The 137500-nt window shown below is 42.3% G+C and overlaps 3 protein-coding genes across 6 annotated transcripts in view; all 3 read right to left on the reverse strand.

The window, feature by feature from the left end:
* Nucleotides 1-25133: 25133 nt before the first annotated feature.
* LOC143286067 (glutathione synthetase-like) lies at nucleotides 25134-43032 on the reverse strand. 2 transcript variants are annotated; one of them, XR_013055748.1, is made up of 14 exons: nucleotides 42783-43032; nucleotides 41507-41620; nucleotides 40536-40722; nucleotides 40021-40096; nucleotides 39228-39400; nucleotides 36723-36765; nucleotides 35264-35337; nucleotides 34020-34184; nucleotides 33578-33647; nucleotides 32498-32689; nucleotides 31761-31842; nucleotides 30502-30691; nucleotides 28087-28342; nucleotides 25134-28028 (listed from the first exon to the last, which is right to left on the reverse strand). XR_013055748.1 is itself a non-coding variant. In XM_076593629.1 (13 exons), exons 2-13 carry the CDS (start codon nucleotides 41592-41594, stop codon nucleotides 28213-28215), a joined length of 1470 nt encoding a protein of 489 aa, XP_076449744.1. In that variant the 5' UTR covers nucleotides 41595-41620; nucleotides 42783-43032; the 3' UTR covers nucleotides 25134-28212. The 2 variants fall into 2 exon arrangements, 1 of the variants encoding a protein (XP_076449744.1); XM_076593629.1 differs by having other exon boundaries at nucleotides 25134-28342.
* A 27182-nt stretch (nucleotides 43033-70214) lies between these two features.
* On the reverse strand, nucleotides 70215-102410 carry LOC143286068 (sodium-coupled monocarboxylate transporter 1-like). 3 transcript variants are annotated; one of them, XM_076593630.1, is made up of 15 exons: nucleotides 102296-102410; nucleotides 96116-96468; nucleotides 95406-95471; nucleotides 89317-89368; nucleotides 88154-88221; nucleotides 85682-85839; nucleotides 83962-84102; nucleotides 82344-82473; nucleotides 79699-79787; nucleotides 78614-78741; nucleotides 77552-77709; nucleotides 76685-76953; nucleotides 75119-75222; nucleotides 73714-73793; nucleotides 70215-72367 (listed from the first exon to the last, which is right to left on the reverse strand). In XM_076593630.1, the coding sequence occupies exons 2-15, from the start codon at nucleotides 96461-96463 to the stop codon at nucleotides 72302-72304; spliced, it is 1857 nt and encodes a 618-aa protein (XP_076449745.1). In that variant the 5' UTR covers nucleotides 96464-96468; nucleotides 102296-102410; the 3' UTR covers nucleotides 70215-72301. The 3 variants fall into 3 exon arrangements, with proteins under 3 accessions (XP_076449745.1, XP_076449747.1, XP_076449746.1); XM_076593632.1 differs by lacking the exon at nucleotides 102296-102410 and adding an exon at nucleotides 102061-102125; XM_076593631.1 differs by lacking the exon at nucleotides 102296-102410 and adding an exon at nucleotides 98994-99277.
* Nucleotides 102411-120130: 17720 nt separating this feature from the next.
* The window catches only part of LOC143285958 (sodium-coupled monocarboxylate transporter 1-like), a 17980-nt gene continuing 610 nt past the window's right edge, over nucleotides 120131-137500 (reverse strand). The window contains 14 exon segments of the mRNA XM_076593408.1: nucleotides 120131-120208; nucleotides 122767-122858; nucleotides 123926-124007; nucleotides 124010-124026; nucleotides 124563-124758; nucleotides 126683-126840; nucleotides 128555-128682; nucleotides 130031-130119; nucleotides 130984-131113; nucleotides 131993-132133; nucleotides 132612-132769; nucleotides 134162-134229; nucleotides 135215-135266; nucleotides 136109-136174. Coding sequence (XP_076449523.1) covers nucleotides 120131-120208; nucleotides 122767-122858; nucleotides 123926-124007; nucleotides 124010-124026; nucleotides 124563-124758; nucleotides 126683-126840; nucleotides 128555-128682; nucleotides 130031-130119; nucleotides 130984-131113; nucleotides 131993-132133; nucleotides 132612-132769; nucleotides 134162-134229; nucleotides 135215-135266; nucleotides 136109-136174 — 1455 coding nt within the window.

A 137500-nucleotide genomic window follows, 5' to 3' on the forward strand; every position in this document is an offset into this window, starting at 1 on the left:
TTCCCCCCAACCCCTTCTCTCTCTCCACCTCTCTCCTTCACCCCCCTCTCTCCTTCGTGCGTATGCACGTGCATATCTGGGGATATGTGTGGCATGTCCCTTCTCCTGAACATTTTTTTTTTTAACTCTGAGCCGAGTTCATAAAATTCATGTTGTTTGGGAAAAAGATTCCCCTTGGCTGTTGATGCCGAGCTTTGAGGAGAGACGGGTCGCCGTTCCAGCGTGTGTGTTGTTGGGTGCCGTCAGTGAAGTTGTGGGACGTTTTCCTTGTCACCCCCCCTTCTTCAGTGTTGGTCTGTGTGGGTCTGTGTTTCACCCTGGGCCAGTGGTATGCCTGTTTAACTGGTGACAGATTTTCCCGGGAGTTTCACCCCCTTCCGTACCACTACTTTCGACGGATCTCCAGGACAACTCTGGGACGGTCCTCGTTCCCTTTCTATCTAGTCCTTCCCAAAAATTCCTCACGCCCGCTCCCACTCCACACTTCCAACGTACCCCTTTCCACTTTCCCATTGTCTCTCTCGCCCCGACCTTCCCCAGCCATCGAATCTGCACCTGTCAGGAGTTCTAGGCCTCTGAACTCTGCCAGCATCGTTAAAGGGAACTGGTGCCGCAGTTTTCTGCGACTGAAGTACAATTGTGCGGTGGTTGGACTGGGGTGGGAGGGGTATTTATTGATTGCCTGTGCTTTGATTTGTCACGAATACTTGTTTTTCATGACCACAGTAAAACAACGAGCTGAACTCTTCTGTGTTTCTGTGTCTGTGTTGTCGGGACGTTAGTTAGTCAGGGAAGGGTTGGGGGGTACATGGGCAACCCCTTATGGGTTGTGACACAGACACACACGCGCGCGCGCGCTCGATCACGCGCGCGTATCATGTTTGCACAAAAGAAAACCGACGATTAACGACTAAAAAAAAAAAAGTGGATGATTTGCTGTTTCTTCATGAAGAAAGAAAATACACCTAGGAAAATGTCATGTGTCATGCCGGTCAAAAGTTCTTGGCCATGTTTTTTCGGCCTTTTCTTATTGTTCTTTTGTTAATAATGCACATAAACAAAGGGGCATAGCACAACCATTTTCTGATAAATCTACTGAAATCAGAGTTAAGCATAGCAATATGTTGTTCGATGTAAAATCGTGTTTTTACATGTTTTAAAAAAACATTAAAAAATGGATGCATATATTCATTTTACTTCAGTCAAAAAAAAGAAAAAAAGAAAAAAAAAAAGAAAAGAAAGTAGAACAATCAGGTCAAAAACATTATCTTTCTTGAATTTGTATGGATAATCAAATAGTACGATTATTTCATTGACTTTTAAATATGTAATGTGAAGACATTTCTTTTTCCAATTGTAGCCAGAAGGAGTGCACACATTCACAGTTCCAAAAAAGTATGTTGTATATTTTCGTTTTCTCGCTTAAAAAAGGTACAAGTATCATCAGTCTCTACACACATATTCCTTGAAATTATATTCATTGCCAGAGTCCGATACACTAATCTAACCTGAAACCACTGTAATTCAATTTAGTTTTCTGTAATTTCTTTAGAACTTCCAGCTGATATCTTCGTGGCATTTGTTGTTCCATACCTGACAAAATTTCGGAGGGTCACCAGCCGCCGTGGCGAAGTGGTTAGCGTCGCGGAGCGACGGCTGGGAGGACGCGGGTTCGAATCCCAGTGGAGGTGGATTTTTCGGCCCGTGGCCCGAGTTGAGTGTGCTGTGGGCTTAAATGGGGAGACTGGGACCACACAGTCGAGTGTCATCCACTTCAAGGATGCGTCTTTGGGTGTGTTGTTCTAATTACCTGACCAACACTGCAAATGTCTGTATCTCTCAGGCCTGGTTAACGCCGGGATATCATTATGACAGGAAGCGTAGAGTACAGCCTTGTCACGCAGTCCCAAACCAAATGGACCTCCATAGCAACATCGTCATCATCATCCTTAATCATCATCAATACAAACAAAGCAGTCTCAAAGTCTATGGCCTTTCATGCCCTATTCTCATGGTGACCTCAGTTTCGATACCCCTCCACTTCTGTGCTTGGGGTGAGTCCTGTCAATGCCTTCAGTGTCGGCAGATTCATGGGAGGCTGTTGTTTAAGGGACGTGGTAGCGGTCTCCACTCTGGGAGGGACGCTCACTCAGTTTTGTTCCGCGACTAAGCCATTATTGTCGTTAGTAGGGGGCTTAGTAGGTGGTCTCCTAAGTACGTTAAATCAGAACAGGCACCACTGAACACCACCGAAGTGACTCAGCAGCAGTGCATGGTCTCCTCTGGTGTGTGGCCTCCTGGCGACCTAACATCGATGGTTCCCTGTGGACTGCCGACGTTGGAACTGTGACGGACGAACCCGGGTGTGGGTGTGGGGGAATCTAAATAAGCGGCGTGGGAGTAATGCCACTGAAATGGTGCAGATGATGGGGCAACAACAACAACAATTTCGGAGGGTATTCTCCCTGAACCAACAGATTATAGTATTTGCGACTACCTTTTTCTACAGAATAGAGATTGGTCAAAAAGGCGGGAAAATGTGTTCTTATATTACTCACTATTTGTATGCTTAATTCTAACATGCCAGTTCTAATCACTTTCAATAAACTTGCACAGGAAAGGAAATGTGTAATGTTGTTTTACCTTTCTCTAAATTCATTCAAAGCTATTCATTTATTTTTGTATTGGTTACGAATCACGATATGTACGTAAATATATATATATATATATATATATGTGTGTGTGTGTGTGTGTGTGTGTGTGTGTGTGTGTGTGTGTGTGTGTGTGTATTGTAGGCGTGTACTGAACCGAGTGGTTCTAATAGGGTACGGTACAAAAGAACTAACTAAATGATGATTTACTGTATAAAAGGATAGATAAGAATTCCCGCGCACAGGCCAGGAACATATAGAGGCCAGTCACAAAAGGGTTTTCTACTGTTTTATTTACAATAGTTATAAGAACATAAGAAAAGAAGACATAAAGGATAAGACAATAAGAGAAGAAGACATAAACTAAAGTAGAAGAGATAAAAAGAAGAAGACAGTAACACATTTCCACAGCTTAATCATTTCAGAAAATATCTGAAACGTGTATATGAAACTGAAAAACATATTTCACTTGTGAATATGTCTTTTAATACATTCTCGATAAACTGGTTTCCATACAAGCATTTGATCAACGTTTAAAGATGATGTTAAAATCACTGCACTTTCTTCAATATATGCATTCTTTTCCTTTCTTTCATTTTTTTTCTTTCCAGTGAATATTAACAATATTGGCTGGGACGAGTGGGGACTGAGGAAAGGAGGAAAAAATCTGATTATATACACTTATCACTCGTTCAGTATATACATATCACTGCTTAGAATTTCTAGGGGCATGAGTGGAATACAGAGGATAACCAAAAAAACAAAAGGACAGCATTGATTATTTGAACATGCTATGAGGTATGGGTGCTTGGTTCTATGGCGTTTAATGTATACATTACATGCAGACATGGGTGGATGAAGGTGCGTGTGTATACAGGTGCCGATATGTTTGTGTGCATGTCTGTGGATTTGTGTGCTTGTGGCAGTGTGTGTATGTGTTTATATGTGTACGTATGTACGTATGTGTGCATGTGTGTGGGTTTGTATGTATTTGTATGGATGTTGAATGATATACTCAGTGTAAGGATATGATGATGTTTATCCTTTTTTCTTCTTTTTTTTTTTCTGGTCGTGTGTCAGTGTTTGTTTTCGATGTTTGAAATGAAATTAAAAAAGGTTCTTTAAAAAAAAAAAAAAAAAGAATAAGAAGACAGTGCCTGGAATGACACAAACAAATGTCATTAGCACAACATGTTGGCACAAGTGAATAGTAAAGCACATGTATACATATTACATGGAAAGACTATCACTCGGGTTTGGGATAAGCAACAACATAATGCATTTGTGTGAAGACCAAAAGCTGACATCAAATGACACTTCCAATACATTTAAATAGTGCAGTTAAAGTGATTGAAGCTATGCTGAATTAGTGAAAGTACACTGACAGTATAGATTAGGTAAAACTTATATTGTGTCAAAGTGACTCGAGTGAATCAGTTTATCATGTAGCACTATACTGGAGTAAGCCGTATAGGAGAGGGCATGATTTTAACAATTCAGTGGCGAAGGACTTACACAAGTTATCCATTGCATCAAAGCCAAATATCAACATTGCTAAGCTTGTGCTCAACCTTTAAATTTCTTCTGCTGGAGCAGGATAAGTAACCTAACCATCAGTTACAGCAGATGAGAAAGAATGCGTCATCCACTAGAACATTCTGGAACAAACTATCTGTGTCCTGAGACGTCATTGCCTGTGACGTTAAGAAGAATCCAATTGACTACATCTACGAGCATATGACGACATGACGATTTTCTATATCAATCATAGCCGTGCTGTGACTACATGTCAAAGCAATAACTGAACATACTCATATGAACACAAGTACTGTGTCGAACAATACAATTTACAAATTAACACATTCTACACACAAGTACTTACAGTGATATGTAGCGAGATGTCAGCCATTGTGGGAACACACATGACACACACACACACTGCTTGTGATGCAGCAAGAGAGAGAGAGAGAGCAGCTCTGGTCAGATGACTGACCAGGTTGAAAGAAAGTGACCACTGATCACCCACTCGTCTCTTTATGCAAGTTAAGCAGACCGCAAAGACAATCACGTGTGCTGCAAAGCAGATTGGCACATTTCAGGCCAAATCCGACAACAACTGTGTTTCTTACAAGGTGTTCAGTGATAGATTTCTAAATGATTCCTGAACCGATCTACGTCAGACAAGTCGCAAAAGGAAGAGCTCAACACCTACTTTCTAATGAGTATAAAATGAAGTGTTGATTATTTAAGATGAATTTATAATCTTAATTTAAGTCACCTGAACAGGGTCAGTTTTAACGAGCTCGTCGCTGAAAATTACAAATTGGGTTAAATCAGTTTAACATAGGCAAACATAAATGGAATAGATTTAAAGATGGAATTGCGATGATTCTGCCAGTATATACTACTTGCAGTTTACTGATCCGACCAAAGAGATATTAATTGGTTTAAACAGTATTTTATTTGGAACATGTCACAATGCAACACAGATATCGATGAACAGGACAACAAGAAAATCTTATATAAAGTCCTGTACTGACACATGTACATACTGAATATGTGATGGATGTCATCATAACTAGAAGACGTGAACATACATGAGTTTTGAACAAAACTAAGCTGAGATATAAATAAACTGAAGAAAATGAATAATAAACGAGTGTGGAGGAAGAAGTCAATAGAGAGAGAACGAGAAGCATCAACGCTGGGGCACAAGCACAGCAAGACTTAACTTGGCCGACAAACAAAGCAGCGAAGGCCAACCGTCCCGCGGAAAAAAAAGGAAAAAAAAGGCAAGCACGCCATCATGTATTCATATCATGAGCTGACAAATGAAAGGGCAGCACTCTTTCAGGCACATACACTTACATATGTGACCAAGCGCGTTATGCTTGCTCTAACACTGCTCACGCACAAGCTTCAGCAGCCGACGTTTTCCCTCCTAACCCGCGCACAGATTGTGTGACTCACTCCACTTACATCATTTTGTTCTCGCCAGACAGCCTACTCAAGGCTCGCCCAGTGTCGCATCGCGGTACGTCATTGGCTGAGCGGAAACTTGTGTTTCTGTTCTACCGTAATTAATTAATAACTCTTTTGTCAGACTACTAGTATTATATACTGGCAGAATCGTCGCAATTCCATCTTTAAGTCTATTCCATTTATGTTTGCCTACGTTAAAATGATTTAACGCAGTTTGTAATTTTCAGCGACAAGCTCGTTAAAACTGACCCTACTCAGGTGACTTAAATTAAGATTATAAATTCATCTTAAATAACCAACACTTCGTTTTATAGTCATTATAAAGTAGGTGTTGAGCTCTTTCTTTTGCTATTTGCAACTTATCCGACGTAAATCGGTTCAGGAATCATTTAGAAATCTGTCACTGAACACCTTGTAACAAATACAGTTTGTTGTCAGATTTGGCTGATTAGAGTCGATCTGCTCGCAGCACACGTGACGGCCTTTGCGGTCCGCTTAACTTGCATAAGTTGGCACAGTGAGTGATGAGTGTCGTTAAACTCCAATAGACGATGAGTGGTCATTTCATACCTGGTCAGTCATCTGACCAGAGCCTGCTCTCTCTCTCTCTTGCTGCGTCGCGGGTCAGTATGAGTGTGTGTCGTGTGTGTTCTCCCAACGGCTAACACCTCGCTATGTGTCACTGTAAGTACTATTGTGTAGAATGTGTTGATCTGTAAATTGTATTATTCGACACAGTATATGTGTTCATATGAGTATGTTCAGTTATTGCTTTGACATGTTAGTCACAGCTCGGCTATGATTGATCTAAATAATTGCCATGTCGTCATATGCTTGGAGCAGTAGCCCATTGGATTCTTCTTAACGTCACAGTCAATGACGTCTCTGGACACAGTTTGTTCCAGAATGTTCTAGTGAGTGCGTAAAGCTCATTCACCACTTAATGGTTAAGCCATGATTGTGCTTCACTTACTATCTGGTCTGTCAGTTTGCCAGTATTATATCTAAGCCACTGATTCTCCATCTTGTTTATTATTCAGGTATTATCTTACATGCTGATATCAGTTGTACTGCTACAGTGTGCTCAGTACTCTAAGATGTGTGTAGTATTATGTTGTGGTGATTACAAGATAGTGTTGGATTAATATCATTTATTGGTTAAAACCACCTGATATGTATCAGTCTGTTAATTGTAATTTAGTTATCATGCTCTCTCCTATACGGCTTACTCCAGTATAGTGCTACATGATAAACTGATTCATTTGAGTCACTTTGAGACAGTATAAGCTTTATCTGATCTGTACTGTCAGTGTACTTTCACCAAGTCAGCATCGCTTCAATCACTTTACCTGCACTATTTAAATGTATTAGAAATGTCATTTGATGTCAGTGTTTGGTCTTCACACATATGCAATACCAAGTGGTAATTTTTCCATGTAATATGTATACATGTGCTTTATTATTCACTTGTGCCGACATGTTGTGCCAATGACATTTATTTGTGTCATTCCAGGCACTGTCTTCTCTTAGTTCTTCTCTTTTTATCTTCTCCATTACTTCTCTCTATCTCTTTCTTATCTTCTTCTTCTTAGTTTTCTCTTTTTATGTTCTCATAACTATTGTAAATAAAACAATAGAAAAACCCATTTGTGACTGGCCTCTATATTTTCCTGGCCTGTGCGTGGGATCTTGTCTATCCTTTCAATTAATCATATTTAGTTAAGTCTTTTGTGCCGTACCCTTGAATAACCACTCGGTACACGGCTACACATATGCATATAGACAGGATATTACTCATCGTTATAAACCTTTTCTGCAGTCAACGGATCTGGCCCCTAGTATCTTTCTGAACTCATCCATATCTATACCCCGTCTCGCCAGCTCCGTTCTTCCTCTGATACTCGACTTCTCAGGATACCTCACGTCAGAAGTAAGACCTATGGACACAGGTCGTTTTCTTTTCAATCGCCAAAGACGTGGAACGAGCTCCCTGATAACCTCCGTCATTCTGATTCCCTCGCATCTTTTAAATCTCGTCTCAAAACTCACCTTTTCCCTCAGCAATAAGTTCAATTGTGGCAAGTCCACTTCCTTTTCGTTAGCTGTGCTTGACTATGTGTGTATAAATATGTATGTGTACATGACTACATGCATGTATATGAATGTGTATTGTGTGTGCGTGTGTTTATGTAAGTTTGTGCCTGCCTATGTGTGCGTATGTGTTAGGGTAGCTGTTAGATACACATGTATGTTAAAATGTATGTATGCAGTGTGTATGCGTGTGTGTGTGTGTGTGTGTGTGTGTGTGTGTGTGTGTGTGTGTGTGGTCACATTTTGGTGTGTGTATGTAACATAGATATAATGTTTTATGTTAACAAAAGCGTTTTTGTAAAGCACCTAGAGCAGATTTCTGGATAGTGTGCTATATAAGTATCCATTATTATTATCATTATAAACCTTTGAATTAGATGCATGCAAACATATATGGGTATAATTATGTATATGTACACACATGCCCATCCACACACACACACACATATCTATATATACATATGCATATGTATATAAATATATATATACATACACATACACACATGAACGCATATACATATACATAAAAAGAGGGAATTGTCTGAATTAGGGATCGAATCGTTCGCTTTGAGTAATAAACTTATGAACAGTTTCAAAGATGCTGACATTTATCTCAAGACTAAAGGAGGTTTTACCAAATAGTAAGTTATGTACAGTGATATGTTCTTGTGGGAGATTATGAATAGTGTTTGCTCTATGTATGTTGTGGTTCGGGCAGTGCAATAGAAAATGCTCAGCTGTCTCTTGTGGAAAACTGCAAGCACAGGATGGGTCATTCTTTATATGTCTGTTATACAGGTCAGAGTTTAATTCGCTCAGACCAAGTCTCAGACGACAGTGAATAATTTGTTCTTTCCTTTTGCCCAGATAATAATATGGTGGGACTGTAGTGTCTGTAGAGGAAAGGTAGCGTTTCAGTTGACTGAGAGACTGGGTCTGTTGAACAGAAAAGAGAAAGGGTGTTCCAAATAGCCGTGGCTGAAGGGAAAAAAGATCTGTTGTAAATGTTCAGTGTGGTGTGGAGGGACGATTCGTTCAAATGGTCTTCGCCTGTGGTATGGGTTTACTGTTGACACGAGAGGGGGCAATAAGTGGGTAAGGTACTGAGGACAAATATTGTTGATGATTTTAAAGTACATTATTATCTTATGTCTACGACGCCTTTCTTTTAATGAACAGAATCCTGATTCTGCAAGCAATATATCGTGGCTAGTACCATGTACGGTACCAGTGATAATACGCAGAGCGTCTAAGTGTAAGTCTTCCAACATTTTACATTGGTACTGTGCGCAGTTGTCCCAGATTATATCAGCATAGTCAAAGATTGGGACGATGAAGGATCTATACATCGTTTCCATAGCCCCCCTGGTCAGCTTGTACTTAAATGAACGAAGACAGTTGATCACTAACCCAGCCTTACTAACGATACTATCTATGTGGTCACCCTGCCTACAATTACTTTGCAGAATGACCCCTAGGTGCTTGTGTTGATTGTGTTGTGGTAAGTTGATACTTCCAAAAGTTAGGTCGTAGCATTCTACGTTTCCCCGGAATACATTTGGTAGTTCTGTTTTAGATTAATTAAATTTAACTTTCCATGTATTTGCCAAACGTCTATTCTATTTAAGTCAACTTGCAGGGTTTCTTTTCTCGTGACAGGGCTTCTCATTGCAAGAGACATGCTTGTGTCATCAGCAAATAATTTGATATCAGAACTAATACTACAGACTATGTCATTGATATAGACTAGAAATAACAGAGGACCAAGAACAGATCCTTGTGGTACACCCTGAGGAAGTTTTAACTTAACTGACTGTGCACCTTTGATTACAACTGACTGGTACCTGTCTGAGAGATAATCTCGAAACCAAACCAAGAGTTTGCCTCTGATACCAGCAGCTTCCAGCTTGAGTAAAAGGCCCTTGTGCCACACACGATCGAAAGCTTTAGATATATAAAAAAATATATATATTGACTGAACAGGAATATTTTTATCGTACTTATTTACTAAGTTGTTATAGATAATAAGAAGTTGATTGATTGTCGAGTGACCATGAATAAACCCTGACTGTGCTTCCGTAATCAGGTTGTTGGATGTAAGAAAGTTATAAACATATTTGTGCACACATCTTTCAAAAACTTTTCCTACACAACTTAAAAAGGAGATCGGCCGATAATTAGTGCATTAGTATTTGGTTCCTTTTTTATGAACTGGTGTAACATTTGCTGTTTTCCACAGCTGTGGAAATTTGCCTTCGTCCAAGCATCGGTTAATGAATGTGCTGAGTGGAGCAGATATGACATCAACTGAAGCGACTAATTTGTTATGAATTAGGTCAGGGCCAGACGTCTTTTTTGTATCAAGATTATCAATAATGGTTTTCACTTCAAGAGCTGTCAGTGTTATTTCTTCAATCCGTGTCGATTCGTTGAAAACTAAGTGTGGAAGAGCGTCGTCTGTATCTACTAATTTACACTGGTCTATAAAAAAAAAAATCATTAAATATGTTTGCTTTATCTAGACTGGAGTAATATGTTTTTCCGTCCACGGTAAGTGGAGGTATATTATCAGAATCTATACCTTTTTTGTTCATAAATTGCCTAACTATATTACAGGAGGACCTGTATTTTTCTGCAAAATAAAATCTGCTACACAACAGTACCCAGATGCACCCTTCCACTGGCTAAGAGGAGACAACCTGACAAAAATCCCCAATCTCACGACTTTCATACAGTACCAATGGGATGAATGGCTGTTGGGTTAAACAGTCACTAACTGTATGCAGTCTGGCCTTAGGGCGACACCAGGCTGACGGACTCCACACAGATGGACATCCACTGCCCTTCCCTGATAAGAGGCTCTGTCAGGGCGACCGAATTTTTTCCCTCACCACATTGAACACCCTTCTATGGATACTAACAAAACCCTGTCTCGCGTGCACCTCGGGGATCAGCTGCATAGCACGAGACATAAATTCAGATCCCCAAAACCCCAAAACAGGCGTGGCAAAAGAGGTGGGAAAAGATTGTGCTTAGGTAGCAGAATGACAAAAGCAGAGCGGCTGTCAAAGAAATTCTTTAGAATCGGCAGTTGGAATTGTTCCAGCGCGAGAATGAGAATCTCAACAATTGAGAAACTGGCATATGATTTGGACATTTTATGTCTCCAAGAGACCAGGACAAGTGCAGACAGACCAATACATTTTGAGAATTTCACAGTCTTTCAAAGGAATAAAGGAAGAGGAGTAGCAATCATACTGAACAAAAACCTAAAAAAACAAAGTTTCACCATAAATCTAGAGAAATGGTGTAGCAACTCATGTGAACTAGTGGGGGTGCGTCTCGAAAAACCTGACGGAATTCACAAAAGCATTGTGCTCATCAATGCCTATGTTTCACCCAGGAACCTGGACAACAAAAGAGGATTGGGCCTTTTTAGAGGAAATAGAGAACGAACTTGGAGACTCAGTCATTATCTGTGGAGACCTCAATGCAAGATCGAAGTTATGGAACCAGCGGAACACCAACCCACAAGGACTCGCACTTGAAGAAATGATAGGGGAAATTCTTCTTAGCCCATTAACAACCACATCCCCAACTCGCCTTGGAACAAGACAAGGGGGACAGTGACAGTGTGATCGACATCGCTCTAACATCTCCAAAATTCAGAGCAGAAATGAGTGCAGAGACGCTTCCACACCAAGGCAGTGACCACCTCCCGGTAGTTTTCAGTCTACAGAAACTGTCAGATAAACCCTGTATGAAACCGCGTGATCCATTTCAGTATGAAACCAAAGAGACAACCGTCATCGAAAAATTAAGAAGCAGAAGAAACAAAAGAACGGCACCGAACAGGATGCAAACTATTCAGCCCCCATGGTGGAACACCGACACACAGAGAGCCTTGATAGAAAAACATGCGGCTGTCAAACTTTGGCAAAAAGAAAGAACAAAACCATCTCCGGACAAAGATATTGAAACAAAAATGAAAGAAAAAACTAAACAGTTTGAAATCATTGCTCAAGAGGCCAAAAATGACAAGTGGAAACAGTTTTGCGAGGCACTCAGTTATGACTCAACATTGACAGAGTTCTGGCAATTTTATCGTCGCATGGAAGGGAAAACGTGCACAACAACAACCCCAGACATGGTAGACACTGACGGAACCAAGCTTAAGACAAACGAAGAAAAAGGATCCGCCCTGCTCAAATGTTTCATACAACAGAGCGATCAAAGAAACTAAGATGAGAAAAAGAAATATGTTGAGGAGTTAAACCAAACCCTTATGCAGACTGGACCTGATGATGACTTGACAATAGATGATCCAAACGAAGCAATAGCTAAATGCAAGAAAGAATCAGCTCCTGGCCCAGAGAAAGTTCGCTACTCGGACATCAAGGAACTATCGGAAGAAGACAGAAGCAAACTTTTCAATCTATATCAAAACAGTTTCCACAATGGACATGTGCCGGAGGACTGGACACACAGCTTTTTAAAGCCCATGCCAAAACCAGGAAAGGACCATCATCAGGTAAGCGGATACCGGATCCTAACCATGCAAAATATTGCTGGAAAGCTCATGGAACGCATGATAGCCAGGAAACTTGCAAGGGATCTTGAACACAGGCACATTCTCCCTTCAAATCAAGGTGGTTACAGAACAGGTAAGTCCACATGGGAAAATGCAGCTGCTTTTGCATATGAGGTGTATGAAGGATTTCAAAGAAAAGAAGAAACACTAGCAGTAGCAATCGACCTTGAAGATGCCAACAATAAAGTCCAGTTTGTGCACCTCATGGAGCTGCTACTAAGGTATGGAGTAAGTTTGACACTGACAAGATGGATAGCAGCAGCGCTTCAGGAAAGAACCGTCGTCCTACGCCTCGGAGATTGGATGTCTGCACCTTCTAAACTATCCATGGGACTGCCACAAGGGTCTCCGCTCGCTCCCGTGTCCTCTACAGTGTCTACACGAAGGGCCTTGCAGACTTAAACAACAATGGAATAGCTCGGGTGCTTACTCTTGCGGATGATGGCCTGGTCTTCAAAACTTCGAAAGATGCTCAGGAAAGAACTAAAGCCGTCCAGAAATAACTAAACAATATTGCTCAATGGTGCAAGGACACAGGATCTTCCATCAATCCAGCGAAAGCCCAAACGTTGCTGTGCACCCTGAACAACAGAACCGCGAGCAAATCACCACCTTCTGTGTCATTCGATGGGATTCAGATCGAGAAAACTGAATGCCTACGCTACCTAGGAATACACTTCGACAGGATGCTGACCTTCAGAAAACATACGGAAAATACTGTTCTCAAATGCAAAAAGGGCCTTTCAGTCTTAAAAGCAATGGCAACCAAAGGAATTGAACAATGCCACCTCTTCCTGCTATACCAATCACTCGTCCTCAGTGTGATCGACTACGGACTTGGGCTAACAACACCGTCTCAAAGCAACCTCCTAAAATTAGAAAGAGTCCAAAATGAAGCTATGAGGCTGATCCTTGGAACAACAAAAGACACGCCCACAGAAACCATGCGATACCTGCTTGACCTTCCTTCAGTGCAGGCCAGAAACAAGTTAGAACAGGTCAAGACCTACTTCAAAGCATTAGAAAACCCTCAAAACCCACTGCATGACGCAGTCAAAGAACCAAAAGGCAGCCGTCTAGGACGAGGAAGATCATGGATGGGGCAAGCAGAAGACACAATCCAGCTAGTTTGCCGACTACAAGACATGAAAGAAACAAAAGAATGGGAGAAAAACGCCGAAAACCTCAACCATCTATTCAACACAGCCATTTCACCCACTCTAGGAAGACATTGTCGGGAATGGCCAGAGGGCAAAACTGATGCGGAAGTGAAGCTACTCATAGAAGAAAACAGTAAAGAAGAGGACATCATCATATACACGGATGGCTCAGTCACCAAAGACCAAGCAGGTTGGGGATTCACTGCGAAACAAAATGGAAAAACAATCAGGGAAGAGAATGCTGCCTACAAAGTCACAACCTCCAGCCTAACGATGGAAGCTGAAGCTGTGACACATGCCCTCCAGTGGCTATCGTCCATCCATACGCCCGGAAACCAACATGCCATGATTCTAACCGACTCAATGAACCTCATACAGAAAATTGAAAACGGAATGGGAAGTCCAGAGTGGCATAAGGCAATGCGCAACTTTCAGATTAAAAAATTCACCTGGTCATACTGCCCGGGACATGCAGGTGTCAAGGGAAATGAGCGAGCTGACAGACTTGCTGGTAACGCAACACCAACGAGCGGCCTACATCTAGGAAAATCGGAAATCCTCAGAAAAATCAAAGAATATCAAAAAGAACAGGTACAAGGCCATCACACCATCGATCGCCTCAAAGAAATAAAAGCAGAGAGAGGGAGCGGCCGTAAGTCTAACATGAAAGGTAGAGCACGATGCTTTGCAAATCAAATATCGGCATCATTTCCAAACCAACATTGAGCAAATTTCTTCAAAACGGAACAGAGTCTCTGTGGGCTTTTCCAAATACAATAGACTGAGCAACACACTAGACGCCACGTTCTTGGCATCAGAGATCTTTTCCCATCCCTCTTGTGGCCAATCAGTGGCAGCCTCTGTGCGTGTGTGTATGTGTGTGTTTGTGTGCATGTGTGGGTCTGTGTTTTTGAGTGCGTTTGTGCATGCGCGAGAGTGTAAGTGTACACAAGTGTCAGGAGAGTTCTGTGCACGTGCGTGTGTGTGTGTGTGTGTGTGTGTGTGTGTGTGTGTGTGTGTGTGTGGTGTGTGTGTGAGGGGGAGGTGGGGGTGCGGGGTGGAGGAAGGGTAGAGGATGAGGTATGTGAGTGTATGCATGCCTACACTGTGGGAGCAACAGGATATTGGAACGTATATATATATATATATATATATATATATATATATATATATATATATATATATATATATATATCTTTGTATATATGTGTGTGGGGTTGGGGGTGGGAGATATGGGCGTATGTGTGTGTGCTTGTACAAGTAAGTGTTCATCTGTGTGTGTGTGTGTGTGTGTGTGTGTGTGTGTGTGTGTGTGTGTGTGTGTGTGTGTGTGTGTGTGTGTGTGTGTGTGTGTGTGTGTGTGTGTGTGTGTGTGTGTGTGTGTGTGTGCCGTGGAAGCTGCGATACGTAGACTAGAAATGAGTGTGTGGAGGAGGGGGGCAGAGGAGGGGCAGGGTAATGTGTGTGTGTGTGTGTGTGTGTGTTGGAGCTCATGTACTTTTATATGTATTTGACTGTGCTTTCATATCTGTGAAACTGCATGTTTGGTGCATATCTGTTATGCATGTGTGGGTGTATGTGTGAATGTGTGTCTTCATGTTTTACATTTATCTTATTTATCATCATTGTTGTCTTATTTATTTATTTATTATTTATTTATTTATTATTATTATTATTTTATTATTACTACTACTATCTTTTTTATATTATAATTATTATTTCTTTATTTATTTATTTATTTATGTAAGCTTATCTATTATTTATTCACCTTTCTTTTTTTCTTTTTTTTTCTTTTTTTTCTCAAGGCCTGACTAAGCGCGTTGGGTTACGCTGCTGGTCAGGCATCTGCTTGGCAGATGTGGTGTAGCGTATATGGATTTGTCCGCACGCAGTGACGCCTCCTTGAGCTACTGAAACTGAAACTGAAACTCACAGAATTTGTGTCGATCTAACTTATCATAACCAAATATTGTTCTCTGGAAAGTACTGTGCTTGTGTACAAGAGGTTTTAAAATAACACATGGAACACTATGGTCACTACAAAATGGAGGCAAGACTTCAGTGGATTTAATCATGTCTGGACTTTGAGTAATAATTAGATCTATGCATGTCCTAGAAGTGTCTGTGATTCTGGTAGGGGAATTTACTACTTGTTAAAGTTGACAGCGATTTAAGATATCTGTTAGATGCTTAGTTAGTTTGTACATCTACATTGAAGTCTCCTAGAATAATAAATTTTGTCATTTTTCTGTCAGCTTCCTAATACTATCATTTATCAAGTTCCAGTAATCAACATTTGCATTAGGGGGACGATAGAATGACCCAACAAGTAAGCTCTCTTGGTCAATCTTGGTTTCAATCCATGCTGCTTCAAGAGTATCAACATACAGGTCAGGACGAGGTTTAAGATACAAGTAATCTTTTACATATATGGCAACCCCACCAGTGGGTCATTGGGTCTGTCTAGACGGACAGGTGGGTGGAAGGTCTGTAAGTGTAGGGATTCATTGGTATCTATTGGTGATAACCATGTTTCGGAAACAGTTACAATATCAAACTGATGACACTCTGTTTCGAATAAATCTATCTTATTTCTTAAACTACGTGCATTCACATGTGTGACACAGAGTTCCCCACGCTTTTCAGGACCAGGGTTGCTTTCTATATCACCAGACATCATGAGTAAAGTTTTGTGAAAATCAGAATTTCTCTGGTTCTTGTTATCAAGCAGAGTAGATGGTTCGTAACATTTTTCTTGGTATGTATTTTGTAAAAACATGTCAACATTGAAATGCATGGCAATCAGTTCGTGGCACAATCAGTTCGTGGCACACTGCCCAGTGACGCCTGGGAAGAAAGACACGCATGCCGTCACGACACTGTCAGCCCGCTGCATGTAAAGTCAGCTCGGGCGGTGGGGGGAGAGGGGGGAGGGAGTTGAAATGGTGTCTGAGAGGCTAATTGTTCTGGCTATGTTTGACTGTGAGGGGAGGAGAGGGCTGGGAGAGAGGGAAGGTGGGGGTGGAAAAGGAAGGGACTTCCTGTGACCAAGTCTCATGTGGGGGAGGAGTGGAGATGGGGGGGGGGGAGAGAGAGTAGGGGAGAGGTGGTAAACAAGGGGCAGTGTATTGTGGCTTGGGGATGCCACAACCCAACCATAACCTGACACTATAACATAATTAACATTTTTTGCCCGTCTGCAGTAACAAAACATACAGGGAAAAAGTACCAAACCGGTAAAAATGTTAAGTAGATATATATAGAATTCTCTACTATTATAGAGGATCTAACATGAAACTTGACCCGATTAGAAAGGTGTCTAAAAAGGGATGATTTGGGGGACATTCCATGCACCTAGTAAGGGGCTTGGAAGAGAAGGGCGGACACGCAAAGTTAAAGAAAAAATTGGACCGACTGGTATTTTCGAATTTACCCGTCTGTGGTACAAAACGTACATGAGACGGGAGTGTGGATATACACACGTTTGAGTTTGTTTTAGTACTTGTAATGAAACTTTAGATTCCAAACGTTTCTAAAAAGGAATGTCTGTGGGACATTGCATGCATCAAGCAAAGGGTTTGAAACAGAAACGGAAATTCGCAAACTGAAAGAGAAATTCGTAAAGAATACGGGAACGTTGTAGGTGTCCGATCTGCAGGTGCGGACATGCGCGAACGTTCGGTAAGACAAGAGTTCACAAAAATATATTGGAATGAGTCCGTCCTAAATCGGAAAAAGCGGACTCCATTCTGGTTCAATGACCCTGTAGCAGAAACCGACAATTTGAGAACTGAGCCAAAGGTGTGGTGCTAAATCGAGAGATTGCCATGAAATGCCACTTCATCGAGTTCTGTGTAACACTGACAACTCCATTCCGTGAGTTTGTTTTTCATTATTTTCCCGCACTGTATGGGCGTTTTAAGGCTTGAAAAATGCGCACTATTATCCTTTACGATATACAGTATACCTCCATATTGTGGCAATCTTCGATTATCCTTTCCTTATTTGAGCCATTTATGTGTGCAAAACATGTGGATTCATGGATTGGTAAGGACAATGCAAACCCTTGTGTCGGCGTATATTTTCGTTTTCAGCCTCACTTGAAGCACACTACACTTTATTCCGTTCCCATTTGGGTATATTGTAATTCTGACTTCCACATAGAAAAATGGACGGACAAAATTGTTGATATTGCCCATACACACACATCCACGCGTGCTTGCAAAAGCACACATACACACACGCACGCACGTACGAAAGTTCTTACACATGCGTACCTTATAAAAGAGCATGCACACCCTTGTGCAAATACACTAATAAAGAAGTTGGTCATTCTTTGATTGATAGCGCTGAAGCTCGTCTAAGTGTAAAATAAACATGATGGGCAGCCAGTGAAAATGGTATCTTCAGTTGTTTTTTTCTTCTCCCTCAGTCTGGGAGCGAGAGGTGGAGTGGAAGGTGGGGCTTCAAAACAAGAAATGGCGTTTCATCAAAATTTCTTTTAAAGAAAAGGTTTAAAGAAACCGCTTGTGAATATTTCATACATCATATAACTAACACGAAATATGAATAAATCTGAACCAACATCGTTAGCCTGGCGGGATTCAGGTCTCATACTGTGATTTGCCATCCAGCGCCATTCAGTCAACACCCTCGATGTGGTTCAACGCATTCTCTTTCAGCGTATGGGCATCATTGTCAAACAGTTCACTGGAGACTTCTCAAACAAGGAATCTGACACAGTCCCGTGGAACTGAGCTGGGTGAAAGAAACGTCAATGAGAGGGGGTTAAAGATGGGGCCCAAAAATGTACAGAGGGAGAAGTTAAAAGGAGAGAAAGGAAGGTCGAAAAGCGGTGGGGATTGGAGTCCATGCATGGTAAAGTTATGTTTTCGAAAAGGAATGGATGAAACGGATTTTTTTTTTAAACATTACACCGACTGGGGTATGGGGTGGCTGGGAGTGGTGAGTGGTGGTTGGTGGGATTGGATTGGGTGTTCGGGTGAACGCGCATGTATGGAAAAAAAAACATGTGCGCATTCCTTATGTGGTGTTGCGTGTGCGACGTGAAATTTGCTGCCAGCCAGGAATCTTCATGTTGAGAGATGGCCTTGTGGTAATGCATATGACCAGGAAGCGAGTACGCACGAGTTCCATTCCCAAACGGACTGGGATTTTTACCCCTCCCACACAACACACTCCACCCCGAACCCCAGTGAACATTGAGTGGTGGTCAGGGTGATAGTCTTTCGTAAGAGAAGAGACGATAAATTTAGGTCCTGTGTGAAGTATGCTCTTAGCGCACATAAAAGAACTCACGGCAACAAATGCAGTTTCAGACAGAAGGAAAAAAAGATAAATGGGATGACGTTGCACTGTGAGGACGACACGCTCTCCTCGGGAAAGCAGCCAGAATTTCACACAAAGAAATCTGTTGTGACGTCTTTTAAAATTCAGTTTGACACTGTGCAATATAATTCACATATCTGAACTTTTCACCCCGGCAGAGCTGCTAATGAACGCAGCTGACGATTTCACCGCTTCCAAATTTCCTGTCGCTGCAATTCCTAAATAAGAAATTCTGGATTAAAAACTGAAACAAAAGTTGTTGGGTTTTTTTTTCTTAAAGTACAGTTGCCATTGCAACTGGTCGGTGAAAAATCTGGTTCGTCAAGTTGAAAATGTGGGCGTGTCTAGCGTTTGTGGGCAGACATCCAGCTCTCAGCTAGGCAGCCTGGAAGACAGTTACCAAACTAACCCAGCCCCACACACAGTACACTTGTATTGGTCAATACAGACAGGTTCGTGAAGGTTGGGTGTGGTAGTGACTCAGACTGTGGCTTGGCCTTCGGCAGACCGATTTGTAAAACATTTCTTTGTGAAACTGAGGTGACAGTCTCCCTCGCACCTCTCTCCCCCTCGCACCTCTCTCCCTACCTTTTCTCTGTCCGTCCGTCTGGCTGACAGTCTGCCTGTTTGTCTCTCTCTCTCTCTCATACCCTCCCTTCCCCAGGTCTTCACCAAAACCAGAAATGAGTTACCAAATCTGGCCCCACCAGAATAAGCACAATATTGGCATGAGCAAAATTTGATGATGACGATGACATGGGTCCTTATATAGTGCTGACAGACAGACAGACACACACACAGACACACACACACACACACACACACACACACACACACACACACACACACACACACAGAGTTACCTTCAATTTCGTTGCTACACTCAATGGGAAAAGTCGCCTACGTTTTAAAAACTGTCTTCGCTGGCTATTGCTGTACAACAAATGCCCGGTACTGCCAACGGCAATGATCCCCTGCTCTTTTTATATGTATCCTTTGGAGCGGCGGACTTCGTGCGCCCTTAAATTCATGTGACTCCACTGGAGCAAAACACCCTCACAGGCACTGAAAGTGCACCTATTTCAACATACCCAGCGTGTTCCAAGTGAACCGATGTAACAGCCTCAAACTACCAACACTCAGCTTATATCACAGATTGACATAAATTTACAGTATTTGTATTTGTATTTCTTTTTATCACAACAGATTTCTCTCTGTGAAATTCGGGCTGTTCTCCCCAGGGAGAGTGAGTCGCTACACTACAGCGCAATCCTTGTTTTTTTTCCTGTGTGCAGTTGGGCCAGCAGCAAAGTGAGAGCTGTATTATCAATGGTTTCTCTATTGCAATGGGAAATCATTTACGGCATAGTCTTATATGAAGGACTATGACTCAAACTTGGAGGCAAAATTGCACTGGCTCTTAGTGCTGCAGCCTTGGAGGCTAGTTGGCCTTTGGAACCATCCCAACGCCGACTGTCCTCAAACATGCTTAGCCGAGAGAGTGAGGATGTAACTTGTGCAGGACACTCTCCACTATAATCAAATTCTAGCCCAGATAGTCGGGACAGCAGTTGCCTCCTCTGCTGTTCTGATGGTCAAAGTTGAACACGACTGAATATCATACATCTATATCTACATCTACATACTCCCTGTTGGATTTTACCCTGGAGTGCTATCGGTTTCTTGATGACAGACTGAAGCACCGATCAAAACTATAGCGAGATCCACTGCGACTTTCCAGTCGGGTTGGTAGAGGGGGCGAGACCGGGATTTGAGCCCGGACCCTCAAAGACACTGTGCTGGCAGACATGCCTGAAGGAGGAAGGCGGCAGACTGGTCAAGACATTCATCTGCCAATACAGTGTCCGTGAATGGCCCCGTCCTCGCACTTTCACCCAAGTTTGACTGAAAATCAAACTGTGCGTCTTGTCATTCGGGTGAGACGATTGACTTGAGGTCCCGTGCAACACGCACTTGGCATACTGAAAAAGAACCCATGGCAACAAAAAATGTAGTCTTCAGTCCTCAAAATTCTGCGGAAGAAATTCACTCTGATAGGTACACTAATACATATACATATATATATATATATATATATATATATATATATATATATATATATATATATATGTATGTATATATATATTAGTAGGTATATTAGTGGGCAACTACATATATATATATATATACATGTGTGTGTGTGTGTGTGTGTGTGTGTGTGTGTGTGTGTGTGTGTGTGCATTCACTCAGGCCTGACTAGCGCGTTGGGTTATGCTGCTGGTAAGGCATCTGCCAAGCAGATGTGGATAGTATGTATGGAGTAGTATGAACACAGTGACGTCTCACTGAGAAATTGAAACTGAAACTTAATATATATGGCTTTGAAACCCAGACGACGCTCTTTTTTTAATTTATTTATTTGTTGTTGTTGTTCATTTTTTTTAAAGTTGTTATGGTTCTTGTAACTTTGATAATAGAATACAATAATATATACCATATACACAGGATTTATCTTATGTATCACCTTGATTTTCTGTACATGTATATTTAATGATATTCCAAGTGCAGAAAGCGTTTTGTTCAGCCTATCATCCAGCCTGCTCCTCGGGCTTGTTTCTCTATGGTTCCATGTTCTCTTCCATGTTGTCAGAAATAGGATCCTGACCTACGTCACCACTCGGCACCACTTTTCTATGGGAGCACTAAAACTGACAAGAGGGATTACAACGGTTCTTTTACAACGTAGAAGTTCATCTAAAGATGCAACGTGTGTAAGTGTGTCCTCACCAGTTGTCGCGAGATGGATTACATGTTGTTGTTTTTTTACCTTTTGATCCTTTTCCCATTTCGTGTGCCTGTGTGTGGATGGATTTGTATAATGTATAGACTTCGAACGCCTGTTGTTTTGTGCTTGAGTTTCATATAGTGTCATTTCTTGGGTTTTCACGTGCTGGGGTTTTTTTTTTCCATTAAGCTGTACTCAGGGCAGCATCAGCTGAAATTTTAAAACTGGTATTTGGAAGGCAGACGCGCGGTAGAGCTCTCAAAGGTAACATCCAAGTGGATGTTCTCTGTGTGGCAATATGTCTTGCCCAGTTCTGTATAACACCTGTGTGTGTTGAGGTCGGGTTTTCCTGACTAACCAAGTCCACCAGGGGAACAAGTTGTTCCATGTGAGTAGCCAGTATTTATGTTCAGTTAAACATTTAAATGTTCTCGTTTTTTGTGTGTGAATGCTACATTGGATAAATAGGAATGGGTCTCTTTCGAAATAATTCTGTAAAGTGTAAAAGCGGTTGCTAGCTTGTTTGGTGTTATACGTGGTTAATTGATTTTCTTGTTGCACTTTATTAAATCATTACTCATCCTAGTATTTTGGGGAATTTTGAGTAAAATTCATTGTTGTAATTTTTCCGTATATTAACAGGTCCCGGAAAATTCATTTGGAAACTAGAGACCGACGGCCTTCTGGTGAAAGAACAGTGCGGTTTCCGCAAGCATCGCTCTACCGTTGACCATCTGGTTCGTCTGGAAACCACTGTAAGAAATGCCTTTGTAAACAAACAGCATGTGGTGGCCATATTTTTTGACTTGGAGAAAGCTTACGATACCACCTGGAAATTTGGAATCCTCTCGGACCTGCACAAGCTCGGCTTCCGAGGACACCTGCCCCAGTTCATCCACAATTTTTTGCAAGACAGACAATTCCAGGTGAGGGTCGGCACCACCCTGTCCGACATTCACGAGCAGGAGCTGGGTGTTCCGCAAGGGAGCATTCTGTCGCCGGCTCTCTTCAGCATCAAAATTAATGACATCGTTCAGTCGGTTCAGAAGGGATCGGACAGCTCGCTGTTCGTGGACGATTTCGCCTTGTGTGCAACTGGCAGCACGTATGCCAGCATCCAGCGACGGCTTCAGCTCTGCGTCAACAAAATCCAGTGTTGGGCAGAGGAGAATGGCTTCACATTTTCGTCCTCCAAAACTGAATGTATTCATTTTCATAACTTTCGCCAGTTCTATCCGGACCCTGAAATCCGTCTGGGAAAATCCACCATCCCGGCGGTCAAGGAAGCCAAATTTTTAGGGGTCGTCTTTGATCAGAAGCTGAACTTCCTCAGCCATATTAAACAGCTGAAAATATCTTGCCAAAAAGCCCTGAACATCGAGTTGTGGCACACACGGACTGGGGTGCTGATAAGAGAACTCTCTTGCACCTCTACAGAGCCCTGGTCCGGTCCAGACTAGATTACGGAAGTGTAGTATACGGCTCGGCCAGACCATCTTACCTGAAACTGTTGGACCCTGTACACCACCAAGGGCTCCATCTCAGCTTAGGTGCTTTCCGCACCACCCCTGTGCACAGCTTGTACGCAGAGGCGGGGGAACCGCCTCTCTCCAACCGCAGACTGAAGCTGACCCTAAACTATTATTTGAAATTGTTTTCTGAACCTACAAACCCTGCTTACGACGCTGTATTCAACAACCCTTTTGATAAGAAATTTAAAGACAACCCAAACTGCATACCTCCTCTTGGACTCCGCGTTCAGCCGCACTTAGAAAATGCCGATCTGGATGTTGGTGGCATCTCAGATTTCTCTAAGTTCCCTGACAGCCCTCCATGGACCTTTAGAACACCTGAGGTCCGATTTGATCTGGCCTCGTACCGTAAAGACTCCACCAGTTCTCTGGCCTACAGAACTTACTTTTCGGAACTCTGTTACAAATTCCCCACTTTTCAAAGTATCTTCACTGACGGTTCCAAGTCGGAGGACGGAGTCGCTGCATCTGCGTTCTGTCCCGACTTCCCTGACCGGCCCTCAACGGAACACATCCTGTCTGACAGCTCGGTGTACACTGCGGAACTGACCGCACTGGTTCTGGCGGTAAAAATGGTTCTCTCTTCGAAACAAAAGAGATTCATTATATTTTCCGACTCCTTGTCAGCCCTGGAGGCGATCGCCTGCAGGAATATCACTCATCCCAAACTGCTGGAATTTTATGAAGCTTTTACTCTCGCAACGAAGAAAGGATACGAGGTTGTGTTGGCCTGGGTTCCCGGACATGTTGGCATCCGTGGTAACGAAAGGGCGGACCTGCTGGCCAGGAACGCTGTAAAGAAAGAATTATCCAGATCCTTTGTACCATACACAGACATGAAGAGGAAGGTGAACACTTACGTTAAGGATCTTTGGCAAGAGGAGTGGAACACCCAGACGGACAACAAGCTCTTCCAGATCCGTCCAGACCTAAAAGAGACCCTCCCTTCAGGGGTGAAGAACAGAAAGGAGTCTGTGCTGTGCAGACTGCATGCGGGGCACACTTTTTTTTTACTCATTCTTACTTGTTGAAGGGGGAAGAGGCCCCTCGATGTATTCCCTGTGATGAGCCTCTCACCGTGAAACACGTGCTCCTTGACTGTTGGGATCTGCATGACGTTAGACGCAGACATTACACGGCGGTTTCTTTGAAGACTTTGTTTCGTGATGTCCCTCCGTGGGCGCTGATGGACTTCTTAAAAGAAGTGAACATTTTTAACCAGATTTGAAGGTTTTAAACTATGGAAGTTGTTTTTTTTTAACTTTGGAGTGGAAACTTTGAAGTGGTGACTCGTTTTAATTGGTTGTTTTTTTTATCCTTGTAGTAGTTATTGACGCGGCGATAGCCTTGAGATGGCCTTAGTGGTCGCGAGGCTCAAGCACCATAATTTCATTTCATTTTGCTAATTTTTTCAGGAGGAAGGTGGCAGATTGGTTATGACGCTCATCTGCCATACAGAGGAAATATGAGGGTCTGGGTTCGAATCCCGGTCTCGCCCTTTTTCCCAAGTTTGACTGGGAAAATCAAACTGAGCGTCTAGTCATTCAGATGAGACGATAAACCTAGGTCCTGTGCACAGCACGCACTTAGCACACCGAAAAAGAACCCATGGCAACGAGAGTGTTGTTCTCTGGCAAAATTCTGTAGAAGAAATCCACTCTGACAGGTACACAATTACACATGCATGCACTCAAGGCCTGACTATGCGTGTTGGGTTATGCTGCTGGTCAGGCATCTGTCTAGCAGATAAGGTGCAGCATATATGGATTTGTCCAAACGCAGTGACGTCTCTTTGAAAAACTGAAACTGAATTGATTGATGTTCTGGTGGTTCAGCACGCGTGCCCAGGGAAGTCCGAGTGCTTGACCGGCCTTGCTGATTCTTGAGATCTCCTTATCCACGGAGCCATGAGAGGCGATGATAACTTTTGTAAATGACTGAGAACATGAGTGCACACACTTGCATACGCACATATACGCAAACACACGAATACACATGCATATCCTTTTACTTCCATATACAAATTTTCCTATGCATACACATATTCATATAATGTAAGAAATTGTATACATGTTGCACATTACTGTCTTATATAAATGGCAGAAAAATATCTTCCCCAAGTCCAAAAGCTCTGTTTTTAATGTAAAACCCCAGTGTACACATAAAGCTTTTCTTTTCAAAATCAAAGCATAAAAGTAACAAGTAAACCAGGGAGATTAACATAATTTAGATAATACAGTAAATCACTATCAATTTAATATTATCAACCATCATCAATGTCTGCTGCAAACTTCCTGATGTATTTTTTTTCCCATGGTGCTTTTTTCCTCGATTACAAACATGAAAATATTTCAGATGTAATTTGATCATGTGTAAAAAAATTGATATGGAAATTTTGAGTAAAAATTTTTCTAAATATCTGAAACATGATGAAACAATACCTAATATCAAAACCTTATTGAACCCCAAGGAAGGTTAAAAAAAATCCTAGATTTGTTAGAATATTTGAAACTAGTGAAAGGCATGTAATTGACATAGTAAGCGAAGCACTCATTGCACCGTGTGAAGGTATCTGTGATTCCCTGTCTTGGTTCCAGTACACAACCGTACAGATGCTCTTAAAGATAGTGAGAAATAGCAATATATGGTTATGTTAGGATTAACAATAGCATACTTTATGATAGATTATTCAAATTACAAATTTGTTAAACTTTAAAATAAAGTGAAAATAGGCAGTAAGCAACTTGAAAGCATAACACAGTTTGCATTTTCTTAAGTGTGGGAAAGGCACTGATCACAGTAAGAGAATGAAACAACAATTGCCACATATGACTATCATACAACTTACATACAACTTTCATCAAACATGGAAATAAAAGGAAATTTTCTTCCTAAAATTACGTTTATGTAACATACTTACCATGACACACTAGTGCAGACTCCGGCAGGGGTCTGATTCCTGTCCTGTGCAAACTACTACCCCACCTACTCAGAGAAAACGAAAGTAGCCACGCGATAACCTCCCGAAGTAGGTTAACTCCCCTTTGCATCCCTGACTAGCGCCCAAACACAAGGATAGGTACATATGACTACAATTCATCTTGCATACTGCTTTCATCAATCATGGAAATGAACACATGGATTGGTACATATGAGTATCATTCATCTTGCATACAGCTTTCATCAAACATGGAAATATCAGTAGGTGCAACTAAAATCAAGTCACAACAGAAAAAGGTTAAATCACGTATCAAAGCTCCCGTCTTGCATCCAGTGAAGTGTGCATGAACCATCCTGAAGTTCAAAAGAAGAGATTAAAGTTTGAGGACAGAACATTATACCAATCAAAATGTGTCCGACTGTGCTGTGCATTATTAATAATCTGATCCAAACGTTCATTCAAATCAACATTCCCTATACAGACATATCATAACAAAACTTATGCAACTACACACCCTAAATATCATGCCACTGAAGTTTGGTTTCAGTTTCGAGAGGCACCAAAGCATACAGACTGATTCATGCACACTTCACTTTGAAGCAGTACTCCCACAAAAAGCTGTTTTATCATTGCTGACATTAGTCAGCGGTCATTTACAAAAGGTATTAAGCCAGTGTTCAGCTTTTTCACAATGCCTGGATTGTTGCAGGCACAATGTCAAAGAGTAATTATTTGGCAGTGATGTATGTTGGTCCATGACTTTTTTGCACTGTATTGTAATGTATTGTATTGTATCATTTTGTCACAATATTTTTCTGTGTAAAACTTGGTCTGTTTTCCTAGCCAGAGCATATCATCACAGTGCAGTGCCACCCTTTTTTTCAGTTCTGCAAGTGTTTGTTTTTTGTTTAGTTTTTTCAAAGGAAAGTTCAAGTTTATCTTGACTGATTATCACATATTTTCTTCACATTACACAAATGAAAACGTCAACCATAATCATCCAAATACATGTCTTGCATTCAATCTTCTGACTTTATGATGAGTGTTCAAGGGACATTCACATTCACCCTTTCATTGTATGTTACTGATAAATTTAAACAACGATTCATTTGAAATTCCCACCAATTAATTGGTTTTTTATCAGAATATGTGATGCAGCACACGAAAACTTGGCTAAAGTCGTAGCCAGCTATTCTTAGCTATGCACAAAACACCTCATTAGGGTTAAAATAATAAGAATCAAGATTTTTACCAATTTCGCATCTTTGAAGTCTTATCTTTGCTGTCGGTAAGTATCTTAGCACAAAACTGCCTGAAACTGTAGTATTTTTAATGTTTTCAGGTGCATGTGCTGTTGGTATTGCTGCACACATTCATCACTTTAGTTGCAGTGTTCAAAGCATCTGACTTTAGGCTTTTCTGAAATTACATCAGCCGATGATGTGGCGATACACTCAATGACTACAGCTGGTTAACATCATTATGATTTCTGATCTAATACCTAAGTTCAAAATATCCATCAGCATTACAGGAAATATTTTTTGTTCAAACAAGAATGTGGTCTTTGTCTCTCATTTGAACATGCATTGTTGCTGTTGACTCTGCTCTCTGAGGTCATAGAACTGGCAAAACTGATGAAGGAACAGTGCACATGCAGACCACTTCAGCTTCATCATATGGCCACACATGCTGAAGACCATACCCAGCAGATTCAGGAGTGGGATCATCATGTGAGCTACCAGTGCTCTAAACTTTTTACCTCATAATTTTGCTTTGTCAAGAAACATCATTCCTGTTTCTGGCAGCAGCATTCATGGTTGCAGTCCTATTCTGTCGATAATGCAGCGGTTTATGTTATTCGTTCTTGAATTAAAGCAGCCAATCTGGAACCACCAAAATGATTTTAATGTGCTACAAGTGTATAAAATGACTGTTCTGCATGAAACCTGCCAGTGACTGATGTTCTGCATGAAACCTGCCAGTGACTGATGTTCTGCATGAAACCTGCCAGTGACTGATGTTCTGCATGAAACCTGCCAATGACTGATGTTCTGGATGAATCCGGACAATCTGTTATGTAGTCTGTGACAGGTCAAGCCATGGGCAGTCAGCGGAGAGGCTGTGCCATGTTCACACATCCACAACAAACGGCGTGTCAAGAACAGCAACGCCGACCACGATGCCCCCTTCATCCATTCCGTCTGTCTTCGTTCTCAGCATGTGGCCACACACAGTGTTGGCAATCTCCTTCTCCCCTTCACTGCAAATAATAATGATGATGATCATGATCATGATACTAAGATAATGATGATGATAAAAGTAATATAACCACTATGACAATGATAATAATAGCAACAATGATAATAATAAAGATGATAATGATGATAATTAACAAAAGAAAATAATAAGTATAATATTATGTCTACCAAACTTTCTTACCGTAACTGTCAAGATCATAAGCCACTGTGCCAAAACAAAACAAAAAACAATCCATCCATAAACTTCCTTCTTAAAGGGGACACGAAATAGTTTGGGTTTATGACTTGCATAAATACACTTTGGATAGTTATGGCCTGTCCAATATTTTTTAAGCAAATAAATGTGTATCTTGGTGTAAAAAAAACAACAAAAAAACCTTTATCAAAATGTGATGCTTTGAGTAGTCATTGAAAATACCATTTTGAAAAGTTTGTGACATCACATGACTTGCTTTTGCTTTTGACTGACTTTCTAATAAATAATAACAATCATCATTATGATAGAAATGATAATAATCCAAATAATAATAATTTATTTTCAGTCTAATATCATCTTAGATAAACAGACTATAAATAAATAAACAAAGAAAAGAATGACTTGTAAACGGATTGAAACAAATTTGTTAAAAAATATAATTGTGCAAGCACATCCCCCCCCCCACCCCCCCAAATTCTGTGTTGGAATGGATTCTGGTTTAGTTCCATATGATTCTGAACCTAAATTTACAGAAGAACATTTAAAACAAGCTGCTGAAATGTCAACAACACAGAAAGATCAAAACGGTGAGCTCTGATGTGAAAACTTCATGTTTGCCAACACTGTTGTGCGCTAAGAAAGCACATATTGCAGAGAAAAATGATTTCACTGTCACAGCTAGCTTTGAAAAAGAGTGAATGTGATGGGCCTGCAGTTTGCATCGGAGAACATCTGTTGTTTCCCATAGTTGTTCTTTGCCAAGCAATCCTGGAAGCTGACTGTGCACAGTTGATGTGACGTCACAATTTACCATTTTCTGCTTCCTTTCTAGAGAGCCAAACCCAATAGGCCGGCACGCTATGTTGCGCCAAGCTGATGTTTTATTTACCCATTTGCTAAGTTTTTAGAGTATGATGCTATTTCATTCGTGTCCCCTTTAATTCAATGCTGTAATAATTAAGTTCTATTCTAGAGCCACAAAAAGAGTAGCAACATATTGGGTTGCAAGCAACCAGCATGGTCAGATAAGTGAAAAGAAATAACAAGTGTTTCTGAAAACAATTGTGCAGCAGAGTAACGCTAACTTTGAATCAGGAAAGAACGAACGGGGGACACAGGAACATGGGATATGTTCATATAGCAATGCTAGTTTTAAAAAATTGGTCACCTTGTCTTCCAACGCATGAGTTTATGTATTTTACAGACTATGGTGTGACTTTTTTAAACTTAATTTTGAATGAAGCCCCTTTCAACAATTAATATTTTTTGTTCAAGTGCTGTTGTGAAACAGATTTCTTGAAAGCTTGTGCCTAAACCTGAAAGTATGAGAATGAAAACTTCTTATGAATCAGAACAAAAACAAAACACACATAAACAGATTCAAGAATGTGCAGATTGACAGAGCAGACATGTGAACATCAACACCTGATGTGAAGTGAGTTGTGATGATGACCTCAAGGCCTTGACAACAATAAATTAGTTTGTCAGTGATTTCTCTGACTCCTCCAAGAACCAAAGTTTTGATCTTATCTTTTTCACTTTTACTTATAATGTTGATATTGTTATATAACATGCTGTACCTTATGTACTTTAAATCACTCTTTTAATTGTAGGGTATGCTATAGTCTCCAAAGCTCTTTTAAGTCAGTAAAATACTTGTATATCAGAAAGCAATGAGGAGCTTGAAAGGCATGTCTTACATTCTACAAAGCATTACCAAGTATCAACATTACGACACATGCATCAACAGCACACTGACAAGGTGCCAGTGATGAGATTGAGATTTCCTGTTTCAGTCTGAAACCACTGCATTACCTTCACCATCAGGGAAAAAACAAAATCAAAATCTTCCTTCAGTCTGGTTTCAAACTATAGTATGAAGAATCTCATGCCTGAGTCAGAGCACAAAACAGTTGGCAGTTTGGGGTGGGTGGGTGGGTGAGATGAAAAGACTCTACATCTTACCCAATGTGGACACCATAAATCCCCATTTCACTGACAGTCTCTGCCAACATCGGTGGAATCCCTTCCTTGACCATGTAGTTTTTCTCCGGCAAAGGAAAAATTCTTTCCATCAGAATGTAGGCCTCTCGCTCCTGAGTGGTGCCAATTTTCTCCAGTGTGCTTTTCATCTCTTCCCCATACAGATTATGACCTGCAAGGACAGAAATCAAAACGAACTGTTCTGTTTGAATAGGATAAAAACACACATAAAAATCAATGTATTGCTACACACACACACACACACACACACACACACAGAGCCATACTCACACATATACACAAATATAAACACACACACTGTGTACATGAATAGTAAAAAAAAAATTTTTTTTTAAGTTATGTGTGTGTGTGTGTGTGTGTGTGAAATGGGGATTTATGGTGTCCACATTGGGTTAGATGTAGAGTCTGTTCACCCACCCACCCACCCCAAACTGTCTACTGTTTTATGTACTGACTAAGGCATGAGATTCTTCAAACCTCCATAACTTTGGAGGGCATATTTTGCTGGTGTGGTGAGCCTATAGTCTCCTCTGTAAACAAGTTGTTTTGCAGCATTTGATAGTCTTTTTGTCATTAAAGCAATACTTCTCTCATTGTTCTGGTCCAGGTTTTTTTGTTGAAGCCCTTCAGATTGGAAGATTAAATAATTATGTCTACTCTCTTACACTTAAACAATGTACTGCCTTATTCACAGCTTTTTGTCTGAAAGACAAACTTTTTTCTGCCATTAGAGAAAAATAATGCCCAGACATAAAAAGATTAGGCAGAACCACTAATCATATTCTGGAACAAAGGAAGTAAGGGCTTGAAAAGGTTCACTGGGTATAAGCATAGCATACTGATACTTGTTAGGCTTGTTTCACTTTGGACAAGGTCAGAACAATGTAAAGAAAGCAACTGTGGCTGTCAGAAGTGTTCCTGGACACAATATCCTCCCCTTCTTTCAAGAAAATGAATACATCATGCAATCAAAGGAAAGCAAAAGTGTAGTGACGCTGCATGTGGCATGGCATCACTGAGTTAACAGATGTGGTATGGCATAGATTTGCCAGCATGCAGCCATTCACCCCTGAGAAAACATCAATGTTGTATGAATATAGTAAAATGTGCAGAAGAGCTTATTTAACACAAGTTCGGTTCTTAACACCTGGTTCACGAAGGCAAGTTTCACATTTCCAATCAACACTCTCCTCCGAGCCTCTTGTGATTGATATACTCACCACCTCCTTCCCTCTGTGGCTTCAAGACAAACTTGTCAGGGGACTCAATGGCCATCTTCACTGCTTCATTGCCTTCAGAGCCCTGGACATAAACATGATATACACATTTTTATCTGAATGTAAGTACATGCAAGTATAAATCAGTGCTCAACATACCCCACCGGACTGATTACATGGGACAGCTGAACATGGGTAAGAAGTGGAAATGCTCTCTCCGCTTGTCTGTTGGGTTGCAAATTTGTTATTTTCAGTGAAAGGACAACTGGTGGGTTGGGGGTGGAGAATTTTCCTATCCTCCAGGTCAACAGATGTGCAGGCCTGCTGTTGCATGAATCTCTTACATGTGTATACACATGCAAAAGATAAAATGCTCATATCAAAGATCCTACAATCCAAATCGGTGTTCGCTGGGTTTAGGAAACAAGAACACATCCTTGCATACCCACCCCCAAAAATGGAGTATGTCTGCCTACATGGCAGGATAAAATACAGAAATAAGAACATACTCTGCATGCACATCTTCAAAAATTGAGTGTGGCAGCCAACACAGTAGGATAAAAATGGTTGTACACATAAAAACCCACTCCCAAATACAAGTGCTCATGGGAGTTGCAGCCCACCAATGCAGAAGAAGAAGAGCAACAGCAACAAAGCAAAACCAATGAGTATTTTGCAGATTTCTTTAGACATGTAATGTTTTGTCACACACACACACACACACACACACACATACACACCTTGTCCAGACTGTAGAGTCCAGCAAAGGTCTGCCGTATCCTGTGCACGGCCGCCGGGTCCTGAATGAAGCGCTCCACGGCTCCTGGCCGGGCCAGCTCCTGCTGCACTTTCTTGGAGCCGCTCAGCTGTGACCGGACTGTCGGACATTTGATGGACCTTGACCGCTCCATCAGAAGCCGGGCTGACCAGTCCTGGAGAGGAGGAGAAGCAGGACAGGTAAGGAAGGTGAGGAGAGAAAGTGAGAGAGGGGGGAAGAGAGTGATGTTTTTATGCTGTTGCTGACCACTCCTTAACTCACTCAGTACGGCCAGTCCTCTCTTCTCCTCTACACAGACCCCTCGGATGTCCAGTGGGTGTCTTCTGAATGACCCAACCTTTAGCTTCCGTCGTCAGAATTGTGGTATTCTTTGTCAACATTTACGTCTTCAGTATAAGAGCCTTCCGCTTGCAATATTTTGAGGATGGTAATTGGGGTGAAACACTGTTAACGTCGTCTCTTTCGCCGTTCGTATGGAAAGAGTTAAAAGGGAGAAAACTACAAAACAAAGTAAGGTACCTCAGACATGCAGACAGACTAACTGATAATGAAGGCTTGTATGACTTCAAACATATTCCTTTTTTTTCTGTCAATTTAGGTTCTAAACTGAATAGTCCTTATCTCCGGAACTGCAATGGACAAAAACCAGACAAGAGACATCAATAAAAACCAAGACATTCAACATTTGCAATTTATATAAATGGTTTTCCCTTTCTCTTCTTTTGCAAAAATTTATTTGCTTGTTTCCTTTCTCATTGTTGTTGTTTTGATCCTCTGGATACTTTAAGTTTCTGAGTGATACAATGGTTATAACAATAACATCATATTGATAAAAACAAAAATAATAACATAGTAATCATAATAACAATAACGATACCGATCCTAATAAGGTAACCATTACTACTGATGAAAACGTGAGGCAGAGAGAAAGAATTGTCAGGAGACATTTCCGATTGTCCACCTCCATTCATCAATCACATTCTTCCCTGTGTAATTATGTAGCTGGTCTTTGATATTGGAGGTACATAAAGGAACCGCTTGCCTTTTCAGATGTGTAGGAATTTTCACCGTAACCAGCCCTCAAGTACACCACAGCTACCTCGCTTTGGTCTCTGAAATTGAAAAATATATAGTTTGGTACCATTAGAAAGGTAGCCTATGTACGCAGTCCTTCAAGTTGTGACAACCACTCATAATCTGTCATGCTAGCAGTGTAGGCCTAACCAACAGGTTTTGAAATGATGTAACTACATGTACAAATAAAGACATACACACTCTGTAAACAAGTGTGTGCATGCATGTATTTACACACCCCTACACACTCACAATCACTTAAGTATGTGTGCATGCATTCACAACCCAGAACAAGAAGGGGAGTGTGGGGGTGGGGGGAAGTGACAAGACACCAAAAAGCCACAGCACAACAGGAAGAAAAACAGGAGACTGAGAAAATGAAAGGCAAAAGATTTCAAACTGAAACTCACAAGAAAAACTTCTTATCTTCTCCAAGGGAACCTTTCGTGTGGACATCATCCAAAGTGGCACGAACAATGTTTATCTTCCTGTTCAACTGGTGAGTTTTTAACTCCAGCCAGCGTTGATCAATGATGTTGGCCTCCGTTCCCGAAACCAAAAACAAAATGATGGCCCTGCAACACAGATCACAGCAACACTACATAGCCTTGGTCAACAAACTGTTTGACGAAGAAGACAGAAATGAAATAGCCCTCCCCCCCACTCGACCCCCCCTCCCCCCTACACACACTCACCTAACTACCTCTCTCCTCTGCCAACACAGTTTCTATCACTGATCAAACAAATTATGAGCAGTTGTCTGAGACAGTGGTCTTGGATTATTTTTCTTGCACGCCAGTTTTGGCTTTGTTCTCAGTTCCTGGGACTGTTCAGCTAAAATGAATTATAAAGAAAATCTTGACAGGAACAGGTAAGAAAAAGCACTGGACAAAGCAAAGCTTTGAACCTCTGGAAGTGAAACAAGTGCGTGCCTGCATGCATGTATGTGAGTATTATACTATTTCTTCTTCTTCTTCTGCGTTCACTCGTATGCACACGAGTGGGCTTTTACGTGTATGACCGTTTTTTACCCCGCCATGTAGGCAGCCATACTCCGTTTTCGGGGGTGTGCATGCTGGGTATGTTCTTGTTTCCATAACCCACCGAACGCTGACATGGATTACAGGATCTTTAACGTGCGTATTTGATCTTCTGCTTGCATATACACACGAAGGGGGTTCAGGCACTAGCAGGTCTGCACATATGTTGACCTGGGAGATCGTAAAAATCTCCACCCTTTACCCACCAGGCGCCGTCACCGTGATTCGAACCCGGGACCCTCAGATTGACAGTCCAACGCTTTAACCACTCGGCTATTGCGCCCGTACTATTTCAAAACATCATTTATAGTGAGTTTGCAGTTTTCATATTGTTCATACTCCTGCTACTGTGTGTGCAATGGTTTGGGTGCACTTTTGTGAGATGTGTATTTAAGCTGGGGTGTGCAAGGATGAGTTCATGAACAACACCGCAACAATTTCCTGTTTGTTAACACTGGCAAATGAAATCAATTTGCCTTTGTGTCTTGTTCCATCCACATGTATTGTTGAGTGCACTTACATGCTTTGAGCCGCTGAGTATGTGCTTAACAAACACACATTATTATAATCACCATCATTATCAAAATATCATTATCATTTTGATGTGAACTCACTCCGGGTTCCCGTACAGTTCCCAAGCTGTCACCAGACCTCTGGCCATCCCCAGTGCTGGTTCATTGTCAGGCATCTGCACAACATTCCCTCTGACATCTTGATCTTTTCGGGACATGTCTAGTCAGAATACATTAAACGGTAGACCTGTGATATCATGATCTTATCTGGACAAGTCTTGTCAGAATATATCAAACAATACATCAGAATACATAAAACAATACATCTGTGACATCTTGATCTTATCTGGACAAGTCTGGTCAGAAAATATCAAACAATACATGCGTGTCATTTTGATCTTATCTGGACATATTTGGTCAGAAATTATGAAATAATAGATGTGTGACATCTTGATCTTATTTGGACAAGTTTTTTTGTTTTGTTATGTTTTTGTTTTTTTGCTGCCCCATCACCTGCATCGTTTCAGTGGCATTACTCCCACGCTGCTCATTTAGATTCCCCCAACCATCGATGTCAGGTCACCAGGAGGCCACAAACCAAAGGAGACCCTGCACTGCTGCTGAGTCACTTCGGTGGTGTTCAGTGGTGCATGTTCTGATTTAACGTACTCGGGACACCACCTACTAAGCCCCCTACTAACGACAATAATGGCTTAGTCGTGGAGCCAGACTGTGTGAGCGTCCCTCCCAGAGTAGAGACCGCCACCACGTCCCTCAAACAACAGCCCCCCATGAATCTGCCGATACTGAAGACACTGACAGGACTCACCTCAAGCACAGAAGTGGAGGGGTATCGAAACTGAGGTCACCATGAGAGCAGGGCATGAAAGGCCACAGACTTCGAGACTGTTTTGTTTATATTGATGATGAGGGAGGATGAGGATGACGATGACGATGATGATGTTGCTATGGAGGTCCATTTTGGTTTGGGACTGTGTGACAAGGCTATACTCTACGCTTCCTGTCATAATAATATCCTGGCGTTAACCAGGCCCGAGAGATACAGACACTTGCAGTGTTGGTCAGGTAATTAGAGCAACACACCCAAAGACGCATCCTTGAAGTGGATGACACTCGACTGTGTGGTCCCAGTCTCCCCATTCAAGCCCACAGCACACTCAACTCTGGGTAGAAGCCGGCCACAGGACGAAAAACCCACCTCCGCTGGGATTTGAACCCGCGTCCTCCCAGCCGTCAGTCTGTGACGCTAACCACTTCACCACGGCGGCTGGTTATTATATAATTATATGTTATTTGGACAAGTTAGTCAGAATATATAAAACCTATACTTTGCAACTTTTTCTTCAAAAGTATGTCTACAACTGCAAAGTTTTTAAAACTTCACAACAATGGTTAGTATAGTAAGTTTGACAAACAGACAAACTCCCACACACAGAGGATTAAGTGTCATACAGGGAGGCAGGTAAACATTAAACAGGTAGAGCAGATTTGGAATAAATCAACAGGCAGGTAACTAGTTAGATGCAAATCTTCATTTCACCTCTTCTGCTGTATAATCCTTTCCAGCTAAGTCCAATGTGTACCTGTGTGAAAAAAAAAGAAACAAAAAAAAGAAAGCTGATTTTGCACATAACTTCACACTACAGTGACAGAGAGGCAAAGACTGAGAGACAGGAGTGAGTATGAGAGAAAGTGTGAGTGACAGAGAGAGAGAAAGCCACAGAAAGAAGTATATATGAACACACTCACATACAAACTTACATAATTACATATACACATACTGAAGGATTACCCCCCATAATAAGATAAGATAAGATAAGAATAACTTTATTATCTCCAACTGGAGAAATTTGGTCAGGTGCATTATCACAACATAGACAAGTAAACAACATGGGGACCATAACTGTAAAAGCCAACAACAGCCCCTACAAATATTACGAAGATACAAATGTAAAAAATATCACATACATCGTTTCATACATACATCCACACACTGCAGGTAATAACTAGTATTCTTAATGTAAAAACAGGAGAATTAAGAAACATTATTTGAATATAATTATAAACATAGCCTACTATACTGCACATTGATTATAACAGACAGATAAGATAAGAATAAAGATGAATTGCGGAAAACCACAACCAGATAATCAGCCCCCCCCCCCCCCCCCACCCCCACCCCTCACACGCGGATAACTTGATTAAACAGGAGTAATAAACACATGTTCTCAAATAAAAGCATTTCACATATTCACTTTTAAAAACATTGCAATTAACATACATACACATACTGAAGGATACCCCTCCTTCCCCCCCATTCCACTGGCCTTCTCTCCATTACCATTCTTTAACTGACAACACAGTGCTTTGGATTATTGGGTGCATCCTCCAAATCTTTAAGAAGTTCTGATTTTAACAATGCAGTGTAGTGTATTGTAATGCACGCTTCAAAATTATGAACAAAAAGTCAAGCATTGATAGATGGATCAGCGTTGCTACCACAGTCATATTTACATCTTTAACCTAAGTTGATGTTGAGGCCCTGATGCCATAATCACTGGAACTTTCTTTGCATGTTTTTTATCTGCTTGCTTATCCGCTCTGTTTTCTCTGATTTCCTGATCTCTCCTCTCCTTGTTCCCCTTGATAATTTGTTTGTGAGTTGTGTTTTTTATTCTGATTCATGGAAATGTTTCAATATTTCCATCACCATCAACATCACACTTCGCGGTTGAGAGGTCTATTTTAGAATGATTCTGATTCAAGACAGTGTTTTGACAGATTCCAACCATACATTGGGTACACTGTATCAACCCCTTAACTGCCATGGCCACGAAATCAATGGGCATAGTGACATCACTGATGACATCATCAAAAGAAGGGAAATCACTCTGGGGGGGGGTGGGGGAAATTCACACATTTGATCTGGCGTGGTACATGAACAAACCATTCACGCAGTTTGCTGGCCAATTGTTCTGGGTATTGATTAATGCCTTGCACACCACTTTCTGATTGTTCTGGGAATTAATGCCTTACACACCACTTTCTGATTGTTCTGGATATTGATTAATGCCTTACACACCACTTTCTGATTTTTCTGGGAATTGATTAATCACTGACACACCATTTTCTGATTGTTCTGGGTATTGATTAATGCCTTACACACCACTTTCTGATTGTTCTGGGAATTGATTGACTGACACACCACTTTCTGATTGTTCTGGGTATTGATTAATGACTTACACACCACTTTCTGATTGTTCTGGGAATTGATTAATGACTTACACACCACTTTCTGATTGTTCTGGGTATTGATTAATGCCTTACACACCACTTTCTGATTGTTCTGGGTATTGATTAATGCCTTACACACCACTTTCTGATTGTTCTGGGAACTGATTAATGACTGACACACCACTTTCTGATTGTTCTGGGTATTGATTAATGACTTACACACCACTTTCTGATTGTTATGGGAATTGATTAATGACTTACACACCACTTTCTTTCTGATTGTTCTGGGAATTGATTAATGACTTACACACCACTTTCTGATTGTTCTGGGTATTGATTAATGACTTACACACCACTTTCTGATTGTTCTGGGAATTGATTAATGACTTACACACCACTTTCTGATTGTTCTGGGTATTGATTAATGACTTACACACCACTTTCTGATTGTTCTGGGTATTGATTAATGCCTTACACACCACTTTCTGATTGTTCTGGGAATTGATTAATGCCTTACACACCACTTTCTGATTGTTCTGGGAATTGATTAATGACTTACACACCACTTTCTGATTGTTCTGGGAATTGATTAATGACTTACACACCACTTTCTGATTGTTCTGGGTATTGATTAATGACTTACACACCACTTTCTGATTGTTCTGGGTATTGATTAATGACTTACACACCACTTTGTTTTCTTTTTTCCTCGCAGTCAAGGGGTAAAGCACATAGGTCAAAGCTGAGGGAAAAAAGTATTGCCTTACAGTCCATAAAATACACTACTGTTCTTCTCCCATCTCAATCATACCTGTGCAAAAGGCCTGTGCGTCCAACTAAGCCAGCAAAACTGGCAGAGATGGTGTTGAACTCGATCTGTTTCAGCTGCAAGGCGGAGGAGGGAGGGATGCCAGCTGATGTCTTGGTGCCAGAGTCCGTCACGTTCATCATGAAGTCGTTACGAAACAGGTCCACACTGATGGTCTGAAGGTGGGGTGACATACAGTCATGAATATTCATCCTCCCAAAGAAAAATGGACAATTCTCAAAACAAAATACACACCATGTTTGCCATCACTGAAAAATTTATGAGCATGATATACAAATACAAACTTGATCTGAGACTTCTGAAACCAAACTCAGCTGACAATCCTATGTATGCTTTTGGTGACCTGATAATGTTCACCATTTATGGCTCTTTGTCATCTTTTACATAATTATATGACTTTCTAACACTGGATTTTCCTATCAGTCATTGAAAAATGTGCCAAAAATAATTTGATTTATGGCCCACATACTTGTCAGTTTGATATAATGTATCATGTGCAGGAACATGAAAATGTTTTCTGCTGATTTACAAAAAGTAATCATAATCTCTTTATGTCTTATATCACCATCGCAAATACATATCAAAATGAAAACACCCACTCCAACACATCCCCCCTAGCATACACACACATGTACACACACACACAAACATACACAAACCACACACACACGCACACACACACACACACACATCTCTACTTCTTCACCCTCCCCTCATTCTCCCCACAAACCCTCCAACACTTCACACAAGTGAGTAGTTGAAGTCTCCTCCCTACCTGAGCTGCCCCCTCTGTCCTCACTGTGGTGTAGATGTCCCACAGTCTCCGCACAAAGGGGTCCACTGGGATCACACTGTCACACCACACAGTCATTCACAAGGAGAACTATCTTGATGAGCATGATGGTTTATATGATGGTCTGATTTTCTTACTCTGGGTAATGTATAGTATGAATGAATAGCCAACCATAGGATGCCCATATAATTTATATTTGGATTAATAAAGATGCGCTGCATTGTAACATATACAGTACATGTACAAAATGATATAAGACTAGTTTATGTGTAAACAGCAATCAGTCTGACATAAAATGACAGCATATGCGACATGTTTAAACGAGGTCATTGTAAAATATGACTAAATTCAGGCAGAGACGTTTTGTTGTTATCCTGATGTAAAAAAAATAAATACATAAAAATTCTGATGATCTGGAAATTGCAGAAACTTAAAACTTTTTCCCCACACATGTTCTGATAAAAACGAAGACGCAGACTAGAACAGACATGACCGACCTTCTCAAAGACTGCTCCAAGAAGTGATGATCCTGTGCCACTCTGTACATCAGAGTGTTGAAGTCCTTCATGCAGTCCTTGGCTTGCTGCAACATGTGTCTGGGAACAACACTGGGGAACAGGGTGAACGGAGCACACACTGCCTGATTCACTGCCTCTGGACGCTGATCTGGCTTGAAAACCAACCCTGAGACAGTGAAAACTGGCAGTTAGCAGAGTGCAATATTTCCTTTCATTTTGTCTTTGCTGAAAACGTTTTGGATGAAGTTGTTTGTGTTTGTGTGTGTGTGTGCGTGTGTGTGTGAGTGAGTATATGTATGGCAGTGTATAGGTGTGGTGGTGGTAGTAGGAGAGGGGGTAAGAATCAGGGACTGCTTTTATAAATGTTTGCGAGTGTTTACTGATCCCAGCAAAATTTTAAAGACATCAGGGTGTTTTCCAATGAATCCACTGGGGACAAACTGCAGTCATGTCAGGAATACAAATGGCTCTCTCCCTCAGAGAAAATTCAAGTATCCCTTATTTACTGTTTTTGAAGGATGTAAATATTCCTCCAACTTCTCCCTCTTCTTCCCACCCCCCCCCCCCCCCCCCCCCCCCCACCCTCCTCCCCCCTCACACACACATATGTATCTGGGTTGGCTACAATCTTCAGGTAAATGTCAAGTGGTTTACCTCCCCTTAATCTTCAGGCAAATCGCACTAGTGATTTACTTCCCTTTACAGGGAGCATTATTTCTCATTAATATGTTAAAGTATGAACATTTTCTTATATATGGGATTACAGTTTTTATGTAATCAAAATTCACAAAGTTTATACTTTTTTTGGCTGTAACCATATTGTCAGGTCAGAAAGCCTATACATGTACTTCTTTACTGGAGGTGACCTTACTGACACATGATCTTACCACACCATCACATGACAAACAAACAAAATTCACACACACAGAAAAAGAAAATAAAAATATTACCATTGGTTAAGGCCCAGTCTGTGGCTTTGTTCAAAATTTTTTTCATCTGACCATCAGTAAACTGATGGTCGTTCAAGCAGGTTGCCATACTTGTGATGTGGAACACTTCAGGATCTAAACACACATACATACTGACATGGGCACAAATGATCAATTATCTATTTATTACAAAGTGTCATTGTTTTGCTTCGAAGAAAATACATCAGATGAAACATAACCTAAATTTCCTGGGGTGTGTCAGTTTGTCACTGTGTGTATATAAAACAACAACAAAACTATAAATATATGGGATACAGGTTGTAAGATTATGAACTATCATTAAATCCATAAAACCATGTAATGGTGCCAGTCACAAATCCTTCGAAGCAAGGTTTTTAGGGTGTTTAACTGGGCAAGCATTAATATGTATTCACTGTATGGAACAGGAACATGCAGTGAGCACAGAGATCAAGTTGTGCTTCTCAGTGTACCACAGAAAGTCTAGCAGTGTTGCCACTTACCACTTTTCAACATTAAAACTAAAGGTTGTCATGGGTACTGCAGAGGGGTTTTTCATCAAGTATGTTGTTTTTCATCATGCATGTCCCTCAATCTATTTCCCTTCTATACTTTTTCATATATATATATATGTATATATGTCCACAATATCAACTTCATCATGACTGTAACTAATAATGACACAAATTTATTACTTTATTAAAAAAAAAATGGAAATTATCATTTTTTTAAAACATCACTCTTTTCACAGCTATTCATCTGCTGAATATATATGAAATAGTAGCAATAAAATTAAGATAGCCAAATGGTGTCTGCGATACAGCAAATTGCACATATCTAACAGTCAGACTCTGCCACCTGTTCACATATATCAAATTCAAACACTGATGCTCATCATGCTATCAAGTTCAATCAATACTTTAGTTAATTAGGCCTGTCTGAATTTTACTTACTTACTTAATCAACTGCCATACATACATGATCAGCATTTCATTAATAAATCAATCATCAATTATAAAGTTCTCAGTGAAAACATTTGTAGCAACAGTTACACACACACACACACATACACACACACACACACACACACACACAAAGATTCACAGTCTTATAATAATCAGCATGTTGATTGAGGAGACTTTACGGAAGAAGAAGAAGAAGACGGCTGCTGTCACGTAAAAAAAGAAAAAGACAAAAAAAAGGCCACACTGGGGGCGAAACCAATCATGTTCATCAAGACGAATTGCATCGAACACCAATCAAAGCGGCCAGTACGTACGTGTGTGTGGCGTTGAGCAGCGTGTGTTTACAAGTGCAGCGCTCGCGAGCTCGTCGACCAAGTTAAATTTCAGACACTATACGTTGGACGATGGAATCACCTAGCTGCATACGTCTGTGGGTCAGGCCACGCCCATACATGAAATGTCTTCGATCAAAACTGGCACACAGGGTGTACCAAGTCAGTGCAATGACACGCGTGCAAAGTGTTTTGGTCCGAGTGACTGTAGTAAGGGAGGCAACCTCATCATGACGATGCACTTTTCGCGTCTGACTGCCAAGAGAGGTGTGCTGCCGGCGGCATATTATGTCGTCGCCCCTGCATATATTGTCGCCGCCAGCGACGATAATTATACATGCTGACCCTCACTGCATATTATTGTCGCCCCCTCAGTGCATGTTTGTGTCGCCTTGCACATAATTATTGTCGCCGTTGACGATATGTGCAGACCCTCAGTGCAACTGAGTATTGCAGTTGTTAGAATAAAAAAAAAAAAAAAAGTCAATGTAGTGTAGCCGTGCTCCGAGTGGTTCCTGATAGGGGACGGCACAAAAGACTTAACTAAATGATTGATTGAATGAAAGGATAGACAAGATCCCACGCACAGGCCAGGAACATATAGAGGCCAGTCACAAATGGGTTTTCTATTGTTTTATTTACATAAAAAGAGAAGACCTAAGAGAAGAAGACAAAAAGAGAAGAACTAAGAAGAAGAAGACAACTAGGAGAAAAGAAGAGAAGAGAAGATAAAAAGAGAAGACAGTGCAGCCATACGTAGCGAGATGTTGCTGTTGTGGGAACAACACTGACCACTACACGGCAAGAGACAAAGAGAGCAGGTGCTGGCCACGGCTGGCTCGGGTGTGGAAGTGACCACTCACCTACTATTGGAGTTTAACGACCTATTGGCGTCTACACCCTTAAGGTCAAGTTTGTTCGGTTGGAGTTGATTTAATGCAGGTATTTGTTTGTGTGGTTGGGGTTGTATGTATTTGGTGGTGAGGGGGTTGTATGTGTGTGTCACTGGGGTTGTATGTGTTTGATGGTGAGGGGGTTGTTTTTGTTTTGGCGGGTGGGGTTGTGTGCGTTTGGTGGTAGGAGTTGTTCGTTTGTGTGGTTGGGGTTGTGTGTGTTTGATGGTAGGGGGTTGTTAGTGTGGTTGGTGTGTATGGGGTTGTGTGTGTTGCTGTTGTAATGGGGTTGTATTGATATGAGTTTGAGGTTGTGTGTTTGTAATGTTGACTGCTTGTGTTGTCTGTGGTTGTGCTGTGGTGTATGGTTGGGTTTGGTTAGTTTGCCTTATGAGGATTGTTTGTGTAGTTTGTGGGTCTTGCGTTTCGTTGTTGCTAAGCGTTCTGCTTTTTTGTGTTGGTGGTGTTGTTACTGTTTGTGGTGGTGGTGTTGGTAATTTTTATGGTGTGGTCGACGGCGAAGGAGGAAGAGAGCCCGGCGAGAGGGGGAGCGCCCGGCCGCCCCCCAAAGAACCCCGCGGCGGCACCCGGTCACCACGCGCCCCCATCAGCCGCCCAACGCGCCGGGCATGTGGTCGACTCTTGTGTCACTTGTCACTTGTACATCATGTGTCTTTCTCAGTTGTGACATTTGTTTTCTTCATCGCACGCCTGGCACAGCCATGGATGGGCGTTGTCCATACCCTGCTGAGACTGTGCCAGAGTCCAGTTCGGGTCAGGCCCCCTTGCTGGATGATCCCCTCGCGAGAGCCAGAGGACAGGAGTGGGGTTATAGGATTTCCGATACTACCAGTTTAACCATCTGTGAGTGGTACAACGGAGTGAGCGGGGGGCGATCCAAATCCCTTTTGGCTGTGTGGGTCTCCTGATATCCCAAGATGGGGGTGGGTGGGGGGTGGGGAGTGGGTGTGTTAGTGTTGCGTTTGGGTGGGATTGGGGGTTTGGGGGGTACGGAGGAGGTCATGTGTGTTGTGTGTGGAGGGGGCAGGGGAGGGGTGGTGGTTGGGCCTTCAGAACCAGCTGCGGATCTCCTCAGAGGATAGGAAGGAGTCAGTGAGTATCCTCATGGGTTGGTTTCCTAAGGTGGAGTGGGGTTGAAGGAAGTCCTGGTTTGATAGTTTATGTTTTTGCTTGTAGTGCAGGAGTGGGGTCATATTGGCTGTTGTTACTGTGCATGATTGCATTGCGTGCTCGTAGGAAGCGTCTGCACCGCACTTGCACTTGAGTTTCTTGACCTTGCATGCGTGGGGGTGGGTCCTGATTCTTCTGAGGAGTTTGGAGTTGTTTCTAGGGAGTAGGAGGCGATGTTTTACTTTTTGGATGGGAATGTGAATCCAGCCATTCTCTGCGCATTTGTGTTCCATGTATTTATTGCGTAGGTCATGCATTGTTTGTCGTACCGTCTTTGTGAATTCTGTTATAGAGTACCCTACTTGTGTAGGGGAGCCGTTTTCTATGGCTTCTTTGGCTGCTTTGTCAGCCATGTCATTTCCTATTATCCCTGTGTGTGAAGGTAGCCACATGAGTGTGAGGTGGGTGCCCTGCTTGATGATTTGATGTGCTAGGAAGAGGATCTCCTGTTGTAGGCCTCTTCTATTATCTGTCCCCCCCGCGGGTCAAGGCCTGTAGTGACGACTTGGAGTCTGTCAGCAGTACCACTCCTGCTGGGACTGGGGGCATGTCATTTACGGCGGAGCATGCCATATAGATGGCATATAGTTCCGCCGTAAATATGCTAATTCCGGTGTTGAGTTTATATCTTTTGGTGATTTTTAAGTCTGGAATGACAAGTGCGCACCCTGCGTCTCCATTGTTGCATATGGAGCCGTCAGTGTACACCTTTAGGTGTAGCGGGAATTGTTCATGTATTTTTGTTTTGGCTAATGTAGCTATGGCTAGTGGGTTTCTTTTTTTTGGTTCAGGTCCATAGGTGTGGATGATGGTTGGCTTTTCCCATATCCATGGTGCAGGGCCGGCAGGTGGGGGTGGGGATACCTGGCTTGGAACGACTGGGTCGAGTTTGTTTTGATTCCTGTCCTCCCATATCTGTCGGGTGTAGTGTTGTAGTAGTGTGGTTTGCCTGTGCCTTTTTGGTTTCTTGGTGCAGTTGTTTTTTCTGTATGCTTTTTGGCCGCTTGAGATGTCCGTTCGTAGAGTGTCTCTGACGGTGGTAGGTACTGATGTACAGCGGACTTCGAAGTTAGCACAGCGTCGCCTACTTTCCTCTCTAAGGGGGAGCCAGCCTGCCTCCTGGTAGACCAGGTCTTTGGCGGTCCATTTTGGAAGCCCTAGTGCGTGTCTGATTGCTGATCTTTCTACCCGTTCAAGTTTTTCCCATTGGGTATCTGAGGCTGTGAAGAAGGCTTCATGGCCGTATAGGAGCTTGGAGCGGATCAGGGCTCCAGTGAGGTAGACCAATGTCTCTGGTGTGGCCCATGTTTCCCTGGTCAGCTGTTTGATTAGATTGATGGAGTGCATGGTTTTATTTATGGTTTTTGTAATGTGTGTATGCCATGTTAGGTTTTGGTCTATGGTCACTCCTAGGAACTTGGTTTCTTTGCTGGGTTGTATGATTGTGTTGTCTAGTCTGATACGATATTTGTCTCTGTCGGCTGGGTGGCGGGTGAAGACCATAAAGGTCGTCTTCTCTGCCGACAGCTGGAAGCCATTTCTTTTTAGATATTCTTGGATTTCGTTGATGCCTCTTTGATATAGGAGTTCATGCATAATGAAGTTGTGGGTTGGCTGTGTATGCCAGATGGCAAGGTCATCTGCGAACAGTGAGATAGTTATGGTGCGCCGATTCCCAGACACGATGGTCCGGGTCCTCCACAAATTCTTCCAAAAGTGCTGGAAATCTGGGAAAATCCCGACAGCATGGAAGAGAGCCACAGTGATAGGGATCCACAAGGAGGGAAAACCAGCACACCTCCCCACCAACTATAGGCCCATAGCTATAACTTCTCACCTGGGGAAAATCTATGAACGATTAGTCAAAACGAGATTAGAACACTACCTGGACCAAAAAAACATACTCCCTCAGTGCCAAGCAGGTTTCCGACGAGGCAGAAACTGCATGGAGCACGTAGTCCATTTAGTAGAAACAATCAAAAGAAGCTTCATTCTAGGCAAGGGGCAAAATAAGACCACCCTAGCCACGTTCTTTGACATCAAGAAAGCATTCGACACAGTCTGGCATGCCAAACTACTCGACAAGCTGCGACAAATAGGTATAACAGGAAGGCTCTACCACTTCATCCAAGATTTCCTAGACTCCAGGCAAATGACAGTGAAAGTAGGCTCGGCCATATCCGACACACACACACTAGACATGGGAGTCCCACAGGGTAGTGTTATAGCCCCTACACTTTTCAGCATCATGCTACATGACATCTCATCCGAATTTGGGAAAGAGGACCAAAAACTAAGACCACTCATCACCGCTCGGCCAATTTATACAAGTTAGGCGAACTACAAAGACAATCACGTGGGCTGCAAACCAGATCGTCACTAATCTGAAGAAATCTGATGAGAACTGTGCTTGTTACCAGGTGTTCAGTAACAGATTTCTAAATGATTCCTGAACCGATTTGCATCGGATAAGTTGCAAAAGAAAGAGCTCAACGCCTACTTTATAATGAGTGTAAAATGAAGTGTTGATTATTTAAGATGAATTTATAATCTTAATTTAAGTCACCTGAACAGGGTCAGTTTTAACGAGCTCGTCGCTGAAAATTACAAACTGCGTTAAATCAGTTTCACGTAGGCAAACATAAATGGAATAGATTTAAAGATGGAATTAAGACAATTCTGCCAGTATATAATACTAGTAGTTTACTGATCTGACAAAAGAGCTATTAATCAAATACTGTGGAACAGAAATACAAGTTTGCTCTCAGCCAATGACGTATCGCGACGCGACACTGGTGGAGCAGTCAGCAGGTGGTCTGGCCAGGACAAAATGATGTAAGCAGAGTGACGTCACATATTCTGTGCAAGGGTTAGGAGGGGAAAACGTCATCTGCTCTGGCTTGTGCGTGAATAGTGTTGGAGCAAGCATAGCGCGCTTGGTCACAGTAGAACTCGGTGAACGATGATAGTATTATGGTCACGTGGTGGTGCCAATGGTGGTGGTCACTGGGCAGTGGTGGTGGTGGTGGTCAGAGGTGGTGGTGGTGTGTATGTGTGTGTGTGAGAATGTCCAGGTTGCCGCGGGGACCGATGTATGAATTTGGTCAGTTTCAGTTTCAGTAGCTCAAGGAGGCGTCACTGCGTTCGGACAAATCCATATACGCTACACCACATCTGCCAAGCAGATGCCTGACCAGCAGCGTAACCCAACGCGCTTAGTCAGGCCTTGAGAAAAAAAAAAATATATATATATATATGTAAGCTTACATAAATAAATAAATAAATAATAATTATGATATTTAAAAAAAAAAGGTAGTAGTAATGAAAATAATGATAAAATAATAACAATAAAAAATAAATAATTAAATAAATAAGACAACAATGATGATAAATAAGCAAATAAATATAAAACATGAAGACACACATTCACACATACACCCACACATGCATAACAGATGTGCCCCAAAAACGCAGTTTCACAGATATGAAAGCACAGTCAAATACATATGAACGTACATGAGCTCCAACACACACACACACACACACACACACACACACACCACAAATTACCCTGCACCTCCTCTACCCCCTCCTCCACACACTCATTTCTATTCTATGTATCGCAGCTTCCACGGCACACACACACACACACACACACACACACACACACACACACACACACAAACACGCACACACACACAGATGAACGCTTACTTGTACAAGCACACACACACACGCCCATATCTCCCACCCCCAACCCCCCACACATATATACAAAGATATATATATAATATATACGTTCCAATATCCTGTTGCTCCCACAGTGTAGGCATGCATACACTCACATACCTCATCCTCTACCTCACCTCCCTGCACCCCCACCTCCCCCTCACACACACACACACACACACACACACAACACACACACACACACATGCACAGAACTCTCCTGACACTTGTGTACACTTACACTCTCACGCATGCCGCAAAAGGGATGGGAAAAGATCTCTGATGCCAAGAACGTGGCGTCTAGTGTGTTGCTCAGTCTATTGTATTTGGAAAAGCCCACAGAGACTCTCTTCCGTTTTGTAGAAATTTGCGCAATGTTGGTTTGGAAATGATGCCAATATTTGTTTCATTTGCAAAGCATCGTGCTCTACCTTTCATGTTAGACTTACGGCCGCTCCCTCTCTATGCTTTTATTTCTTTGAGGCGATCGATGGTGTGATGGCCTTGTACCTGTTCTTTTTGATATTCTTTGACTTTTCTGAGGATTTCCAATTTTCCTAGATGTAGGCCGCTCGTTGGTGTTGCGTTACCAGCAAGTCAGTCAGCTCGCTCATTTCCCTTAACTCCTGCATGTCCTGGGCAGTATAACCATGTGAGTTTTTTTATCTGAAAGTTGCGCATTGCCTTATGCCACTCTGGGCTTCCCATTCCGTTTTCAATTTTCTGTATGAGGTTCATTGAGTCGGTTAGAATCATGGCATGTTGGTTTCCGGGCGTATGGATGGACGACAGCCACTGGAGGGCATGTGTCACAGCTTCAACTTCCATCGTTAGGCTGGAGGTTGTGACTTTGTAGGCAGCATTCTCTTCCCTAACTGTTTTTCCATTTTGTTTCGCAGTGAATCCCCAGCCGGATTGGTCTTTGGTGACTGAGCCATCTGTGTATATGATGATGTCCTCTTCTTTATTGTTTTCTTCTATGAGTAGCTTCGCTTCCGCATCAGTTTTGCCCTCTGGCCATTCCTGACAATGTCTTCCTAGAGTGGGTGAAATGGCTGTGTTGAATAGATGGTTGAGGTTTTCGGGGTTTTTCTCCCATTCTTTTGTTTCTTTCAGGTCTTGTAGTCGGCATACTAGCTGGATTGTGTCTTCTGCTTGCCCCATCCATGATCTTCCTCGTCCTAGACGGCTGCCTTTTGGTTCTTTGACTGTGTCATGAAGTGGGTTTTGAGGGTTTTCTGATGCTTTGAAGTAGGTCTTGACCTGTTCTAACTTGTTTCTGGCCTGCACTGAAGGAAGGTCAAGCAGGTATCGCATGGTTTCTGTGGGCGTGTCTTTTGTTGTTCCAAGGATCAGCCTCATAGCTTCATTTTGAACTCTTTCTAATTTTAAGAGGTTGCTTTGAGACGGTGTTGTTAGCCCAAGTCCGTAGTCGATCACACTGAGGACGAGTGATTGGTATAGCAGGAAGAGGTGGCGTTGTTCAATACCTTTGGTTGCCATTGCCTTTAAGACTGAAAGGCCTTTTTTGCATTGGAGAACAGTATTTTCCGTGTGTTTTCTGAAGGTCAGCATCCTGTCGAAGTGTATTCCTAGGTAGCGTAGGCATTCAGTTTTCTCGATCTGAATCCGATCGAATGACACAGAAGGTGGTGATTTGCTCGCGGTTCTGTTGTTCAGGGTGCACAGCAAAGATCCTGTGTCTTTGCACCATTGAGCAATATTGTTTAGTTGTTTCTGGACGGCTTTGGTTCTTTCCTGAGCATCTTTCGAAGTTTTGAAGACCAGGCCATCATCCGCAAGAGTAAGCACCCGAGCTATTCCATTGTTGTTTAAGTCTGCAAGGCCCTTCGTGTAGACATTGTAGAGGATAGGAGAGAGCGGAGACCCTTGTGGCAGTCCCATGGATAGTTTAGAAGGTGCGGACATCCAATCTCCAAGGCGTAGGACGACGGTTCTTTCCTGAAGCGCTGCTGCTATCCATATTGTCAGTGTCAAACTTACTCCATACCTTAGTAGCAACTCCATGAGGTGTGCAAACTGGACTTTATTGTAGGCATCTTCAAGGTCGATTGCTACTGCTAGTGTTTCTTCTTTCCTTTGAAATCCTTCATACACCTCATATGCAAAAGCAGCTGCATTTTCCCATGTGGACTTGCCTGTTCTGTAACCACCTTGATTTGAAGGGAGAATATGCCTGTGTTCAAGATCCCTTGCAAGTTTCCTGGCTATCATGCGTTCCGTGAGCTTTCCAGCAATGTTTTGCATGGTTAGGATCCGGTAGCCGCTTACCTGATAATGGTCCTTTCCTGGTTTTGGTATGGGTTTTAAGAAGCTGTGTGTCCAGTCCTCCAGCACATGTCCATTGTGGAAACTGTTTTGATATAGATTGAAAAGTTTGCTTCTGTCTTCTTCCGATAGTTCCTTGATGTCCGTGTAGCGAACTTTGTCTGGGCCAGGGGCTGATTCTTTCTTGCATTTAGCTATTGCTTCATTTAGATCATCTATTGTCAAGTCATCATCAGGTCCAGTCTGCATAAGGGTTTGGTTTAACTCCTCAACATATTTCTTTTTCTCATCTAAGTTTCTTTGATCGCGCTGTTGTATGAAACGTTTGAGCAGGGCGGATCCTTTTTCTTCGTTTGTCTTAAGCTTGGTTCCGTCAGTGTCTACCATGTCTGGGGTTGTTGTTGTGCACGTTTTCCCTTCCATGCGACGATAAAATTGCCAGAACTCTGTCAATGTTGAGTCATAACTGGGTGCCTCGCAAAACTGTTTCCACTTGTCATTTTTTGCCTCTTGAGCAATGGTTTCAAACTGTTTAGTTTTTTCTTTCATTTTTGTTTCAATATCTTTGTCCGGAGATGGTTTTGTCCTTTCTTTTTGCCAAAGTTTGACAGCCGCATGTTTTTCTATCCAGGCTCTCTCTGTGTCGGTATTCCACCATGGGGGCTGAATAGTTTGCATCCTGTTCGGTGCCGTTCTTTTGTTTCTTCTGCGTCTTAATTTTTCGATGACGGTTGTCTCTTTGGTTTCATACTGAAATGGATCACGCGGTTTCATGCAGCGTTTATCTGACAGTTTCTGTAGACTGAAAACTACCGGGAGGTGGTCACTGCCTTGGTGTGGAAGCGTCTCTGCATTCATTTCTGCTCTGAATTTTGGAGATGTTAGAGCGATGTCAATCACACTGTCACTGTCCCCTTGTCTTGTTCCAAGGCGAGTTGGGGATGTGGTTGTTAATGGGCTAAGAAGAATTTCCCCTATCATTCCTTCAAGTGCGAGTCCTTGTGGGTTGGTGTTCCGCTGGTCCCATAGCTTCGATCTTGCATTGAGGTCTCCACAGATAATGACTGAGTCTCCAAGTTCGTTCTGTATTTCCTCTAAAAAGGCCCAATCCTCTTTTGTTGTGCAGGTTCCTGGGTGAACATAGGCATTGATGAGCACGATGCTTTTGTGAATTCCGTCAGGTTTTTCGAGACGCACCCCCACTAGTTCACATGAGTTGCTACACCATTTCTCTAGATTTATGGTGGAAACTTTGTTTTTTAGGTTTTTGTTCAGTATGATTGCTACTCCTCTTCCTTCATTCCTTTGAAAGACTGTGAAATTCTCAAAATGTATTGGTCTGTCTGCACTTGTCCTGGTCTCTTGGAGACATAAAATGTCAGTTTAGTTTAAGTTTGGTCAGTTTAGTTGAAGTGAATTCAGTTGTTGTCGCTGACAGTCGACGGTGGTAAGGTAACCTTCTGTTACAGTCTGTTCCTCCCTTTCGCGAATATGTCGTATTGTGAGCTCTGGCCAGGACCCGTCCAGCAGAATCTGTTCTTTAATAAGTGACAACTAACCCGGCATCGGTAATTTTGGCCCACTGGTGCAACTGAACTCCACATGCGGCCGGCTGCCTCGATAACTCAGAACTGGTGTCACTCTGACCATCGTCAAGTGAACTGTGACCTCTCAGCTTTAGCCCCTCGATCTCGACTTCAGTCTGCTTGGCTGTCACGTCAGCCTCAAGCCTTAGCCTTTCAGGATCAGCCTCCGCTTTTGATTTCAACTGTTCCCTTTCAACCCTCAGTGCCTACGTGTGCGTAAATCACCCGTTACACTGTTCTCTGACACAAAGGAGACTAAATTTTAGCTGAGTTCACAGCTTCTGTAATAATTAGGACTAGAACGAACCTCGTTCTTCGTTTATACCAACGAGATTTGGTTATTACAACAACCCTACACACAAATCAAAACTATACACTCAAAGAACTAAAGGAATAATCAGAAAGAGCTAATTGGATTTCCGTAAATGGACACTTTGCCACCGGCAGCACTACTTTAGCACTCTCTTTGATTTCCACCTGAAACTATTTTGGGCTTTGCAATCCTGGCAGACTCGCCACTTCGTCCAGGGTGGGGGAGGGGTGATGGGGGGGCGGGGGGGGGGGGTGTTTAAATGTATTTGGTTTTGTTTACGTGAATTTGTTGTTGTTGTCAGAGTTAGCTCAAGTTTGATTCGATTATCAATCAAGCACACATCTATGCACTCAACCAATCACTGTGCATTCATTCCTCCTTTACACAGCCGAGGACACAGTATACATTTATACACTTTCTATATACTAATTAGAAATAATTGATTCACACACGCCAAATCAAAGTCTTCATACAACATGAAAAATCAAAGGCATTATACATCCAAATCATAATCCTAATCCCGAGATATTCTACTCTCTTACCTGGCCAGTTCTGCCCCAACAGTCACTCTTTCCGACTGTAGTTGGCTCCAAGAATCCGGGTGTCTGGAATCATGATGTCCTTTTCGCACAGGTCTGTAGAGTCTCGCACCCGGTCTGTCTTCTGGATCTTCTGGTGCTGGCAGGCTGGAAAGTGTCTTTGTGGACGTTCTTCGGGGATCTGTCTCTGCTCCTCTGTCTTCTTTCCTTCTTCACATTTTCTTAATTAAGTCTCTAGTCCGTCACCGCGCGCCACGACTTATCTCTTTACCTTTCTTCTCCCAAGTCTCTTTCGTAAGCCTCTCGCTCGGTTGGTCTTAACCAGAAGTCCCTACACACAGCTGCTTGGCTACTTTTATCCTTCCGCGGTGTGTACGATTGTATATCACGTGACACAGCACTTCCAATGTTTTTCCAACATAAAAACGCACAAAACTCTTGCCTGTCAATTCACCATAAATTCTATATGCATTTGAATCTGCTTCCGCCTGACAAGAGCATCAAATGTTCATATTTAGATATGATGGGACAGTTTATCTCCAATTCTGTTGGCTGAAAAGGTATAAACTCTTTTCATTCCTGAGGTGGGAGGTCTGAAACATTCCACCTTTCGACATTCAGCTTCCTAGTAACTGTCCAACCGCCTTAACAAAAGCCATGGTGCCCGAAAGCGATTTCCTTTCCCACACTGCAGGGACCTCACTGCTGCCCGAGGCGTTACCTAGGAGTCGGGCCTCAGAGTCTCGCCTGCCTCCTCCCTCGCATGGCTGCTCAACTACCTCCACGACTTGGAGTACTCCTAAGTATCCTACCCTCTTATAGTTCGATTCCTCGGTAAAGTGTGGACACATTATTGGTAACTATTCAGCTTACTCTGGCCTGCTTCTCACAAAGTTCGAATCGAGCCCGCCAAAGGATGTTAATTAACAGTTCTCTGCTCCCTTCACACACACACACACACACACACACACACACACACAGAGGTGACTTATTTTCTAGGTTAGTATGTAATAAGTAAAAATTGCTTTTTGTCATTCAGCCCTCAAAAGGGTAAAAATTTACTAAAATGTGAAAAAGAAAAGATACGAAGAAAGACTGACCACAACGAATGAGTAAAATTTAATATTAACACTGACACAAAATCATAAAAAGGTGTGATGTGGTTATTTACTGTACAATCCACCCCCAATATTGCCTGTCGCTTTGTTTCTCTGTGTGTGTCTCTCTCTTGCGTTTCCTTGTCTTTTTCTTTCTTTCTTTCATATGAAGGTGAATTTTTTTTACATTTTCATCACTGTTTAACTTTTTCATTGAGTCTGTGTGTGTGTGTGCACGCGCGCGCGTGTGTGTTGTGCAAAAGTGCAGTGATTGAGCTGGATAGGAATGTGCTGTTCGTGTGCCCAGCTCGGTGTGAGTGACAAATACAAAGATTTTATTGCACTAAGGTACAACGACAGATGAACTTGTTCAATGTAAAACACCTGCAAGCAAGCAGTTGCGATGTCGTCAACGCTGCCACCTTCAAAGAAAACCATCTCTTGGACAGCTGGGTGTTGTCAGCCTCTGGAAGTCGCCTCTATATGTGCGGTTCACCCTTTCACTTGATTCTCGTGTCACCTCTCCACCTACCTCTTTAGAAGCAGATGCCGCCATGAGGTGCAGACTCTTCGATGCCGCTGTCTTCAAAGATAAACATATTAGGGTTATCAGCGAAAACTTTCTTCACATTCCGTCCATGGTCGCATAAAAGGATAAGGTGTAGACCTACAAGACTGGTGACACACGCTTGAATCATTAAAAAAAGAAAAAGAAAAGATAATGCTAAAGGCAATTATGTCAGAAAATTTCCCACTTTAGTTTTGCCACTCCTACAAACATGTTTGTTACTCTTGATCGTATAACACTTATTTTTCTGCTTGAGCATTGCTTTTTGTCTTTGTTGTTTACAAGAAGATCAGACACAATGCATCAACATCTTTCACTATATATGTGTAGATATAATGCTTAAGTTTGCTGTTATCCATTTGAAAAAAAAAGTGCTTGTGGATCGTAACCATGATGATGATGATGTTATGATTGTTATGATAATGATAATCGTCACCATTATTATCGACAAACACTTCACATGACTCTATTTACTTGGGTCAGGATAGGTTGTGTACTTGTTTGTACGGAAAATGACATCCGTCCCAAAACACAAACTTGTGCACCACGGTTAATGGGTAAATAAGTTAGAATCAGATCAGCTGGCTACATATAATGTCGCCGGTGCAGTTGGTTTTTGGTAATGACCCTCCTTGCATGTATTCTAGAAGGGCGGGAATATGCAGTGCAGTGAGGGTCTGCACATATAGTCTTCGGCTATAATATGTGCAGAAGGATGACAAAATATTAGCAGTGAGGCTCTGCACATATTATCGCCGGCGACAATATGTGCAGGGGCGACAATATATGTGACCTGTCTTCGCCAACGGGGTACACAGTCGCACATTCGAAATCGAGTGGCAGGGCTGAAAACAGGTTGAGGGTCAATGTGGGTGATTTTGAGATTTTTGTTTTTCGAGATTCTGTAACCCTTTATTTATCGTTCAGTGAAATATCAGAGCGAAATATGACCTAGAAATATGTCATAATGTGAATTTAAACAAGTACCCCATCGAAAGTATACTCAATCTGTCGACAAATACTGAGGTTTTCACGAAGCGTTCACAGTCGTCAAACCGGACAGGGCCCCAGCATGTTATTTTATTATGCCGCAACATGGTGCAGTGATGACGAATCACAAGGAGCAGCAGACGATGTGATCCGGAATCGATAGTATACATGCATGGACTTTGGGCATGCCTTCGCAACGGTTTTGTGCACTGCAAGCTCTTCCTGTCTGCAGAGAGAACAAGCAAGAAGTGAGAAGGACAATTAAGTTAGTATCCTATGCTGTAAAACCTTCACGAATGGGATAATATTCCATATCGGACGGACTTTCCATTCAAGAAGAGACTGTTCGCTCCACAGGGCCAGTTTGAGTCCCAGCAGATGGGGCGAGCTCACTGTCCCTGTGTGTGACCTGTGTACCAGCCGGACTGACACCCGCACCCACACGTCCACCAACAGCAGCAACATGCTGGACTGAAGAGCCCACAATTTAAGCAAACGTTTGACAGGATCCCCAGAAGAGCGGACATCAGACTGAACGCCTTCTTCCCATGGACAGTGCGTGACCAGAACATCAGTCCTGCCCCAGAGGGACTGTCGATGCCCTAACCCTTGATATGTTCGTTAAGAAGGTGCCCTGCCCCCTGACAAACCCACTTACCCCATGACCCCCACCCTTCTCTCTCTCTCTCTCTCTCTCTCTCTCTCTCTCTCTCTCTCTTCAGTCTCTTCTTCTTCCAATCCCCTGGCGGTGCAGATGGACCAGGACCAGGCAGAACACTTGATCCAACATTTCAAAGCTCCAGCCGAGCTCCCAGTCAAACCTGAAGTCTACAGAGCCAGGGCATTTGATGCCCACTTCCATCTGGATAGAGCTATTTGGAGAGCAAGGCTGCCTGTATGATCCGAGCTGAGGAATTTGCTACGGATTTTGAGGGGCTTGTAGAGGCAGGACGAGAGGTGGAGCTGATTGGTCGAGATACTATACGTCAGCTTAAGATGTTGCTGGAATCGCCCAGAGTGACGGTCTTCGGGGAGAAGAGTCTCAGTGGACCACTCTGTTCAAGATGGGGAGCAGAAGCTGGGAAAACGCCTGCTGCCACTGGTACGACCCCACCATGTTCTGGCTTTGCACTGCAGGGGAGAGTTGGGGAAATATGTTGCAACCACGTACCTGGGGTTGCTGCCCGGGTCCCTGCTGGAGCAAGGTGGACTTCCAAAAGAACAGAAGATCTATATTCACTGTTTTAGTGGGATTGAGTACATGCTTCAAAAGTGGATTCAAGCCTTCTCTAACACCTACTTCAGCTTTACCAACATGGCTGCCAACTTCAAGGAGCCTCAGATACAAGCTTTGAGGAAGATTGATCCCTCCTGGAGACTGACGCTTCCTACTTCACCATCGACAGAACGAAGTGGTCGGCCCCCTCCCAGCTGTATTATGTCTCAGAGAATGTTGCCGCGCATCGTGGAGTGTTAACAGAGGAAGTCCTGGATGGTCCTGCCACACATGCCCTTCATCTCTTCCACTGTCTGCGAGCCCTTGATAAGGGCTTGGGTAGAGCGCCCATGTTGAGCAGGATTGGGTGCAGATGTCTAGCTTGTTGTTTACATGTGAATGTCCCAGAGCCAGGCACCTTAGCGCGGGTAGAGCGCCCATGTTGAACAGGGTTGGGTACAGACTTTGTACATGCATGAAAAACAATGGTTTTATTTTCAGCAAGAATTTCCAGTCTGCAGAGAGAGCAAGCAAGACTGACCATACCATCTCCTTGGAAGAAGGACAGTTGAGTAAGTACACTACACTTGAAACTGACAGTCACCATCATCGAGCTTCGAGCTTCATGTCTCGATTAGGCTTCAGCCTTCCCTGAACAAGGCCTGGACGATGACCGCACCTACTCACTGAGGGCAGAGAAGACGACACTGACCAGTTTCAGCGTTCAGTGAATAGACACTCTGTGTACTGTGTGACTTGTGTCAGTACTAGGCATTTAACTTTTGGGAAATATCGACAAGCAGTGATAAGCACTTTTGATGGATCACGTAAAAACGTTCATTCAGAGGCACTGTGAAGGGAGGCAACCTGAAGATGATTGTGCACTTTTTCGCTTCTGAGATGCAATTCATCATCAGCAGTCAAGAACAGAGGATGAGCGCTACACCATCTCTGCCTGCGGTCTGGAAAGCTGAAAGCGTCCACAGGAAATGTTATTATTGGTGTGTGTGAAATCTGCTGTTCCGTTATCTGGGTGGCAAATTGATTTACTCTCTAGGCCCTGCCCCCACCCCCCACACCCCTCCCCCCGCCCCCAACCCCCGCCAACCCTATGGGCTCCCATCACCCCCAGCTATTTGATCAAATTCATGAAGTGCTTGTGTGGGGGCTATTAGTAAGCATGATTTGATTGATTATCCATTCTTTGGAATAAAGTACCTCATAAGCACTGCTCTTTGTTAAGAAAGTTATCTTTTACAAATTATACTGATAACAATTGGTGTTTTAATTAGGTAATGAAACTAGCTATCCATAGGCCTGAAACAATCGCTAAATTTCGACTCAGTCATTCCATAATGGTCCAGAGTGGACGAAGCTGGAACATGTGCCACAGACACTTAGATTGTGGCCATGGCCAGCTGCTGGAATGTGATGTTATCTTCACCAGCTTCACACAAGACAATGTCGGCAATATATCTAGAGACCCAGCCGTTCTTACCACTTCACCTTTAATCTTGGAGTATCATAAACTTCTCTTAATCCAAACCTCAGGACTAGTGTGCAACTTACCCAGCATATGCGCCTGTGCGGGTGTGTTTTAAACATAGGCCTTATGTATTTAAGATGTTTTATTATGTTAGGTTTGATTTGGTACATATTCATTTTGTGCAGCTTCTAAAATTTGATGTCTTTGAATATGTTTGTGTGCATGCATGTATGTATGTGTCTGTGTGGTGTGTGTATATGTGTGTTATTGATTGGGGTCAGATCCAGAAATAAATCATTTTCTTTGGCTACCTTTGTAAAACATGCTTAAAAACTGTTGAAGCATCATTGGTTGCAGTTGTTATTGAGCTTCTAATTAGCTTCAACATAAGATTTTGGCTGAGGTATAAAATGGCCCAGACCAAAACAACAAGGTATTAGACACCAAGGCTGCTTTGCCAAGAGGGTGTCAAACAGTCAAGTGGTCAAAGCGTTAGATTTTCTATCCGATAGTCTAGGGTTCGAATTCCAGTCATGACGCCTGGTGGTTTAAGGGTGGAGGTATTTCAATCTCCCAGGTCAATGGATATGCAAACCTGCTAGTGCCTCACCTCCTTTCATGTGTATACACATGCATTAATGTGCACATTAATGATCCTGTACTCAATGTCAGTGTCCAGTGGGTTTTGAAAACTATGACGGAGGGCCTTCTCTTCAAGCTGCTCCAGGAGAAAGTGTGTGGCAGGATGTTCTTCTGGATCCGAAGCTACCTGTTCAACCGGACAGCCCGGGTCAAGCCTAGAAGGCAAGACTAGTCATTCAGCGAAGATCGGGGAAGGGGTACCTCAGAGCGGAGTTATCTCGCCTACCCTGTTCACCATCTTTATTGAGGACATTGCTGACCAGCTGACCACCCACATCCCTCGGGCTCTGCACGCAGATGACCTTGCCATCTGGACCAGAGCGGAGCAAGTCACCACTGCCACCGTCAGGATGCAAGAGGCTCTGAACCACATCTCAGATTGGGCAAGAGAGTGGCTGGTCATCATCAGCAGGACCAAGACAGAAGCCACCTGCTTCTCCATCTCAACCAAGAGAGAAAAGTTCACCCTAGGCATCTCTGGTGGAGTCTCCCGTCGAACCGACTGATTAGTAGGCAGGCAGGCTTATCTGTCGGTGTGTGTCCTCATATGGGTGAAGAGACCGATTCCGGATGCGCAGCACTTCCCACAGGTGTTGCAAGGGAAAGCGTCTCCAGAAGTTGAGCCCTGCTTCCTTCGCTCACGCTTCTCCTTAATGGCCAGCGTTCTCTTGTTTTCAAACGTCTTTATGCCACTATAGCACAGCATCCTCTAGCGAAAGCAGTCAAACGCATCATTTTCCCAGGAAGCGATGTCTATGTCACAGGCTTTGAGGCTGTTTTTAAGGTGTTCTTGAAGCGCTTGCATGGTCTTCCAAGTTTGCGGTGGCCTTCCTTCAGCTGGCCATACAAAAGCATCTTCGGGATCCTGCTGTCTGTCATGCGGACAACGTGTCCTGTCCAGCGTAGCTGGCACTGGATCAGCAGGCTTTCGATGCTGGGCAGGCCGCTCCTCTCTAAGACATGGAGGTTGGAGACCCTGTCTTGCCACTTTATGCCGAGGATCTTTCGTAGGCATCTCTGGTGAAACTGCTCAAGTTATTGAATGTGACGGCGATACGTCGTCCATGTTTCACAGCAATACAACAAGGTGGTCAGCACAACAGCTCTGTAGGTTTTCATCTTGGTGCTGAGCCTGATGCCTTTGTTGCTCCACAGCCTGTTGTTGAGTCTGCCAAAGGCAGAGCTGGCCTTGGCGATGTGCAGCGTCACTTCTGCATCAAGGGCTCTGTTGCTGCATAGGGTGCTGCCCAGGTAGCAAAACTTGTCGACTGGCTTGATCTCTGTGTCATCCATCTTGATTGCAGGTGGGGGGGAGGCACTGGCGTTCTGTGAGCTAGCTGGTTGGTACATGGACTCAGTCTTACTGAGGCTGATGGTGAGTCCAAAGCGCCTGCAGGTTGAGAACCTGTCCATAATGAACTGCATGTCCTCATGGGTGTGTGCAGCAAGCGTGCAGTCATCAGCGAAGAGGAACTCTCTCAACAGTGCCTCAAACACATGGAGTCGCCGCAAGTTGAAAAGTTTGCCATCTGTGCAAAACTAAATGTAGATGCCCCGGTCACAGTCTTGGAAGGCGTCAATCAGCATGGCAGAGAAGAGAATGGAGAACAGTGTGGGTACTCTGGGCATCAACAGTCAAGAAAGGCCCCAGCAAGACACCCCAACCTACCTTGGACAGAAGCTGGACAGAAAGCTCACATGGACCCTTCAAATTAGCCCCATGCACAGCATAAGACTCGTGAAAATGGTGCTGATGAACAAGCTGGCAGGAACAAAATGGGGAGCGAACACAAAAATACTAAAAACAATGTATACTGCTACAGTCAGACCCCACATGGAATATGCCGCCGATGCCTGTTTAACTGCTGCTAAGACCAACCTTGACAGCCTGACCAAGACACAGAATGCTAGCCTCAGACTCATCACAAGCGGCATGAAAACCACTCCAGTCTCAGCAATGGAGAAAACAGCAGGCCTCATTTCACTAGAAAAAAGGAGACAATAAAAACTCCCGAGGCAAAATGAAAAACTGAAGAGACTCCCTTCACATCCCCTTCTACCCACACTGAAAGCCCCCACAAAGAACCGACTGAAGCGACAGAGCCCAAACCACCTCATCAAGGCTCTTGAGAGGAAACACCACCATCCTCTGTCGGCAACCAATCAGCCAACTATGAGGACTGGCAGGCAGGCACCTCAGCCACCATGCTCAACATCCCAGGTGTCAAGAGCAAGGAGTGCCACATAGCAGCTGTACTAAAGTCGCTGACTCTGGAAGCACTGAGCACCAAATACCCTTCTGATACCTGGGCAAGAGCATATGCAGATGGGTTTGCTGAAGAGGCAGTGAAGAACGGAGGAAGTGGGGTGTATATTAGATACCCTGACAGCAGAACAAACAGCAGTGGCTATAGGCACCCTGTCCATCAACTTCCGTGCTGAGGGCTCGCAGCCAAGACTTTCAGCCAGGAAGACACACTACCAACCAACACAGTGTTCCTGACGGACTGCAAGTCTAACCTGGAGAATCCCCAGGCACCAGGAGGAGAGCAGATCTTAAGAGACATCAGGCAAGAACTGAATCTCCTCAGAGAACTGCTGTGGTGCTGCAGTGGATCCCTTCCCACTGTGGCATAAAGGGCAATGAAGAGGCGGACCGCCTATCCAAGGAGGCAGCCAGCCCACCTAGTGTCCAACAGCGAGGCAAAGACGATACTGAGAGACAGCTTCAGGAAAGCATGGCGCCAACGTCTGGGCATCAGGCAGGAAGACAAAAAAGACGGCATCCATGAACTGGACAGAGCGGCACAGGTCACAATCTTCAGACTGTGAACGGGACACTGTCAGCTCTCCTCTCTACTATCTGAAGATATCCCATACTGACCAGTGCCCTTGTGGCACAGGCCCACAGACCCCCTCCCATATCCTGCAGTCCTGCCCTACCTTCGATTCTGACGCCAGGCATGGCCCAGCCCGGTGGAGCTCCAGGAGAAACTATGGGGACCGGCGGGGTCCCTGTGGCGGACCACAGACTTCACCGTCCTTACTGGATTGAAAGTCTAGCATGGCCAGGGAATGCCGAAGAAGAAGAAGAAAACAAACATACCCACCATGCATGGCTGCTTACATGGGAGGGTTAAATGGTCATGCATGAAAAAAGTTCGCTCAAACGTAAAAAAGAAAGTGTGAGTGCAGGCAATGAACACAGAAGAGAAGAATTACTGGTCTCTCGAGTCTAGTGCTGAAAGAGACAGGGAGGAAGAAAGAAAAAGACAGAGGAGAAAGAGAAACACTGAGCAGACAGAGAAAGAATGTGACTGACCGTTACAGTTTTAAAAGAACAGCTTTGGTCACTGTCTATTATCCCTGGGTATCTAGTTTGGGTGGAAAAATGTATCCTAGATATGGAGTCAGTCATGACATAGATAACTTTACATGTATCAAATTTACAGAGATAAAATAATCTGAGAGATGTATTGTAATGCATCGTATTACTTTTTTGTCACAACAGATTTTTCTGTGTGAAATTCAGGCTGCTCTCCCATGTCACTACAGTGAGAGTTTTCGTCTCATCTGAATTACTAGCATCCAGACCACCACTCAAGGTCTTGTGGAGGGGGCGGGGGAGGGGGAAGAAAATACTGGTGAGAGTGGAACCTGTGCACTCAGATTTTCTTGCTTCTGATTCAGGCACGTTACCTCTAGGCCAACACTCCACTGATGTGAATGTGAGGAAAGAGATGTACAAAAAAAACAATGACAAAAAACAAGGAAGCAGAGGGGGTTCACAATAATTAAAACACAGAGACAAATGCTTTCATAAAATGTATTTACTGGACCACCTTAATACCACACCAATTACTACCTGTAAATGATAAGCACAGGTTAAAATGCAGAACAGATCATTAAGAAATAAATGCAAAAATGATCACTGTGTAAATCAATTGAAATATCATCCTGCATCAATGACTCAACATTAGTTTTCACTGAAGTATAGGTGTTTCTGATTTAATTATTTTTGGTCAGTCATATTTACAAGATGATTCATGTGATCTTATTGGAAATAAAGACCATTGTGTCTTATTCAAACTCTGTGTGTGTGTGTGTGTGTGTGTGTGTGTGTGTGTGTGTGTGTGTGTGTGTGTGTGTGTTCAATTTAATGTCTACCCATTAAAAGTGATCTTATACTTTTATTGAACACAACAACAACAAAAAACAGTGCACATTATGACAGATAATTAACAACTGGGTTCATATTAATGGTGAACACAATTTGTACATTATTAATGTTTGCCAAAATATCATGCATGCATGGTATATTCAGGTTAAACAGGCAAAAGTGCTTTAAAGTGTCAGCAATCAAAAGAATATGAGTGTAAGTAATCTTATAACTACAAAAAATGTGTTTCTGTTCTTACATATGCAGTGTGTGTGTGTGTGTGTGTGTGTGTGTGTGTGTGTGTGTGTGTGTGTGTGTAAAGCAATTGGGGATAAAACATATCCATGATTTAAATTTGATTTATCAAAAAATTAGAGTCATACGCACCATAATTATACTCACACACATGTAACCCACACTAGTCAAACGAGTGGCAGTATTCACAGATTCAGAAAAACATAATATTAAAGAGCATGATAAACATGGAACAGTGTGTGTATTGAGTCAGTCTGTGTGTGTGTGCATGTGTGAGCTCATGTCTGTTGATATTTGTATGTAAAAGGGACAGAAAAATAAACATATAATCTATGACATTTACCTCAAGGTACATCACACCTTACATTGTTAATTGTTGCTTATAGTCCAGCCGACCGCACAGGGCCATATCAGGACTGTCAAACCATGCAAATGCTCAACTGCGTCAACACAAAACTCACATTTACAAAAAACAACAACAAACAAACAAATCACCAAGACAAATCCATAAAATACAGTTCATGACATATCATCTTTACCATTAAAATTTAGCTCCTTAGGGCAAATGGGACCAGGCCCTGCTGATGACATTAGCCCTTCTGCTTATTTCATCATTCCCAGATTACAAATTTTTTTTTAATAGAGAAAAAAAAGAATACTTAAAGCCAAACAAAAAATACATGTAAAAGCCCATAAATGCAAATACTGCAGAATGGACAGCTAGTGCCCATCCCTGTGTTTACAATTTCACTACCTAGTCGCCAGAGCAAAACGGCACAGATAGTGCATCATAGACTGCGGAAACAAGAAAAGTGTCAAGGCTTGCTCGAAGAAAGAAAAGGAAATGGACTGGGAAGGCAGAAAAATGAGACAGCAGTGAAGGAAGTAAAAAGGCAGAAACAAAGAGGGACAGAAAAGAGGAAATTTCTAGCACAGAATTTCCTGAAGGTGGGGGTGTTATTTACACTGAAAGACCCCCGGCATCCTCACAAGACACATCCTACATGCTTTGCAGACCCATTTTGCACAACAGCAATATGGCTGCATCCTCTAATGCTTCACAAGCCAAAGAGACCCATGCCATACTGTTCCAGAGGCAAGTTGCTTGTTGCAGTGTTTCACAGGTAAAAAAACAACAAACAAACAAAAATTAACTCATCTATACTGTGTACAAGGTGGGCCTTTTTCGACACATGAAGTCATGGGAAGAGATTCTTCTCCATTTGTGAGCTAACTCCCATGTTCATGTATACATGTACAAGGTGGGCTTTTACATGTATTACCATCTTCACCCTGCCATGCAAGCAACTATGGTGTGCATGCAGGGTATGCTGCTGCCACAACCCATGGAAAGATGACATGGATTACAGATCTGTCACATGGTTATTTGATTTGTATTTGTATTTCTTTTTTATCACAACAGATTTCTCTGTGTGAAATTCGGGCTGCTCTCCCCAGGGAGAGCGTGTCGCTACACTACAGCGCCACCCATTTTTTTTTGTATTTTTTCCTGCGTGCAGTTTTATATGTTTTTCCTATCGCAGTGGATTTTTCTATAGAATTTTGCCAGGGACAACCCTTTTGTTGCCGTGGATTCTTTTACGTGCGCTAAGTGCATGCTGCACACGGGACATCGGTTTATCGTCTCATCCGAATGACTAGTGTCCAGACCACCACTCAAGGTCTAGTGGAGGGGGAGAAAATATCAGCGGCTGAGCCGTGATTCAAACCAGCGCGCTCAGATTCTCTCGCTTCCTAGGCGGACGCGTTACCTATAGGCCATCACTCCACTCTGCATGTGTGTACACATGAAGGGGCCTCAGGCACTAGGTCTCACGCCTGGGAGATCAGGAAAATCCCAAACCTTAACTGCCCACGTGCCGACCAAGATTCAAACCACTCAGCTGGTGTGCCTATCAAGGGAAAGGGTAATTTTTAGCATACTCTGTTTACATGTTTTTGAAGGCTAACATTCCTAAACCATTTCAGATGATGCTGATAAAGACCCCAGGGATGACCTGAAGTTCAGAGGATGTCCCCAGGTATTTTACAACCAATGTTGCGTTCCTATGTTTCATCCAAAAATTGATCTGAAGAAAAATGGAGGAGAACTTGCACACAATAGACCCAAACATATTATAAATATGCACCAGTTGATACCTAAAAGAATCAGTTCAGCAGTACATACTTTCACATGAAGAAGTGTATTTTCTGTTGATAGTGTGTGTGTGTGTGTGTGTGTGTGTGTTTCACTTTGTGTACATGAATAAAAACAAATCAAACAGCATGATGGCAAGATTCATAATGCTTTGGAGACAGCTGTTCATTGAAATACTTTCTTGTACAGTTAAGGCATCATTTGATAAGTCAGATTTGCTTCCATTATTGATTCTTGAAAGTACATCAGAATGATGGCAACAGAAATTACTGTATGTCAGTGCACAGCAGAGTCACTATTGCAGTAAAAAACCAAAAAAACAACATAAGACACAAAACACAAGCCAGTTGTTTTCCAGGCATCAAAGAGCAAAAATGATGTAATAATGACTCCCTAAATCCATCAGAAATAGAAGCAAGAAAAGTTAACACTGAAAAAAGCAAACATAGTCAATCAGTGAAGTCTGTCAGGGAATGCTAATAAGAATATCAGAGATAAAAAAAAAAAAGATAACACAAACAGAAAGAATGACCACTTCCACTGTATTGTAAAACAAACATTACACAGGCAAATGAAACAAATATATATGCTTTCATATTATATATATATATATATATATATCAAATTACTGATAAGCTCACTTTAATGATCAAAACAAACAACTGAGAACAATAACAAAATGTTCACATCACACACACACACACAAACTTACAACCAGAGTGCACAAATCTACTCACACCTAACTCAGACAATGGGAAGTTCAGAGTTTGAATAATCACAATATCAAAACCATTCTCAGCACAAAATACCCACTAAAATTTTCATCAACATACCCAATGACTATTTATAAAATCACTAGATGGGAAAATACATTTAATCACTTGATGGATGAAGTAAATGTCTTCATTAAATAATATGACACACACATGCACACAAATTCCAGAATATTTTCTGGATATTTTAAAGCACATTTAAAAAATGTAATATATACATATAAATATACAGACATCTCTCTTTTAGAAATAATATAGTATTCTCGTATCTTGCACCCCCTATATACATGTATTTCCCGTGACACACACAGACACGCACATTTTTTTTTTCAATTCTTTTACTTTTTTTTTTTTTTTGTTTTTTTTGAAGGACGGACGGGGAGTGTGTAAGGGTTAAAAACACAACACAAAAGGGAGAGATTCTCTGCGATAGGCAAACTCACATTTCTGCAGTTCTTCTGCCTTTTTCTTTCTTTCTTTCTTTTTTTTTTTTTTTACATATAGGAAGGATGGGGAATGTGTAATAAATAAGCATTACGAAAGGGAGAGATTGTCCAAACTGATGGACTGCAAACAAAAGACCGATGCAATGGCAACTACTGCAGCGCCACTGTCTTTTCGACTTTGTAGTTTGCACCTCAAATCATCTTTGTGCAAATGAAAGTGTTCACAACTGTACATATATATAAATATATATCTATCTGGTATGCCTGAAGGTCAAAGACTGCTTATTGTTTGCTAATGCCTTTTCAGATCTCTAAATCAAATATAAAGACTCTTAACTGGTAATTACCTTGAAATATTTAACTTGATTCAAATGTATTCTTTGAGAAAGTTTCAAATCACATTTTGTATTGATGAAAAAAATACCACACTAACAGAAACATATAATAACAAGATAACACATATAACAACAAAAAGAGCACATGCACATGATCTAAACGGAATTTTCATTACCAATTTCCCCAGACTATTCTGGTTCATTACAATACATACAAAAATTTTACATGCTAAATTTGAAATGGATTTTCAATTCATATTTCACAAATTTCTTTTCAGATTCATTACATTATATACAAAATTTAGCATCAGACATTTTTGACTGGTTATAAGAGTCTCTCAGCAACAATATACAGCATATAGACTATCATGTGCTCCTTTGAGGGAGGATGGAGGGAGAGTGTGGGTGGGGGTTTAAAGAGAGAGAAAGACAGACAGACAGACAGAAAGAAAGAAGATGAAGAATAGCAAATTGCAGAGCGGAGATGGGTCACAGTTTTCCATTCACAGGAATGTAAATTTTTGGGGTACTGCACTATCAAACAAGGTGTTTTAAAAGAATGGTAGGGGGTAGGGGAAAAGAGATGTGTGGTATCTGTCTGAAAAATTCATACATAAGTGTTATTAACTCAAAAACATAATTACCAATCAAGGAAAGAACCATGGTGATGAACAAAAACATGATTACAAAATTAAAACAAAAATCACATTGAAACGTAAGGATGGTCACATTTAAAGTGGATAAATAATGATATTCCACACTGGAATAAATGGCTGTTGTGTGGGATCCACACCTAAAGCAGGGTGCTGAGAAGTTGTGGGGGTGAGATGCCCCAGCCAGCAAGGTCTATAACCATGGACTACACGGTGCAGCACCAGCCAGCAAGGTCTATAACCATGGACTACACGGTGCAGCACCAGCCAGCAAGGTCTATAACCATGGACTACACGGTACAGCACCAGCCAGCAAGGTCTATAACCATGGACTACACAGTGCAGCACCAGCCAGCAAGGTCTATAACCATGGACTACATGGTGCAGCACCAGCCAGCAAGGTCTATAACCATGGACTACACGGTGCAGCACCAGCCAGCAAGGTCTATAACCATGGACTACATGGTGCAGCACCAGCCAGCAAGGTTTATAACCATGGACTACACGGTGCAGCACCAGCCAGCAAGGTCTATAACCATGGACTACACGGTGCAGCACCAGCCAGCAAGGTCTATAACCATGGACTACACGGTGCAGCACCAGCCAGCAAGGTTTATAACCATGGACTACAAGTCCAGGGACCAGGGCAGTGTGACAGAGATGTTACAACAGCTGCAGCTACCGAATTTTCAAACCCGCAGATAACAGATGAGGCTGACAACCATGTGCATGGTGGTTGAGGGACAGCATACAGCACCCTGCCTCTTGACAATTTCCTGGGGAAAGCAAGACCCTGAAGGTGAAGAACAAAACAAAACCTTTCAGGATTGCGTTACAGACCTGATCAGTAAACAAACCTCAAACAACAGCAAAGGGCTTGCGATTCCCCAAGGAACAAAGACTGAAGAATACTGAAACTTTTTAAAAATTCTATTTCAACTGCACTGGAGAGGAAAATAAACCTCCACAAAATATTGTGACAGTCTCATCAGTTAATGCTGAGGGTCACAAAACACCTGCGGTTTAATTCCAACTGTGCAGCCCCAGTTTCCACTGCAACAAAAGGAAATTGTGGCTCCCGAGATTTACCAATTCTGACCCACAAAAAGGAGGTGCTTTTTATGGCCACTTCTAACCATGTTCATGCTGCAACTTGCTGATTAAAGACACCCTGTTTTCTTGAGACATTTCTAAAATAGGGAAAACATAAACTGCTGTACCAGTGTGTGTGTGTGTGTGTGTGTGTGTGTGTGTGTGTGTGTGTGTGTGTTCTTTAAATGACACATATTAATCATATTTACTTATTTTTGGACATCATGTGTTTATACAAACAGTATATCTGATCAGATTTTGTCTCCATTTTTTTCAAGTCCTGAATCAAACAAGCTGTACTGCCTGTGCATTTTCCAACCAATACCTTCAAATGTTTAAACAATAAGGACAGTGAACAGTAAGAAAAAATAAAAATTAAAAAAAGGAAAAAAGTGGGAATAGCTCAGGATCAGACAAGTAAAGATAATAGCTCAGAATGTGAAATACGTATCAAGTAGTTGCCCAATGTTTAGAACTGTAAAACTTGATCCTATGACATGATACGCAAACTGGAATGTTTAACAAACAACTTCACCTAGTAACGTAAAAGAAAATATCATGTCAGTTTCCCTCTTCAAAACTGTTAAAAGGTGATTTCTTCCTCCAAATGAAGACGGATTTTCATAGTTAGAATACTTCTGAATCACTTTTTCCCAGGTACAGTAATAAATTAGGCACAAATACATTGTTACAATACAGTCAACAAATTAAAATGTTCCATCAAACAAGAAAGAATCTTTGAATGGCCCATTCACTCCCTCACTTCCCCCCTCCCATCATGGTCTCTCAGTAACCAAACTAAACCATAATACAAGTAGTGGATTGTCAGTGTCGTTCATTCTCTAGGGCTTAACAATAAATACTAACTCAGCACATGTGCAGAAACCTGAAAAATAACTAATGTCCCTGAGGGTATGCATGATTTAAAAAAATCTCACATGGACAAAGTTAAATGTTTGTCATATGAATTCTGTGTGACACTGTCAAATCACCCTGAGCTGGAATTACTATTCCATCTGTTATCAGTTTTATTGGCAGCACTAAAGCCAAGGAAGATTTGGGTATAATCTCAGCGGAGACATTATTTTCCACCATAACAGCAAGAGAACTGATCACAATTACACCACTGACACTGCACATACTCTGATGAAGCGACTTTGAACAACAGAGATTGGCAACAATGTAACACAAACAGATTAAGTATTAATACAAGAAGCCAGTAAGATGTTCTATGTCACCACACTAATGCTTACACTACAAACTATGTTCACCATGCAAACAATCTGGAGCAACAGAACAAGAAACTCTCACAGACACACACACTAAAAAAATCTAAATAACTGTGACAGAACTGATGTCAAGAACAAAATAACTACCTAAATAATTATCAAGATGCAAAAATCTAGACTGGACACAAAGGATAAATAATACCAACATAACATAATCAATACTGTTTTCTTTACACAAAAACAAAACAAAACAAAACAAGCTGTTTTTTGCCTTATCATGAAAGTACATAACTCACCACCAAACATAAATGAAATGGAGATGATAATGACAGGCATTTGTATATCCAACAGAATAATGCTGGTCACAGGAATGACATGATGGCATATGTAGTGAATGGTATATCTCTGCATTTCACTGTTGTCTGAAGATGATCTTTATTTGTGAATTTTCGTTAACTGCAGTGCACATCATGATGATCATGATGACATGTAATCAAGCCACTTCTATGCAAATAATTACAATCAAACATAGAAAAAACACCTGTTAATCTCTGAAGACAGATCAATGTATAAGTGTGTTCACATCAAAAGTGAACTAAACTGGAATTGTGACTCTTGATATTCCAAGTGGTACTTGGATACCTGACAAATCTATGGACCAAACCACAGGTTAGAAAACAATAACAACAGTACAGTCTTATGATATTGAACATAAAATCACCCAGACTGATTGAATTCAACAATAAGTGTTCTTTATCAAGATTCAGAGCTTGTTCATCAAATTTTGCATGTGATTAAAATTACAAAACAAAACAAACAGCGGCCAAACAACAATAACAACAGACGCAGGAACTGAAATAACAAGAACATAGTAAAATATCCACATGTTCACACATGTACCAGTTTGCAAATAGTATGGCTTGAATACTATGGTACACAATAATGATGAGGGATCAATCGTTTCATTTACCTGCTTTGCATCCTGATTCACACACACACACAAATGCAAAGACGTAATAATCTCGTCCCTAATCTTACATTTTATAGCAGTCTGTACTTACTTTTTTGTCCTTGTCTTACAGAAAACAAGTTTCACCGGGAATAAGTGCTGGAAAAGGTAGTGTATCACAATGATGCAAAATATCATAATACGACTCTGATTAAAAGTCAATACACACTTACTTCCCTTTAAAGATTTACCCCAACACTTGAGAACAGATAGATATTACAATATGATATAAATATCTGGGTTTTTTTTCTTTTCTTTCATTCATTTGCTTAGGAGTAACAGAAAAATTCATACATACCTAAAAAAAAAATAATAAAAAAAAAAAAAAAATTGCCCCAATGCAATGTAATGCAAATCTGTTGTTCCCTTTTATTTCATTTGCTTAGGAGTAACAGAAAAATTCACATGTACCTTAAAAAAACATTTGCCAACACTTAAGAGGACACACAGATTTTAGGACCATTTTACAATGTGATGCAAATCTCAGTTAAACTCTCTTTGTTTTTTGATTCGATTACGAATACATACAAAAATTCACGCATCCCTCAAAAAACATTCAGCCCAACACTAGAGAAGAGGACATGCAGACATTGCAATGGGACACAACTCCTCAGCCATGCTCTCTTTTTTCACATGGCAGGATGCCAGAGGATGGATGGATGGCAGACTGATCAGGAACAAAGCATGACAAGAGATCTTCAACACTGATAAGAGAACAGACATGAAAGTGATCACATACACTACGGGATTTGATTGTCAGAAGACGCTGTGTCTCCATGATCTGATACGTTTCTAACTGCACATTTCTGCCAAAAGGATGAAGATCACTCTTTCCTGTACGGGCCTTCCTTCATCAAAGTCTGGTGGTGGTGTTCACATTTGTTGACAAGTCAATCTGTGCTATCAGGTCTGTCTGCTCCTGAAAACAAATGAACTTGTATTATGAAAACAGCAGTAAAGTCAATGAAGTATCATCACTATAATGATCACCATGGCTCCTGAAAAAATGAAAAGAATCAGTATATAAAAATCATCAGTAAAATCTAATGAAAAAACTGATTACAATGATCAACTGCTTGCATGGGCAATCTTTCTACTACTGATATAATTGTTACAATATTCATATATGCATCAATTGTTAGTAGCATGACAACCACATAAAATGGTTCCTTTTTACTCTTTGATTTGGGACAGTACTACATGTCACTGGTTTAAATATACTGGACAGATCTGAAGCAGGTTGGACGGAAAGGTGTTAACAAATTTTGTTTTTCTTTTCTTTTCCTTGCTGTTCCTTCTTCTGTTGAGAGTGAGACACCACCACACTGCTCATCCCAGATCCCTTAACTCATTCCATCCCACAGACACAGGCCTGCTACAACACCCCTGGACCAGCACTGCAAGAGGCCACGAAAACAGCAAAAATTGATGGAGAATTGTTGATTTAATCAGCCAAACAAAACTTTGTTTTTATGGTTCCGGAATCCCTGAACAGTTGGTTTAGAATGCCAACTGTAACAAGCAATAATGAACGAAATTAGAATAGTGTGTTGGTACCAGAATACTTGTACCTGGTCCACAGGGGAAGTAATCATGGTACGAGTTATCTCATACCTGGAGTAGAATGAGTTAAACAGCCACAGCAAGGCTTGTTCTGTTTCTGTTGAGGTACCCGCACATCACAGTTAAGAGAAGTTGTCACATCTTCTCAGTTATTTAGCTGTACACATTCTTGGAATTCACTCTCTTCTTCAGTCCGTCACAGTCACATCCTTCAAAACAAATCTATAAACATCCCTTTTCAAGCAGTCTCTATATAACTCCATCCCATAAGCTGTATTCTATTGATCATAACTATTTCTTTCATATTTATGTGCATTTGTAAGCGCATATGTGTGTGTTGTGGTTTCTGTTTGACTGATGTAGTATTGTAAAGAGCTTTTACAGTTTGAGACAATGAATAATTATACATGGAGCCATGCCGAGTGAGTACCCCTAATTGTGAGAATAAATCAAAGATAAATGATGATTAAAACAATGAATGAATTAACAGACTGGACTGGTGTTAAATAAAAGGACATCTATCACAAACTAAAATACAGGATAAAAAAAGAAACAAATAAACAGACATAAATTACAAACCACACAACTGCAATATCATGCAGAAAAACCAAAGTGTACACTGCCACTTGCTCTCCACTGCCATTGCCATACTCACACTTGCCAAAGCTGGCATCACACACAGTCACACATTTGTACTCGCACCTTTTGCGTATCTTTTTTTCTGCAGCAGCCCAGCACGTCATAGTAAGTTCGATGGTCCACTTCATTATTTTTGTTGAAACCTGGAGAGACAGAAGAAAAAAAACAAAACCGATTCACTGGGGATTCAGTTTCCTTGTTTTCTGAAAATATGCAATCAAAAACAACAAAACCAGATGCCATTGTCAAAGCAAAGACAGTTACCTCAAAATAATCTGTTCTGCTGAAGTAACAATTTTTTACTGAGCACATGAAGCACCATAAAGGAATCCTGCACAGACACATAACTCTCCATTCAGGTGACTGACTATTTTTGCTTTGAAGTTACATTTTCCCTGAACATAAGTAATAAAGAAGCTAACAACAGACAAAGAATTTCTCCATCCAGATTATTCATTTTCACTTTACTGCTGACAATTCACCATAATCAAAATTCTGAGAACCACCTTTTCAAGAGAAAACATCCCCCCCCCCAAAAAAAAAAAAAATAAAAAATAATAAAAAATAAAAATCCAACAACAAAAAGAGTTAACGTAAGAAATAAGATTGGTAAGTCTTTGGTCGATGTTCTTCAGGTCCCAAGAACACATTTTTGTTCCTGCAATTTACTGAAGGTGGCTCTACAACCACAGTCTGCTGTCGCAGTGTCTGGAGCAGTTGAGGGACTAGAAGTTGGTCACTGTGGTCACTACTGGTTTTGCACTATGGCGTTCTCTTGCAACAATGAGATGCTGGATCTCTTTAATAAACAAATTACAGACTTGGTGGACTGTGGCCAGCCAGTGTGATCGACCTCAAGCTCCTTTGATTACATCTTGCACCAGCGGAGGTTGGATCTGATGGAATCTTTATAATGATTCTTTGGTCACCGTTGGTGTTTTTTGTCACGTACACACTCTCCATGCATCAGGTGTTGTCATGTGGTGCTTCACCATGCAGATGACCTGCCCCAGTCACTGTGTTGGGCCTACACTACTGGTAACACTTCCATTAAATAACTACACACTTACGCAGTCTGTTTCAGTCATTCTCACCAATTGTCGATTCCATCTCAGTGAAAGTTAAAAAGGTATCATGAACTGGTTCCTTTAAGTACCAGTACATAACACATAACACAAGCTTTCATGGTCTTGCAATTTTTCCTCCAAAAACTACAGATGTCTGGTGACAAAATATCACAAAGATAAAAGCACAAAGACATATAATAATTATACAACTGCTACTCCTACTACTGCTACTAATGAAAAAATAAATGTATTGACATAGTATTGAATCTTGTGTGAAGACAAATCAAGGTACAGTAAAACCCAACTTCCATGTGCACACACACACACACACACACACATGCAATATGCACACACACACACACACACACACACACACACACACACACACAAGGAGGTAATACCTGTGACAGCAGACACGAGGATGCCAACAACAATGGAAATGATGATAGCAAGCGTTCCAAAATGTTGATATGACAGGCGGTACCACACATCCACCAATGGGTCACTGGAAAAAATACACACAGATCTCTTCATGACACGGAAGTAAACAGACGATAACAGAGCTTTTGCCACTTACATAGGTGGTATCTGTATGTTGAGTCCAAACTTGGGAGAGTTCTTCCAGTCAATCATCAGTATGAGACAGGGATGCCTTCTGTCATTGTGATACTCTTCAACCCCTTTTTCTTTCTTTTTATTTATTTATTTTATTTATTTATTTTTTTAGATAATTACAACACACAGTGTCCGTGGGAAAGGCACTTTACACCGATTTCTCAGGTCCAGCCAGGTGTGAACAGGTACCTGACAGGTTGGAGAAGGTTAAAACAGTGGAAGGAGAGGACTGGGCCCCAGCTTGCTGTGCCGTGCACTCGTCACAGTGGGCATTAATTCACTGCCCCAATAGCAGTCAAACGCTGTGGGACCTTTTAAAAATGTTTATACACCAGAAAACCCACATGACCACCATATTTACATCTCCATCGGTGGCAGGGATGCAAACTCTGTTTTGCGGACAATACTGACCCAATGGTCCCTTGTCAGGACAGAACGGACATGACCATGCCACACCTTCTGTCAGTGACCACCAATTGACCAGCTTGGAGGAGAATGTCAGCTTCTATCCCTCAGGTCCCCCTGACAATTACAGAAGTCATGGACTGATGATGATAATGATGGATGTTATCTGTATGTGGGGTAAAAAAATAATAGTGATAATAATTATTACATTCTCTGTAAATCTATCTATCCTTGGGTTTAAACTTTTTGCAATGACATAAAATCAACAGTGGTTACAAATAGACAAACGACTGTGGTTTTCAGTGAGAGATAATGTTTTCATGCCAATCAAATATACACTTACTCGTTTTTGCTTTGTATAAAGAAATTCTTGGGATAATGATAACAGAAAAAGACAACACTAAAAGGATTATTATCATTGACAGCAATGTTATATGAAATTTCAATATTTGCTGATGACACAGGTGACATCAGAAGCTGATGCAGTATCTTTCCAGAAAACAACAGACACAATAAACCCATCTGAAACAAAAAAGTGAACATATGAACAACAGAGAAGTGCAAGCCAGGCTAGAAAGTAAAAAAAATATATTTACCATCATGAGCAAAACCCTTACCTGTATTGTATGGTATTGTATTGCACTGTACTATATTGTACTGAACTGTACTGTATTGCATTACTCTTTTGTCAAAAGATTTCTCTCACCCTGCTCATCCTGGGGAGAGCATGTTGATTCAGAGCTGCACTACCCATTTTTTTTCTTTTTTTACTACTTGCAAGTGTTTTGCTAACAAAGTGGATTTTTCTACATAATTTTGCAACAGCAACCCAAACTTAAAAATGGAATGGAATCCACAAACATTCAAAATGCTTGGCGATAATACAAGCAAAAATAACCACAAAAAAGACAGTGAAAAGAACAAAGAAAATTCCCGCAATTTCTAACCTTTCAGCAGGCATGGACATGGTAGTACCAAGCGTATCGTTTGTTGTCAAACTGGCTGCTGTAGAAGACAATACTGTGTATGTTCCATTCATGACGATGTCTGCAGAAGTCAACACTGCTGGTGTTCCGTTGACCACAACGTCCGTCACATTGCACAACAGGGTATTCAGTGGTGGGAGTGCCGAGGGTGCAGATTTGGGGTTGAATATCGCTCCCAGACCCACCCACAGGGAGATCCCCAGGCTGCAGACCAGGCCAACACCGGCACCCTGGGTGTGAAAGGCAGACAGAGAAAAACGATCAATAAGAGAAAGGTAAAAACCATCACGCAATATGAGAATGTGTGTGTGACATCAAATGTGTAATGTGTACAATATTCCAGTGCCTCCCTCCATGCTGTTTGCTTTTACCCCAGGTATAACATAGGCTCTGAGTAAATATATCATGTTTATCACTGTTGTCCGTTTTCAAGAGAAGTATGCCCCCTCCCCATCAATCCACGCAAACACTCTTCCCTTCTCTCTCTCTCTCTCTCACACACGCCTTCCATTCATACACAAACACACAAACACACCAGTCCACAAACACACACATACACACACAGCTGTTCACACACACAAACACACACACCCATCTACACACACACACACACATACACCTTCCATTCCTATTTCACACACACACAGACACACACACACAAACTTTCCATTCACACACATGCACACATGTACACCCTTCCACACACAAAAACACACACACACCCTTCCACGCACACACAAACACACACCATTCCACACACACACACACACCTTCTCTTACACTCAACCCCTTCCCCTCGAACACCCCTTCCCCCACAGCCAGACTCACCCAGCAGTTGACGCAGGGAAAGAACATGCCGACCAGCAGCAGTCCCATCAGGGGCCCCCCCACCATGCCGAAGATGCTGAGGGCGATCTGAAGCACCGTCTTCCCCATCACGCCCGCCATGTACGCCAGACCGATCGTCACCAGCCCATAAAAGGTTGCTGCATAGTCAGACAGTGCCTGGAGTTAGTCACACTTCTTGAACACTTAAATCAGCTTGGCTGAGGATAACCATTTGTAGAACCTACATGCTCAGTGAAGGCCATTAATAATAATGATAGTAATGAAAAGTATTTACACAGTGTTGAATCTTGTAGAGACAATCGAAGCAGCCCAGTCATTTACACGCTTGCATAAATTTAAATCAGATATATATATATATATATATATATATATATATATATATATATATATATATATATATTGTGTGTGTGTGTGTGTGTGTGAGAGAGAGAGAGAGAGAGAGAGAGAGAGAGAGAGAGAGAGAGAGAGAGAGAGAGATCTGAATTTTGAAGTGAAATATGTTGTTTTGAAGAAATCTCAGATTCTTGTTAAAGCAAAGTGATAAGAATCTGTCTCACTTTGATCAAATCAACAGACGGGCGCAATAGCTGAATGGTTAAAGCACTGGACTTTCAATCTGAGGGTCCTGGGTTCGAATCTCGGAAACGGCACCTGGTGAGTAAAGGGTGGAGATTTTTCCGATCTCACAGGTCAACATATGTGCAGACCTGCTAGTGCCTGAACCCCCTTTGTGTGTATATGCAAGCAGAAGATCAAATACGCACGTTAAAGATCCTGTAATCCATGTCAGCGTTCGGTGGGTTATGGAAACAAGAACATACCCAGCATGCACACCCCTGAAAATGGAGTATGGCTGCCTACATGGCAGGATAAAACAATCATACACGTAAAAACCCACTCGTGCACATATGAGTGAACGTGGGAGTTGCAGCCCACAAACGCAGAAGAAGATCAAACCAACATATTTGTCTCCAAGGTCTGAACAATGTATATCATGTACACACAAGCATGCATGCAGAGCAGTGCTGCTAATCACTATACCTGATCCCACAGTGACAATAGAATAGAGACGACTGGAGGCGTGTCCTCCTGTTAGTTTCTTCAACGAAGTCTTGAAGAAATCCTCCAGGGTCACAGCGGCAAGGGAATTTACTCCCGATGACACCGTGCTGAAATATGGATCGACACAGTTAAGGAACAGCTGATATAAAGCTGAAAGGCTGTTCATGTTAAAACATGGCACATATACAAACATGGTGTGTGTGTGTGTGTGTGTGTGTGTGTGTGTGTGTGTGTGTGTGTGTGTTATGAGTACCTACAATGTCATGAAATAATAAGGATGGAAAACAAAGAACAGACAGACATGCATACAAAATGTCTTATCTTTCAATTCCAGGTGTGTTAAACGTTTTTAATTTTAATAATTTTCATCTATGATGGGTCCATTCTAGGTGCCTATAAGACACTACAATGAAAAGGGATGAAGTAAACAAACAAACAAACAAACTAAAAAATAGAACAAAAACTAATCAACACAAGTCTTAGCCTGCAACTGATTCTTAATGAACTGTTTATGGTATTGAACACAGAATGACTGATGACCAAGCGTGATGGAGTTCTTTTCTTCTTACCTAACCAAACCTCACCCTTACCTCATTGTGGAGAAATTCTGAGATAGTTAACTTGTAACAGCAGTGTCTAACTCAGTGCCGCCTTCCGAGCATACTGGAAACTGTAAATTTCCCTGAGTCCAAGTCATGTCTGTGTCCATGCTTTCTGATTCCGTGCTGTTTCATGAGTTACCTCCCTTCACCCGTTTTCCATCCTCCTTTTGAATTGGCATTTGTCAAGTTTTTTTGTGTGTGATTTTTTTGTGTGTGTTTTTTTTCCCTTCAAATATTAACACTGAAAATGCTGAAAAGAAACCACAAAAAAAAACTCCACCCCAAAATAGGCACAGAGGAGGTGGTTCTTCAGGAAGTTTTCATAAGCAGCGACAGAGTCAAGGAGCCAAATGATTCAGATTCCAGCCAAAGTGACGACGATCCCGATGCAAGGTGCAGGTAGGGAGGAGGGGTGGGTGCGGGTGCGGGGGTTGGGGGTGTGTGTGGGTGGTGTGGGTGTACCTGAGGGCAGCGCTGTACACACAGGCCACAAAGAGACCTGGCAGTCCTGGCATGTCTCCCAGAGTCTGCATCACAAACAGCGGGATCAGCTGAAACAGCAGAAATGAAAAGGGCCAGTCACTGTGTGTCACTTGTCATGTTTGGTATGCTTCATGGTGGTGTGTGTTGTGGTGTGGCGTGGTGTGTTGAGTTGTGGTGTGTTAGGGTGTGTGTGGCGTGGTGTGTTGTGGTGTGTTGTGGTGTGGCGTGGTGTGGTGTGGCGTGGTGTGTTGTGGTGTGTTGTGGTGTGGCGTGGTGTGTTGAGTTGTGGTGTGTTGTGGTGTGGCGTGGTGTGTTGAGTTGTGGTGTGTTGTGGTGTGTGTGGCGTGGTGTGTTGTGGTGTGTTGTGGTGTGGCGTGGTGTGTTGAGTTGTGGTGTGTTGTGGTGTGTGGCATGGTGTGTGTGGCGTGGTGAATGTGGTGTGGTGTGTTGCGTTCTGGTGTGTTGTGGGGTGATGTGTGTGGCATGGTGTGGTGTGTGTGGCGTGGTGTGTGTGGTGTGGCGTGGTGTGTTGTGGCGTGGTGTGGTGTGGTGTGGCGTGGTGTGGTGTGGCATGCATGTGGTGTGGTGTGTGTGGCGTTGTGTGGCATGGCATGGTGTGGCATGGCGTGGTGTGGTGTGGCATGCATGTGGTGTGGTGTGTGTGGCGTTGTGTGGCATGGCGTGGTGTGGCATGGTGTGGTGTGGTGTGGCGTGGTGTGTGTGGCATGGTATGTGGTTTATTGTGGTGTGGTACTGTACTGCAATATATTGTGTTGTATTGCACCGCAGTGTCTTGCTGGAATTCTACTACACCGACTTGCCAAAATGTGTGTGTGTGTGTGTGTGTGTGTGTGTGTGTGTGTGTGTGTGTGTGTGTGGTTCATGTGTGTGTGTGTGTGTATGTGCATGTGTGTGTGTGTGTGTGTGTGTGTGTGTGCATGAGCGTGTGTGAATGAGTGACAGAGACAGCAGATAAACATCAAAGCACGTATGGATGAATGAACCAATCAACACATGCAAATTATACACACCACCTTTATATTTATCAGTCCACACATTCAATCTAAACAGTAATGCAAGCCCCTGAGCTTTCCCCCACACCTGCCGACATCCTGTCACCACCTGGTCCTGACTGACATCCTGACTGACATCCAGCCCTGGAGAAACAGTGCTGCAGCCTTTGTTAGTGGCCAACTGACAAGGGCCATACTTTTCTCACCTGCTGGCAGCCGCTCACCTGGTGTCCCTTGGCAACCATGGCTGATTTAGTAGTGCTGCAGCCATTGTAAGTGGTCTGAGTACATGACTTATCTCAGACCTGCCTTCAGCCTCTCACCTGGTCTCCCTTGACAACCACCCCAGGGTTAATAGGGTAATTTATGTTAATGACAAGCCCCTTAATTTGCCTAACACCTGCCAACAGCCTCTCACCTGGTTTCCCTTGACAACCACCCCAGGGTTAATAGGGTAATGTATGTTAATGACAAGCCCCTTAATTTACCTGACACCTGCCAACAGCCTCTCACCTGGTCTCCCTTGACAACCACCCCAGGGTTAATAGGGTAATGTATGTTAATGACAAGCCCTTTAATTTACCTGACACCTGCCAACAGCCTCTCACCTGGTCTCCCTTGACAACCACCCCAAGGTTAATAGGGTAATGTATGTTAATGACAAGCCCCTTAATTTACCTAACACCTGCCAACAGCCTCTCACCTGGTCTCCCTTGACAACCACCCCAGGGTTAATAGGGTAATGTATGTTAATGACAAGCCCCTTAATTTACCTAACACCTCTCACCTGGTTTCCCTTGGCAACCAGCAATTATGTACAGCAAAGTCTTCTAATGGCATCAACTGATTTAGCACTGTACTTGTATAGTGTTTCTGTTGAGAGAGACGGCTGTACCTCGACCTGCATGTACTTTTGTTGTTCAAGTGATAATCCTTTGGCACTTAAACCTGTTATTTTATTTGTAATTTGCTGTTGTCACCCCAATCACACGGGGCTGTGGCCTTTAGTCAACAAACCATCAAGTCTCAGTCCCTCAGCAGCCACCCCTGATGTTACAGGGTCACAGCCATTGGTAAGTGGAGTATCATGACTTTTCTCACCCCTGCCCCCAGTCTCTCACCTGGTCTCCCTCGGCAACCACACCTGACGCAAATGGGATCACCGCCATGGTAAAGTGGAGTATCATGACTTTTCTCACACCTGCCTCCAGTCTATCACCTGGTCTCCCGCGGCAACCACACCTGATGTTACAGGGTGGCAGCCATGGTAAAGTGAAGTAGAAGACTTTTCTCACCCCTGCCCCTGGTCTCTCACCTGGTCTCCCTCGGCAACCACACCTTATGCAATGGGATCACAGCCATGGTAAAGTGGAGTATAATGACTTTTCTCACACACCCCTCCAGTCTCTCACCTGGCTCCCTCGGCAACCACACCTGACGTAAATGGGATCACCGCCATGGTAAAGTGGAGTATCATGACTTTTCTCACACCTGCCTCCAGTCTATGACCTGGTCTCCCTCGGCAACCACACCTAATGTTACAGGGTGGCAGCCATGGTAAAGTGGAGTATTATGACTTTTCTCACCCCCCACACCCCTCCAGTCTCTCACCTGGTCTCCCTTGGCAACCACACCTGAAGCGATGGGGTCACAGCCATAGTAAGTGGCGTACATGACAAGGCCGGACATCATGGCCAGTGCCAGGAACAGCTCGGAGATGGGCAGGTGAATCATGATGGCCCTGGACAGATCACACCCCTCCCGTGTCTTAACCCATTCAAGCCCGGGGAGTTTACAGCCTTGGCAGGATTCCCTGACATATTCATGTGGAAAACTGCAGAAAATATACTGAAACTGACCAGTTTTTCCTCTATACTGACACATCTGACACAGCCAGAAATACTGTAGGAGCTAGTTTCCATTGCTTGCAGTTTATGCATGTGCAGGAGAAACATGGAAACAGTTTTTATGAAACAAATTCAGTGTCCTAGCATTGCTCGGGTGCAGGGTTGAATGAGTTAATATCGCTGAAAGATGAACACACACACACATACACATGCATCACACAGTAACATACACCTCAAAACGTGCCCCTTAAAACACACACACCCTTCGATTCAAACACACACACCCTTTCCCTCACCAACACCCACATCATCCACACACCTTTACTCTCATCCTCATCTTCTAGCTCTTCCATTCCCATTCCCCCACCCCCACACTCTCTACCACACACCCCTGACCCTTCCAATCCACCCAACATGAAGCTCCCCATTGTTAAACTTCATTTCCAACAGAAATTCCACTTCAGTTTGGATTCTGATTACTTATTCATGCCAGACTACTGTACTGCCCCTTATGGTTAAGTCCAGTTACTGTAGGCAACAATTCATGCATAGCGTGCTTGTGAACATGAAAGAACATGTGAGAGACAGAAAGACAACGAGAATGAGACAGAGTTGAAGAGAAAAACTGAGTGTTGAAGCAAATGATCACAGAAGAAGAAGAATCAGCCTTCAAAGTTATGTCATATCAACCCCTTGCCCGACAGAGAGAGTTGGGTGTTGAAATGCATACACAAACACTCAGTCACATACACATCGAAAACATTAAAGCACATTTTCAACATACAAATATCAAAGAAAGTTGCAGCACACTTTCAACATAAAAACATTAAAAAGAAAGTTATAGCACACATTAACACATAAACATCACAGAATATTACAGCACTCTTCCAACAAACTGACATCAAAGAAAGACTTATTTACAGCACACTTTCAACACACAGACATCAAACTACTCTGTAGATCTGGATGCTATTTGTAGCACACTTTCAACACACAGACATCAAACTACTCTGTAGATCTGAATGCTATTTGTAGCACACTTTCAACACACAGACATCAAACTACTTTGTAGATCTGGATGCTATTTGTAGCACACTTTCAACACACAGACATCAATTCAACACACAGACATCAAACTACTCTGTAGATCTGGATGCTATTTGTAGCACACTTTCAACACACAGACATCAAACTACTTTGTAGATCTGGATGCTATTTGTAGCACACTTTCAACACACAGACATCAAACTACTCTGTAGCATTACACAACATGTGTCTCCTCCCCCACAGCCAGAGTATCAGCTGTCGTCATGTTATGACACACATATCGTCATGTTATGACACACATATCGTCATGTTATGATGTGCACTCTTCAGCTCACCATTTTGCTGTGCGTTCACTTCTCACACTGAGGTAGCGCTGTAGCATGGCCTGGTTGCTGCTGTACACAATGAGTGAGGTCATTGTGCCGCCAATGAACAGCGTCCAGAACGTGTGACGGATGAATGGGTTCGGGTCCATGCTAAAAAAGAAAACAAAAAAACATAAATTCATTGAAAGAAAAAAAAAGAACTGGACATGAACCATGCAAGCATAAGTGTTTGTGCGTGTGTCTGTGAAGGCATGTGTGCACGTGTGTCTGTGCGTGCATGTGTGTGTGTGTGTGTGTGTGATTGACTGAAGTCTTGACTATAAAGCATTCAAGGAATCATGTTAATTTTTCTGTGGTGATCAAACCACTTGTCACTTGCCATACTTTCTGTTCATTTGATTACTAAAACATTTCGTAAATAAAATACAAGAAACCAACAGTATATCAGTCTAAGAAAGAAAAGTAAACACAAAGCAAAAAATGCATGCTTTGTGTCACTGAGTAACTGGAAATTTGATGACAGCTTGTAGCCACAGCACATATCAAGTTCTCAGAGCAGTTGAATAATGGATGCCTTGAAAGGCTGCAGGGCCTATAAACCATGTCCTAAATTTCCACTACTACTGCCAGCACAAGTACAGTCATACCTATCCAGAAATGCAAATGGATTTAATTTTTTTTCTTCTTACAAAAGTCTTAAAACCCTGTAATAAATGTCCATGCATTCTGTGTGGTTTGTTAAAGATTAAAGAGGCTATGCCAGTCTTGAATAAAAGCTAATTTGTGTTTGCACATTTCTTCTGACATTGCTGCTGTGTGCACATGTCAAATGATCAGTTTAACGACAAGCTGAATCGGTAGCGTAAGCAGCATGACTACAAGTTGTGTACCTTGTGAATGGAGAAAGTTACCACTCTTTGCTATTTGTTAATCTTAAGACCCTGTTTGAACTCTGCGACCAATACAAAAACCAACAACCTCCACTGACTTCTGCCTCACTCAACCCACATAACATCACCTGTTCCCTGCCCATGTAACACCTGCCCTCCTGCCCTTATAATACCTGTTTATATGCCCATGTAACAGCACCTGTTCCACTGGCCATATAACAACACCTGTTCCCCTGGTCTTATCACACCTGTTCCCTACCCATATAATAACACCTGTTCCCTACCCATATAATACCTGTTCACCTGCCCATGTAACACCTGTTGCCCTGCCCATATAACAACGCCTGTTCCCCTACCCATGTAACACCTGTTCCCTGCCCATATAACAACACCTGTTCCCCTGTCCATATAATACCTGTTCCCCTGCCCTTATAAAACCTGTTACCCTGCCCATAAAACAACACCTGTTGCCCTGCCCATATAGCAACACCTGTTCCCTGCCCATATAGCAACACCTGTTCCCCTGCCCATAAAACAACACCTGTTCCCTGCCCATATAACACCTGTTCCCCTGCCCATATAGCAACACCTGTTCCCCTGCCCATATAACACCTGTTCCCCTGCCCATATAGCAACACCTGTTCCCCTGCCCATAAAACAACACCTGTTCCCTGCCCATATAACACCTGTTCCACTGCACATAATACAACACCTGTTCCCCTGCCCCTGCCCATAAAACAACACCTGTTGCCCTGCCTATAAAACAACACCTGTTCCCCTGCCCATATAACACCTGTCCCCCTTCCCACATCACACCATACCACCAGCATAACACTCACTCCAGGTCCCATGTGAACCTGCCGCCCTCAAAGGCTCTGTCCATCACCACCCCCCACCCCCCAACGTTGTGGGCACCCCGCAGGTTGAGGGCCAGGAAGCCGGCCAGTATGACCAGCATCTGGAAGGCGTCTGTCCACACCACCGCCTTGATCCCCCCCTGGGAACACGCAGCACACGGAAAATGTCCAGTCAAACCATGCTGCCTGTGGCCCTGCCGACTTCAGATCGAATCAAGTTGTTTATTGCTCAGACAACTTCACATCAAATCAAGTTGTTTATTGCTCAGACAACTTCAGATCAAATCAAGTTGTTTATTGCTCAGACAACTTCAAATCAAATCATGTTGCTAACTGTTCAGCCAACATCAAATTAAATCATGTTGCTAACTGTTCAGCCAACATCAAATTAAATCATGTTGCTAACTGTTCAACCAACTTCAAATCATGTTGCTTATTGTTCAGACAACATCAAATTAAATCATGTTGCTAACCGTTCAGCCAACATCAAATTAAATCATGTTGCTAATGGCCCAGCTGACTTCAAATCAAATCAAATCAAATCATGGTGCTCATGGCCCAGTTGACCACAGAGGGGCCACCTCAGGTCTGAATACTGTCAGTTCTCCAAACTGGTTAAAGAGAAACAAAAATAATGTTAAAATGCCAATCAAAATAATGTTTAAAAGACCTGCTACTTTATTCATGTCTTGTTCAGTCTGTACAAAATTTTAATCAATTTAAGAACAAATATTTCCTTCATAAATTGAAAAACTTTGAAACGCACACACACACACACACACACACACACACATACATGCGTGCACGCACGCACACACACTTATAAACACACAGACACAGACTCCAGAAGAACAGAAAGAAAATGGACAAAAAGCCCACCACAGAACCATGATGCCAACAATCAAGCATCTGGAAAGAAACATTTTTTCTGCATTCATAAATCAGTCCAATATTGTAACAATGCTGTACTGCACTGTGTATATTTAAAAAAAAAAAAAAGAGTTAACTACATTGTATTGTATTTCATTTGCAAGTCTTTTGCTTCTGTTAGGACGTAGCACAAACTGAGGCTGTTCTCAAAATAGGAAGTGTGGAGTATCTTGACAAAACACTGGCCAAGACAGCTGCAGCTTGCAGCACTGCCAGAACGTGACACCCCAAAATGCATAACAGGTAATGAAAACAATTTTATCTATTTTCCAGTGTTGGTTATCTGATGCAGGCAATAAATCAGAGCTGCTTCTCCTGCCTGTGCTTGACCTGAATTCCTTTGTGGCCTCAGGTGGATGTATAAAATGCCACTTACATTTTGTGTGTGTGTGTGTGTGCTGGGGGTGGGGGTGGGGTGGGGTGGGGGATTGTAACCTAATCATAGATAAGGCACACAAGCATCTACTGGCCAAAGCACAACAACAAGGTCCTGTTTCAAACCAGTGGAAAGTATTTGGACAGGAAATGAGTGGCAAGAGACTATACATACATTGTGCGCTGGTGGACAGATCAATGTATTCTAAAGCGAAATGTCTGAAATATTTTATTATTTCACACTTTTGCTGACAAAAAAAACAAAAAAAACAAAACAAACACAAACATGTTGCTGGGGAAACCTTGAACACACCTTCTTCCAGTAAACTAAGTGAATGGTTGTACTGTAACATGAAAGAGATGTCTGCCTAACTTCATGTGTTTCCTGAACTTCTCAGTCCATCATCTTTAAACAGAATTTTACTGAAGTATACTATTTACCCAGTTTATGCTGAATTTTACTGAAGGAAAAGTATACTATTTACCCAGTTTATGCTGAATTTTACTGAAGAAAAGTATACTATTTACCCAGTTTATGCTGAATTTTACTGAAGAAAAGTATACTATTTACCCAGTTTATGCTGAATTTTACTGAAGAAAAGTATACTATTTACCCAGTTTATGCTGAATTTTACTGAAGAAAAGTACATCATTCACTTAATTCAAGCAGAATATCTTTTACTAAGAAAAGTATGAGATTTATTTAGTTTAAACAAAATTTTACATCACATTTACTTATGTCATCCCCCAACCCCACCACCTTCCGGGCAAACAGTCTTTACATTTCAGTTGTTCATAATTGACATACTAAATTCTTTTTCTTTGTTTCCAGGAAATATGATTTCTAATACTTGCCCAGAGCAAACAAAAAATATGCAAAAGCTTAACTTCACTTTTTGTTTTTTCACGTCTGTCAGTTTGCATCACAAACTTCAGTTACTGCACACAGTTTACAAACATCTCCCTTCTAAGCACACCAGAAAAAAATTTAATGAACAATAATGTTCAACAAGTTTTCCGAAGATTTTAAATTTGAAACAAAGCATACACATTTTCTAACTAATGAGAAGCTCAAGATCTCTAATAAAGTGTTCATACTTCATTCATAAAAATAATACAATTTGTTTCAGCAGGAAGGGTCATACTTACCAAAGCAGTGTAAAGCGTGCACACGAGCCCAGTAGCCAAGATTGATACATCCATGGACAGATTGGTCACTGCCACACAAAGTTCAAATCTGTTCTTTCTTCTCAGTTCTATTTTTGCGGTGCTTCTTTTGTGTGTGTGTGTGTGTGTGTGTGTGTGTGTGTGTGTGTGTGTGTGTGCATCCTGTTTGAGAGTTTGTACTGGTGTGTAAGTGTATTTGTGTGTACCAGTGTATGTGTGATTGTGAGTTTGGTGTGTGTGTGTGTGTGTGTGGATGCATATGGAAGCTTGTGTGCAAGCAGTTGGGCACATATGTCAAAGAGAAACAAAGAGACAGAGATAACAATATACAAAGCTGCTGTCGGTTATCAAGTCATAAAATGTGTCATAATTCTTGTACCCATGCGTTCTAATCTCTTGATCAGCGACAGCCACAGCAAAACATGACTGACAAAAACACTTCCAGAAAGAATCAGAGAAAAACAGAACAAGGCTTCGTAATGGAAAGGGAACATGACACACATTTTAGTAACATGTGGAGAAAACTAAAACACGATAACAACACACACACACAAACACTCACGCATGTACACAGACAGACAGACAGACAGAAACACACACACAAACACACCACTTTAATATATCTACACACACACACAGACACACACACACACACACACACACTATATATATATATATATATATATATATATATAGATAGATAGATAGATAGATAGATAGATAGATAGATATAGACATATAGATATATGCATAAACAAAGACAGAGAAACACACACACACGTCTACACACACACACACACACACACACAAACATGCAAACTCAAACATTGTATACTGTACACATTCATTATGAAAACAAAAAATCGCAAAACAAAAATATTCTGCAGTTATTCAAATATATATATATATATATATATATATATATATATATATATATATCTAAACACACACATACATGAACAAACACTGAGAAACACACACACACACACTTTCACACACATACACACACACAAATATACAAACTCAAACACTACATACTGATACTGTACACATTTACTTATAATGGAAAAACAACAACAAAACACACACACACACACACAAGCGCAACAAAAATATTCTGCATTTTTTATTCAACGTCCTCTTACCCTGACTGAGTGCCAGTGCAGGAGCATACATCACCACAGCCATGTAGAGGATCTGAAACCATGTCATTTTTAACACCTTCACCGCTGCTGACCAGTACGCTTGTCAATCAAGGGCAGTAGACTCATTGAGACAGAGCGTACATATACATATAAATGTAGATTCAGGGAATCCAAACCTACTATTCAAGTATACCAGGAGGAACTTAAGAAACAATATAAACTAGGAAAGCATGTACATTGTTCAGAATTAAGAGTAAATGACTTTGAAAGGAAGTGGATCAATTATTTGTCATTGATTGAATGACCTAAAAAAAAAAAAAGTGTGTGTATGAGTATGGATATACATGTATGAATGTATATATGTATGTGCACATATGTGTGCACATATGTGTGTATGTATGTATGTGTGTCTCTCTCTCTCTTTATATATATATATTTAGATATATATATATATATATATATACAAACACACACACACACATATATATAGATAGATATTGAGATATATATAAATGTATGTCTGTGTGTCTACTCATGCCACTGCGTATGCATCGAAAGTATTATGAAATGCCCCCCTTTTTTTGGTACCATCCTCCAATCAAACATGTGCTCTTCTCTTCCTTTCTATGTGTCACATCATCTTCTCCTTTCTTCCTTCTTCTTCTTCTTCATCTTCGTCTTCTCATTAACATCACAAGTTCAATATTTCTCTGTTCTTTTTGTTTACATGTTGTTGTTTTTTTGGTTTTTCTTTACAAATTGTTATGATTTGAGTGTGTATTGATCTGTTTTTGTATAAAAATAAAAAGAGAGAGAGAGAGAGAGAGAGAGAGAGGGAGAAAAGCTTACAGGTCTGGATGTCAGTCACCATTCTGTGTCTGGACTTTTCATCTCGGGGTAGCATTGCTTTTGTTCAGCAATATCAGTTACACCATTGAAAAGTAAGCAAAATGTAGTAACTGCACTTCAAACTCACATCACACTTATCTTCAGCTTCATTAGCAGTCAGAGGGTTAAACCCAGTGCAGTGGGGTTTGTGTGTGTGTGTGTGTGTGTGTGTGTGTGTGTGTGTGTGTGTGTGTTTGTTTTGTTTTGTTTGTTGTTGTTGCTGTTTTGTCTTGTTTTTGTTTTCAGCACCATGTACTCTATACTCATGTAATAAAATAACATAAATGCTGACCCAATCATGATCATAAAGCAGTTAATGAGATTGTATTGTATTGTTCTGTATTGTATTGTACTGTATTGTACTGCATTGCATTGTATTGTATTGCATTGCATTGTATTGAACAGTATTGCATGGTATCATATTGTATTGCATGATATTGTATTGTAATGTATTAAAATATTATATTGCATTGCATTGCAATGTATTGTATTGCATTGTACTGTATTGTATTGTATTGTAATTGCATTGCATTGCATTGTACTGCATTGGTGCTCTTTGTCACATATTTATCTCTGTGAAATTCAGGCTGCTCCCCTCAGGGAGATGTGTGAGCAACAATCCCAGTCCCAGTCCATATGGGCCTTGAACCCTTGGACACTCGCTTCCCATTCAGGTGTTTTAGACTTTTACCACTATGCTACCGCTCCACCACTACTCATAGAAGAAAACAGTAAAGAAAAGGACATCATCATATACACAGATGGCTCAGTCACCAAAGACCAATCCGGTTGGGGATTCACTGCGAAACAAAATGGAAAAACAATCAGGGAAGAGAATGCTGCCTACAAAGTCACAACCTCCAGCCTAACGATGGAAGTTGAAGCTGTGACACATGCCCTCCAGTGGCTATCATCCATCCATACGCCCGGAAACCAACATGCCATGATTCTAACCGACTCAATGAACCTCATACAGAAAATTGAAAACAGAATGGGAAGCCCAGAGTAGCATAAGGCAATGCGCAACTTTCAGATGAAAAAACTCACAAGTCACATGGTCATACTGCCCGGGACATGCTGGTGTTAAGGGAAATGAGCGAGCTGACAGACTTGCTGGTAACGCAACACCAACGAGCGGCCTACATCTAGGAAAATCGGAAATCCTCAGAAAAGTCAAAGAATATCAAAAAGAACAGGTACAAGGCCATCACATCATCGATCGCCTCAAAGAAATAAAAGCAGAGAGAGGGAGTGGCCGCAAGTCTAACATGAAAGGTAGAGCATGATGCTTTGCAAATCAAACAAATATTGGCATCATTTCCAAACCAACATTGCGCAAATTTCTTCAAAACAGAACAGAGTCTCTGTGGGCTTTTCCAACACACTAGACGCCACGTTCTTGGCATCAGAGATCTTTTCCCATCCCTCTTGCGGCCAATCAGTGGCAGCCTCTGTGCGTGCGTGTATGTGTGTGTTTGTGCGTAGGTGTAGGTCTGTGATTTTGAGTACGTTTGTGCATGTGCGAGGGTGTAAGTGTACACAAGTGTCAGGAGAGTTCTGTGCACGTGCATATGTGTGTGTGTGTGTGTGTGTGAGGGGGAGGTGGGGGTGCGGGGGGGAGGAAGGGTAGAGGATGAGGTATGTGAGTGTATGCAAGCCTACACTGTGGGAGCAACAGAATATTGGAACGTGCGGGTGTGTATATATATATCTTTGTATATATGTGTGTGGGGTTGGGGGTGGGGGATATGGGCGTATGTGTGTGTGCTTGTACAAGTAAGTGTTCATCTGTGTGTGTGTGTGTGTGTGTGTGTGTGTGTGTGTGTTTGTGTGTGTGTTTGTGTGTGTGTGTGTGTGCCGTGGAAGCTGTGATACGTAGCCTAGAAATGAGTGTGTGGAGGAGGGGGTAGAGGAGGTGCAGGGTCATGTGTGTGGCATGTGTGTGTGTGTGTGTGTGCGTATTTGATTGTGCTTTCATATCTGTGAAACTGCATGTTTGGTACATATCTGTTATGCATGTGTGGGTGTATGTGTGAATGTGTGTCTTCATGTTTTACATTTATTTGCTTATTTATCATCATTGTTGTCTTATTTATTTATTTATTATTATTATTATTATTACTACTACTACTACCTTTTTTATATTATAATTATTATTTATTTATTTATTTATGTACGCTTATCTATTATTTATTCACCTTTTTTTTTCTCTCAAGGCCTGACTTAGCGCATTGGGTTACGCTGCTGGTCAGGCATCTGCTTGGCAGATGTGGTGTAGCGTATATGGATTTGTCCGAACGCAGTGACGCCTCCTTGAGCTACTGAAACTGAAACTCCACCACTGCATAATATGGTACAACTATACATAAGCACTATACTCAAATAAATGAATATCATAAATCCAAAATGAAACAGGTGAACAAATGAAATAAGATTTGTACATTTAAACGATTGATGATAAAATTGTTTTTTTTGGTGGTAACTTTGTCATGATCTATAAATGCTAACTATGTCATGAGCTATTCACATGTCTGAAAAGTATCATCCCAGCCCAGCTGTCACTGTTTCTGTAATCACCCCCTGTCTCAACAACAAAGCCAGCAGGTTCATTATCACCCAGGTTCATCATGGACGTGAGCTGCACCAGTTTTATGGATCACATGACAAGCAGTCTAATTTGACAGGGATGTGTCATAGTATGTGCGGGTGTATATGTGTGTGTACGTGTGTGGGGGTGAGTGGGGAGGGGAGAAGGCGGGTGTCTGTCTACTTGTGTGTGTGTGTGTGTGAAATTCATCCAGGCTTACCAACCACAAGTGTTCATATACAGCATTATATGCCAGCAAATAATTAAGGATCAAAGGTAGATGTGTGGGCTTGGGTTCATTTTGATTCCAACAAGGTCAGCTGGGCAGTTTTACAAAAATAACCACAAAAATTACACCAGCAACAAAAATAGAACCCCAAACAAACAACAAATATCTGAAACAAAATAACAAGAAAACTACAACAATACAAAAAACCAACCACTATACAAAGTTAGGCAGCTTTACAAAAATACACCCACACTTGCTTTTTGATTGTTTAAACACTCTTATCAGTGGTAAAGAAACTGTGACACACAAGATTTTCAATTATGCTGGTATAAAGGTCACAGATGCTACGCAACAACAGTGTTTGAGCATCTGGAGAGGGCATGACACAGCACCATGTCAAGGTCAGAGTGGAAGGAATGAGAATGTCAAGGTCAGGCTCAAGGACAAGGACACAGGAAAGGCACTCTCAAACCGTGTTTTGTGTCAGAGCCAAGAACATGACAAAACAGTCTTCTATTTTGTGTGAAAAGCTCAGTACATTTAGGACACAAAATGTAAGGGCCTGTACATTGTGTGTGATCAAATAGAATGTGTTGCAGACACTACAGATCTTCTAATTTCAAAGTTTGATGTAGCTGGATTAAAACAAAATATCATTACACTGTAATTTTTCAATGTTTGATATGCTTGAATGCATATGTGTGTGTGTGTGTGTGTGTGTGTGTGTGTGTGTGTGTGTGTGTGTGTGCATGCGTGTATGCATGCATGCATGCATGTGTGTGTATGTATTATATAAGAGACAGTACACACAAACTATACAACACTTATTTTATTATTGTTGTAAACAGCCTCGTCTACCACAGAAATAGCCTCAGGGCTGACTAAGCACTGCTAACTAAACACTGTAAGTATACAAGGATGTCACACAGGTTTACTTAATGCCTAAGGCAAGAGTACAGCTGAAGATAAATGATATCCCGTACACACAGCCATGAACATGGTGAAACTGAAACGTGGTTGTACTGTATTGTATTACACTTCACTTACAACTGATTTCTTTGCGTGAAAAACTGGCTGCTTTCCCTTGGGGCAGAATAATCTTGTGCCTTCAAGTTTTATTTCTGATTGTTTTTTGGTGTTGTTTTTTTTTATTAGCATGGCAGGAAGAACTCTGTGTCCATGAGTTCTTTTACATGCACAAAGTCAAAGAGCATCTTACACATGGGACCTCAGTGTATCATCTTTATATTCAAAAGACAAACACACTTAACTGACCTTACTTTATCATTTTATCTGGAAGACAAATAGTAATACCCAGACCACCACATACCAGTTTATTGATTATCTTATCTGAAAGACAAGTACCCAGACCACCACACATCAGTTTATCATTTCATCTGAAAGGCAAGCACCCATACCACCACACATTACTTTTTCATCTTATGTGAAAGGCAAGCACCCAGACCACCACAAAAGGTCCAGTGCAGAGGGAAGTAACAGTCCTGGTCATTGCTGGAACCGAACCTGTCATCTCTCCTCACGACAGCCAAGCACTCCACCACTGGGCAACATTTCACTGAATTAAATTGTCGATGAAATCCAGCAACTCTCACTATTTCTCAAGGTGGTCTTCACGTGTGTAAAGTTTCCAAGCTGGCTACCACCTGACCAAGGTGGAAAGCTGGCACTGATACTTTCCAACTCCTTTCATCAGTATTGATCTCGCTGTATTGGGGGAAAAAAAAAAAAAAGGAATGGTCTCAATTTCATTTATGTGACCTTAGAATTTTTTTAATTTTTATCTTGCAGCCATCCAATCAAATCACCCTTTATCATGTAGTTGCTTCCCTTGGCAGACATGACCCATGGCATGTTTTTGACTCGAGCCAAAACAATAAACCCAACAGCACATGGTTTACAAATGAGTGAAGAGATGTAGAAGTGGTTTTGCATGCATCACTGTGCATGAAACTAACTGACCCCTACATATAGAAGTGGTTTAGCATGCATCGCAGTGTGACAAACTGACCCAGAAGTGGTTTAGCATGCATCACTATGTATGTGAGCAAGTGACCCATACATGTGGACGTGGTTTTGAATGTATTACTGCGTATGCTGCCAACTGACCCATACATGTTGACGTGGTTTTGAATGTATTACTGCGTATGCTGCCAACTGACCCATACACATGTATGCATGTTGGGTGAGGTGGCAGGGTCAGAGGTGAGGCAGATTTTCAACGCCAACTTTCCATATGCACAGAGCATGCTATCAGGCAATCCTACTGACCAATACTTACTGCTCTTATGTCAGAGCCACACCTAAGCATCAGTCAAGATCATCACACAGTCACAAAGGTCAAGGACACTACACAGCAATACTTACCATTTGCAGAGTAAAGGTCAGGGAACCCAAAATGCGAATCAGTCGGTTGAAACGTATTTCAAGGTACTGAAAAAAAAAAGGTGAAGAAATATATTGTTTTGTTTTGAGGAGAGGGTTTTCATCGGTGGAAAAGACCTATCAAAGTTTAAGGCTCAACAAATTTAAAGTGTAAAGGGTCTGGTATATAAATGATACAATACAGACATGCATTCACATGTGGTACAATACATACATGATTGATACAATACTGTAAATTATTGTAAGCACACACTCCCACTTTGCACAAATTTCAATTAAGTTGGGGACAGGCCTTTAATGGGCGCTCTGCCCTTTGTGGAAGCCCATTTTCTTTCCTAGTTTCACCATACAGTATTCACTGGGCTGGGAGTGAGAATAAAACAGCTACTGAACCAAGTCAAAGAGAAAAATTGGCCTCACATGATTTTTCACAACATATCGATATCTCTTGCAGGCTCTAGTCTTTAGATCTAAATCAGCACTGCTCCGCAGAACAACACAATCTGTAAAAGCAAACTGATTTATCATCAGTTTATGATATTTCTTTTTCAAAGAGTGTGCATAGGTGTTTACAAGGTATTTTACCACATATGCACAGTTTTAAACCCAATTCTAGATACAGGGTGTTGACATGGTAGTTTACAGTATCTACATATATATATATATTCTTTCAAACACCACAGCCCACCGACCTGGTAAGCACTGGTGAGTTTCAGCCTGTAGAACACTGGCATGATGAGGAAACAGGTGAGGAGCTCTGCGGGGATGTAGCCCAGGCCGATCAGCCAGTACTCCGTGCTGTTCACGTACGCCTCTCCCGGCACCCCCAGAACAAAGATGGCAGACATGAAGCTGGCTGCCAGCGACAGCGACACAGGAAGTAGTGGCAACTTCCTGTTCCCGGTCAGCAGCTGCTCGGCCGTGGCCTTCCTGTGCTTGATGGCCGCAAACAGGCCAATAGCCGCTGAGATGAGCAGAGCGGCACTGAACACCACGTAGTCCGCCCAGTGGAATCCCACATTATTCACTGGCTGTGGCATGGTGTCTGGAACACAAAGCACAGCTGGTGTGAATAAATCCTTAATCATTCAAGCATACACATGAATTACAGTGATAAGAAACTCTAGAGAGAGCTGGAAAATGCAAGGTCTTCAGAGAAGCCCCCCTCAGTCAAGTGTTTTGGCCATTAACTTCTTACACTCTAAGGGGGCTGGGCCACACCCAGGACATGACTCCTGGATGCCCTTGTAATGCTGCCTTTTATATATTTTATCTTTAAAAATTTTTTTAAACAAACATAAGCAATGACAAAAGAGAATTAACATGCTAAAAGCTTATGGTGTGCACACACATTACACTTCAATTTCAATGTGACAGCTGATGAACTTTATATTATCAATATCAAATCATTTATTCAATAACAGTAAATGAAGCAATAAAACAAATGAATAAACAAACACTGAACATTTCTAAATATCTGTACTTTAACCCATTCAATGCCTATAAGACGTCACCTGACGTCCTACACAAAATTCTGAGTTTAGCTCTCAGCCTATTATCAAATTCATTACAGACCAAGTATTGTTCTAATGTCAAGTGCATATGCTTTAGTAACCTGACAATTGAGCATATAATTTTTCACTGTAGTTTGATGAAGCCTTTTGTACACGAAAGCATGTCTTCACAAGTGACTGAGAACGTTGATGTTTTTGACTTTTTGCATTCATTATCAGTTGTTTCGCTTGTCAGTTTAACGACTTCTCTTTTACGAAGTCCTTACAAGTAATTTCCTGTAACTGTATTTAGAGTTGTTTTGTTGTTGTTGTTTTGGGGGGTTTTTTCTTCCAAATTTCACCCACATTTTTACCCTCATTTGCCCAGTTTCTCCCAACCCTCCATTCATCCATATCTCCCACCCCTTCTAACCGATAATACTCGGATGTATTCATAAATACTTTAAAAAAATGTCTTCAATCACCGATATGTGTGACGGGACATTAAACAAAATTCCTCCTCCACAAAATGTTTCCATAGTGACTGTAAGACATCCTCTGAAGACCTGCATCTATTCTGATCTTTCCTTCATCAGAGTTTGGTTCAATGAACACAAACAGAATCTGAACGGTTAGTTTAATGTGTCTGGATTAGAAACAAACTAATCAAATGAGCATTCGTCAGGTGGAGAACCCCTTTCTTCTCGGTAATGTTTTACTGACTGGAATTTGTTGAGCCCACCTGAAAAGTGGGTTTGTGTCACCTGTAAAAAGTGGTCCCAGTCAATGAATTTACACAACTTTGCAGCTGTGCAGATAATAATATACTATAACAACAAAGGAAGATGCATCTTTCTTGTCTGATGATTGGTTTGAATATGAAGGTGATGATAACAACAGTGACAAAACTGACAGCAATGTTTAAATATTTGTATTTTAACCCATTCAGTGCTGAAAAGACATCAGCTGATGCCTACACAAAATGTTGCCATAGTGACTGTAAAATGTCCTCTGATGACCTACATTTCATCCTGCATTGAGCAGATGCCCAACCTAAGCATAAACTGAAGGTGGTGGCTAGGCTTTAAGACGTACATGACGAACCCTGGACAACCTTTCAGAGTACCTTTCAGAGTCTGTTTATCTGTGCCTTCTCTTTCACTATGTCAGAAGCTGGGTAATGGAAACAACACTGATGTGAAGTTGTGTTCTTTTATTTAAAAGCAAAAATTATTGTTCTATATAATCTATGTGATTAGTTTTGAACATCTCCCACCCTACACCCCTTACATTCTGTTCTGAACAATGCTAGTACAGTAACATGAAAGTCTAAACAATGCTGTACACACAGAAACCCATGCAGACACGCACATACATGTCATCTTACTGTACTCGCATTGTTTTGACAATTTCTTTTGACATCAAAAACACACACACACACTACATTTATTACTGAACTTCAAGTGCCGATGCTTCATGTGTCATGGAGAATGTGCACATTCTATATTATAACATTTCACACCATCGTCTGATTGAATTTAAAGTGTCCAATCACACTGAAAGCAGAGAAATACATTTTAAAACTATTAATGCGCATACACATTTAAGAAAATTGTAATTCCAAGGGTACCTTCCCTTACAGTTTTCATCCACTGCAAATGAACTTAAAAAAAAAAAAAATAATTAATGCATATACACGATCTAAGTGTGTATGTATGCTTCAGCATGTGTTTGTGTGCATGTGTGTGTGTGTGTGTGTGTGTGTGTGTGTGTGTGGAAATACATGTATGTACAGGTGTCACCATTGACTGTTGGTTCTTTTGCAGGTTGATAGAGAATTTGCATCCATGAAAATAATGTGAGGGAAGAGAGAGGGGAACAACAAGAGAGAGACAGACAGACAGAGACAGACAGATTGACAGACAGAAATACAAAGAGAAGGAATAAGTTACTCAACCAAAGTATCAACTATCACATCTTTTACATGGCATGGCAAACATGTAACACTCTTCAGGCTTAAAAAGGTAAACTTTAAGGCAATCAATAACCAGAAAAGTTTGCATTTTTGTGTGCATACCTTAACTCTCTCCATACGAACGGCGAAAGAGACGACGCTAACAGCGTTTCACCCCAATTACCATCATCAAAATATTGCAAGCAGAAGGCTCTTATACTGAAGAGGTGAATGCTGACAAAGAATAACACAATTCTGACGACGGAAGCTAAAGGTTGGGTCATTCAGACACCCACTGGACATCCGAGGGGTCTGTGTAGAGGAGAAGAGAGGACTGGCCGTACTGAGTGAGTTAACCCTAGTGTTCTGAACACCTTGTGTTTTCTGACACCCTTGATACAACAGTAGTTGTTTCATTAGACTTATCTCGGTTATCTCATCTGTGAAGGCCATGACATACCCCTTTCTAGGCTATACTGTCTTCGCAAACAAGTCCTTTGGTGACCTTCCAGACAAAAATAGCACAATACTTGTCTTGTCTGTTATAACACAGTGCTGGCTGAGACTGAGATCTTAATCCTTGAATAAAAAAACGTTTTGAGTTCTGAGTTCTGAGAAGGGAGAGAGAAAGAAAGAGAGAGAGAGAGAGAGAGAGAGAGAGAGAGAGAGAGAGAGAAGACATGGCAAAATTTTATATTTTGGGGGATAATAAGTAAGAGCTAGCACGCTTTTTACATCCAGTCCCCACCCTGAACAGGGTCTACACTACACAATACTACAATGAGTCATAAGCATGGTAATAAGAAAAAAGAAAGAAAAACATACGCACATGCACACGCACACACATACACACACAAATACACAAAAGAGAAAAAGGGAGAGGGATGGAAAGTCCGAATGAGAATGGTCAAAGGTCATAATCCTCTCAATAGTAGTATCACAATCCAGGACTTTGGACTGAGGGTACCACACCAATGACACAGATTCTCTCTTGACAGCACAAGTGCTAATCTTCTGTTTCTATTTAAGAGTAAGGTGGGGCCCGTCAGAAAAGAGCATTTACCTTGTTGCTCAATATTGCACTACCTTGTTGCTCAATATTGCACTTTGAACAGCCCATTTTGCTGTTTGGCCCCACTTTTTTCAGTTACCTGGGGTCATGATATATCATGTGGCCACTAATTTTTCTTTGCAAAAATGTCTGCACTTTTCACTGAGGGGAAGAACAAAAAAGGTTTCATCAGGTCTGCCAGGCTTTTGTTATAAATTTTATGAGAATAGTGGAGAAATATATTCCTAATTATAGTTAGTTCTTAGTATTGTCGTTCATTTTCAATTTGTGCTCTCACTCTCCACAATGGGACTCTCTGAGACATCCTGTCCAAAATAAAGACAAGCTTTTAATCACACAGTTGAGGTTAACGACCTGTAATTATCGGCTTTTGCCCTTAAGGACATGTTTTTTTAAATGGATAAGTCAGGCTTTTTCTTCTTCTTCCACATGACGACCAACACCAGTACGCTGATGGAATTGTCGTTTTGTGAGTTTTTGCTGTTGGGCATGATTCAACTAAGCTGCTGAGGGGTGTGCTGTAAGCTGACAGTGGAGGTGAGGCACAATCCACTGGTGTGCTCACATCTTCAGCTATGCCAGTCTGGCTACTGTAGCGGTCCTCAGGAATACTTCCCTCAGGCACAGCCCAAGCCTTCAATGACACTTCTTATCAGTGGAAACAAAAGAAGAAAAAGAAGAAACAAAAGTGGGGGAACAGGCTTACTGTGAAAAGGCACGGTGGAGGTAACTTAAGAAACAGAAGGGTTGGAGGGGAGAGCGGGGTTTAAATTTACTTTTTGGAGTCACAGGCAGACTTTAGTTCATAGCAACAGTCGTCTTCTTTTTCACAGCAGCAGTCAATTTCTTGTTCATAGCAGTAGTCAGTATATATAGTAGTAGTAGTAGTAGTGGTGGTGGTGGTGGTGGTAGGTTAGGGACAAAAACAAGCTTTGAAGCTTACAAACAGTCCCTTCTTTGATCACATGACACATTCTGTTACAGACTTTGGTCAAGGTTCAACGCTTCATTCATTTACATTTTATTTATTCATGAACCTCTCTAAAAACAGTTAAGAATTTTGTAGAATTGTCCAGTTGATTCTTGAAAGACTTAGTTGATGGTGCTTGTTTTAAATGCAGTGGCAGTTGATTCCACACATTCGTAACTGGGTCACTGAAGCAAAACTTTCTTGTGTTTGTATTTGAATGTTGTACAATTTTTTTCCCATCAGTATTTCTTGTGAAACTGTACTGAGGTGCAGAGAAGAGCTGATCCCAAGATACATCAACATGACCATTGAAAAGCTTATATGTCTCATTGAGATCACCGCGTATCCTTCCACCCTTATGAGAAAATAATTTTACAAAAGCTAATCGATCATTATAAGACATGAGCCTACATTCATGTACAAGTTTGGTGACTCTTCTCTGTACTCTCTCAATTTCAATCAACCGCCGCTTCAGATAAGGCCGACATATATTGTTCCCATACTCCAAGTGAGGCTACACTAGAGCTTGATACTGGTTTTTTTGTGTTTTTTTTGTCTTGTTTTGTTGTTTTTTTTGTTTTGTTTTTTTCAGTATCACGGTCAAGATAATTAAAAGTTCTTTTGATTATTCCAATCACTTGATTTGCTTTATTTATGCAGTTATGAATATGTCGGTCAAATGAATGGTTACCATCAAAAGTGACTCTTGAGTCTTTTTCGTTGCCACATGATTTTACTATGTTTGTAAGTTATTCTGTTGCATGGTATATGTTTTGTTTGGATTTCTCCTGCCAACATACATCACTTTACATTTGTCCACATTAAAATACATATTCCATTTCTCTGTCCAAGCCTGGAGTTTGTCTAGATCTTGCTGCTGGATGTTATTGTGAGATACGTTCGAGGCGGCTGTCCAAGAGGCATAACATGATATAAATATGATAGCTCGATGAGTAATCTATTTATATAGAGGTCATCTGACCACCTCATCAACGCAAACACCACCCGTGCGTGACCCTCGTGCGATGCGGATAAAAATAGCACCACCACACACAAAGTTCCACGCTTCAAGTGTGTGCAACAAGTGACAGAACGCAGTTTCGACGGCCTCCGGTTGTGCTCCCTGTGACAGAGACCCAAAGCATTACCTTTCTCTTCGCCTGTTGGGCTTAAAATGCACTGAGCGGCTCACGTGTTTCGCACTTGGCCGGTGATGATGAAATGACAAAAAAAGATCAGCGGCCCACCCACGTGCTTGCCGCATGCGAGCCAATGGATGTCGTTTTCGTTCGGAAGCCCGAGTCCAAAGATCATTTCCTCGACCATTGAATTTTCTCGAATGAACGTATTAATATTGATAGATAATAAGGTGTTCGCCCTTACCTGACTTTTGACCAGCCTCGAACTCTTCGTTTGAAGGTTGGGATACCTAAATTGGAAAGGTTACCGGCCACACCGACTGTCTCGACCTAAATGAATGTTGAAGCAAAGGTTAAGTTCATGTAAACGTTTCCGAGGTCGAGAAGAAATAAGGGAAATAACTTGTGATATTCCTCAAAACGTGGTTTGGATAAGCCTTGTCTCCCATTTTATTTCCCACCAACGATAAGTGATCCATTGCCAAACATGCGCAGGTACATTAGATATCAAAACAGTTTGCTGATAAACCCTTCTGGACTGCAGTTTGCTGATAAACCCCAAGCAGGATTTAGACAGTCCCTGATAGACCCTTCTGGACTGGAGTTTGCTGATAAACCCCAAGCAGGATTTAGACAGTCCCTGATAAACCCTTCTGGACTGGAGTTTGCTGATAAACCCCAAGCAGGATATAGACAGTCCCTGATAAACCCTACTGGACTGGAGTTTGCTGATAAACCCCAAACAGGATTTAGACAGTCCCATTCTACATTAGATCAAATGTTTGTTTTGAAATCACTAATCGATATTTTCTCCATGAAAAAGAAGAAACGTTACTGTGCTTTTGTTGATTTAAAAAAAAGCCTTTGATTCAGTTTGGAGAAGTGGATTATGGCAAAAACTTGTTCATGAAGGCGTGTATGGTAAACTTTTGCGTGTCATAATGAATATGTATGATATAATTAAGTCATGTGTGTTTTTAAAAGGTGAAAAATCTGATTTCTTTAGCATTTGTAAGGGTGTACGACAAGGAGAAAATCTCTCGCCTTTGCTTTTTTCTCTGTATCTCAATGATTTAGAGTTGTATTTGACTGAGCATAAGAGTCCATCTGTTGATCTTTTATTGAATGTTAACATTTCAGAGTACGGATAATTACATGCGATTATTTGTACTGTTGTATGCAGATGACACAACTTTACTTTCAGAGACGAAAGAAGGATTACAGCAGTCCCTCAATTTTTTTCACAAATATTGTTTAAAATGGAAACTAGTGGTCAATGTAAAGAAAACTAAAGTGATTATATTTAATTCTACAAAGAAGCTAAAGCCTGTTTTTAAGTTTGGTGATGCATGTTTGGATGTTGTCAATTCTTTTAAATATCTTGGCATCGAATTCAGTAGAAGTGGAACTTTTTACAAAGCTAAAAAAATGATTTATGAACAGGGCCAAAAAGCTATGTGTTCGTTACTTCAGTCAGCCAGAAATCAAGATTTACCTTTGCATATCATTCTGGACATGTACCAGTCTATGATTGTTCCTATTTTGTTGTATGGTGCAGAAATATGGGGTTATGAAAATGTAGATATACTTGAAAAATTAGAATTGAAATTTTTTAAACGCTTGTTCAAATTGAACAGAAATAGTATGACCCAAATTGTTTATGGAGATACTGGTATTTATCCAATTAGTGTGTTAGTGAAAATGAGATTATTTCGATTTTGGACCAGCTTAGTGATATCAAACACAGAAAAATATTCTGGGAAAATATACTTGATATTACTTGACTTATATCGAAATGGTAAAATGGATGAGTTGTATCAGACAAATTTTAATAGAAGCAGGGTATGACTGTGTTTGGGATGATCAATTCTTCTTGGAGAGGGAATCTTTCTGCAAGGATGTCAACATTGCTTTGAGAGATAGTTTTCAAAATCTATGGAGACATGCTCTAGAGGCGAGTAGTAAATGTTTGTTTTATCGAAATTTCAAAAGTGGATTTGGTAGAGAAAAATATAGAAGTCAAATGCCTGATAATTACGTTATCAGCTTCTTCAGATTTCGAAGTAGTAATCATAAGCTGGATATATAAACAGGGAGACACAAAGGCATACCATGAGAGTTACGGCTTTGTAAGGTTTGTAACAGGTCTGTGATTGGTGATGAGTTCCATTTTAGAATGGAATGTCCCAATTATGATCAGTTACGAAATAGATATACTTCCTAAAAAATATTTGACTCCAAAATCGGTTTTTGACTCACTTGTATAAACAAAGTGAGTCTATGTTTTAACCCGGTGTTCGGTTGTGTGTGTGTGTGTGTGTGTGTGTGTGTGTGTGTGTGTGTGTGTGTGTGTGTGTGTGTGTGTGTGTGTGTCCGTGTGTGTGTGTGTCCGTGGCAAACTTTAACATTGACATTTTCTCTGCAACTACTTTGTCAGTTGACACCAAATTAGGCATAAAAATAGGAAAACTTCAGTTCTTTCCAGTCATCTTGTTTAAAACAATATTGCACCTCTGGGATGGGCACAAAAAAAACTTGATAAAGAATGAAGCCTAATTATATGCAAACTGCATTTACTGTTGTTAAAGGGGTAGTGGTAGGGGTGTAGGGGGAAGGAGAAGAAGGTGAAGAGGTAGAGTAGGATAACAGGCAGAGCAAAGGTGCACAATCCACTCTCTCCTCGTACCACAGCAGGGTCTTTTAGAAAGATGAATTGAGGTGTTTATTTCTCTAACTTAACAGCACACCTGGAACACACACAATATTAAAACCCAGGTTAAATCAATACCAAAACATATGCTAGACATAATTACACTGATGTAACAGAAACATCATTATGTTGTCTGGACAAGTAAACAATTCCACAGATAACCTTTCTCCATTCTGACACTCAGTGTCTAGCCGTACACTCTCTTCTCAAAGAGATCTATGTAAAGATGTAAAACAAGCTTTAATTACACATACTTAACCGTGACCCAACTAGCGCAGACTCCGGCAGGGGTCTGACATTCCTGTCCTGTGCAAACTACTATCCGCCTATGCGGAGAAAACGAAACTACGGCCGATAACCTCCCGGAAGTAGGTAACCTCCCCTTTGTCCCGCTGGCTAGCGCCCTCTTTTTCCGGCAGTCATCATGACTCCTGTTCCTGTGCTCTTCATACGGCTAAGTTTTTTCGTATTTTCTGCCTGTCTGTCGATTCTCTGGCGTTCTTGTTTGTTGTCAAATTATGTCTCCAACCAGGTCACATAATTATGTAGCTCGATTGGGGAATCGTGCTAAAATTAAGGCACGATCGCAATCGATTCGCTGACACTCTGGGCCCTCTACTCCTGGCCCTCTCAACAACACCAACCCGCCGCCTTCTCCACTTCCTCCGCTCCCTCCGGTCGACTCCAGACCTCCGCCACCTCCTACACCTCCTCTGGTGACTTCTAGAGGTTTGTGGTCACACACTCAGGTCAGTGTTACCTTTAATGTCATTTTTATCGATCTGCGAACTCACTCGACGCGATCCGCGTTTTCTCGGCCCTGCCAGTCGGCAGTGTACGAGTCGATCTCCTCTATCTCTTTACCCATACCCACAGTTGCACCAATGGAATGGCCACAATCCCTTTGGGAAAAAAAAAAAAAAAAAAAGCAGCTTGTTTTGGATCCGCACGTTAGACTGGGCCTTATGTGCGATGCGTCCGTGGTGGCGGCCGTGACACCGTGACATCGGATCACGCGACCCCCCACGCGGCATGCTCGACCGTCTCGGATCCAATGGCGACCGAGGCGCGTAGGGATGCCCTCCCCTGGTGTAGGGAGGAAGGTGGACCACTAGGGGACTCGCTCGCCCATACGCGTGCACCCCCTCCTTGTCCGGATCACCCGATCCAAGGGAGGCAACCCCTGCTTCGGCACCCTTGCCGGTGACCGCCGCAGTTATTTCCCTTGCACCGGCACTGCTCCTCGCCTTCAATGCGAGTGCGTGCACGGTCCTACCAAGCTATGCGGTGATGACCCCATCTGCCACACCGCCGAGTGCTGCTGTTTCCCATCCACTAATGGTGTCTCAGCAAGCCACTCAACCAAACAATCAGCAACTCATCGCTAACTTGCTGCAGCAATTATGCACCACTCTGCCTTCCGGTGCCGCACCTTGCGCCTGCACCGCCCCTCGCCCACAGAGCAGGTACGTGCACGCCCCATTGGAACTTCGGCAGTGTTGGATTCTTCTGCCCCATTGCCTAACTCTGCTGTTACCCAGACTAATATTGGCACTTCCACGTTGGAGTACCTCTTATATCATATCATATCAGTATCAAGGCGTGCAGGCCTGACAAGGCCTTTTTCCCGCTTGAAGTGGGGAAGAAAAAGAGAGCCCCCACGTATGTCTGATGCATTTTTCAACATTGATTGCGCAGTGCTTGAAAAATCAATAAATATGTAAATGAGTTTTGTATTTAAAGTTTTTAAAATGAATATCAAGATAATCTTTAAATGTATTAATAACTCGATCCTGCCTCTCGGCAGTGCTCAGGCCGATCTTGTCTATCACTTTATCTGTCAACACACAACAACTGACAACTGAACGTCGGTCCTCTCGCAGGAGCTATTCGCGAGATTGGACCGCCGTTCAGCAACAGGGGGATGCACATCCCACGGCAAGCCGACGGACTTGTCACCCCCTCGTCCACGACGCCCATAACACTGGATTACGGCGCCGTCATGCCACATGCCCCGACCGTCTCGCGTCCGATGGCGACCGATTCGGGTTGGGATGCCCATGGCACTTAGGGACATTATAATTATTCCCCTTGCAGTCGTTTTCACCTGTGTCGGTTACGGTGGCATCGAACCACGGACTCTCACACACAACATGACACTCCTCCCTCTACAGCGAGGACACGTCGCACCAGGGGATATGTGCTCTAAAGACACCTTCCTTTTCGACGATTTTCGGCGCCAAGGGAGGCAACTCCACATTTGTAACCTACGCGCTTGAAGCTGTAGTTAATTTCGCTGACACAGCACATCACTCCTGCCCCTCGTGCTGTCCACCAACGATGTTTTCTTTCGGTTTCTCATTGGGTCCTCATGCCCAGTCATGGACTTTACACATCTTTGCATAGCAACTGAACTTTTCTTGCTGTTTCTCAGGCTATTGGCCACAGGAAATAAATCACAATATTTCCCCTTCTATCCATTTGATTTATTATCACAAGCAACAATCACGAAATATGTATATAATTTTTTTTTTTTTTTAATCTATATATATGTATATATATATACACATATATATACACACACACACACACACACATACATATATATGATATGTATTGCTACATTCATACACTTTTCTGCTTTCACTTATAGATGTGTACTTATCCCTCGGTATACACATGTGTATGTGCTTATGGGATAGGTTCAGACGACTTTCATATTAACATGTACAATTATATTTCTATCTCTATTCATTGACATCTATTCATTGAGATTCCCTACATAGCAATATAGGCACACTTGCATTTGCGGCCTTCTGTTCACAATGCCCAGAACTCTCTGCCTCTATGTACTGGCACTTTATTCATATGCGTATGTACATCTCATATGTAGGTGCATGGACAGATTCCTTTCCATTGATGATTATGCACACTTACCCATTTACTTGGGTATATCTGCGCACGCTACACGTATGCTTATACAGCCGCTTATTTCTTGTGTCTCGATCTCTTGTCATGGCATATTTCTGACATCATCACTTGAGTTGATGGAAGTTTTTATTCCCTTTGCACATACATGTATTCATTTTCATAAATTTATCCCAACCTTGCTTTTGGAGGACGACTGCACTCACAGAAAAAAGAAAAAAAAAAGCCTCATTCACGCCTGAATGTATGCTCCTTCACATTTCAGTAGTGGCTGGTCCTTAGGGATCCACACACACCCCCTTCACACCCACAGGGCTAAGAATGCCCTCTCTTGGTGCAAGGACGGACAAGGCAACCCAACTCATTTGCCTGCAACAATCACCCACAAGGCTGGAGATGCACAAGGAGGGATGAGGCAGTCCAACTTAGTGGTGCCACTCTGGACACACATGCCCTTCATTCCTTCCAAGTTTGTAAGGGATCCCTTCTTTCTCCCCTTGCCTACAACAACCCTTGGTTTGCACCACTGTGGTTGTGACAAAAGCTCCACACGGGCCCTACATCCTAGCCAGCCTTCCCATGAAGAGGTGTCTATCTTGCCTTCCAAGTTTTAGCGGACCCAAAAACTGCCCACTGGGCAGGAGACAATCACCCTAAGCCCATCTCTTCCACTCCTCCCTAGTAGCAGAAGGCCTGGGTCATAATTGTTTTCCTCTACATTTGGGAGAAAGGCATATTGACGAGGACGGATGCGTCCCACAAAGCACAACGAACCATCCATTAGCCACAGGGGTGTACCTTTCTGCCCACTCATACCAGCACGGCAGATGCCACATTCAAGCACATCAGTTCGCCCCATCACCTTGCTTGAACACAAATCCAGCATCAACGTCTCAAACAATTGGCGTTTGAAAGCATTTTCTGCACTTGGTCTTCCCTGCCCGATCCTTTCGGCCTCTACACACAACCACTGCTGTGGTTACAGATGGGCATTCCTCCTCAAGCACTGTCTTTCCAATGAGACACTTCCAGGGGTTTCTAGCCTAGGCAGGCTATCCCATCATGGAGCCCCAGCCTTCGGTCAAGGGCCTGTCAGAGGATGACTTTGTTGTCACTTCGGAAGCAAGCACCATGTCTTTCAGACACACGGTTGCACCACAAGACCCCGTCAACTCTTTCCGGCTTCCTTACATTGCAACATAACCTGCATGGTGAACACCTTCGTCCCCGAAGCACACAGCAGCTGTTTCCTGATTTACCCATGCTGATTGGTGTTCTCCTAGGAACAATATATGATAATCAGTTGTGTACGACAGTCTCCATCAGAACAGCAGAGGAGGCAACTGCTGTCCAGTCTATTCGGGCTGGAATTCGATTATACAATTTATAGTAGAGAGTGTTTTGCCCAAGTTGCATCCCCGGTCCCTCAATCAAGAGGGCCTTAGGACTCATCATTGGGACGGTTCCCAAAGGCTACTTAGGCCTAAGGCTACAGCACTAAGTCCCAGTGCAATTTGACTTCTCGTCTGAGAGACATAGTCATTCATGAAAAACTAAGCTGCAAATGATTTCCCTTTGCAATTAAGAAACCACTGATAATACAGCTCTCACCTTGCAGTTGGCCATACTAAAAACGTATGTCAGATCAGTGCTTTGATGTAAATAGCCAGTACAACACATCTTGAGCCACTTACCTCCCTGCCCCGCCCCGCTCCATCCCAGACTCAGTGCGCACCACACACAGCCAGAGGCCTGTCATGGATCCGGTCCCCTTTCTCACTAAAGAACCTTCAGCAAAAATTTTCCCCATGGAAACCCTCTTCCATTTGGGAATTCCACCACAGAATGAGACTCAGTGACCTGTGGGCACATGAAATGCACTTCCACAGCCTGATCCAACCCAGCCATTGACTGCCGACAACTTTCTGCAGGTTACTCCAACATGCCACACTCAGGTAGAGAAGCCACCAAGCCTTCCGTATGCCCCTTCGTGATGGTACCTACCTGGGCAATTACACAACCCTGTCCCAGAGACACCAGGGACATCAAGTCTTTTGTTGCCAAATGTCTGCCATTCTATGCATAGGCAACATACCAGTGCTGTCATTTTTTGACAATTTAAAAAAAAGGGAGGGGATGCAGGGGGGGGGGGGGGGGGGGGAGTGCCCATCGCCTGTCAGCTCGCATGGAGGAGCTCTACAGATCTGGCTGTCATGCCTAAGGCAAGCCCAACACGGTCACCTACCTCTGTCTCGTGCCACAGTTTCCTTCAAACACAAAAATCACTTCCACTATCGGCCAACATCCGTTGTGGAATCATCAGATCAAACCACATGCGCACCTCCTTGCATTGACGCTCATCCGCGCTCATCCGCACAGCTGTGGTCCACAGACCTCCCCCACAATACAGCTGTGGACCTCTGTCTTCTTTGCCGGCACCAATGTCTTTAGGCGACACAGTACACTCTACTTTCGTCAAATTCTACTTGAGGGACACCTATCGCCTTAGGGATAATGGCTCATCGACTTCTACCAGAGAGACGTCGCACGCCTGCGGGTTGATGGCGCAAGAGCCATCGCTTCTGTGGTAGCTGCACAACAGACCATCACAGCACACAGACAGTAGAACAGACGAGCCCTCCACCTTGTCGCGCTATTCTGCACTAGTTGGGTCACGGTTAAGTATGTGTAATTAAAAGGAAATTTTCTATCTAAAATTACGTTTAAATAACATACTTACCGTGACCCAAATTTAAGACCCTCCCGTCCTCCCCGCTTCCTGTTCTTCCTGCTCGCTGCGCTGGTGATGGCATATTGCCGTCAAAAGAGGGCGCTAGCCAGCGGGACAAAGGGGAGGTTACCTACTTCCGGGAGGTTATCGGCCGTAGTTTCGTTTTCTCCGCATAGGCGGATAGTAGTTTGCACAGGACAGGAATGTCAGACCCCTGCCGGAGTCTGCACTAGTTGGGTCACGGTAAGTATGTTATTTAAACGTAATTTTAGATAGAAAATTTCCTTTCATTTAGCTTACTATCAACAATCAGTGGCACATAAGTTAATGTGCACCAAATATATGACTAACAACTACTAACTCCCAGTGTTTAACTCCTGTCAAACCACCATAGAATAATAGCTGTCGCACCAAGTATGTGGCAGACAATTACAAACTCCCAGTGTTTAACTCCAGTTAAATCACCATACAGTAATAGCTGTTTCCATTAAGACTGAACAAATCTGTACTTTGCCTCTGCAAAGTATCTCATTGGTAGAATTTTTACATGGGAATCATATAGTTACCTAGTAATTTGGTAAATATATAGCAACCTTGTGTGCACCAACATAGGACTGCCTCTCAGTGGTCTCAAATCTTATTGAACACATACAGATGTGTTACCCCACTGGCATATAACACATCACTACAGCACATGGTAATCACAACTACCAAGTCACACATGTTCCCCATGTTGCATTATCACCCATGTGCACACACATGGAAAAGCATGAATATACAGTTAGCCTGTAGATTTGTTCACCTTGAATATAACCATCACCACCTGACATACGAAATAGGTATGTCATACCTCAAAATAACTCCAACTGTTGCAACCAAAACATTCTACACAGATGCAACACACATAATCTCTGTGTTTCTTTGTGACTGAATGCTTACATTGTTCCCACAGTATGTCAACAATTGACACACCACTGACATGTTACTCAACATTATCATTTATGTAAGCCAAGATGCACAACCTGTAAACCCAAACATGATGTCCAAGCATCATACCATAATATCAACCTGTAGGAAACAGGAAAGGGGGGGGGGGGATACCCAAATACCCTAAACCAGTACTCCATTTAGTCATGTATTGGCTACATTGTGTATTTTAACCACTTTTCCCTCAGTCACTAGCCTCAAATACAATTAAGCCATACACATGCTGGCTATGCTCTCTCACAAGTCATGGTATCTGCATCAACACATTCCAATTACATTAACTGTGCAATACCACATCAGCCAAAAGTGTCATAATGTTCTTGTGATACAACATTACAATTCAACTAACACCAAACTGTTTCCAGAACTTCAGGAACTAAGTTACAAAAACAAAACAAAACACCAGTACAACCAATTACAAATAATGTACTTAAACCCATTTCAATTACTATTGTTCAGTGTAACCACAGACACCATAAATCTGTACTGCAGTTAGTCTTTTGTGAAAAATAAACAGAAAAGACATGTTTCCCTATGGAACTGAACCTCCATACATTACTCACTTTTAGATCATTTCATTAAATGCCTTGGGGTTTCTTGACTTAAATTAGACACCAAACTTTCAGGATTCATGAAATAATTAGTGAGTTCAATTAACCAAAGTAAAACAGACTCTATAATCACATCAACATCCGAGACATGCAAACTGAATTGAAGTAACAAAGAAAGGACAAATCAGAGCAGTGATAATCAACAATCACCAAATTAAATATGTCCCAGTAGCACTGAGAACATCCAAGTGTTACAACAACTAATAATGCAAGCCAAGAAAATTACAACGTCAAACACACTAAGCTACCACAAGGAATATATGACAAAACAAACTATGTACAGGCTACTGATTCTTAGCCAACACAGGTGTTGACTTCATTGTCCACAAGACACTCTCAGAATCTCCATGATTTACCACTAACACTGGTCGTACCCTTATAAGTTGCCTATTCTTCAGATCTGTTTTCCAACAGCCCTTTTCTCTTCCAGCCCCATGACTGGACTAAGTCATGGTTCCAATTCATCTTTTGATCTAGAGAAAACAGAGGCAGGAGTAGGTCATTTTCCAAGAGCAAAAAATTCAAAGTCCCATTTCTCCACCACTGTTTAATACACCCAAGTGTACCTGGAAGAAATCTAAACAAATACCTATCTTTCACACACAGATCCTGGCTGACATATCAGTAATTAAAGATTCACTTCATGTTCATGTGACGGAACACAATCCCACTGGGGAAATGTGTTAGTCACAAAATCCAATACCAGGAACCAAGCATTCAACTAAGTCCGAAAAATAGATGCTGATTAGATACTTACAGCCCCCTGGTATTGTCTTGTCAGTCTGGTTCTTTTGGCTTCTTCTTCGCAAGGCAGAAAAGGACGAAACCCCTCTGCATATTGGTTTTATTCTCTCTCACCCATTCACTCAATGCAAATTATCTTACAACCCAGATCTTCCCAATTGGTTGAGGTTAATAGACCAGTCAGCCAGGTACACTACCAGGCCCTCCCACACTGGCTGTGGAGGAAACTAACAAATCTGGAACCAGCAGTGCTAGACTTTACACTTTTGATGCTTTCCCACGGAACCCACACTGCCAAGGAGAAGGGGAAGGAGGAGGGTGGGGAGGGGGGTGGAGGTGACGAAAATGGGAAGGGAAAGGGGAGGAAAGATCGCCCAGCCCTGATTCTGTTCTAAACAGTTTCAGTTTCAGTAGCTCAAGGAGGCGTCACTGCGTTCGGACAAATCCATATACGCTACACCACATCTGCCAAGCAGATGCCTGACCAGCAGCGTAACCCAACGCGCTTAGTCAGGCCTTGAGGGGGGAAAAAAAGGTGAATAAATGATATATAAGCAAATAGATGTAAAACATGAAGACACACATTCACATATACACCCACACATGCATAACAGATATGCACCGAACATGCAGTTTCACAGATATGAAAGCACAGTCAAATACATATAAACGTACATGCAGTGGGTTTTGAGTGTTCTAAACAGCTCATGATAAACACACCATATCATGCGGTGACCATTGAAGCAGATGCCATCCTGCCAGAGATCAACATGGATAGCACACACACATTACTGGTAGTGTCATGTGTGGTAAATATCAGAATCAGAGAGGAAGGGTCAACAAAGGAGAAAGCGGGTTTGATGTTGATGGAAAGGAAATGAAAAAGGGCAGGGGACTGTAAACATCTGTGGCCTGATATCCCAAGAGACATCACATTTAATCAGTATTTATATTCCACAATAACTTGCTTCCTCTGGACTCAGTGCTAGAGGGGGTGAGGAGGGAGAGGGGGTGTAAGCAGGGATAGATGCCAGGGAGGGGGGCCTGTAGGGGGTAAGAGGGGTGAAAAGGAGAGGGGGGGGGGCTTAGGATAAATGGGGTGCCATCCTATGAAGTATCAACGCCCATAATTTCTGGTCTTGCTATCTCGGCACTCTGTGGCCAAGGGTAAAGGGGATGGGGGAAGGGAGAGATGGTAGAAAAGGGGGGGTGGGGTTTACAGCCTGTCCGAGGAAGGAGTTCATTTTGTGTATTGGTAAGAAGAGAAGGGGGAAGGAAGGAGAGGAGGGGGGGATGGGAGTAGGAGGGGTCTGTCAGTAAGCAACGTGTTCTGCAAAATCTCTACCATTGGTGCCTGACACACTATAACACTGTTATATTTATATTTTTTGTATTCTCTAAACTTGGCACTTTGATCTGATATTCTGACCCAACAGCTAGAGCAGTCATTATTATCATTTTTTGTTCAAACATGATGACCAGCATGACCATGTACGCCTTTTACTATGGTTGTGACCCCCCTGCCCAGGGGACTCATCACCAAGGCAGTTCAGGTACTGCTGGCGCGCGCGCACATGCATGAACTTACACACATACACACACACACACGTGCGCACACACGTATTCACGAACGCACGCATGCACACACACACACACACACAAAAAAACACACCAAAACCAAAACAAAAACACACACACTTGTTTACAACTGCTGTGAGAAACATATGGTCGTGATTTTCTTATTATCTCTGTGTGTGTGTGTGTGTGTGTGTGTGTGTGTGTGTGTGTGTGTGTGATGTACTACAATAAACTTAAATCAATACCTCTCACCCCCTCTATATCCGGAGGGATGTATTTCTATTAGTATGGAGAATAAAAATGTCAAATGTCAACTGTCACGTGTCAACTGTCAAGTGTCTCTTCCCCTCCAACTCTCCCTTTCAAACTAATTTGTGTCACACAGATCGTGGTTGTTGACTCACTTGTGTAAACAAAGTGAGTCTATGTTTTAACCCGGTGTTCGGTTGTCTCTCTCTCTCTCTCTCTCTCTCTCTCTCTCTCTCTCTCTCTCTCTCTCTGTGTGTGTGTGTGTGTGTGTGTGTGTGTGTGTGTGTGTGTGTGTGTGTGTGTCCGTGTGTCTGTGTGTCTGTGTGTCTGTGTGTCCGTGGTAAACTTTAACATTGACATTTTCTCTGCAAATACTTTGTCAGTTGACACCAAATTAGGCATAAAAATAGGAAAAATTCAGTTCTTTCCAGTCATCTTGTTTAAAACAATATTGCACCTCTGGGATGGGCACAAAATTTTTTTAAAAAAGAAGCCTAATTATATGCAAACTGCATTTACTGTTATATTTATATTTTTTGTATTCTCTAAACTTGGCACTTTAACCTCTTATTCTGATACAACAACAAGAGGAGTCATTATTATCTTTTTTTGTTCAAACAGGAACTTCTTTTGCTAAGCAGGGAAGTTTTATTTATTTTGCAAACGTTTTGGTGCAGATAGTAAAAAAGGGAAATTACTCTGTAATGCTAGGGGACTTAATTTGCTTTAAACTGATCTTTCTCATCTTAAACATTACAATTTGAAATTATACTCAATACATAAAAAAGCTTGGATTTTTTTAAAAGTGTATCACAAGTGAGTCTTGAAGGCCTTGCCTCTCTTGTTAATTTTTGTAATGTGCTCAAAGGAGGCAAAAAAGTCATTTTAGCTGTAAGTAAGATGATTAGATTTGCAAATGTTGCCTAACTCTACTTTTGGAGTTAAAAAACATTTGTGTTTTCTCAACTTTTATGTGACATTGTTGTGTATTTGGAAATGTTTGTTCTGGGTGTGAAAAGATTATTTTGCAGTAATCCTCCACACTCCAATAGGAGTGAAAGGATGATTAAAACTTGAAACTTGTGTCCAGGTTAACGTTCACATGCGGGGTGTGCAGGGGGAAGGTGTGATCAATTATTATCTTAAAAAACAAAAAAGCAATGGAGCCGGCAGGGTTGTTGAAAACTGTCAGTCAACTAAAGTTCACACGTCACTGTCAACACATGCATGCAATACTCTCGTGGTACTGTGAATTGTAAAGTTTGAACTTGGCTTTAATCCTTTTCATCCCTCTTGGAGCAATTCTAAATGAACACGTTTACATCACCGACATGATTCATGAGTGTGTGTGTGTGTGTGTGTGTGTGTGTGTGTGTGTGTGTGTGTGTGTGTGAGTTTAAAAGTAGTGAGCGCGTCAATGTATTGTGTTGTGTTGTGCCAGTGTGTTGCGGTGCGCTCTTTCGTGTGTGCGCGCGCGCGCGCGGGTGTGTGTGTGTGTGTGTGTGTGTGCGAGAGAGAGAGTGTGTTTAAAAGTAGTGAGCGCGTCAGTGTATTGTGTTGTGTTGCGATACGCTCTTATGTGTGTGCGTGCGTGCGAGTGTGTGTGTGTGTGTGTGTGTGTGTGTGCGCGCGCGCGCGCGTGTGTGTGTGTGTGTGTGTGTGTGTGTGCGCGCGCGCGCTTGTATGGGTGAGGGGGTGGGGGGGAATCAACAATTAATGTTCTTTCTAATACATATGAAACTGAACTGATACGATTTTATATGCATTGATCATAAACGTGCAAATAAAACAGGCAGAAAGTAGGGCACTGACAGATATAAAGGACTGTGCAGATATTACAATGTGGGCGTCAGCGGTGGTGACCAATGTGGCAAAATACAGTTCAGCAAAACAACTATGGGAGTGTGCCGATGTGATTAAATAATATCTATCAAGGTGTCGACGTGCGCTTTAGTGGCTGGATATTGTCTGTTTACATCTTGAAACAACTTTTCAACATTTCAAAATACTTTCAGATAGCAGTATATAATCGTTAAGAAATGATCTTAGACCAAAGTACTTTCGTCTTTACGGTAATTTCGTCTTTGGGTTATGACTTTCTGCTATCTACTTAGATAACGTGCTAATCACTCGACAAATCACTGACCATTATCTGCTCTTGAAATCCCGCACTATAAAACGTGAAATACGGGATGTGTGTTTTATATTCCATTGTAAAACCTACTCAACAAATTGAAATCACCGAGAACGTAATCCAGTCCTTTTATTCAGTTTCAGCCATTGTTATTGATGATGCGGCGGTTGTCGGCCGGAACAACTGGACGTGTTTATGTAAGTTGTCAGTTTCCTTGTGAAGCCTTCATGTCATGTACGAAACATGAGTGGACAGCTGTGAGAGTGGTGTTTCCTTTTATGTATATTAATTTGATCATAAAAAAATAACAATAATGCCTTTCAGCATATCCTTGGTAGGGAGATGTTTTTCAGCATGTTATTGGTGGGCAGAAATCGCCGTGTGTGTGTGTGAGTGTGTGCGTGGGTGTGTGTGTGTGTGTGTGTGTGTGTGTGTGTGTGTGTGTGTGTGCCAGTGTGTGTGTAAAAGAGAGAGAAAGACAGACAGACAGACAGCCAGCGAAACACACACACACACACACAGAGACAGACAGACAGACAGAGACAGAGAGCCGGAGAGAGAGAGAAAGAGGGAGGCAGACACAGAGAGAGAGAAAGGGAGAGAGAGAGAGGAAGTCTTTATATGTCCTTAAGAAGGAAACGAAGGAGCACGCACAACATTTTATTTTATTTTATTTTCGTTTCGTACCCAGCCATCAAGGGAAAATACAACAAAAAGATCATATACCGTGACAAATATACAGAAAGGAAAGTAATACAAAGTGATGGTCAAAATAAGGTAGTACTGTGAACAAAGCAACACAAACTGGCAGGAAAAATAGTGCAATACTTTAAAACAGTCCGAGTAAACTTTGCGCAACACACACACACACACACACACACACACACACACACACACACACACACACATATATATATATATATATATATATATAGAGAGAGAGAGAGAGAGAGAGAGAGAGAGAGAGAGAGAACGACGATTTTAGAAACAAGAAGAATCAAACATGACAACACGTTAATAAAACCTACTTTTGCCATGTGCACCAAATTGCACCATGTACAACTCTTTACTCGGAACACAACAAAAACAATCTGATGAGTGCCCAGATAATTTTCTTTATGTATGTTGGCATATAAATTTCGTTAAAAACTAGTTAGCTGCTCAAGCACACATATTGGTAGAAATAATATATCCACTGGCAAGTTCATTAAGATGCAGACCCTCCAAGTATTTGTCACAAACATAATCATTTTGAGATGGAAGCAAAACAAAACAAAACAAACAAACATAAATAACAACTGTTTGACCAAAGCAAAGACGATCCTTGATTTCAATTTACGGTGTTTCAAGTGTTTTGGTCTGTTTTGGGCTCTAATTCCGCTCTTGCTTTATCTCCGAGTTTGACTGGAAATTCAAACGGAGCGTCTAGTCATTCGGACGAGACTATAAGCCGAGGTCCCGTGTGCAGCACACATTTGGTGTACTGAAAAAGAACACATGGCAACGAGAGTGTTGTCTCTGGCAACATTCTGTAGAAGAAATCCACTCTGACAGGTACATGAATATACATGCATGCACTCAAGGCCTGACAAAGCGCGTTGGGTTATGCTGCTGGTCAGGCATCTTTCAGATGTGGGGTAGCGTATGTGGGTTTGTCCGAACACAGTGACGCCTCCTTGAGAAACGGAAACTGTTTTGTATACAAAAGAGCCTTTAAAATGCAACAGACTGTGAACACGCAGTTGTATTGAATTTGCGTCCAGCAGGCATTTGCTCATTTCTTCTTTTCGCGCCGTTTCAGTGGTGAGACACCAACTCCGTTCGCCTCGAATCCTCCGTAGTGCAAAGCCGGTCCTGGGCTCGTCTGACGCAGTCCACAGGGAACTATCAACGTCAGACTGTCACGAATCTACACAGCAGAGGAGACCCTGCACCGGCTCCTGCTGAATCATTTCGTTGTTGTTCGATCAGTAAACCTGGATCTTGTTCCCATTCAAGATACGCAGGGCATCACGCTCCTGCGCATGTGTGGTCGTAACGGTTTTGGTTCTGAAACATTTTAAAAATAAAAATGTGTTCTTACACCCCACCCCCCACCCCCTCACCCGCTTCCTTATTTTTGCCCTATTAACCCCTTCACCCTCCCACTGCCAACGATCACCGCTGATTTATTACAAATCATATGCGGACGGTATGATCATTTCGCTGTTCCCAGTGAAGCTGGAGCGAACTGAAAAGCCACAGAAAAGCCGTAATGAAACAATATGCATTAAGATGGTGAGTAGAGTAAATCATGAAACCAGCAACAATAACACCACCAGTTTCAGTTTAAATGAGGCGACACGGCATGTGGACTGATCATGCGTGCAATACCACGCCAGCATTTGAAAACAACATCATGTTTGACCTCCGCATCAGCCCAACGTGATAAGCATGTTTTGTGAGGAAAACTGGGAAAATCAAATCGATGATTTAAAGCCACCTGCTACAAACAGCATAGCTCCTTCGTTGTTGTGTTGTTTGTCCGAGGATAGAAAGGTTTCAGAACCTTTGGAAAAGACAAGTCCAACCCTGATCCAACTGAGCTAGCTAGGAGTCTCCCACAAAAGTGGAGAGAGGAAAAGGAATTTTGTTTAATGTCCCGTCACACACATCGGAGACTGAAGACATTTTGTTAAAGTATTTATGAATACATTTGAGTATTATCGGTTGGAACGGGTGGGAGATGTGAATGAATGGAAGGTTGGGGGAAACTGGGCAAATGAGGGTGAAATGAGGGTGAAATTTGAAAAAAAAAAATCTAAATATAATTACAGGAAATTACTTAAAGGACTTCGTAAAAGAGAAGTGGTTAAACTGACAAGAGAAACAACTGATAATGAATGCAAAAAGTCAAAAACAGTTCTCAGTCACTTGTGAAGACACACTTTCGTGTATATAAGGCTTCATCAAGCTACAGTCAACAATTATATGCTCACACACACACACACACACACACACACACACACACAGATATATATATATATATATATATATATATATATATATATATATATATATATATACGCAAAAGTGTTCTTTTGTTTTTAAAGAATATAAAATATTCTCTCTCTCTCTCTCTCTCTCTCTCTCTATATATATATATATATATATATATATATATATTGTTAACAATCCAAACCTGATCCAAAAAGCACTTATGCATACTCACTCTTTCACACACGTGCATGCATGAACACCTAATAACATTTTCTCACTTTGGCAGTGGTTGTTATCCTTCATAAAGATAAGCTGAGGTCATATCTGTAAAGAGAATGCAGTAACACACACACACACACACACACACACACACACACACACAGAGAGAGAGAGAGAGAGAGAGAGAGAGAGAGAGAGAGAATATCTGCTCATAACAGTCTTGTCTCCTGGAAGCTGGGGTCCTCCATATTCCTTGTGTCCTCCGGCATCTGTGGCTCGTCAGACTGCTGTAAAAACAGCGGTTGATTTTTTTTCTTACAGAGAAGGTTCTTTCTATATGGATACATTTCACATTCAGTTTGGTACAACACATCATTGTAATACATTTATGCAAGGTTTCATTTAAAGTATAAACATCAAAGGAGTAACGAAAAAATAGATAAACAATTAATTGAATACGCAGACAGACAGATAAATAGAGATATACACACATATACACATATACATTTACACACATACATACGGACACACACACATATACATATAGATGCAGATATGTATTTATATATCATACATACACCCTTATACACATATTCACATACATAAGTGAATTAACAGCAAGCATTATCATTGACATCATAAAAACGAAGAATCATATTCTAGTGCATGTCTGTTCAAAAGCTCCACCTCAAACGCCCCCTTTTCATTTGAATATACAAAATGGTGATTTCTATTTAACAATAACAATCATCATCATGATGAGAGAATAAGAATAAGAATAAGAGTAACTTTATTATCTCCAACTGGAGAAATTTGGTCAGGTGCATTATCACAACATAGACAAGTAAACAACATGGGGACCATCACTGTAAAAGTCAACAACAGCTTTTACGAATATTACGAAGACACAAATGTAAAAAAAAATATCACACACCGTTTCATACATACATCCACACACTGCAGGTAATAAATGGTATTCTTAATGTAAAAACAGAAAGAATTAAGAAACATTATTTGAATATAATTATAAGCATAGCCTACTATATTGCACATTGATTATAATAGACAGACAAGATAAGAATAAAGATAAATTGCGGAAAACCACAACCAGACAATCAGCACACACCCGCACCCCCCCACCCCCCCACCCACCCTACACACGCGGTTTACTTGATTAAACAAGAGTAATAAACATATGTTCTCAAACAAAAGCATTTCACATATTCGCTTTTAAAACATTCCAATTAATTATTACATCGTAATTATTAACAGAAATATATTTAGAATATGGACGTTAGCTTTAGACATATTCCATTGTACATTCATTCTGTATATTGCACATTATTCATCCTATGTATTGCACATTAATAATAAACAATTGTCACGTTTTTAACCTCAGTAAACACACACACACACACACACACACACACACACACACACACACAGAGACAGAGAGAGAGAGAGAGAGAGAGAGAGAGAGAGTTCTCAAGAATTTAAAAGGTGGATTGAACGTGGAATAAAAGTCATCAGAGCTCTGGATTTCAACTTAAAAGTTCTGTAGCGTCGTCCTGATGGCAATAGCTCATAATACTTTGCTAAAATATGGGTGTCGTCAGTTGCTTTCTGCCTGCTTTTTTTAACCACTCGACTTTCATACAGCTCTTGCATACTAGCTTGTTTCACTCCCACAATTTTACTGCATACACTCATGACATCGTTCAAAACACCTTACTCCTCACTCCCAAACTTCCATACCAGCACATAAATGAAACTGTGAGCACGGACTCGATACAACATTTGAAGAATAGTTGAATTTATACCAACATTTCTAAGCTTCTGTAAACAAAAAAATCTAGATTGACATTTCTTATGAATGGAATCAACATTTCTGTCAAAAGTCAGCTTATTGTCTAAGATGGTCCCTAAATATCTATATTCATTGACCCTCTCCACTGTTTCACCATCAATAACAAGGTTAGCTACAGGCAAGGGGTCTTTCCGAAAATCTATTAAAGGATAATAATCCAAATAATAATGATAATAATATTAAAAATACCATTTATTTTCAGTCTAATATCATCATCTTAGACGAACAGACTATGAATAAATAAACGAAAATGTTCAAAAGCTGAACACATTTTCAATTCTATCTATGAGGGCAAAGCACACCACCATCATGCCAAATACAAATTTTGCTTCAGCCAAAATATTTGGGTAACCAGGTAGCCAGCACACATGTTCATATTTGGGACAGGTTTGACGATACATTGAAAGTGTTTCGACAGCAATACAAGATTTGGTGTTTTCTCTTCTCATAAAGTTTATTCAAAGGCCTGTCAACGTTTTCCCCTTGTCCCAGGGGTGGTGGGGTGGGGTGGGTGGAGCAGTGGAAATGTTGATCCACTGAAGACGTGACAAGACTCAGTGCCAAGACAGAGAGGTAGGGAGAGATCGAGCCCTCTGTGTGTGTGTGTGTGTGTGTGTGTGTGTGTGTGTGTGTGTGTGTGTGTGTGTGTGTGTGTGTGTGTGTGTGTGTGTGTGTGTGTGTAACAGTGTTGGTGGCAAAGTAAAAAGAGTGAAAAAAGTGAAAAGGAAATGAAAGCACGACAAAGAAAGAACGCTAAAATACGAAGAAATGTCTGATGAAATAATACTTTGATAAATGCACCAATATGCGCGCACGGAAGTGAATCTACCTTCTCCCCTCTTTCTCCAGTCTCTCCCATTCATTCTCTCTCTCTCTCTCTCTCTCTCTCTCTCTCTCTCTCTCTCTCTCTCTCTCTCTCTCTTTCCCCTCACACACACACACACACACACACACACACACACACACACACACACTCACCACAAAGCTGACCTTGCCACTTCCTGAAGACTTGAAGTACCCAAGAATGTCGATGTACGTTCTCCGATCAAGCTGCCGGTTTTTATTAAACCCTGTAAAATATTGCTGAATGATGTGAAACCTTTCCCCACTCTATTTTAACACTTTTTGGTTTGGTGTTACCACAGCTAATCTTATACCAGCATTCTCCCGTTTCTTCATTATTCTGTGACTTGTTATCTTTGCTTACTAGGTGTATTTATATTTCTAATACTAAACGTATACATTTTTCTCCTCCGATTCTTATTTGTAAACAGAATCTGTTGAATGATCCACCGTGTGTGTGTGTGTGTGTGTGTGTGTGTGTGTGTGTGTGTGTGTGTGTGTGTGTGTGTGTGTGTGTGTGTGTGTGTGTGTGTTCTTCTTCTTAGGATCCAAACTTGGTAGGATACTAGGTATGAGTGATACCTTTGAATCCACCAGCTTTATGATGAAATGGTAGGCACGCTGAGAGGTCAAAGGCCAATGTGATTATTTGGCAAAATAGATATAAAGCTCGACAGAAGCGTTGACTTACATCCAATCCTCATTGTGACTTATCATTGGAACAGCGTGATCCTTAAAAAAAACTCATGGTCACAAAATGACAAATGAATACAACAGGAAAAAGTTTTATGTGCAAGAGAGAATAGGTCCTGTACACAATCTTCAAGTCCATCAAATTCATTACAATGAGTGGTCATGGTAAGAATAAAACCCGAGGAAAGGGTCAAGGCCAGCGTTCATAGTTCAATGTCACAACATGGCATGTTAGAACTTAAGTTTTTCATTCAGTTTTCATTTGACGTGGTTTTGTGGTTTGTTTTGGCCAGAATGCAAATACTCTGTAAATATAAAAGTTAAATAAACGTCGTCAAGATCACATCAACATGTCTGTCCTTTTGCCAAATGATCTACTTTGCAGTGTTGGCTGTTATTCTCCTCTTTTTCTTTTCAACGATTCCTTTGTTGGATGAAGTGGGCATCAACAGTGAGTCATGAAGGCCTTATCTCTCTTGGTTTGTTGTTGTTGTTTCAATCTTGACAGTAGCCAAATCAGAGACCTTCGCGAATAAATGAATGCGGAACCCAAACAAAACGCCTTCAGAAAGACGAGACAGGACAAACGCTGGGTTCCCACCTGTCACGGCAGAGACGCTGACACCGACGATCACAGTGATAATGACAGCCAGCAAGGCGTAATACTGGTAAGACAGGCGATACCAGTGATCCAGAAATCCGCTGTGAACACACACACACATACACGCACGCACACACACGCACGCACGCACACACACACACACACACACGCACACACACACACACACACACACACACACACACACACACACAACCTTGTCATAAACTAGTGTCATATTGATAACGTCATTTTGTTTCTGACAAACGCCCGTTTCTCTTTTTTCTTCAACCTAAACAGTCTGTTTGTTTTTCTTCTTCAGCCTCACCCCTCTCTCTCTCTCTCTCTCTGTCTGTCTGTCTCGTGTTGTGTGTGTGTGTGTGTGTGTGTGTGTGTGTGTTAGCTGGTTGGCTTTTTTCCCCCTTCCTTTCTTTCGTTCTTCCTTTGGGGCACGGGGTTGGTTGGCGGGTGTGCGTGTCCGGTTTTTGTTTTGTTGTTGTTGTTTTCCTTTTATTTCCCAAAGGGCTGAAACCAAGGGAAATAAGCAGCTGTGTTTATTCCACTACCCCCGCAATGACCCCTTGAAAATAAAATTAGTTTTCTTTCCAAGATTACCTTTCAGAACCGGAAGTCGTTTCACCTGCCGACGCCGGAAGCGTGACGTTTTCATAGACGCTCAGGGATGTACCAAGGCCACCTTGGCTGGTGAGGTTGCAGAGAGCGGTGGTCAGGGCAGGGATGGAGGGTATGGAGGGTTTGGCTGGGGGGTTGATGATGGCCCCCATGCCGGTCCACAGGGACACCGCGATACTGCACAGCCAGCCTGATCCCGCCCCCTGCGCCAGGGAATGGCGTCATGTCATGTCATGTCATGTCATGTCATGGAAAGCTATGTCATCAATAGTTTCTCCATTGCAATGGGAGATCATTTACAGCTCAGTCTTTTGTGAAGGACTATAACTCTCAAACTAGGAGGCAAAATTGCACTGGCTCTTTGTGCTGCAGCCTTGGGGGCTAGTTGACCTTTGGGAACCACCCCAACGCCGACTGTCCTCAAAACCTCTTGGCCGAAAGAGTGGGGATGTAACCTGGGCAAGACACTGCATTACAATCAAATTCTAGCCCACATAGTCGGGACAGCAGTTACCTCTTCTGCTGTTCAGATGGTATCAGTATCAGTAGCTCATGGAGGCGTCACTGCGTTCGGACAAATCCATACACGCTACACCAAGCAGATGCCTGACCAGCAGCGTAACTCAACGCGCTAAGTCAGGCCTTGAAATTAAAAAAAAGGGAAAAAAGAAAGAAAAAGTAAATGAATATATATATATATATATATATATATATATATATATATATATATATTTTTTTTTTTTTTTTTTTTTTTTTTTTTTTTTAGAAAAAAAGTTCCGATGGTCATAGTCGAACACGGCTGACAATCATACATGTCATGGAATATAATGTAAGCGCCAGTCCAAGAGCGAACAGGGGTCCTCTCAAATCACCCCTGTCACCATCATCTATATCATTCTCCTCCCTCCTCAAGGTCCTACTCAAGAACTGAGGCAGAGGTCCTCCATACACCCCCACCCCCCATCATCACTGTCATCATCATCATCATCTGCATCCTCCTCCTCCTCACGGACCTACTCAGGAGCTGACACGGGGGATGAGGACGCCCGGGAGCACCGATCCCCCTGCACCCACCCCCCCCCCCCCCCCCCCCCCCCCCACCCTGCCCCCTCCCCACACCCCCTAAATCATCACCATCATCATGATCATTGCCGTCATCATCAGGATCCTCCTCCTCCTTATCATCATCAACATCAACATCATCATCAACGTCATCACTATCATTATCAATATCATTCTCTTCTTCCTGATGGACCTACCCAGGAACTGACACAGTGGAGGAGGACGCACAGGATCACCAGCGAATTCAGGTGTCCTCCGAAATCATCATCATACCCATCACCATCATCTTCATCATTGCCATCACCACCACCGTGATTGATGAATACATATACTTATATAGCGCCTATCCTCGTCGGAGACCAAGATCTAAGCGCTTAACAAACATGGGGTCATTTGCAAAACAGGCTGCCTACCTGGGTTGAGCTGACTGACGGCTGCCACTGGGCGCTCATCATTCGTTTCTGTGTCATTCGATCAGATTTCAGGTACGTACACATACACACTCATACAGACATGTAACATTTTACGTGTATGACACATGGGAAGAGGAGGAAGAGGACGCCCAGGAGCATCAGCCCAGGCAGAGGTCTTTTCATCATCATCATCATCATCATCACCGTCATCACCATCATCACCATATCATCATCATCACCGTCATCACCATCATCACCATCATCATCATCACCGTCATCAGCATCACCATCATCATCATCATCACCATCACCATAATCACCGTCATCACCACCATCATCATCACCACCGTCATCATCATCATCACCATCACCACCATCACTATCATTATCACCATCACTATCATCATCACCACCATCACCACAATCACCATCACCATCATCATCACCACCATCACCATCATCACCACCATCACCATCATCATCATCATCATCACCATAATCACCATATCATCACCACCGCGACCACCACCATCACCATCACCACCATCACCACCACCACCATCACTATCATCATCACCGTCATCACCACCACCACCACCATCACCATCACCATCACCACCATCATCATCCTCATCCTTCTCGCGGACCCTACCCAAGAGTTGACGCAGGGGAAGAGGACCCCCAAGACCATGAGCCCCAGCAGGGGTCCGGCCAGCATGCCGATGAAGCTGAGGCCGATCTGCAGCACTGTCTGGCCGGCCAGTCCGGCCAGGTAGGCCAGGCCGATCGTCACCAGGCCGAACACCACCGCTGGGGACATGAGGAAGGGAAAGGATGGAAAGGATGGAAGAAAGAGAGGGGGGAAGGAAGGGGGAAGGGAAAGAAGGAAGGAAGGGAGAGAGGAAGGGGGAAGGAAAGAAGAGAAGAACAGAGGAGAAGAGGGAGGAAGGGAAAGCGGAGAAAGGGAGGGAGGGAGAGAGGAAGGAAGGGAGGAATGAAGAAAGGAAGAGAAGGTCGGAGGGGAGGAGGGAGGAAGGGAATGAGGGAGCGGAGAAAGGGAGAGAGGAAGGAAGGGTGAAGGGATGGAGGAAGGAAGGAGGAAGGAAGAAAGGAAGAGAAAGGTGGAGGAGAGGAGGAAGGGAATGAGGGAGAAGAGAAAGGAAGGGAGAGAATGGGGGAGCGGAGAAAGGAAGAGAGGGAGAAAAGAAGGAAGATTGGGAGAGAAGGATGGAGGAGAAGAGGGAGGAAGGGAATGAGAGAGCGGATAAAAATGGAATGAAAGAATGAAAGGGAGGAGAAAGCAAAGGGGAACGGACGGAAGAAAGGATGGAAGGAAAAAAATAGGAAGGCAGGAAGGAACGAAGGAAATGAAGTAAGAAAGGAAGGAAGGGAGGAAGGGGGGAAGGTAGGGTAGAAGGGGGAGGGAGAAGGAAGTAACTCGTGAAAGCAACGCGTAAGCAGTAGTCGTGAGTCAAGCGTTCATGATTGTAGTTTACACAGTTCTGACGACTGAGTAGTGTTCTGGTGATGTTGTGGTTGAAGGGGGGGTTGACAGTCCAGTTCATAAACGTTTTCAAGCTTTCGCTTCCTTGCGTTGCCATTCTGATTTGGATGGGCCTTGTGTAATGTCTGTGAACATGCGAATTTAGTGTTTCGTGCATGCGGGTCATATGATGCACGTTGAAATTACCACGTTCACAGCATGCGCGTATGCGCCCCTTCCCAAAGTGGTCCTCCTCTGTTTCACACACACACACACGCACGCGCGCGCACACTGAAAAGGTTTAAGACCACTCGTTGAGTGGGAGTTCAAGACTAAGGGGACAAACGGGAACAAACAACAGCAACAATAACAACGACGATAACAAACACACGGTCAACATAACCAGGGGCAGAAAGATGCAAAGCGAGATGTGAACAACACGAAAATGATGGCTGATTTCACATATCAAAATTCAGTATGTTCCTTTTCACACACACACACACACACCCACACACCCACACACCACACACACACACACACACACAAACACACACACACACACACACACACACACACACACACTACTCCCCTCATCCCCTCCCTCACAAACCAACACAAGCAACAACATACACAAAACAGAATGTCTTTGCCTGCACACGAACAAACAACAACAAAACAAACAAATAACAAAAAACAATTAAAAAAAAAAACCCTCACAAACGCCATAACCAGAAAAAAGAAAGATGCAAAAAAACAAAAAAATTTAAAAAAAGGAGATAAAGAACAGGAGAGTTTTACCCAACAGAATAACAATGACAAACAATCAGACTCTCTGTCTCAACCCCCCCCCCTCCAACCCCCCGACCCCCACCCCACCAACAGCACACAACAACAACAACACGACAACAAACACACACTCATCACAGCCACCAACAGCACACACAACAACAACACGACAACAAACACACACTCATCACAGCCACCAACAGAAACGTAGGAACGAGAGACGACGAAAGGACAGCCTGACGATCTACTATGTACCTGACACAATAGTGATGATAGACTTGAAGCGCTCTGACTCTGTGCCTTTACCCACTTTCTTTACACACGGCCGAAAAAAGTCCTCCAGTGCTACTGCTGCCAGTGAATTGACTCCTGAGGACACAGTGCTGAAAGAAAGAGAAAAGTGTAATATATATATATATATATATATATATATATATATATATATATATATATATATATCAAACAGAAAAGGAAATACCCATTAATGTGGAGTGATGGCCATGTGGAGTGATGGCCTAGAGGTAACACGTCCGCCTAGGAAGCGAGAGAATCTGAGCGCGCTGGTTCGAATCACGGCTCAGCCGCTGATATTTTCTCCTCCTCCACTAGACCATGAGTGGTGGTCTGGACGCTAGTCATTCGGATGAGACGATAAACCGAGGTCCCGTGTGCAGCATGCACTTAGCGCACGTAAAAGAACCCACGGCAACCAAAGGGTTGTTTCTGGCAAAATTCTGTAGAAAAATCCACTTCGAAAGGAAAAACAAATACAACTGCACGCAGAAAAAAAACAAAAAAATGGGTGGCGCTGTATTATAGCGACGCGCTCTCCCTGGGGAGAGCAGCCCGAATTTCACACAGAGAAATCTGTTGTGATAAAAAGAAATACACTTAGTTGCACATGCGCTTACCAACCAACGAACCAATAAACATATCTAAAAAAAAGAGAAAAAGAGAAAGTGAACATTCCTACCAACCAATAAACTAACCAATGAACCAACCAACTGGTCGACCGACGATCCACCCAACTAACCGACCATTCAGCCAACCAACCGACCTCCAAAGCAGCCAACCTACCATCCAACCATCCACCCACCCACCTATCCACCCAACAAGCTCTCAACTCGTTGTCCTTGACGGAAGCGAGTAGTTTGCGCACCCGGTTTCCAATGCTAGGTTCCTGGGTGCGATTCCTGGCTGCGTGTGACACTGGTGCCTGAACCCGGTTATGATTTAACTTCGTGCACATGTAACTGGGCAATGAAAACACACACATTAAAGATCGTGTGACCCATGTCAGTGTTCCAAGGGATAGGAGAACACGAACATACCCAGCACGCACAAACTTGAAATAGTAGTACGGCTGCCAAAACGTTTTAATGACACACGGTCTTACACCTAAAAGCCTGCTCGTAGATGCGAGTGAAAGAGGGAAATGCACACCATGAACAGATTAAAAAACAAAACAAAAAACAAACAAACAAAAAAACAACGAAAAAGCACACAGCCAACCTTCACTGTCCTACCAACCTACCAACCATCAATCTACCTCCACACCCACACATACAACCATCCAACCTACCAACCATCAATCTACCTCCACACCCACACATACAACCATCCAACCTACCAACCATCAATCTACCTCCACACCCACACACACAACCATCCAACCAACCAGCCAGCCATCCTGCCAGCTAACACAGCCAATCAGTGTAAGACAGCACTGACCTTAGAGAGGCGCTGAAGACGCAGGCCACGAAGAGGCCAGGAAGACCTGGCCAGTCTCCTAAGATCTGGATCACGAAGAATGGAACCAGCTGCAAGCAACAATACCGCTGCATTTTATTTAGCACTTTCCTGTAGCCTGTATGGAGAAACAGACCTGAATGGAGATACAGAGCCCATACAGGAGATAGGCCTACAGACCTGAATGGAGATACAGAGCCCATACAGGAGATAGGCCTACAGACCTGAATGGAGATACAGAGCCCATACAGGAGATAGGCCTACAGACCTGAATGGAGATACAGAGCCCATACAGGAGATAGGCCTACAGACCTGAATGGACATGGAGATACAGAGCCTGTAAACGGCCAAATGTCGTCGACTCCATACTGGTTTGCACACCTGTTCATTAGTCTTGATGAGTATGTGTACCTACCGAAATGAGTGAATGGGGTGTGGGGGGGGGGGAGGGAAAGGGGTGGTGGAGAGAAAAACAACAGCAACAACAACAAAACAAAAACAACCACGATCTGTGTGACACAAATTAGTTTGAAATGGAGAGTTGGAGGGGAAGAGACACTTGACAGTTGACACGTGACAGTTGACATTTGACATTTTTATTTTCCATAATAATAGGAATACATCCCTCCCGACATAGAGGGGGTGAGGGGTACTGATTTAAGTTTATTGTAGTACATATCACACACACACACACACACACACACACACACACACACACACACACACACACACACACAGATAATAAGAAAATCACGACCATATGTTTCTCACAGCAGTTGTAAGCAAGTGTGTGTGTTTGTGTGTGTGTGTGTGTGTGCGTGTGTGTGTGTGTGTGTGCGTGCGTGCGTGCGTTCGTGAGTATGTGTGTGTGCGCGCGCACGTGTGTGTGTTTGTATGTGTGTGAGTTCATGCATGTGCGCGCGCGCCAGCAGTACCTGATCTGCCTTGGTGATGAGTCCCCTGGGCAGGGGGTCACAACCATAGTAAAAGGCGTACATGGTCATGCCGGTCATCATGGACAGGGCCAGAAACAGCTCCAGCATGGGGAGGGATAGCATGATGGCCCTGAACGTCACACAGGGTGGGGGTGGTGGGGGTGGGGTGGGGGGGACTGGAATAATGCGTTGTGACGACGACAACAATAACAACAATGATGATAGTAAGGTTGATGATGATGATGATGGTAATAGTAACAACAACACCAACAACAACAATAATAATAATCATAATGATGATTATGATGATGAATTGTTATCATCATTGTTATTATTATTGTTGTTATCATCATTATTATCATTGTTGTTGTTATTATTATAATTATAATCATCATCATCATCATCATCATCATCATCATCATCATCATCGTTGTTGTTTTCTTCCTTGTCAAAGAAATCATGAGAGTGAGAGTATAAGTCGCCTAACAGCACTTTTTGGCACAAGAGTCTCTCTCTCTCTCTCTCTCTCTCTCTCTCTCTCTCTCTCACACACACACACACACACACAGAGTGAACATGTAGTTCAGTTGCTTGTTATTTCCCTTTATTTTTAGTTTTTCTTTTTTCTTTTCGTTGCTTGCTTATATAAGCTGAATCATCCCCCTTGGCACTACAGCTGTAAAACGCTATTTGCACAAAATATACTAAAATAAAATGAAATAAAATAAAATAAAATAAATAAATAAAAAATAAATGTCATTGTCTAACACACACACACACACACACACACACACACACACACACACACACACAAGCCCCACCCTACTCTCCCATACACACACAATGCACGCGGACACGCCCATAGACTGTGAGACGGAGACACAGAGACAGAGAGAGACAAGGAGAGGGAGGGTGTGTGTGTGCAGAAGCAGAGGAGAGAGAGGGAAAAAAACAACAAGAACAACAACAAAACCGGAAAACACCGTCAACAGACAGTAGGACTGCTCACCATCTGGCGGAAGTGACGCTACGCATGCTGATGAAACGTTGCAACATGGCCTGATTGGCGGAGTACACGGACAGCGTCCACGCGGTTCCACCAATGAACAGCGACCAAAATGTGTGACGTACAAAAGGATCTGGGTTCAGGCTGTAACATTGCAAAAGAAATACCTTTTCTTTCCTTCTTTTTTAAGGGGGCGGGGGGGGGGGGGGGAGGGGGGTTGGCAGTGATTAGGGGTGTGGGGGTGGAAGGATGGTGAGAGGTGGAAGGGAGGGTTGTTTTGTTGTTTTTTTCCTTTTAGATAACATGACGAAGAGAACACAAAGTGATCACACATGCAGGCAAACCCGACTGTTATTCAAAGAAAAAAGAAGAGTTCCTGTCATCTGAAAAAACTGGGGGACGCTCGCTAAACCTCCGTGCACACACCCCGCTCGTGCGCATGAGAGAGAGAGAGAGAGAGAGAGAGAGAGAGAGAGAGAGAGAGAGCAACCACAACCACCACCCACAACAAAAACATGAAGAAAAAGAAACACTTTAGCATAAGCAAAAACAAAAACAGAAAGAAAGAGAGAAAGAAAATTAAAAACAAATTTTAAAAAATCACCAAAGGAAGACAACTCACTCGAGCTCCCAGGAGAACCGCCTTCCCTCCAAGGCCCTCTCCATCACCACTGCCCAGCCCCCCACCCTCTGCGTGCTGCGGATCACCATGACGACGAAGCCGACAAAGATGAACACCACCTGGAAGCTGTCCGTCCATATGACGGCTTTGATGCCCCCCTGTGAGGACAGAGAGGGAGGGCAGAGAGACACACAGGGAGAACGCAAGAATCTTGTATGGGCCGTTGCAACTGATCGTACTGACAATGGAGTGAACAAGTAGTGGCTAGTATGTATGAGATATTACAAATTGACATAAATTTACAGTTGGGCCAACAGCGAAGTGAGAGCTGTGTTATCAATGGTTTATCCAATGCAACTGGAAATGATTTCAAATCAGATATAGATTGGGTCACGCGCGCTCACATTCGCGCGAGGTCGCGAGCACCAAGCCGCAAACATCCGTATCCATCCCCACCCTCCCCTCCCCCTAGTTCACACACACACACACACACACACACACACACACACACTCGCGGGCGCGGAGAGAGAGAGAAAGAGAGAGCAAAACTTGCAGCCAGGGTTTGGGTCACTCTCTTCTTCTTCCTCTTCTTATGTTTCATGGGCTGCAACCCCCATTTTCACACGTCCTTAGAAGTAGGCTTTTATGTATGTGACTGTTTTCGCCCTGCTATGTTGGCAGCAATATTCAGTTTTCGGAGGTGTGTATGCTTGGTATGCTTTTGTTCTCACTGACATGAATTACCGGATCTTTAATGTGTGTATATTGATAAATTGCACGCGTAAATGCAAACTGGGTGTTTGCAATCTGTTGACCTGGGAGATCGGAACAATATCCACTGTTAACCCAGCAGATGTGTTACCGGGAATCGATCCCAGGGCCTTCAGATTGAAATTCCAACCGCTTTTAACCGTTCAGCTATTCTGCTTCTGTCGCTCTAAGCTTGACATTCAAAAGCGAAAGCTAATGGATCCTTAAATTCATTTCTGCTCCCCCTGTCTGTCTGTCTCTCCCCTCCCTCCTCACTACTCTGCTTATATTGAACGTCTCTAACGTACTTGCATGCGAACGCCTTTGCGCAAGAATATCAGAACCGAAATTCACAGTAGCAGCAACAACAAACCCTACATCTGAACCTTTGGTTTCAACGATGGTGGAAGGAAATGGGGATAATGGTGGTTCCATTTAGGTCTGCGTGGGACTACATGACGAGTCTGTAACTTTTGCTTCGTTTTATAATATATCCCGACGTCAAACAGGCTCGAGAGTTACTGACTGACACTTGCAGTGTTGGTCAGGGAATGTGACCAGAACTCCCTAAGACAAGTGAATGATACTCGACTGTGTGATCCCATTCTTCCTATTTGAGCCCTTAGCTGTGGGAAGGAGCCAGTCACAAGCCGAACAATCCTTCCGATATAATGTCTCTGACAGGGTTTGAACCAACGCACGTGCACCCTTGACGTCGGACGCTAACCACCTTGACACGGCCGCTGCTGATGTGCGAATTATTGTTTAAACGATAAGTGTATCAGTGCAGATTCACTCACCAAAGCAGTATAGATGGTGCAGACTAACCCTGTGGTCAGGATTGAGATTTCCAATGAGAGTCCAGTCACTGAAACAGAACTGAAAATGTACAATCATAACGGAAAAAGTGAATAAACCTATAATATGAATACAAATGAACGATACAGTAAATGAACGAATGAAACGATTTGAATTGACGACACGAATTGAAAACAGGTAAGCAAATAAATAAATAAAGGAACACGCAAGAAACAAAACAAATAAGCAAGCAAACGAAACAAACCAAACAAGTAAACCCCAAACAACATGAAAGTGTTCTCGGCTTAAGGTCTGGGAGAGAGAAGTGAGCGCATCCGCAGGGATGAAAATTGTGGAGTCAGAGTTTTTGGAGTGGTGAAGAAGGAGAGGGCAAGATGTATTTTTGTCTTGTTTGGGGGAGGGGGTGGGTCGGGGCCGGGCTGTTTAATTTTCTGTACTCCTGCTCCGCTCATGTCGAGTAGGACTCCATGCTCATCATTGTGCGCCACCAGAATGACGCGAGCTGTGAGGTATGAGAATGATCACCAAATGAGTCAGGCTACGTTCACACGAAGCCCAGCTAGTTGCCGTCAGCCTGACACATCATGTCTTGACGACATGAGCAAACTGAACCTGAAGTTAACACACTTCAGTCAGACACGGCCAGTTGCTGTCAGCTACGAATGTTTTAGGATTCATGCTGCCAGTATTATTGAAAAATTCTGTCCTTTGGAACAACCACCCGTCTCATCTGTGTGCTTGCATCAAATCAAAAAGCTAACACGGCTGGAGACGGCAGGTTGCCAACGTGAACAATTTACCGCCGGAATACATGATGAGAAAGTGCAAAGTAACGTGCGCACAGTTCTCGGCTTGGTGCTGTCCACTGCTGACAAAAAAGGTAGCCTTAGGTACGCACTGACTGGCACAGCAGCTGGCTCCAACACTCAGCCGTAATTCTTTCGTGTCACCCTCTCACATGGCAGAACTACGATCAGATTTCAACTTACAGGTTGGTCTCGTTTTATCTGTCGGGAAATAGGCAGATTTCTTACCTTGACTCAGAGCCAGAGCTGGGGCGTACATGACGACAGCCATATAGAACATCTGCACGTGCACACCGTTTTAGATTTATCATGAAGTGTCTGCCTTTTTTGGCGTGATAAGTGAGATTAGTGTGTGTGTGTGTGTGTGTGTGTGTGTACGATTTTACATCAGATAACAATATTGATGATTAAATACGTGCTCATACACGTAAGCGTGAGCGCACGCGCGCACACACACACACATACACGCGCGCGAGAGAGAGTGCGTATCAGATGGAGAGGGAGAGAGATAACGATTTTTTATTCAGAAAAGCCAAAGCCCCTTATTTTCGGGAGTAACACTGAAGGAGGATATATAGAATGAATCTAACCTCACAAAAATAACTAAGAAAAATGTTCAACAACATTCACGACGTAACATTTCGTAATCTCTTCGATACTTCAATACACATGGCTGACTCATGTCTTGACGACATGAGCAAATTGAACCTAAAGTTAAATGGATCTTTATGATATTTTGGTTGAATCAGTTTTTTTGTTTGAGGTCACTCAAGGCAGGGCAACGTAAAACAAAATGTAGCTCATCTTCCTTACCCAGGTTACAAAAACGTGTATACACAGGTTCACTTAAATTACTGTATCTGAAACAATGAGTAGCAATATTAGGAATACAAAATCTAAATTCTGTAAATGCACATTCTATACATGTATCCGTTCAATACCAACTCAATGTATGGTTCAATAACATGCAATGTTTTAAAAAGTCTAAACTGTCAGATGCAAACGAGTGACAGACAGACAGAAATACACAGAGAGAGAGACAGACGGATAGACAGAATAACAGAGACAGACACAGACAGACAGACAGAAGACAGACAGTGGAAGCAGGAACACAGACTTTACCATGTACAGAATGAAAGTTATGGATCCACAGATTCGCACTGTCCTGTTGAAGCGAAACTCAAGGTACTGGAACAGTAACATTTCTCTGTATTAGGACTTCTGTGTTTGCTGAAAACCATGGATGATAGTTATCCTCACGAATCAAATAACAGTGGGGAAAAAACACAGACTGATATTTGTTTAACTATCGTAAAATCAGCGGTCGTCTCTCTGGGTATCTGATGATAACTTCCCTATAGAGCTGCATGGTGAGGGGTGGGGTGGGGGTCAGTGACACTGACAGTAATCAATACATACAGATCGGCATCGGAAAAAAAATCGTTCAATTACTCGTCCCCTCCCCCAATACCATCATCTCAACCTTTCCTGGCCCGTGTCAAATATTCTGGCACTCAAGAGTTTAAAAACAAAAACAATCACACAAACAAACAAACAAAAACCCCGAGGAAGCTTGACAAATGACAGGCTCTGCAAACTTTTTCTATTCCGTCTTCTTCTTCTGCGATCGAGGGCTGCGGACTTCCAAGTTTACTCGTATATATGAGGTTTTTTATGTGCATGACCGCTTTTACCCTGTCATGAAGGCAGCTATATTCCGTTTTGTGGGATAATAATAATAACCATCATCATCAATATCATCACAATGAACATTTGTATAGCACCCTTTCTCTCAAAGAGCTCATGGCACTTTACAAGAAAGAAAACGTTACGAATCACATGAACCATTTACTGATGACCACTCCCCCCGGTTTCTCTCTCTCTCTCTCTCTCTCTCTCTCTCTCTCTCTCTTGTGGACAACCTGTAAGAAGAGATTTACAGCAGTTGATTCATAAGAGCACAAAAGCAACAATATAGTTTTCGTTATTTCAACAGAAAGGTACTAACGACCAGAGTTAATCCGACGAAGTTCACAACTGACTCTGCGTATCAGACTGAACCCCTGAGCGTGCACACCGAGGTTTGAGTCAAGAATGATTCCGAAGTTCCTCGCTGATCTAGAAAAGTGAACTGTGTGGGCATCACCAGCCACAGGAAAGGCAGGGAAAGAGACACGTGTGGACATTCTTAGAGAGGAAACGATCAGCTTTGGAATACGGGACATTTAACGTGCGCAACTGAACTTCTGCATACGTGTACAAAAGAAGAGGTTTAAGGCGCTAGCGCTCAGGCCGGCACGTCTGCTGTCCTGGGAGATCGGGAAAAATCTCCACATTTAACCCACGTGACACGGATTCGAATACAGGAAAGTCATTGCTTTTGAAAGTCCAACGCTTTAACCGCTCGGCTGACGGGCGCAATAGCCGAGTGGTTATAGTGTTGGACTTTCAGTCTGAGGATCCTGGGTTCGAATCTCGGTAACGGCGCCTGGTGGGTAAAGGGTGGAGATTTTT

The sequence above is a fragment of the Babylonia areolata genome, chromosome 9 (assembly GCF_041734735.1).
Source record: "Babylonia areolata isolate BAREFJ2019XMU chromosome 9, ASM4173473v1, whole genome shotgun sequence".
NCBI classification, from domain to species: Eukaryota; Metazoa; Mollusca; class Gastropoda; order Neogastropoda; family Buccinidae; genus Babylonia; species Babylonia areolata.

Bases quoted from the DNA above. Each gene is read 5' to 3' on its own strand.
- LOC143286067 (XM_076593629.1), bottom strand. From the start codon at position 41,594: ATGGCAACCTGCTTGAACGACCATCAGTTTACTGATGGTCAGATGAAA. The intron at 35,338-36,722 runs GTGAAATGAAGA...AATGTTGTGCAG, and splicing joins AGGATTATACAGCAGAAGAG to ATGCCTGACAATGAACCAGC. The intron at 30,692-31,760 runs GTGAGTATATCA...CTGTCCTTGCAG, and splicing joins GCCACAGAGGGAAGGAGGTG to GTCATAATCTGTATGGGGAA.
- LOC143286068 (XM_076593630.1), bottom strand. From the start codon at position 96,463: ATGCCACAGCCAGTGAATAATGTGGGATTCCACTGGGCGGACTACGTG. The intron at 73,794-75,118 runs GTATTACCTCCT...CTGTCTCTCCAG, and splicing joins CCTCGTGTCTGCTGTCACAG to GTTTCAACAAAAATAATGAA. The intron at 72,368-73,713 runs GTGCGAGTACAA...ATTTGTTTTCAG, and splicing joins GAAAAAAAGATACGCAAAAG to GAGCAGACAGACCTGATAGC.